Source organism: Papilio machaon, chromosome 7 (assembly GCF_912999745.1).
Source record: "Papilio machaon chromosome 7, ilPapMach1.1, whole genome shotgun sequence".
Taxonomy (NCBI): Eukaryota; Metazoa; Arthropoda; class Insecta; order Lepidoptera; family Papilionidae; genus Papilio; species Papilio machaon.
In genome coordinates, this window is record NC_059992.1 from 8969165 (window position 1) to 9113343 (window position 144179).

At 37.1% G+C, this 144179-nt stretch overlaps 13 protein-coding genes and 1 long non-coding RNA gene across 14 annotated transcripts; 7 read left to right on the forward strand and 7 right to left on the reverse strand.

Annotated features, from left to right (window-relative positions):
• Positions 1-1037: 1037 nt before the first annotated feature.
• LOC106719375 (apoptosis-resistant E3 ubiquitin protein ligase 1) lies at positions 1038-25751 on the reverse strand. The gene is made up of 17 exons (XM_045678686.1): positions 25223-25751; positions 13443-13608; positions 5159-5367; positions 4657-4796; positions 4337-4477; positions 4142-4250; positions 3880-4055; positions 3594-3792; positions 3313-3509; positions 3075-3233; positions 2824-3001; positions 2605-2750; positions 2260-2403; positions 2016-2186; positions 1791-1943; positions 1518-1712; positions 1038-1447 (listed from the first exon to the last, which is right to left on the reverse strand). The coding sequence occupies exons 1-17, from the start codon at positions 25326-25328 to the stop codon at positions 1277-1279; spliced, it is 2760 nt and encodes a 919-aa protein (XP_045534642.1). The 5' UTR covers positions 25329-25751; the 3' UTR covers positions 1038-1276.
• LOC123721144 lies at positions 22238-22839 on the forward strand. Its single transcript, XR_006756155.1, has 3 exons — positions 22238-22273; positions 22562-22638; positions 22712-22839. It is a non-coding gene; the product is annotated as an uncharacterized LOC123721144 (long non-coding RNA).
• A 1925-nt stretch (positions 25752-27676) lies between the features above and the next one.
• On the reverse strand, positions 27677-32704 carry LOC106719374 (transportin-3). The gene is made up of 10 exons (XM_045678537.1): positions 32428-32704; positions 31403-32293; positions 30963-31142; positions 29999-30162; positions 29685-29898; positions 29204-29604; positions 28799-29119; positions 28509-28699; positions 28175-28424; positions 27677-27971 (listed from the first exon to the last, which is right to left on the reverse strand). Exons 1-10 carry the CDS (start codon positions 32539-32541, stop codon positions 27911-27913), a joined length of 2787 nt encoding a protein of 928 aa, XP_045534493.1. The 5' UTR covers positions 32542-32704; the 3' UTR covers positions 27677-27910.
• A 122-nt stretch (positions 32705-32826) lies between these two features.
• On the forward strand, positions 32827-34263 carry LOC106719474 (peroxiredoxin-5, mitochondrial). The gene is made up of 3 exons (XM_014513820.2): positions 32827-33021; positions 33088-33354; positions 34014-34263. Exons 1-3 carry the CDS (start codon positions 32920-32922, stop codon positions 34209-34211), a joined length of 567 nt encoding a protein of 188 aa, XP_014369306.2. The 5' UTR covers positions 32827-32919; the 3' UTR covers positions 34212-34263.
• Positions 34264-35379: 1116 nt separating this feature from the next.
• LOC106719446 (chromatin assembly factor 1 subunit B) lies at positions 35380-39700 on the reverse strand. Its single transcript, XM_014513786.2, has 8 exons — positions 39511-39700; positions 39200-39433; positions 38794-38999; positions 38388-38657; positions 37935-38141; positions 36943-37076; positions 36321-36778; positions 35380-35505 (listed from the first exon to the last, which is right to left on the reverse strand). The coding sequence occupies exons 1-8, from the start codon at positions 39637-39639 to the stop codon at positions 35395-35397; spliced, it is 1749 nt and encodes a 582-aa protein (XP_014369272.2). The 5' UTR covers positions 39640-39700; the 3' UTR covers positions 35380-35394.
• A 370-nt stretch (positions 39701-40070) lies between these two features.
• Positions 40071-41152, forward strand: LOC106719475 (60S ribosomal protein L44). The gene is made up of 3 exons (XM_014513821.2): positions 40071-40149; positions 40295-40468; positions 40988-41152. Exons 1-3 carry the CDS (start codon positions 40147-40149, stop codon positions 41123-41125), a joined length of 315 nt encoding a protein of 104 aa, XP_014369307.1. The 5' UTR covers positions 40071-40146; the 3' UTR covers positions 41126-41152.
• Positions 41153-41868: 716 nt separating this feature from the next.
• On the reverse strand, positions 41869-42859 carry LOC106719492 (WASH complex subunit 3). The gene is made up of 3 exons (XM_014513838.2): positions 42707-42859; positions 42474-42638; positions 41869-42202 (listed from the first exon to the last, which is right to left on the reverse strand). The coding sequence occupies exons 1-3, from the start codon at positions 42755-42757 to the stop codon at positions 41906-41908; spliced, it is 513 nt and encodes a 170-aa protein (XP_014369324.2). The 5' UTR covers positions 42758-42859; the 3' UTR covers positions 41869-41905.
• A 334-nt stretch (positions 42860-43193) lies between these two features.
• Positions 43194-45052, forward strand: LOC106719482 (pre-mRNA-splicing factor SPF27). The gene is made up of 5 exons (XM_014513830.2): positions 43194-43368; positions 43853-44016; positions 44149-44361; positions 44507-44660; positions 44889-45052. The coding sequence occupies exons 1-5, from the start codon at positions 43294-43296 to the stop codon at positions 45018-45020; spliced, it is 738 nt and encodes a 245-aa protein (XP_014369316.2). The 5' UTR covers positions 43194-43293; the 3' UTR covers positions 45021-45052.
• Positions 45053-45293: 241 nt separating this feature from the next.
• Positions 45294-47626, forward strand: LOC106719476 (ubiquitin thioesterase otubain-like). The gene is made up of 5 exons (XM_014513823.2): positions 45294-45406; positions 45500-45799; positions 46065-46286; positions 46979-47089; positions 47534-47626. The coding sequence occupies exons 1-5, from the start codon at positions 45299-45301 to the stop codon at positions 47618-47620; spliced, it is 828 nt and encodes a 275-aa protein (XP_014369309.2). The 5' UTR covers positions 45294-45298; the 3' UTR covers positions 47621-47626.
• Positions 47627-48305: 679 nt separating this feature from the next.
• Positions 48306-51407, reverse strand: LOC106719419 (putative E3 ubiquitin-protein ligase UBR7). The gene is made up of 2 exons (XM_014513756.2): positions 51121-51407; positions 48306-50669 (listed from the first exon to the last, which is right to left on the reverse strand). Exons 1-2 carry the CDS (start codon positions 51283-51285, stop codon positions 48426-48428), a joined length of 2409 nt encoding a protein of 802 aa, XP_014369242.2. The 5' UTR covers positions 51286-51407; the 3' UTR covers positions 48306-48425.
• A 3882-nt stretch (positions 51408-55289) lies between these two features.
• On the reverse strand, positions 55290-56193 carry LOC106719490 (radial spoke head protein 9 homolog). The gene has a single exon (XM_014513836.2). The coding sequence runs from the start codon at positions 56130-56132 to the stop codon at positions 55317-55319; it is 816 nt and encodes a 271-aa protein (XP_014369322.2). The 5' UTR covers positions 56133-56193; the 3' UTR covers positions 55290-55316.
• Positions 56194-72870: 16677 nt separating this feature from the next.
• Positions 72871-73948, forward strand: LOC106719479 (fork head domain transcription factor slp2). Its single transcript, XM_014513827.2, has one exon. It carries the CDS (start codon positions 72915-72917, stop codon positions 73671-73673), a length of 759 nt encoding a protein of 252 aa, XP_014369313.1. The 5' UTR covers positions 72871-72914; the 3' UTR covers positions 73674-73948.
• An 18517-nt stretch (positions 73949-92465) lies between these two features.
• On the reverse strand, positions 92466-93288 carry LOC123721139. The gene is made up of 2 exons (XM_045678677.1): positions 92775-93288; positions 92466-92524 (listed from the first exon to the last, which is right to left on the reverse strand). Exons 1-2 carry the CDS (start codon positions 93286-93288, stop codon positions 92466-92468), a joined length of 573 nt encoding a protein of 190 aa, XP_045534633.1.
• A 46131-nt stretch (positions 93289-139419) lies between these two features.
• Positions 139420-140659, forward strand: LOC106719457 (fork head domain transcription factor slp2). The gene has a single exon (XM_014513801.2). The coding sequence runs from the start codon at positions 139488-139490 to the stop codon at positions 140427-140429; it is 942 nt and encodes a 313-aa protein (XP_014369287.2). The 5' UTR covers positions 139420-139487; the 3' UTR covers positions 140430-140659.
• Positions 140660-144179: the final 3520 nt, after the last annotated feature.

Here is a 144179-nt window from a genome sequence, read left to right on the forward strand (position 1 = left end):
AAACTAAACAACATTTTAAAATAAATAATTTTTTTCTTAAATTTCTAACTATCTAATTTTTAACAGCAAAAAATTTGCAATTATATAGTTTATACACATTTCAACCATATTTACTATATAATCAAAATAATGTAAATATAAATTAATTTGACAAAAGTATGTATTACTTATTGCATTTAGGCCAGAGCTCTGACATCTTAAAACGTAGATACAGAATAAAAAATTGTAAACTAGGCTCTATGGTTTATCACGCGCCAGAAACTGCCTATTTTAAGCCTTCATTGAAGTTAACTAAAAAACGATCGATTACTCAAGTAACCATAAGTTTAGATTACGTATGTCTCTTGTATCACCTGAGGGTCTAGCACGAAATTTTGCGAGAAAGTATTCGTTGACGTCCATCGAATAAGCACATTAAATGTTTGAACCTTGTTGAATCGACATCCTCAGTAAGTCGAAAACAAATTCCGTACCCTTTCGCTGAACCGTCAAATATTCGGTATCTTAGGAATCATTTAAACTTTAAAACGAGGAAAATTTTTCGCATTTCGTGATAGACCCTGTGATTCTATTACGAGATTCAAATATATTGAAAAACAGCTATTGAATTGTCAGTTTATAAAATTACTACATAAATAGAAAATGATTTATTTTTTCTTCAGCATTCATCATAAACTACGAGTATATTATAATTAAAACTTTAGAGCGGACATTTAATATTAACAATAACAATTCGTGGCAGTTTTATTATTGCATTGCAGCCTGTAGCGGTTAACTCTTATATTATACATACAACCTTATGTATTACAATTAGGCAAATCTATTTTTTATTTACGATCTGTCGCTCTAAAATATTTACATTTAATTCACGTTGAAGTTACGCAGTTATGTTAAAAAAATTAAATTGCATTGAATAAATAATTATACACAAATAAAACCTTTTATATAAAGCGAAAAATAAAAAGTCTATCTTTTTCTGTACATAAAATTAAACATCTGTCCTATGTTAGGTAAAATGTTGAAACCAACGTCTTTTGTACTTAATTTACTTTTTTTAATCCGATTCTGCGAAGACAAATGTGTCACAATACTCTCTTTATTATTTCAATGTTATTGATTTTTTTTATCAGTTGTGTCAATTAAAAGGCCAAGGATTTTCTGAAGACACAACCATTTAAATATTTACAAGTTTTATTCACACGGTCGACATTGACCTTGTGGCGGGTTGTCTTTTGCCTCGAGTTATAAGTGAACTTATAATACCTGTGGGGGGGGTCTATATCATACCGAAGCCCTCGCCGCCCTCGTTGATGGCCCAGAGCAGCGCGTGCACCAGCTGCTCGTAGCTGTCGTAGTCCGGCAAGCACAGCTGGTTGAAGCACGTGTGCGCCGTCGGCAGCGCCCCGAACGTCGGCGCCGCCGTTATCTGGAACCGCGGGTTCAGCTCCTGCGGCACCAGAGGAAGCGTTACGAGCACCCGCAGGAAGCGGGGGACGCGACACAGGGGAGATACCCACCTGGAAGCCGCCGGGGGGCAGCTGCGAGCAGCCGGTGGTGAACTGCAGCAGGCGCGCGCGCTCCTCGCCGCTGAAGTTGGCGAGCGCGGCCCAGAACCAGCCCAGCAGCCGCTCCCAGGCGCGCCCGCTGCCCGCCACCAGCGCGTGCGCGCGCCAGTCCGCCACGCACACCTCGCCCGTGCCGCACACCAGCAGCTGCCCGGTCACAGTGCACCACATGTTAGCACGCGGCGCAAACCTCCGCCCAAGTAGCCAGCTCGGCGCGCACTCTACCTCGAGCTCGTTCTCGTCGAAGATGGCGAGCAGGTTGGTGGGCACGAGCAGCGCCAGGCCCCGCAGGAAGGCGGCCACCTCGCGCCGCACGCGCGCCGCCAGCCGCCACTGCGCCAGCGCCTCCAGGTACTGCAGCTTGCTCGCGTTGCTGACCTGCGCGCGCAACATCACATCACATCGCCTTCTCCACCCGCAGCGTTCCCCGACGTCGCGCGATCTACCGACCTTGATGGTGGAGCCGTTGGGCACGAGGTCGGTGGTGTGCAGCAGACGGCCGGAGGCGTCGTACACGTCCTCGGAGAAGGTGAGCTCCAGCGCGTCCTCCGCGTCCAGGTCCGTCTCCAGCACGTACTTGATCTTGGACAGGTACAGCTCCGGGTCGTCCTGCTCGAAGTACTGCAACACAGTGCGCAAGTGACTACGGGAGCGCGCTGCGGGTCGCGGCCGCCGCTGGTCCCCGCAGCGCTACCTTGTAGTGCACGCGCAGGCCGATGATCTGCGCGAGGAAGGAGCGCGTGAGCCGCGCGCGCACCAGCTGCCGGTGCGAGCCGCCCAGCGCCGACTCGTACAGGCACTTGCCCACCAGCTTGCCCGCCAGCTCGAAGTGCTTCAGCTGCAAAAAACATATAGCATTCATCATTTTTAGCTTTTTTAGCTTTAGAGTATATATTTTCATCCCATTAAATTTGTGGTTTGTAAAACGAAAAAAATTGTCACGAGAGAAAGAGACAAAAATTGCAATATCGGCAAAGAAGGATGGTTGCCATGGTAACGGTAATGTTCAGCCAATGGTGAAGGTCCGAATGGCGCGTACCTTGAGGTGCGGCGGTCGCTGGGGGTTGGGGTGCACGAGCGCGGTGGGGGAGTCGCGGAAGGGCACGAAGAGTCCGAAGCGCGGGTCGAACAGCTGCGCGCACACCAGAGAGAACCACTCGCGCCGCACTCCGCCCCAGTCCACGCCTGCACACAGAGAGGCGCGTCAGTGCACGACTGTGAGTGAGGAGCGCCTCGTGCACTAGCGGTGACCGCTGACCCTGCTCGCCCTGGAAGGTGATGTCGAAGTTGCGGCACCAGTCGGCGACGGTGAAGTGTCGCGTGGCGCGCAGACTGCTGCGCACCAGCTCGGCGCGCACCACGCGCAGCGGCAGCTTGTCGTGCGGGTGTCGCGCGTGCGCCTTGCGCATCTCGCTGTAGAAGAACTCCTGCTTGTTCTGAAGCACACGCGGTTCGACATATAGTAAGAACCCCTTAATGGACTTCGCGCGTACGTATGTGAGCGTGTACCTTGAAGGAGTCCTCGCCGCCGCAGTTGGCGATGAGGAGCTGCGTGAAGGCGGCGGCGAGCAGGTCGCGCTGCGGCGCGTACAGCCGCACCGCCTGCGCCCCGTCCTCCAGCGTGAACTCCCCGCCCGGGCCCGCGCCCGACCGCGGCAGCAGCGTCAGCTGACACACCACGTGCACGGATTAGCTTCCGCATGACGCTCACACACATCCTCCATTCCAGCAACCTCACAGCTCTAACCTTAGTGGAGGGGCAGAGCCTGTAGGTGGTGACGCGCTTGGGTATGAACTTGAGCACGTAGTCCTTGAGCATGAGGTGCTTGTTGTTGAGCAGCAGCAGCAGCTTGCGGGGCCGCGCGGGGCCCAGCAGACGCGCCTCGAAGCTGGCCTGCGCGCGTCGCCCGCACACCGCGCGCTGCACCGTCGCCGCCTCGCTCGCTGCGCACGCGCACACGTCAGTGACCTCAGTCAACATGCGGGCCGACAGCGCCGATGGCGGCACACACCGCCCACAGCGCCTACCTGTGAGCACGATGCAGTCGAACTCCCCGTTGTGCAGCAGCGCGCCGTCGTAGTAGATGGCCGCGCGGTACACGCCGGGCTCGGGGAAGCACAGCTCGACGGCCGCGCGCTGGTTCACCGCGTCGTACTCGAACACCGCGCCCGACGACAGCTTCTCGTCCACCTCGCCGCTCACGGACTTTATCTCGATGGAGAAGCCCTGCGGCGCACGCGGCAACAAATACGTATTACAAAAGCGGTCGTCGAATGCGGAAGTACCGCAAGTGTATGTGCGGTGGTTACGCACGGTGGCGAGCGGCGCGGGGTTGTCGAACTGGTCGCGCGGGTGCACGTGCAGCTGTCGCGGGCGGCCCGCCGTGCAGACGAGGGCGGCGGGCGCGCGACCCACCCGCGACCGCCGCGCCGCCGGCCGGCCCGCCGCGAACCACTTGCGGAACGGACCCCCCGCCGCGTGCGCGCCCCCTGACACACCGCACACACTCTATACTTTATGTTATCCAAATATGTCATTATTTTAAAAAGATATAATTGAATAAATAATAATTTACCGATCATGATAGATATGATGTAGAGTCCGGCGGTGCGCACGGTGAACTTGACGCGCGCCGTGTGCGCCAGCGCCGGGTCGCCCGAGCCCAGCTCCAGCACCGCCGATATCTGCAGCCACGTCGCGACAATTCACACAGACATACAGAAGAACACATGTATGCTATATGACAGTATACGAGTAAGCGGTGGTATACCTTCCTGGTGCCGTGCGTGATGTTGACGACGAGCTGGTCGGTGTCGCACACGGGGTAGGGGTGTCCGTTGCGCTGGTAGCACAGCACGGTGAAGCACATGGTCTCGCCCACCGGCTGCGGCTCCTGCCACCCCCACTCCACCTGAAAACGTCACCACACAAACACACAATCACATTAAATACGCACCGAATGCTAAACGAATGAAGAAGATTTTTGTGATTAATTTAAGCTTTTTTATTTTTTCCCGCTGCAGGTGCGATAGTTTGCATTATAAATGTTAGTAATGATGTCCACAGTACACACGTGCAGTAAATGCGTACCTTGCAGCTGGGCGGGTGCAGGTACTTCCCGGTGACGTACTGCAGCAGCGAGTGCTTGGCCTCGGGCGCCAGCGAGGGCTGCGTCATCGCCGCCAACGTCACCAGTCCGCACACCGACACCGACACCACCAGCATGCCGCCTGCCGGCACAACGACGCCGACACCGTCATACCGACACTCCATCAGTGTTCGCCGACATCGTAGATAACAACACCACCACCACCAGACCAGATACACACAATACTAACCAAACAATTCGAGACCCCCAGTTAATAGATTCTTGATACTTTCCCAAGTAAAGTAAATAAGTACTTATAAGTAGTGTCATGATCTTATACATCTAAATATATTATATACTTTTGCTAACGTAATCGTATTTCCAGTTAGTACTATTTTTTTTTTTTTTAAATGGTTAAGTCCGTAATATGGTAATGTTGGAATCAAACTTTACCAACACCGAACCAAAGGCTAGCATAAAATAGCAGTCGATAAATCTTCTCACCCCATGTCCAAGCGTCCTGATGCTTGCTATTCTTGACAACAGTGCTCCAGAGGTCGGCCTTGAGACTGAGTAGGGCCTCCTTGCCAGTGGGCAGGCTCTGGCGCGCTGCGCACCAGGCACTGAAGTCCTTGGGGTCGATGACGTGGCGTGCTGTGGAGTCTTCCAGCCAGTACACGTCCTCCAGCGAGCACACGTCCAGGCTGAGCAGTCTGCAACATGACGACAGTCCGTTAGTAGTTCCAAAGTTAGTCGCAGACTGACGTGCACTGACAGGGCAACTGCCAATGGAGTGCCTTCTGTAGAAAGTGCATTTATTTTGGCCAATAACAAACAGTATGCATTCACACTTTACCGTTTACCTACATCTAGTGTGATACGAATGGATAGTAAATATTTTCAGTTTTATATTCTTTTGTTGGGAATATTTTTTGGTAATGTATAAGTCTTTTCAAATATGTTGATCATGTGCGCGCTGTGCAGTGCCTTTCCTTCGCAAACCTAACATAACCTAACGTTATGTTCTATGAAGCGATTCGCTGGAATTTCGGAGCCATCAAGTTAATTGACATTTTTTATATATTTTGTGTCTTGATAAGTATGAAAAATTCTTATAGAATATTAAAAATGACGTAAATTCTTTTTTATTTTATTTAACAAAACGTTCAGTTTGAGACGCGATGCGACCGCGAAGTTTTAAAAAAAAATCTCGCCCTGAAGATGGACCCTTGTCCGGAACGAGTCAGTGCTGTCACCGGACGATCATACGTGAGTTAAGCCGTTCTTAATTAATTTTTTATAATGTCTCACGAAAGATTAAATAATTTAAAAACGTTAAATGGGAACTTAAAGGAATATACGTATATAGGAACTAAAATTAAATGCAGTTTAATTATATGTGGTAGAGAACAAACAAATCTTGAGATGTTCGAACAAGACAATTAAGAGAATTTAAACCGTTGTTAAACCGAGCAAGTTCTCAACTCGAGCGCTTCGTTACTGATGGCCGCCTGAGGTGGTCTTTCTAACATGTTTACTTGTTTATTGTGCTAAATCTCACAATAACAAGAATAAATATTTATATTTCTTTACGGGGATTTAGCAGTTAAATTAGTAAATTACAAAAGTTTAAAATTATAGGAAAGTCATAAATTAGACGCGATTATGAAAGCTCTTAATTTCCCATAAGCATACTCCAAATTAATTTCTAATAATGGAATAAATAACATAGTTTCATTTTAAATTCAAATAAAAATCGTCGACATGATTTTCAGAAAGAATTTACACAAACAAATAGAATTTCGTCGTTCCTTTGAAATGTTTCTTTTTTATTTAACGTGCATGTTGCATAGCACGCAATCTCACGTTACCGCGGACGAGGCTGGAGAGTCTTTGTGACAAACTCTGCAAACAACACATAAAGTTGCCCATACACTAACCGATTAATTAGAAATTGTTTTACTATTTTTAGATAAAATTCAAATTACAGTGAAAATTGTCCCAACGCAAACAATAAGAACAACTCAACACTTATTATACGTTGCTACGATCGTAGCTAGTGCGGTCTCTACTTTTTACTTCGTCTCTTCGTGGGCTCCGTGGGTTCTCTTCCTACTTAAAAGAAAAAAAATATATTTAAAGTAACAAAATTGTGGAGCGAACTAATTATTTTTTACTGAGCTTCCAAGCTTATGCATTGACAATAAATATAACCATGTAATATGTATGTATGTATATGTGAAATCGGCGGTAAATGTATCCCAGAGGACGTCCCCAATGTAATGTTACAGCCGGACAAAATGGAGGTGTGGCTTATACCATTTTTATTAAATTTCAGGGAACTTTAAGTGCATTATTTTTAATTATCTATATTTTTTATGTTAGATTTTTTATTAATTTAACGTTATTCGTAATTAACATTAAAAATATGGTATAACACAATTTATTCAAGTAGGGTTGGAGACAGGCAGACGGCCGGCCGTAAAAACTTAAACCAAAACTTTAAGGTTTATAAAATCTTGTGTACTGACCTAATGTGAGTGGGAAAAGGTCAGGGAAATGATGACAATCTATTCAAGTATCATCTTTAATTAAAAAATAATAATAAGTCGTAATATAAACATTTTGAAATATCTTTTTTTAATTAAAAAAATATTGACCTGGACTCATATATTATAATTTCATTTGGGAATAAAATTTCCATTTGCACGCCCGATGTTTGCTGCCAACGTCCGTTTCTGACGATCATCCTCATCCTTTGGGTAAATATTTTATTTATAGTAAGGCGGAAAATTTAATTTTCACTTGTATTTTGGGAAGATATACTATAGGTTTTATTAATTTATTTTATAGTTCAGGAAGAGAGGAAAGTAGACTGAATTTGGCTGGATGCGATGCGAAAAACGGAGAACCAAAAATTGCCAAGATATGATGAATGATGACAAGCCTCGAGATACTTGAACTAAATAAAAGATTGCAATTATTGGTAGAACGGACACAACACAATTATCCAGAAGTACAATTTTAAACTACGTCATCTTTAACACAATGTTTTTCTTTAACATGCAAGAATAACGAATATTTGTGTCCATTTTATTATAATTCCAACCACAAATGGCTAAAACCACAATTGGTTTGTCAAAACGAAGTTGGGACGACCGCAACATTGTGTCTCATCGTATATAGGTAGCTTTATTGAATTTGAATACGTGAACAGTGTGCGCGGTTGTGGGCGCTGAGCGAGGACAAAGGCACTCGAGCCTCGAGCTCAGTCCGCCTCTGTCTTCGCACAGCGACAAGGAAATATGGGAAACGAGACAACACGAAGAATTAATACGGTTGATACATCTTACTAATATTAATCTTTAACTTAAGAATGGTTCTTTAACTTAAATTACTCTTATAGGTGGTGTAGTTCATTTTTTAACATTACTGATAACATAAATCCATTTTTTGCAAGTATGAGATTATGTAAATCCAAGACAAGAATCGTCGACAGATGGCGGAGCAAAATCCCCGGCGCAACGATTGAAATACGAGGAAAAAACCCCTCATAAGTCTGGGATTTGAATAAACCTTTGCTATGTTAATTGATGCCACCATACATTTTATGTTCACACCTAGACTCGTGTATCTAAATGATTCATTTTACATTAGCGAATATTTCAAAATTATATTGCATTAAGTATGTATAAAAAAAGTTTTTCATCATTATTGAAGACGTCGTCATAAGATATTCGACGACCACGACGACGAGGCAACTTATATTTCACTTGTATTTTCAAATATGTGATTCAAAGATTCTTTTGTAACTCGAAGTGACGTCATATACCTCCGCCGTTTAGCGGGATTACAATGTCATTGTGGCATTGTTGTGAGGTTGTATCGAGCACAAGTCTCTATGAGTGAGAGCAATGGAGAGGGGACATCCGCTGTTCGCTCGAATTTTCACACGAAGGTAGAACAGTGCACTTACTGTTACAATAGTACTGTTCAGACTCGTCGCGTCGTGTCTGAAAGAGTAACCATTGCCAGTAAGTCTACACTTTAGACCAATTCACTGTGTCTTCAAAGACTAGCAAGCGAGATTTTGTTGGCAATCCTAAATAAATAAAGCAATACTGTTCTGCTTCACCAGGTCATGTTAAATTTAGGTACGTTATTATAGGTGGGATATTTTTTTTTTTCACTCTTATGTAGCAGTTAGGACAAAAACCGTCTGTGTTTACAACGCTGTATATAGTATTATACTATAGTGAGTGTCATGACTCCCTTTAATAAATAAATAGTGTAGGGTATGCGAAAATGATGTCATGCCAAAAAGTACTCCTCCTTCATACATGATCACGCAACTAATAATAATAATAATAATAATAATTTATTTATTTCAGATAAACATCCATTAATTGTTAGTACAGTGTTTTACTTAAAAACTATGTTAGTAATAACTTATATCTAAAACAATAACTTATACATACAATATATTTTATATCAGCACATGGGCATTAACCCAGTGCTTCCACAATGGGCTATCCACGCGACTCGCAAACACCTCCAGGATAGTGTTACGGCTGCCGCGCACCCGCTCCATCAGGGAGGCAATGTGCTTGCGCCGAATCGCGGCGAAACCATCAACCCGCGCCTCTGCAAACATCCCCGACGCACTGCAGTGGCGCGGCAGCCCCAACAGTGCCCTGAAGGCGTTGTTATATTGTACGCGTAGGGCGTTGTACGCGCGTTGGGTAAAATTGAACCACAAGCTGCATGTATAAAACGACTGGCAATACGCTCTGAATAAGGTTAATTTTACATCCCTAGAGCACGCAGCAAACCTCCTAATCAGCATGTTGCTCCTAACGGACAGCGCCCTACGTTCCCTCTCCATGTCGTTTTCATCTGTTTGGGTCGCTGTTAGCCAGTGACCTAAATACTTATATTTTGAGACCATTTTAATAGAAACTCCGTTTAGGGTAACCGGCGGAACATTTGAGTAATATTTGTTACCAGCGTGAAAAACTAACAATTCAGTTTTGGTCACATTGTATTTAAGTCCATGATCTATTGCAAAGTTCTCGCATATATGGAGAAGTTTTCGGAGCGCGCCGATCGACGGGGCCAGTAGCACCATGTCGTCCGCATAATTTATATTATTCATAAAGATCCCATCGACCGAGCACCCGACCTTCGCACCGCTGAGCGCACCAATCAGCCGATCAACATACAGACTGAAGAGCTTCGGTGACGTCAGCCCTCCCTGTCTCACCCCGCACTCCAACCCGTATGGTTCCGATAAAGCGCCCGCCCATCGCACCACGTTGCTCTGGTGATTGTACCAATATTTAAACAACTCGATTAACTCTCCTGGCATCGTGGTTGCCTCGTATAGCTTCTTCCACAAAACCCTATAGGACACCAAGTCGAATGCCTTCGACAGGTCGAGGAAACACGCGTATACTGGAGTCTTTCTATCAGTATAATATCTTACAGTATGCTTGACACAAAGAATTGCCGTTTCCGTAGATAGGCCCGCTCTAAATCCGAACTGAGCATCGTTGAGGGAGATATGTTTGCCGAGTTGTTTGTCAAGCAAACTGTCAAGTACTTTCGACACTACGGTGGCCAATGAAATGGGCCTATAGTTATTTGCATCAGAAGCATCACCTGATCTGTCTTTTACTATTGGCACTACAATTGTCCTCATCAATTCATCAGGCAGGTATGAGTGCCCAATACAAAAATTGATAAACATAGAAAGTACCCTGGGTAGATGAATGCCGGTATTCTGGAGATGTTCTATACTCAGCGAGTCATGTCCAGGAGACTTTCCGCGTTTCATCCCTCTAATAACTTCAGCTACCTCTTTTGCTGTAAATCTAATGTGATAGTGGTCAGTTGTTTGTGCCACTGTCTTGTCGTCGACTGAACTTAATGGAGATTTAACAAAAAATCTATTTTTAAAGAGGTTGGCGATCGAGGCGGGCTCACTAACTCCGTCAACACTCACGGGGAGGCTCGACTTGACATTTAAAGCATTGGTTTTTCTCCAAAAGTTGGAAAAATCTTTTTTATCATGACATGAAGCTATACTATCCATTCTTATCTGCTGTTGATTGTTTTGGCACCATTTAAGTTTGTTTTTAAAACATTTCTTGGTACTTTGCATATTGTCATAAACTAAACCCACTTTTGGCTTACCATACCAAACCCACACCTTAAAGCCCAGCCGAGCCTCCTCGTAAGCCTTCCTTACGTGTTTATTCCAGCCGGACAGATTTCTTTTTCTACTCTGGTTAGTTGTACTTTTATAGCTATGGCATGCCGCATCCTTCAAAACTTGTGTTATTTGGTTATACATTTGATCTAAAACACGTCTATGGTCTAAATTATTACAAATCTTATCACTACAAAATCTATAGTCGCGTGGAAAGTCAATTGTCTTCAGTCTATTATTACAAAATTCTTTATATAATTCTATCTGATTAATGTCTCTATTCCCCCAGACAATTTTATTACATTTATTCACACAAGCATCAAGTTCTTTTTGAAATACCTCTAAATTACAAGTAATTTTTAACGGGAAGTGGTCTGACCAAAATACATCATACATAATGCTAACATCGGTTATAGATTTCCAAGCCGTTTCCGACACTACACAATGATCTAGCCAGCTGTGAGAACCGTGGGCATCACTGACATACGTATAGGCGTTAGAATTAAGTCCTAATAATTCAATGTCTGCACATCGCCAGTTAAGTTCTGTACAAAAATTGATAAGTTCACTACCGAAAGATGAAGATGGATTTGCGTTAAAATCACCTAAAATATACACTGAGCTTACACAGCTATCATCGACAATGGCGGCGATCTCACCCATACACTCCGTAAATTCTGTGAGATGTTCAGGTGAGTCCGTTGGCATGTATACCGAGAACACCAGTGCACACCGACCAGCTGAGTTAATTTTAACCGCCGCCAAGCGCACACTGTTGCATTCTATGACCGATACTTCTGCAAACATGCTCCTCCGCCACAATATTGCGACACCTCCGTAAGGCCGGCCGCGCAGAATACCCAAGCTGGTGTCGACTGCGGATCTCCCAAAGTACCCGAAGGCAGGATCAATATTGCCAAGTGCAGGTATGTCGTGAGGCAATAGCCATGTTTCTTGCAGTGCTATTATGTCCGCCTCTCGGCATAAATGCCTAATACACTCTTGGGAACGCATAACCGATTTACAGTTAAAACTAATCATTTTAATATTATTCTTTAATACGGGTTCAATAAACAAATATAAAACATATTTACTCAAAGAAAAATAATTCATTTGTTACTCTCCTTAAATTAGTCGTGTTGTTGTATAATTGTTAGGACTTATTGTACCTAAATTTATATTTTATCTCATGAATTATTTGCATCTAGATTTAGCCAATATACTAATCCTAGGACTTTAAAGGTGAAAGTTGACGCATTGCGGGGCGTAGGAGTCTATATCATCTTAATGCCAGGAATGTCTCAAACCTTATATGTGTTATATAAAGATATCGTATATAGTATATAAGTCTTATTGCCGTATACAGAAACGTTTCATGATTGCACAAGCAGTCCCTTAGTGCAGATCCGTATTACCTAACCTATACTTAGACACCCTTAGTTGAACCTACACTAGCACCCTTTTGTTGTAGTTACGTCAACTCTTAAGATATATTTTATATAATTTAACCGTAGTTTCTTTGAAAGTTCTGCAATAGATAAATGTTTGGTATACATATAATTTGGAAGCAGATGTGAAGTTTTGAATAAATCCAATCTGGCATTTCAGTTACGTTCCAGTTTGTACTTTTATTGAAAACATGAAAAACTTTTCAACGGAACTGTTGTCAACATTTATTTACAATATAGAGACAAAAAGATATAAAATGCAATATTAATCTGACATTTTTTATTTTATAAATCAACCTTGAAATATTAATAATCAACACAACGCTTCAGTTTCGTTATACTTTAGTATTAAATATTGGCAGATATAAATTGGCATAAACTTAAAAAAAAAATGAAAAAAAAATCAAGTACATTTTCTTGTCTAACTCACAATAAATAATATGTCATGTTGCCGTAAATTTATTCATAAGAGATCGTTTTCATCCCCGGCCAATACGTATTTCGTAACAAACACGTGACCTTGACTGCGACCAAGGACAAGCACTGAGCTAATTCTGTCAGAGCCAATGTTCGAACGCGGACTATCTTAAATCTGAAATTTTCAGTGCCAACCTTGCAAAAATATTGGAGGGAAATAATTTTAATAATTGTACTTTAACATTAAACAGCGTGTTATAAATGTAATTAAGTATTCCCTACTGATAAATAAGAATATTCCGTCAATAATAAAAAACTTGAGAGGTGTCAAGGGACACCCGGATGGAACGAAGTTCCTTTCGATTAATTAGTGAAGGAACAATTAAATTAATTAGTGTTTATTCTATGCATAAAAAACTTAAGTCTTCACAAGAAGTACATTTTATTTCTATGAATTTTCGTTATAAATTGTCACGTCGTTGCCATGGTGATATAGCAGAAAGTATCGTGACAACTTTTCGTAAGAATTTTTTCCGTCTAGCCCCCTTTCACAACGCGCGATAAGGAACTTCGTTCGAATTAACTCTCGTAAATCGTACATTCATTTTGTTAGATTACTTATAAACTTCGTCAGTTTACTTCTATCAATCTGTACTTACATTGTGTGCGTACATCATATGATATTGTGTTGTGTATTTGTTGTGTTACTGACTTGGAATACGCGTGCTGCAGGCGGTGCGTGACGAGCCACTGGCGCAGCACGAGCCGCTGTTGCAGCAGTAGAGCCGCGCGCCGCAACCGCCGTTCCTCCGCCGCCGGCATCTCCGGTAGCCGCTCCAGCGCTTCTGGACTTCCGCACCCCGACAACGTCGAAATACCTGCTCATACACATACACTAATGATAGTTTCACACAAGGGCAGTGACACAGGCTGAGACAGAGCAGTAGTGTTTGAGCGCACACTTACTACACTACTGCACTGTCCTACTTGCTCTTCCTCGTATGAAATAAGCATAAGTGCCCAAATCTGAGCGGCTAGCCGCACCGTTACGTCACCTAATATAATTTCGTAGCTCATAGTTCGACAGCGCAGTAATGGTCACGCTACGTCGTAGAGTGCTACGCAATAGGATAGAAACGCAACTCTCTTGACTTATAACGACTCGGGCTAGTCGGGTAACTTTAGTCGCAGTTGGTAACCACTTTTATCGTGCCGAGTGTAGTGTGGTTCAATTGCAATGTTGTGGGCTGGATTTAGTACAATATATAGTTATGTAAGAGCGGAGAAAGGCGAAAAAGCATAAGATAATTTAATTCTGAAATCATTACTCAACGTCATTAATATAGACTGTTGTGTTAGACGATGTTTGTTAAGTTTAATTATTAGGCAATCTTTTTAATCGAATGTTAATTTAATTATAACATTATCGTACGAAGTTTTTCTAACAATTTGTTACAATTAGTACCACGGCTGGCCGCATTTGTTACAGGTACGTTGCTAAGCAACCACTCTGACCTCGTCTTTACAGCACAAACATATAACCATTTATTTAGTTGACCTTTAGAATTGAATAGTTAATAATGTACAAAAATGGTAACACTATTAATCATTCATCTACTGAATTGACTGCTTTCTTTAAAACCCCATTAATTTCCTCAATCGCATTAGTTATGGAAATGGAAGAAACGATCAAATCTTACTTATATCGTAAATGCGAATGTTAAGATAGATGGATGTTTGTTTGAATGTATATCCAAACGTCTGCATTGATCTCGCTGAAATTTGGCATAGATATATAGGTAGAACATAATCTGGAAAAACACATAGGCTACTTATTACGTTTTTTTAATTCCGGGCGGACGGAGTTGCGGGCGACGGCTGGTATGTTAATATATTACAAACTTATGTAATATTCCAATAAGAATTGGAACTTTGAACTTTACGTATATTTCGTGTGTTTAATAGGCTGCAGCAAATTATATAAACCCTATAATTAAGGAATTTATACCCACAAAATATAAATTTATAGTCATAACATGGTAACATTATATATATTATGATTATTTTGAACCATAGATAAAAAATATTGGTGCTTTTGGGAATCTTGTAACAATATAATCATATTTTAGTTAATCGCTGCAAATAAAACCCTTATAAGATAAAATATAACGGCCATAAATAATAGTAAGCAGCATTAAGCTTGGGTTATAATTACGAGGACCATTAGTGATGTTTTCGGCCCCACCTTCCTTTACTCCATTAAACATTTATTCAATAAGGATAATTACAAGCTACATAAGACCTTAGAAAGTTGAATTTATTTTCTAGTATCGAGGTTAATAGGAGAATGAGTGAGACGGAACAATCATAATTTTGTGCAGGAGTTTTGTCAATTAAAACCAAAGTATGTTAAGTAGATAGAAGATTGTGGTTATTTAAATATATAACTATCAGCTATGTACATACATAAGCTCGACCTAGTAGTTTTAATGGTGCTAAAGTTTGGCGATAGGGGGCGGACCTTGCCTGGTAACGGAAGCTTTCGTGCAGCACGCGAGCCACGCTATTTTGGATGACACAATGGATTCACATGTTTTTTTTTTAGTAAAATGTTATAATAATTAGTAATGTTTGCGTAATTTCTTATTTTACCAGTTTTATAAACAAAAGTCAAACTCTTTGGGATAATTAAAGTTACACCGATGTTTTTAGCCGACTTCAAAAAGAAGGAGGTTATCAATTCGACTGAATTTTTTTTTTTTTTTTTTTTTATGTGTGTTACCGCGAATCTCCGCCCCTGGTGGTCCGATTTTGATAAAAATTATTTTAATCGAAAGGAAGTGCTTGCAGGTGGGTCCCATTTTTTTGTTTTTTTTTTTAAATAACTAGAAGACTAGTAGATTTTGAATAAGCTTCAAAATTTGTTGCGAAAATTAGGGACATTTTTGCTTTCAGCGCTTACGTAGGCTAAACTATAAGACCTACATCAAAATGACGTATGGCGAATTGTAGCTCTTTAAATGTGCTAAATAAAAGTCCGCGATAGCATATATCTATCTTTTATAGTTTTCTCACAATAACCATTCTTTTCTTTACGAAACATTAATTAAATTCTTACCCTATTTCCGACGCTATTATTCAAGTTCAGTATTAACCCTTATGTAAATAAATATGTTCATTATCAAGAGAATTTAATGTAGATTATATTTGCAATTGAAACTATATCATTCTGTCTAATAGTTTAGGAGATATCGTAAGAATAAAATTACGCGGAAACGAAAAATGCTACATCGCGTTACAATGAATAGCACAAATTTGCTTTCTGGGCTTACGTAGGTCAATCTATATGACCTACATTAAAATGATGTATCGAGTAATTATAGATCCTTAAATTTGCTAAATAAAAGTCTCAGGTGGCATATATCTATCATCTATGGATGTCTCACAAAAACCATGTTATTATGAACAAACTTCGATTAAATTGCACACGAAAAACAGCGTCGTAATCTTACGGCGCTATTATATTATATTCGATATGAATCCTTATCCAAATAAATATGTTTGATGGCTAGAGTATTAAATGCAGATTACATTAGCCTTTAAACTATGTAATTCTGATCAATAGTTTGGAAGATATTAAATTATTAAAAACTACGCGCATTCGAAAAATGCTACTGTGGCGCGCGGCTGGACAAAATTAAAGGCACGCTACGATGTATTAGTTCGTTAATTTTCAATTTGTATACCGATTTTGATAATTATTTCATTGTTTAAAGGATAAGTGGTTATCTGGTGTATTCTAAATTAGTTTTTGAATTGAAGTACACACATATTAAATAGGAAAGTCCTTTTCTTTATTTGTCTTATTTATGTCCTTATACGTATTAAGGAAATTTGTAATTAAACTTCAAATTCACTAAAAATTGAGAAATAAAACAAACATTTTAAGAAAAAAAAATAGCCGACTTCAAAACAAAAAAAACTATCTCAAACAAAATGCGCTCAAAAGTAACTTAAAAAAAAACAATTTCAAACAAAATGCACTCAAAAGTAACGTAAAAAAACAATTTCAAACAAAATGCACTCAAAAGTAACGTAAAAAAAAACAATTTCAAACAAAATTCACTCAAAAGTAACATAAAAAAACAATTTCAAACAAAATGCATTCAAAAGTACCATAAAAAACAATCTCAAACAAAATACACTAAAAAGAAACAAAATAATGTCATGAAAACTTCTTTCTTTCTTTCTTCTCTCTTTCAAAAACCCTCTAAACTCTAAAGAAAGTTCTCTTCTTTCTTGTAACATGTCTATATTGTATAATTATTGTTATTTTGGAGTCGGTTTCGGCCTAAGTAGGGACATAAACGTAAGTATGTCTAATACATCTCAAATATAAAATGTCACATATTTACTTCGGCCGACACCGACTGCGAAATAACAATAATTATACAATATAGACATGTTACAAGAAAGAAGAGAACTTTCTTTAGAGTTTAGAGGGTTTTTGAAAGAGAGAAGAAAGAAAGAAAGAAGTTTTCATGACATTATTTTGTTTCTTTTTAGTGAATTTTGTTTGAAATTGTTTTTTTTTACGTTACTTTTGAGTGCATTTTGTTTGAAATTGTTTTTTTACGTTACTTTTGAGTGCATTTTGTTTGAAATTGTTTTTTTTTAAGTTACTTTTGAGCGCATTTTGTTTGAGATAGTTTTTTTTGTTTTGAAGTCGGCTATTTTTTTAAAAATTAAATATTTACATTGAGTGCTGTTAGTTGCCACAAACACGTAAGCTAGTTTGTTGTTCGCCTGTTGCTTAGGAGACGACTGCTGTAACCTTGAAACGTCTTGAACAAATAACTTAATGATATGGAATATAAAAGCTTTTTATAAAAACATTTTCCAAGAACTTCATTATACTTGTTGCGATCAGCGACTCCATTAACGTTGAATGATTACCGGCACCGCATTTTACCATATTCTTGCAGAAATATTTTCTTAATATATGAATAAACTAGCTGTGCCCGCGACTTCGTCGGCGTGAAATACTATTTTGGGTAGCATTTTTTTTGAGCTAATTATTTTATTTAACCAACGTGCTATGCTTTGATGTATATAGAAGAACATAGAAAGAGGTGTGCCCGGACCGCGCCAAATGTAGGTCCTGGGTCTCTGCCTACCCCTCTGGGTTACAGGTCGAGAATTATGTTGTTGTTGTTGTTTTTTTTACTTAAACTTATAAAAAATGCCAAAAAATATTAAACTTACAAAATATTCACATAAACATCTTCCCATACAAACTTTCATCCCCTATTCCGTTTTGTTACATTGCAACCTTGAGGGTAAAACTTTTACAAATTTCAAATGTCATATTTATTTATATCAAATCAGCAGCCTAAAAAATAAGTTTAAAGCTTCTAACTGTAAAAATGACGATACTTCCATACAAATTTCCACCCTCACTTTCAGCCTCTTATAACCCTTTTTCGCGTTAAAAAGTAGGCTTTGTACTTCCTCAGGCTCTAGACTAAATATTGGTAAGGGTAACATCAAAACATATTAAACAAAACATTCACAAAAACCTTACATATTGCCTAACAAAATTTCATCCCCTATTGTTATTTAGCAATCTTGGGGGCAAAATTTTTACAAAAATTTAATTTCCTATTTATTTATATAGAATTAGCAACCTCAAAAATAAGTTTCAAGCTTCCAACTGTAAAAATGACGATAATTCCATACAAACTTTCACCCCCACGTTCAACCCCTTGCAAACCCTTTTTCGCGTTAAAATGTGCCCTATGTCCTTCCTCAGGCTCTAGACTAAATATTGGTAAGGGTAATAGCAAAACATATTGAAGAAAACATTCACCAAAACCGAATATATTGCCAAACAAAATTTCATCCCCTATTGTTATTTAGCTCCCTTGGGGGTAAATTTTTTACAAAAATTTAATTTCATATTTATTTATATAGAATTAGCAACCTCAAAAATAAGTTTCAAGCTTCCAACTGTAAAAATGACTATAATTCCATACAAACTTTCACCCCCACGTTCAACCCCTTGCAAACCCTTTTTCGCGTTAAAACGTGCCCTATGTCCTTCCTCAGGCTCTAGACTAAATATTGGTAAGGGTAATAGCAAAACATATTAAAGAAAACATTCAACAAAACCGAATATATTGCCAAACAAAATTTCATCCCCTATTGTTATTTAGCACCCTTGGGGGTAAAATTTTTCCAAAAATTTAATTTCATATTTATCTTTATCAAATTAGCCTTGAAAATAAGTTTCAATCTTCTACCTGTAAAAATGACGATAATTCCATACAAACTTTCACCCCCACTTTCAACCCCTTACAACCCCTTTTTCGCGTTAAAATGTAGCCTATGTCCATCCTCAGGCTCTAGACTATCTGTGTACAAAATTTCATTTAAATCGGTTCAGTAGTTTTTGCGTGAAAGCGAGACAGACAGACAGACAGACAGACAGACAGACAGACAGAGTTACTTTCGCATTTATAATATTAGTAAGGATTCTTGCTGAATAAGGTGATGGAAACCGGTGATGGCCAAACAAGGATCATAGCAAGGAAAAAAATATAAATACATAAAACATACAGGATGCTCAGACGCAATGCTCACACTAATATAAATAGGACCATACTGAACTACCTATGCTGTTTATTTACTTTTTAATCAAGTATTGTCCATTCCCAAACAAAAGAAATCCTGTACATATATGAGATTCTTCGTTACTACCAATACCAATTCTTGAGTAATTGACAATATATTGTGAATATGCACCTATTCTTTGTATTATTTAAAAATGTGTACCAGTTAACTACGTTTTTAAATTGATGTTAAACATAAGAGCTCGTAAAGAGAAGTGATTGAATTCAGGTCGCTTCCTCCAGTCTCCGGCAGCCCCTAACCGCAACTTATGTACAAAATGTCTCTCTACGACCAACTGTGTTCTATACTGCATTCAGCTCGATAATGCAATGATTAGCAGCGTCTTATTTTCAGTATAGAACATTCTAGATTATATTTAGATCTATTTAGTGAATAGCGGTAAATAGGTTAAAAATGTTGTGGATTACGTCATTGATAAATAAATGAATAGCATATATGTTACAGGGATAATGTGACGTCATAAATATTTGCAGTCGCATCATAACTTGTATACATATTACTTGATGTTTAAATCGTTATTTAAAGTTCGTGTATTAAATGTGTTATTCTTGCATAACAAATTAGTTTGAAGTACGCTTTACATAAAGGTCACTATAAAACATAATTCTTTTTGTATTACTGAAAGGAAAATATCGACTGAAAATTGTTTTCGTATCTTTTCGTTTTGTGTAATTGCATCCATAAAAATTTCATTCAGTTTCACTAATACGGTTTACGGTTCGTTAATTAAATCCAACACAATTTTCATATAACCCATTACGTAATTTCGTATAGAATGAGGTCAAAAAACTTACATAAGTAAAAACAATATTTTTTATTCAAAATGACTGCTTTATTTAAATTCAATTAAAAATGTTTAAACCACATTGACATTTAGCATGTGACCTTTCGCATTTTAAATAAATGGGCCAGCATTCAGTCGCAGGCGTCTCGTTTGGGGTTTGAGCGGCCGTGGGGCTGCGCCACGAGCACCTCTCACTCCCGGTGCGTCGCGACCTCTACAGTTGACAGTCAACAGCCTGCCTTAATTAATATTGGCACGTGAATTTAAGGTTGTGCCACAGCACATCGAGTGGTTATAATTTATATAACTTTATTTTTTTTAAAGTAAGTAAATATTACTTCGTTCGACAAGATCTTTCCCAGTATCCCAATTATTTCAAAGCTTTTCAGTTATTAAGGAAAAAAAATAAGAATTTCTTACTACCCCCTCAGCGGGTCTGCCTAATGTTTATCTCTGTAGTTGTAACAAGGGTTCGCAACTTGTACTTAATTTAGTTTTAAGAGAAAGTTACGGTTGTTTGTACTTGTTGGAGTCGTAAACTGAAGTTTTGTTAACTAGCTAAAAGTTATAAAAAAAAACCATAAAAATTCTTAACTTGTCAACTTTTTAACAATGATGGAATCAAAAATTTTTATGGTGATATTCGAATTACATGAATGTGACCAGATGTAGTCCCGGTCACCTGTTGCCGAGCGAATTAGGACGCGGAAGTGTGCCGACGACCGCGCGAACCTGCCGCGCCGCGCCCCGCAGCCGGAGCACCCGGCCCGGGCGCTCCGCCCCACAGCCAGCTCTTAATGAAAACCCCTTTATATTTGCAAATAAGTTAGCTTGCATATGACAATGGAAATACTTGATTGTTATTGTTCAAAAATAAAAGACAAAATATTAATTTATATTCGAGTTGTAAACTTTGATATAAGATTGAAAATCGTAATTATCGTATCTTCAAATTATTTGTAAAACAATAACACTGGTGACTGAAATATTTTTGAAGATCTTTGAATCAAAGTGCATAAGATTAGAAAATAGCCTTATATTCCCTCTTGTGAATACTGCCTGCTCACTTTGATTTACATGACTTTTATGAATCAAAGATGGCGAGTGTAATTGAAAAGAGGATACTCTGCGGAGAAAACGCGCGCAAACTTTAAATCAAACTTCTCCGCCATTTTATGTGGGTAGCGTTAATTAAGCTGCCTACAAACATGTAAGTCTATTGTTGTCTTTGCTTTGGACTTTCTCTTTCAAAGAGTATCGTTTGCCGACTTCCTACGAACTTTTTATTCGCACAACTGATCTTTGATGTTAGCGTATAAAGAATAAATTATTTTAATTAACTGATTGATCTAAAATAAGTTGACCTGCAATTTTTAAACATGAGATTTGTGTGTCCTTTAATTATTATCAATCATAATTGACTAATTACTTGTAACTTTATAATTACTATCAGTCGTCCGCGACTCCGTCCATGCGAAATTAAAAAAAAAAACTTATTAGGCTATACCCGTTCGGCATAAAAGTCAGAAAGATGACATAATGTTGTCTGAAACATGTTGACTTTTAGAGCTCAGCAAAATGTTGTCTTTTCGATAACTTTTTGTCGATGTCATTTTAAAGCAATCTCAATGATAACTAAATGATGACTTTTCGAGATCATATTTTTTTGTTAATAAAACTTTAAAAAAATTTCAGATTTATTGAATTTCCTTAATAATCATTTTTAAAAAACAATTCTAGTTACTTTTTCAAAAATAAATTTGGTGTTCAATTCAAAAATAATTCGAAATTGAAATATACGAAAAATTGAATTGTTAGTACTTTTCGCGACAACAGCGGCCATTTTGTTATATACGGACCTCTCACTCATCCATTAAAGAGTGATTGTTGACAAGCGTGAATTGCATCGTAATTCGTTCGGCATTGCTAAGTGGTTTTATTCAATTATTACAACATAAACGTAATATTTTTGACTTAACATACTGGTTGAAAATATAATTAATAGTAGTTGTGATTCTTATTATTCAGTTAGTTATCAAGAATTTAATTGCCGAACAAATAAACTTGTAAGTATGAATATAGGTTATAAACACATTTTTTTATATTTTATAACTAATTAAATTATTTAAAATTGTTGTAAGACGATGCTCGTCGCTATTTTAATTAAATGCAGTTTAAATATTTTACTTTTTAAACTTTAAACATTTGTATACAATTTTGTTCATTTAATTCATACATTCATACATAATAAAAAAAAATCTTATCAGCATCGTCTTTGTAAAAGTGTCTGATAAAATTTAGAATGCGCTAAAATTTAATGAATATTTTCAATTTCTAATTTGATATTTTTTTAGGATTCAACACAAGATGTAAAAGTAAGAAACTAAAAGTAGAAAGAGGATAATATCGTCAAGTTCTTCTGATAATAAGGGTATGTAACAAATAAAGTTGTTCAATTATATATAATTATTTTGTTCCTTATTAATAAAACACTTTATTTTCAGATAGCGGAATAAATAATATACCAATGCCACCTGCCACGTACGTGAGCCAAAAGGATCAGCAACCACCACCAACATTTAAAACTCCTATATCATTACTTGAGCCGTAAAAGTATTTATAATTTTAATAATAAGATTATTTATATTGGTATGTCATATCGTTATTATTCATTGTGTTATCAAATAAACAATAATTAAACCTATTTACCATGTCGATTTTAATTTTACACTAGCCTCTTAATTTTAACATAAAAACGTTAACTTTCTGATATCTTTTTAATGATCTCTAAAAGATGGCGCTAGATGGCTCATAAGAGAGCTTTATGTTAACTTTATGTTAACTTTATGTTGAGTTTTTGGTTATCATTTCTGATATCAGATCTTGAATAATGTTAACATTAAGAGAACTTTATGCTATCTTCTTGCCGAACGGGTATGTTCTTGCAGACTATGTTCTACATCTTTGCCAAATTTAATCGAGATCCGTTGAGCCGTTCTGCATATACATTCTAACATCCATCCATCCAAACACTCGCATTTATAATAGTAAGATATTAGAGACGTAATACGTGTTGAAAAAACATACGAAATAAATCAAAACATAAGATTGTAATAAAAAGACAAGAAAGTAAAAAAGAAAAATTTAATCTCATCGTCTATACTACACGGAAAGGCTGTCCACAGAGTTTTAAATCACACCTCCCCTCACACTGAGTCTACATCTACATTGAGTATTAGCAAAAGATCTGAAAAAATCTAGAGCAGGCCAAGAGTCTTAAATGAAATATACTATTGGACGTAAAAACGGAAAGTATTAAAACCATTTTAAAGTGCGGTTCGGTTTTACATTTTCAGTTATCAAATTATATTCTCATTTTACTGCAAGTGGATAAATTGTTTTTGCATTGAAGCTGACATTTTTAGATTGTCTTAATGTCGTCGTCGGCTCATATATGCCCCTCTGAGGAGCTCTGAGCCTACTCAAATACGGTGACTAGGCCATATTCAACCACGCTGGTCCAGTACAGGCGGTTGACTTCACACATATCTTTGAATTTCTTCGCCGATATGTGCATGTTGCATCACAATGTTTTCCTTCTTCGTAAGACCGTTGGATAATTTTAAATTCGAAAAACACATTTTTACATGTCGGGGATCGAATCTGGACGTGTAGGTTGCGGTCCAGTTCGGTCAAGCGCAACTGCGCCACCGACCCATCGATGCTTTTGATGATCGGTTGTTTCTTCACTAAAGAATAAAGCAAAGCTGGCTCTTTGTTATATGTTGTATGTTTAGTAAGATATTTGAAAAGAACTGTATTAAACTTACTTCAGCATTTATCCTACATAAAATCTATATATATAAAAGAAAGTCGTGTTAGTTACACTATTTATAACTCAAGAACGGCTGAATCGATTTGACTGAAAATTGGTGGGCAGGTAGCTTAGAACCAGGAAACGGACATAGGATAATTTTCTTCGTTTTCTATTTATTTGTTATTCCGCGCGAACGGAGTCGCGGGTAAAAGCTTGTGAATGATAAAGAAGTGTTCTAAAAACTTTTATAATATGAACGTTTTCATAACATTAAAAAAGCTCACAGCTTCAATAATTTACTAAGAAGTTTCTCTTTTACCAATACGCATTAATTAAAATAGTATTCAAATATCTTCACACCTCGACGTAAAACAATAAACACCATTTGCTCACATTGGTACTTGTCTTTGATATGTTGGTGACGACAAACCGGTAAGGTTTGTTGTTGGCGATCTCAAAGTGTAGAGCCAAACGTATTAATAAAATTTAATACGCATTACTTTAATTAACGTTATTTTTATGTTGGTTAAAATTGTTGGTTGTATGAGAAAATAAGTATTTAACAATTTTAGTTTCGCTCCTTGCTGTAAATCTGTTATTCTGCAATAAGTTGCAACGAATTTTTCATATTATTCATATTAAAGTGCCATCTTATTTAGATGGTCGACGATCATTAGGGCAACTTGCACTCTCGAAAAATGAACGTTTGCGTAATAATTGATAAAATTATAACGACCTTAGAATTACAAAATTAAAACAGCATCGTACATTGGTGTCAGATCAACTAGTTATTGGACAAAGTATAGTCAGACGTTTCATACAATATAATAGATGTATTCTTTATTGTGTGAACATCATCAATGTCGTCATGGCATACTCGAAGGACCAGTATCCAGTAGTCAAGTTTTGTGATGGCGATGGCTCCAGCTAAGAGTTAACTTTTCAGCTGACGATAGAAGACTTTAAAGAAAATGGTTGGCTACAGTTCTTTTTATCGCGCTTCATTTCCTATTGCATAGTTCGGATAGTTTATAAAATCTCCAATCTAAAGTGAATTTCGGCGAATAACGGTTCAAAAAAGGTTTACTATTACGTGGACATTTCGTGTATATAATTTTTTCATTTCGCAAACTAGTATATCTTGGAGCAAGCTTTATAATTTAAAAAGTTAAACAAAGTTATAATTACAATGAAATACCTGAAAATTGTGAGACACCGGACAACATGGAGAGGCCGGAATTCCGGCTGTGTGAGGGATGGATCATGCCGATGGAATATATCTCCGAGTCCTCGAACTGCCACATTTTTGTATTTGAATTTTCGTCTGATTTCGCAAACAGAGAACTGTGATATATTCAATCAATGCTCTAACCCAATGGAACCATCCGTCGATGCGGATTTCAGAATTTCGATCAATTCGTTCTTGAATGAAAGTCGTACTTATTTTTAAATTCCGTAATTTTTTAAGGAACACAATTACGTGTAGTATAATCTAGATATAATATATCACATGAGATGTGACCACGAGCATTGTTATAAGGAACACAGACGTAGCGGACACGTCCGCGCGACGCGATGACAGCGGCGCGACTGGCCGATCGGGGGTGGGGGTGAAGCGCACCCCCTTCTACTTTGTTTTTATTTGAGGGGTGGCAAATCGTGACGTCACGGGTTGCTGAATTGAAACCCGATGTATCCCTTCATCTTGTGCCATCCTTTTGAATGGAAATTAATGAAATTATATTGCTATTCAGTGATTTTCAGATGAAATCCCTGATTGAAGGAAAAATTAGTGGAATTTGTCAACTTATACAACATAAATATAAATTATAATAAAATGTTTTTGTCAGTTGTTTTGATTTTCATTACTTAGGTATAATATTGATTCTGCTTTGACTACATTTCTCTTAATAACACCAACATAGATTATACTTCTGTAAAAAATTACAAATATATTTTATTGTGAAATATAAAGATATTATAAAGTCAATTTAATATAAAATTGTTGAACACCATTCAAATAAAAATAAATTGTAATGACTTCATGCATGGGATCATGAGAAAGTTTCCCATAGGAAGCAAAACATCTTTGAAATTGGTATCACTTATGTTGACAAAAAAAAATCTGAAACAAATTGTTTAATATATTTCAAATTAAACTAAAAAGTAAATATCAATTTCACATATTTTAATAAAGATTTTCTTTCATTTGTTATCAGTCAAATATGTCCCAACCGAGAAGCTCGATCAAACTTTAAATTAAGGAGAAGAAACCACATCAGTACAGTAGATTACAATATCAATGCATAACTCACTATGTCATCGACAGTAAATAATCTCTCTCTCTCCTGGGAAGACGAAAAATTTTATACCAAGCAACAGATTAATTATTTAATTTAAATATACAGGAAATATTCTTTAAAAAAATCATTTAATTTATTATACATACATAGCATTGAACCTATATAAAAGTTGTGATATTACTGACAAAATCTCACTCGTGAGTACTACGAGTTTACGTCTAAAATTAGGTTCTACGTTTGACAATGTTTTTATTGATGTTTCTCTTTCTTAATTGAATTAAAATATTTTGTTAACATGTCACATATGTAGGATTATATTACAATAGAAATAACTTACCATATTCCTTGAACAACTTCTTATAGTCTCCAAGATCATTTTGATCGAGCCACTCATCCACTTGCGAGCTTTCGTCGTCAAATAAATGTTTCAAAACTGACTTGGCCACATAAATAACCGATAATATAAAAAGAAGCAATCCGAAATAGTGAATCTGCTTATACATTCTTATTTCTTTAAGTCATAATAATATCACAAATTGGAAATAAACACCACAAAATCTACACACAGTAGGAAAATAGTCCACTTAACATCTTGTTATTGAATTATGACAGATGACGGAAGACATTTGTTGAGCGTTTCAATACACGCTGTATTCATTTACATAAATACATCTATACTATAAATTCACAAACATGGTTACTACAAAAAAAATGTTGGATTTGCTGTTAGCTCTAATTTTATAAGTTTATACATAAATTATAATATATATGTATCGTCATATTTTCACATGGACCAAACCATGGTCAATTTAAGTATCAAGCACATCAAGAAAACTTAAACTCAAGTAATGTTAACTGGCCTTCTAATAGGACCTAATTATATTTGAGGGCCAGGGTATTAAAAATATGTTTTAGCCTCAAAGGCAACGAATTTCGGTGGTGATAAATAAAAATGCAATATAAAAGTAACCATTTAATAATTATTTACAATGTAATGTAGACGATATCACATTTCAATGATAAGGGTAATTTTTAACTCAGCTGAATATATTTTTGTCAGTAAGGCTTGCGTCCTACACTTTATGAAAATAATTTATAATTGTCAAATTACTATAATGTGCAGCAATCGAGTTTATTTTTCTCATGATTGTTCTTTTCAAGTTCTTTCTGAAATTTAATTGTTATAAAAATTTAATTACATTTTAATTATTGCTATTTTATGTAATTTACGCTTAATGAAATTATATAATTTTATTCTGCATATAAACTACTGACTTGTTTTGTTCTGAGCATTTTTATATATTCAGTCATCTCACATATAGCCTTATTTTTAAGTATATATGTTTATATACCATGATGATGCCATTAGTAAAAATAAACACTAATTTTCCTACATTTCTCATTCAAAAATGTGGGTTACAAAAATTTTTATTACAGAAAAGAAAATTTTCATATATCTTTACGATAATTGGTATTGTATTATTTCATCTACAATACTTGTCTGTTAAAGAGCATGCTGTGATTTTTGCTTCAAGATATAATATATACCCATTTATATATAACATATAGTGGCATAGTAATGTTTATCGATATAGTCGGGCAAAGTCTCTCAATAGTCTCGTCATTTCCTTGCACTTTTCAGCTCTGAAACAAAAATTATGATAAATTTCAAACGATTCTATTTTAATTACTAACTAATAACTATGTATACATTGATTTTACTTTGCTTTTCTTCAGTGAACTAACATAAGTTCCTTTCTACTCTTTTTATTCCATTCTATTTTGGTCCTTGACTAATTTAAGTTCCATAACAGCAAGTTTCAAGAGATGAGAGATGAAATAGTTACCTGAGTGCGTACTGGTGGAACTGCCAGCACTGGTTGTCTGTGGGTGCGGCGGTGCGCTCCGTGTCTCGCGGCAGGCGGGCCAGCGCGGGCCGCAGCCAGTCTGCGCCGTGGGCGCGCGCCCACCGCACCAGCTCCACCACCACCTCGCCCACCTCCCCCAGCATGTAGGCGTGCAGGTGTAGCGCCGCCGCCTCCACCAGCGCGCACGTCAGCTGCTCCCCGTACTGCGACAGCGCCGAGTCTGCCAGACCTGACACACATCACACATCACACTGCGCTACACCACCACGACGGCCGGCGCTCTACTGACCACTCTCCTCACACTTGAACTTACTCTTGATCTGTTGCTTCTCGGGCGTGGCGTCCGCGGGGATGTCGTTGGCGCAGCGCAGCAGATCACCGAGGAACTTCATGACGGAGGAGTTGGCTTCGCGGTGGTCGAGCCTCGAGGCCAGCGCCGCGCACTGCAGCACCGACGGAGCCGCGCCGGACGAGAGGAACGCCACCGGGATGTGTTGCAGGTACCTGCATACATGGGCACACGGCAGAGTGTAACACGACCAGATAAATCTCCATCAAATGTAACTCGGCATTATTTATATTGTGCAGCAGCAGAGCGCAGACCTGATGCAGAGCCTGAAGAGGTCGTCGACGGTGTCGGGGTTGTCCTGCAGGCCGTTGTGCGCCTGCAGCAATGCGAGTGCGGGCGGCAGCAGCGCGTGCAGCAGCTGCAGCAGCGGCTGTGCGGCGTGCGGCCGGCGTGCGGTCACGTCGCACAGCACGCCGCACACGTACAGCACGCAGCCGTGCGGGTGTGCGTCGTAGAGCGCCGGCAGCGCGCCGCACAGCGCCGGCAGCAGGGTCACACATCCCGCACCCACACACCGCACACCGAACCGCAGACAGCGACACGCGCGCTCCACCACACGAGTGTGCGACACCCATCTGCACACGTCGACACATCAACTAATTATATTCCTGTGCAATCTGAATATAATAACACCGAGATACAGGCCGAGGCGCACTAACTTTTTCATAACGTCGTACAAGACGGGCCAGGAGTCGGTGAGCGCGGGCAGACAGGGGTGCGCGTCCTGCGAGCTGACGGCCGCGGGCGGCACGTCCACGTCGCGGAACAGCGCCGCCAGCCGGTCCAGCCACAGCACGGGGTCCGACCTCGTGCCCTTCTTGATCTCCCCGTCGGCGGCCAGCAGCGCGCGCAGCTCCCGCAGCTGCGCCTCGGCGGCGTCCCGCATCGCGGCCGCCAGCTGCGGGGCCGGCAGCGCGCCCAGCGCCGCGGCCAGCGCGCGCAGCAGTGTGGCGCCCGCCGCGCCCGCCAGCGGCTGCGACGCGGTGTCCGCGGTGCGCGCCGCCGCCACCAGCGTGTCCACGTGCGCGGACGCCTGCGTGCGGCACGCCTTGCAAATACTCTGCCAAATTATACACAAATCAATTAGAAATTCGATCAAAAAGTAGAACATTGATGTAGAGTAGAGAGTTTTACAGGTACCTGCAAAGCTTGCGCTGCGGCGGGCGCGAGGCTGGGGTGGTGCAGCGCGTGCAGCAGCGCGTGCAGACAGGGCTGCAGGCAGGCGGGGTGGCGCTCCACCCACTCGCACAGCTCGCCCAGCAGCAGGATGCAGGTGCGCCGCACTGCCACGTGGCTCTCCACCGGCATCGACAGGATCGCCTCCACCACCTTCGGTACATACTCCTCTTCATCCCTAATTGTTACAACAAACGAATGATGATAACTCGGACAAGGATAGACAAACGCATATTATAGCTTAGCTACAAAATTGTAGTTGAAGTTGTAATACTAACGGCACTATATTCTTGGCGACGGCCTGCATGATGAAGAGCGCGGCCTCGGTGTGCTCCCAGGAGCAGTCGGCCTGCAGCGCCGCGAACATCTGCCGGAACACCGCGCTCGACCCCACCATGAACACCACGTCCTTGATCAGCTCCATCACCTTCATGCGGAACTCCTGCACCGACATACACATTACTCACTACTAATATATTTATTTCCTGCCACTACAATCTTGCTAATATTATAAATGTGAAAGTTTAGTTGGATGGACGAATTTTTGTTAGAAAGTATCTCTGTAACGGCTCAACGGATCTGATCGTAACCGAAAGAATACATAGGCTCCTTAAAAATTTTTTTTTTAATCCGCGTGGACGGAATCGCGGTCGATAGCTAGTATTTTTCATAAAAACAATTTGACAAACAAGTTAAACTGAACATGAATCATTTATTTTATCCATTCATAGATAATTAGCATAAACAAATAAATAAATACATTACTAATGTATTCAAATTCAAAGATCTCATAAACGGTATGTATCAGAAACACACAGATTATTTTAAAAAATAACCATGATTTGGTGTAATTAAGTAATTTATAACATCTCAAACAATTTACAGCTGTGTATTGTTCATCATCAGTTCACTATAAGTCCCCACTGAGGAGCTTGGAGCCTACCCCAAGCTTGAGGTGACTAGGCCATAGTTAACCATGCTGACCCAGTGCATGCTTCACACATATTGAATTTCTACTCAGATATGTGCAGTTTGCATCACGATGTTTTTTTTTCACCGTAAGTTGAAAATCGAAAATCAAAAAACACATTGGTAGATGGCAGGAATCGAACCCAGGATCTGCAGATTACAAGTCAAGAGCTTAACCCCTGAGCCACTTGCGCTCTATTGTTCCATCTATTGTTCACTTAATAACAATAATGGTATAATAGTGGCATTACTGAGCAAAGTAATACTACTCACATAGAACTCATCACCCTCATCAGGTAGTTTAGTGTTGTCAGGCTCAAGTTGGCAATGACGGGCCAACGCTTCGATGAGCCTCTCAATATGTGGCCTGAATGCATCCGTCAGAGGCTCCTGATCTCTCTGATACACTTCCTCTGACAGTCGATACCACAAATTAAATGTTATTTCTGCTACCTGAAAATTAAAGTGATAAAAAAATAGTTATTTTTTTAATTTAATGAAGTGACACAATTGCCTCATGGTACAAAGTTGTATGTTATACTGTGAGTTTTGACTGCAGTTTCACTTGTTTGGACACATATTGTTAGCCTATGAAAATACAGAGGCAACAAATACCACAGCAGTGGAAACCCACATTTAAATTTACAAGTATTCAGTCAGATAATTAATAAAACTTTAAAATCCTTAAATAATATAAAAACAACTTTACTGACCTCATAATCATGATGACCAACACAGACAAGCGCTAATTCTAGTGACCTCATTGCAAAATGAACTCGTCCACTCGCTGTACAAAATACTATCTTCTCTAAAAATGTCTCTGCCAACTCTGTGAACACTTTAGCATAGTTAACTGCTTTCTCTTCCTCCTCATGGGCAACTGCCATGTGATAACTATCTTCTAAAGATGCTATACTATCAAATAACAGCCTTTCTATGTCCTCATTATTGTTGTTTTCCTCTAAGCAATGCAATAGAGCACATATGCAATCAGATGCTGCATCATGTAGCAAGTTTATTGAGTTATGATCTCTCAGAACTTGCAAACAAAAGCCTATCACCGCATTCTGTGGCACCTCATCTATATTAACAGCTCTGACCTGTATCCATGATGTCATGCATTTAACTATTTTTAATGATATCTGGGAGTTCTGAGAGTTTGCTATGCTCTCCTTTAAAAATAAGCAAACTAAATTAGAATTAGCTCTTAGTTCATTTTTTATCTCTTCTCTACGATTTTCACCTAATTTCAAATTCGGAGAGTCAATTTCTTGAGGCAATACAGTCAATATTTCTAGTAATGCAAATTCATTTTTTGTTGAAAACAATTTAATGAGGTCGCTAACACAATTTTGCCAAGTTTGCATTTGTAGGGCCAGGTCCGCCAGAGCTAGTGACAGTTGTGTAAGTATAGCATTACTTGTACCAGCTGCTGCATTTTCCAGGTGGGCGATTAAAGAATCTCGAAGAGAAACCAAAGACTCAGATGGCAGCTCAGAGAGGTTATGTTGTACTTTTGATCTCATGGTCTGTGCAGCGAAATAGTAGGATTGTTCATCTTTTTTTTCTTGTAAAAGTTGATCCGATATTTTCCAAGAGTGTATCTATAAAAAAACATATATTACTGTAAACACTGCATTGATGTACGTCAAAACCATATTTAGAGTGATAAATAAAAAAATTGTGTAAAAAAGAAACAGGAGAAAAAAGGAACGTAAAGTAGAATATATTAACTTACAGATTTCTGGACGTCTCCAAGCCAAAGAGATGCCTTTTCCTTTTCATTTGCATTGGGGTTATCGTATAAAGCACTGATAGCCTGGTAAACAGTGTCCATTGACGGAGCCTCCATAGTGATTTATTAATAAGTCGAGAGATAATCTCAACAATTTCCTCACAAAACGTGTAAATTACTTACTTTCATATTAACACTTCGTTTAAAACGAAAGGAATAATAATTGACAATAACCAATAACCAAACAAGCAACGTCAAATCGTCAAAAAGTCAAACGGATAGACCCATAGACTCATAGACTATATAGACCCATAGTGTTTGCACACACAAAAATATGAGTGGAATGGAAGACGAATTATGTTATCTGTTTTGCCTACATGTCAATGTCACCACAATTGTCACATAACATCTGTCACTACTATCAAATCGATTATTATTTGTCAAAGTGTAGGTGGGTAATAAAAAATACATAACGACCGGTCAATTCAAGTACAAATGTTTCGCACGACCACTTCGATTTCCCGCGGTGTTTCAGCATTCGTGAAGCGAACCTCTTGCGCGTTACACACATCCACGATAACTATGGCTCCTGTAAAGGTAAGCGAATAAACTTTTTTTGTAATTACATAATAAGACCCGGCTTAATTGACATTTACATTTCAGGTTGGTGATAAATTGCCATCTGTGGATCTATTTGAAGACTCGCCGGCAAACAAAGTAAATATTTGCGACTTGACCGCTGGCAAAAAGGTGGTTCTGTTCGCGGTACCGGGAGCATTCACCCCCGGTTGCTCTAAGACGCATTTACCCGGTTACGTCGAGAATGCCGATAAAATGAAGGCTGATGGTGTCGGGGAAATAGTTTGCGTTTCTGTTAATGATCCCTACGTAATGGCTGCCTGGGGGGCACAGCACAACACCAAGGGAAAGGTATATTTGTAAATTTAATTTTAACAAACTTATTTCAATACTTAATTATTAAGTCTAAAGTTTTCTTTTAGAATATACATGTACTGTAATAATGTCTCATTTAAAACAATCATGTGCATAAAATAAATTGAACTTTATGTGTAAGAAAATAGGATATAAAATATTTTGAATCAGTATGAATTTTGAGCAGGCTGCTTGACCTTCAACATTTACACTTGATAATGAATCGGCAGCCTTGAATAACTTATATATATTTTACACAAATATGTTTAGTGATTGTTATACTCAATTTATCATTTATGACTCTAAAATTTGACTGAGTACATGAATAGATAGAAACTCTTAACAAACCAAAAATATGAAATTTATTAATACCTCCGTTTCTTAGCTACTATTTGTTACATTTGTCATTTGATAACCTTGGAGAAAAGTAAATAGTAAACAGCAGTTATCTCCCACATCACTTGAACTGACCTTTGTAATAATAGTTCATATTTGGTTGTCCATACAAAAGAATTTCAAAATATATTTTTGTTAACAAGTATTAAAGTACATGCTAATTGCAGAGTTGCAGAAACAATATCCCTTACTACGAGACTAAGAATATAAGATCAATAATGGAGTATACTTTTTAACATTGTATACATTTTTTTTCACAGATCCGCATGCTGGCTGACCCTAGTGGAAACTTCATTAAAGCCCTGGACCTGGGCACCAATCTACCACCGCTTGGTGGTTTCCGCTCTAAGCGTTTCTCCATGGTAATTGAGGACAGTAAAGTCCAAGAGTTGAATGTGGAGCCAGATGGCACTGGTCTGTCATGCTCCCTCGCCGACAAACTTAAATATAAGAAGTAAAATGTATTTCCAGTTATAAGTATCATTTCATTAAAGTTGTCTTGGTTAACTATTTTTTTTTTAATTTTTATGATCACTTGTAGTTTTATTGCATATTAAATTGGTTTTTTAAATGCATAATGTTCATGTTTGCTTCTGATTAACATATTCTCTTCAATATGTTAGTGTAGCATTTTTTAATGTCAAGTTTGTTATTTGTTAAAAAGTGTCGGTAATAAAAAAATCAACATTTGCTAATTATTCTAAGGAAAGGTAACTTAGTTACCTTACTATATGTGTAACTGTTGACACTAAAATTTAACCCAGTGATATGATAGTGTTAGCAGCACAGCTCCTTGAAATGTCTTTTTCTCGTGCATTTGTTAAGGTTAACCGCTTTATATGAAAAGATTTAATCTCATATATAAATATTGTGTGGAAACACTTAGCTTTACTCTCCTTATAGACTGTTGAAGCACTCCTTGTGATAAAAGAAAAATAAACATTGGTTTTAGAAATAAAAATGTGTTTTATTTTACTATAAATTATAATGTTATTAATATTATAAACTAGCTTTTACCCGCGACTTCGTCCGCGCGGAATAAAAAAAAATGCGCACAAAATAAAAAAGTTCCTATGTCTGTCTCCTAGTTCTAAGTTACCTCCCCATCAATTTTCAGCTAAATCAGTTCAACTGATCTTGAGTTATAAATAGTGTAACTAACACGACTTTCTTTTACATATATAGATGTAAAAAAATACTTATTTTGAATAGCTATTAAAGTATATAGTATAAGGCAGTGGACAAAAGTTAAACATATAAAATATGAAGGTCTATTCGATTACTATATTATTATTTTAGTTCCTGCAAATACATTCAGATCGATAAAACCTTGAACCATTAGCGCGCAACGACTTACTTGTATAACTATTGTATGGTTCAGTAGTTAGAGGTTGTAATTGAATTCCAAATTGCAGTTCGATTTTATATCAAGGACTATTTTTATCACCATTAATATTGAAGTATGCGTTTTTATAGTTTTTAATTCACAAGAAATATGGAGAAGTATTTAAAAAAAAAAAAAAACTCGCACAGTACCCATATGATTAACCAGAAAAGTTGTTTCTTAATAAAATAAATATATTGTTTATTTTAAAAAGTTTTATAGTCAAAAGTTTTATTTATTAATATTACAATAAATAATTAACAAGTCTTTTTATTCTTGGGACTGGACAGTGTCACAAAACTGACTCTGCGCGGGGCTTTGGGACTTGGTACAGCTTTCACTGCCACTGGCTCTTTTATATCCGTCACCTGAAATATAAAAAAAATATTAAATTCATCCTTAACTAGCTTTTTGCCTGCGACTTCGTCTACGCGGATTTAAAAAAAAACAAGAATGATTGTGGAATTCTTGAGTAAATATATAAAAACCAAACAAATATATCCTATGGTAGCCGTCCTTTCAGAGTATGTTCTACATTTATACATAACTAGCTTTTACCCGCGACTCCGTCCGCGCGGAATAAAAAATAGAAAACGGGATAAAAATTATCCTATGTCTGTTTCCTAGTTCTAAGCTACCTGCCCACCAATTTTCAGTCAAATCGATTCAGCCGTTCTTGAGTTATAAATAGTGTAACTAACACAACTTTCTTTTATATATATAGACTAGCTTTTTCCCGCGACTCCGTCCGCGCGGAATAAAAAAAAAGAAAAGAAAACGGGGTAAAAATTATCCTATGTCCTATTCCTGGTTCTAAGCTACCTGCCCACCAATTTTCAGTCAAATCGATTCAGCCGTTCTTGAGTTATAAATAGTGTAACTAACACAACTTTCTTTTATATATATAGACTAGCTTTTTCCCGCGACTCCGTCCGCGCGGAATAAAAAAAAAGAAAAGAAAACGGGGTAAAAATTATCCTATGTCCTATTCCTGGTTCTAAGCTACCTGCCCACCAATTTTCAGTCAAATCGATTCAGCCGTTCTTGAGTTATAAATGGTGTAACTAACACAACTTTCTTTTATATATATAGATTATATCTAGATCTATGAAGCCATTCTGGAGATTCTAGTAACAAAAATCCATACATTCATCGAAATTTAAATAAAAATTAAATATATTACCTTTGCTTGTTTAAGAAAGTTGCTCTCACTTATTTTATTTGAACTTGTCGGAGTATCACTTTGTTTTGGTGAAACATTTTTGGCTTTCGTTTGTGGTGATTTTTTATCAGTCTGCTTGTTTGATGTCAGCGTGTCTTCGTAGACCAGTTTCATATCTTCTGAGTCCTCGATAACCATTATTTCTGGGTCTTTGTTGTCTACTTCCATTGGTTCTTCGTTGGGTTTAGGTCTTATAATCTCATTATTGGAACTATCTGACCAAGAAGACATAGCTGTTTCTACAAGAAGATCAACTTTAACAGGTGTTTTTTGTTGTATTTTGTCGATTTTCTGCTTCTTAGGTGATTCATCGGGAGCTTTGAACTTTATGAATGTATCTATTTTTTTTATACTAGATATTTTTGTTTGTTTTGTATTTTCTTCCTGTTTATTTTCTTTGTTGGTTGGTTTTACTGTTTCTGTAACAAATTATCAGATTATAATTACAAAAAAAAATACCCTGAATTAACAAATTAAATTATACGATGAGTTCTAAAATGTCAACCAAAGACTTTTTTATAATAAGTAAATGTAAAGAGAGAAATAAAATAAAATGTACAACTTAAATATATATGTCGTATACCAAGTTTTTCTTCAACATCATGAGGTAGTGGCTCCCCGAGCTCATCCTCAGTGAAGGTGATGACGGAACAGAAGCCGTCAGTGCTGGAGGCAACCAACACGCGTCCATCTGACGACCACGTCAAGTCTGTCAGTCTGTAATATAAATATATTTCTAATTATTGGTTTATATGTAAAAAGGTAAAACGTAACTCAGACCCATGACTCTATGGGGTAGGCAGAAAGACACTGGGACTAGTTTTCACTAAATTAAGATTATATAAATTACGATTTGTCATGAAACTTGTAGAAACAACAAATATTTAGGTTCAATAGACAACTGACGGGTAAATTATTAAGACTAGAAAATTTAAAAAATATATATAATTGACACAATACTTTCTCTCATAGAGGCAGAGTGAATTCTTGCTGTCCTTTTCTCGTACAACAGTTTTTTCCAGTTTACTCACCCCCTAAGGTTAATAAGGTGAAAATATCTAGCTTAAAACATCTCGTAAATGTATGGCTTGTTATTAAAAAAGGAATAATTCAAAAATATACCGTAATAGCTGAGATCCTAGATTACAAAGAAATGTTTCTTTATGCTTTATTATATTAATATAGAGCGTCGGTGGCTCAGGGGTTAAGCACTTGACTTGCAATCTGCAGGTCCTGGGTTCGAATCCCGCCATGTACCAATGTGTTTTTCGATTTTCTATTTACATATGTACATTTATCCGACGTTCTTACTGTGAAGGAAAACATCGTGATGCTGCACATATCTGAGAAGAAATTCAATGATATGTGTGAAGTCAACCCTCACTTGGCCAGCGTGGTTGACTATGGCCTAGTCACCCCTAACTTGGGGTAGGCTCCGAGCCCCTAGGTGGGGACGTATAGTGAGCTGATGATGATGATATTAATATAAGATAAATATTAAGTATAAATATGTAGAAGAGTAGAATTCTCTCAGTACATTATTCTTGATACAAAATGAAAGCAATAAATGTTTACCTTGTATAATGTATGTTAGATATAAGTGCAATGGGTGTCTTCTGCTGTGTATCATACAGCAGCACGGAGCGCTTGGTGGCTACAGCTAGCACGAGGCGGCCGGGTGTAGGGAATGCGGGCTGCGGTCCGGAGACTCGTGGCTTGTAACGCACTGGAGACCACCGCACTGCCAGCGCTGGCTCACCACATGGCAGTACACAGGCCGGCCTGACAATGTTATAAGTAAAAAACTCAATATGCACACAGATTTAGTAATAAAGTATCCATAGCTTATCAGGCTTTGTAATTCTCTATATGGCAATGCTAGAACTTTGCAAGGAGAAAAATATTTAAAGGCTTCGTTTGATTGAATTTATTTTTGTTGTGCATGTTAATGGGTAATAGGAACATTTAGCTTTATTTGGTTACCAATCTTTAAAAAAAAACTTATAAATATAAAGCATACCAACTTACACTTTTAATGAGTATCTAGTATAGATATAAACAGCATTAATAGGCTTTACATCCATCTTGCCTTGCTCTGGCTCAATGCGACCCGCCGGTACTGCTACAAAGAGTCCATCTGGACTGAACTCCAGCCTCCGGTAATATGTTTGGAGAGTATCATCATGGTACAGACGGACTTTCGTGTCATATAAGGCATGGTCTTTTGGAAATGGTAATATTGCTTTACTACTTTTAGATATGACTTTCTTAGTCGCTACATCAAATGTACGAAAAGTTCTGAAATGAAAATACACAATGAAAATACACAAAATAAAATATAATAAGCATAAAGAAAATAATTTGAATAGACGTTAAAATTGTTAATTTTACAAAAATCAATTCTCATTTTTGTATTTCTATTGATGTTACTTACCTATCACTACTAGCAGAAGCAATAAACTGTCCTTTGGGGTCCCATGAGACACCTTGTACGAATCCCTGGTCAGTAGAAAGGCATGTGTATTTGCCTTTTGCAACATCCCACATGAGAAGCTTGTTGTCAACTGAGCCGGAGGCGATTTGAGTCGAGTCAACACTCCAACTTAAATCCAGAACATCCTCCACATGTCCTCGCAGTGTCTACATATGTTTAAAACATATTTAAGTTGAGCTAACAAAGTCTTTTAAATAATTATGGAGACTGTGTCACCTAAATATCAAATACGTAATAGTAAAAATTGTCAAGCTAATTTGTTTCTAATCCTATCTCTTAAGAAAACCTTAGAGGGAGGATTTTTTAAAAGTTTGCTAGTGACAATTCAAATAATGCTTTTACTTACTTTATGAATGACCCAATTTTCCTTATATTGTTCTTCACCTTGTTCTTGTGTTGAAGTGGCTGACTCTTCAGTTTTTGGCTTCCAAATAAATATAATGGATTCATCATCACCTGATGCAAGAAGTTTTCCATCTGGCGACCATCTCACGACATTTACTGATTTCTGGTGACGTGTTAAGTCTGCGGCTACCTCTAATTTGATAGAACCATTGTCTGTTATGGAGATATGCCATATCTAAAAGAAAACAACATTTCTTTTAATTACCTCTAATTCTATTAACCTCTTTTTTTATAACTGAAAGTTACTCTTACTAAAACATGAGTATCTGTTCCTCCAGTCGCTAGCCTCAGTGGTTCATTTTCTTCGCACTTAGGTTGGATATCGACACTTAGAACGGGATCCCTATTATGCCATGATATTTCAGGAATTGAAAACTTCATTTTAGATGTACTAACTATAAAGTGTAACAATGTTTTTAACTAAGATAGATAAGAGAGATATCCAAACTCATACAATATAAATATATGTAGAAGATGCCAATCTGTTTTAAATTTAATATAAACAAAAATATAATTGTCAGACAAAACAGAAGTTTCGGCTTTTGGCGCGAAACATAAAACACATATGACAACATCTGTCATCTGACTGATAAAAACAGCACAGAAAACGTAAAACGAAAAATAGGACCCACTAAAAATTGAAATTTTAATGAAAACTTGATTTTTGGATATCAAATTTTGAAAATTACAAAAAGAAAATTTGAGATATTTTGAACTGCTACGAAAATCTTCTTTATGCTTATTTATTTCAATTCTTTAAAGTTGAAACTAATTTGGTTTCATAGAAAATTTATATTTCAAGTGGCAACACCAAAAGATCTTTCAATTTGAAATTTTTATCTCGCTCGCTCTTTCACTGACGTTTGGTTGATATTGTAAAACGCCAAAATGGTTTGTGTTTCCGATTCTTAAATTTATCCATGAAAATCTTTGTTTGTGTTCAATTAAAAAGAAATTATTCTTACAATTAAGTGATACGACTTTTGTCTTTATAAAATGGTAGCCGTATTTTCATCCCCGGTCATTACTATTTCAGGTGAACGTACCAAAACAGCGCAGGACCTACTGCAAAAAATGCAAGTGCCACAAGGTACATAAAGTGACTCAGTACAAAAAGTCCAAAGAAAGGCATGCTGCTCAAGGTAGAAGGCGTTACGACCGTAAACAACAGGGTTATGGTGGTCAGTCCAAACCCATCTTCAAGAAAAAGGTAAAAACATAACCTCAATATCCAAATCTTTATTTACATGTTACCTAAACGTAATTAATATACAGATATATTGTGTTTTCCATTCATTTTGGACCTACAAATTCATTATTCATTTGCATTTTGTACTATAAACAATGTTCATTTATACTGATAATTAAATAACAATTGTCTAGATTATGGTCTGACAGACAAAGTAAAATTACTAACTGATATTTAACAATAATATTTAATTAGTAGATATAGAAGGTTGTATATCAAACCCAAGGATCATTCTTTTGAATGTGGAACTAAAATAGCAACTTCTATTTCATGACTAGCACTTTGCTATAGTTTTAATATTACAGTATTTCAATATATATTAGTGAATTATTTCATTAATTAGTATGCAAATGAAAGTTACTTAAGTCCATGACTTTGTTTCTTACATTTATTGACTTCCAAGAGAATTACTAAGTTTAACTATTAAATTATTTATCATCATATTAGAATCAAGCAAGTCATAAGCATTATGTTTTTTAGGCGAAAACCACAAAGAAAATTGTGCTCCGTCTGGAATGTGCAGACTGCAAAGTGAGGTCACAGGTGGCACTGAAGCGCTGCAAACATTTTGAGCTGGGTGGAGACAAGAAGAGGAAGGGACAGATGATCCAGTTCTAGGCTGGTTAATAAATAAGTCAAAAATCTTATATGTATTTTTATTTAAATTAAAATTCTATATAACATTACTATATTTTAAAGAGGTACAACAAATTTTATAAAATGTAATTAATGAAGAAAAAGTTATCTATTACCTTTAATTTTATATGTGAACTTCATATTTTAGAATAGATATGAAAAAATAAAAAAAAAAGAGTTACGGCAATTTAGATTTGAACTTCTTTTCATTATTTATTTTTTTTAGAATTTCATCTCCCACATTCACTAATTGTGTTGTGTGATTAAATATAACTTATGTCACTGGAGAAAAAAAGCTCACCTCTCTCAAGATTAGTTCAGTTGCTTAGGCTCTAAGCCATCACAATGAAATTTAAAACAGACATATATGTGTGAAAATATTACCCTCTTGGTCAGTTGGGTAAAAAGTGTTTATTGGTAATCTCAGGATATACATACTCCTTTGATAACTGATCTACTTGGCTTTTTGAAAGTGATCTTATAATAATTTTATAATCAGTCCTTAAGTGTCTTTTTGGTTTGAAAGTGATCCCATTAGCCACATCTACCATTTCAAGAAAAAGAAGTATGTATATCAAGAATAGTATAGCTATTAAGGTAAAATAAAATATACTTAACTGTGATGAGACATTAAATTTAGAACATGACTTGTACTATATTTGATTCAACAAATATCAAATTTTAACAATAGATATGTATACAATACAACATGATAACTAAATAATTAATTTTAAACTAGTTGTAATGGTATATTTTATTGTATTATTTTTTCAACATACTTTCAAATTCATCAGGATCTAGCCCTTCTATAGAAATCTTTAACTTGACAGCTTGGAGTGGTACACCAACCTGGACTAATTTTATAAACCTTTCATACTCAGGTTTTATTACAGTATCTGCAGTAGTCTGCGAGACATTGTCCTCAGGTTTATCTTCAATTTCTTTGACTTCTTTTTTTGAGTCATCAGTTCGGTCTTCAGATTTTATTTCAGAAGTATTAAGAGATTCTGCATTTGTGTCAGTTTGCAAAGGTTCATTGATTTCTGGAATAGATGAAAGCTGAAAAGTATGGATAAGTTAGCCACCTTCTAGTAATCCAGAATTTCAAACAAATTTGTAAGATAGATTCTATTGAATGGACATTTTGATATGTTAAGTGCAATAAATCAAGCCTAATATTTAATTGAGAAATCCCATTTGTAGATTTATGAGATCACTGAAGAGTAAATATAAAAATTAATCCAAAGTTTATATCCTGTCTGGGGATATATCACCATCTAATAAACAATTTTATAAAATTCGTGTGAGAGAAATAAATGATTTAGTTTACCCGAGCTTCCAACAAAATCATTGCAGCTTCAACTTTCTCCAATTTCTGTTCAAACAGCATTAGCTTCTTTTCGCATTTTTTGGCAAAAGTATTTAAAAACTGCACTGTAGTTATCACAAAATGGTTCACGAATGCAAGTGTTCGTTTTTGCTGTAAAGCTGCAATCTAAAAAATTATGTGTTTTAATCTATAATTTAGATAATTTACAAAAATCTATTATGAACTTAACTTACTTTTGAAAGGTCTAATTTTTCTATTTCCTGATTGGAAAGTATGTCTTGCATTCTGAAGTGACTTAATAGTTGAATTTCAGTAAAAATTGAGGAAATGCTACTTCACAATACTTGTATTATTTTGATAACAGTAAATGAATTTACTTTAGGAAAAATTATTTACATGTCAATGTCAAGCAGAATCTTTTTTAAACATATGTTCACTTCGTAGGTAAAAGCCTGGTAAATAAACAGTCACTTGTATTTATTAATAATTTCCCAAAAAGTAATTAGAAAGTTTGTTTAATACACGAACATTTTTAACAGCTTAAATTGAAAAGAAAAATATGTTGCCTTTCTTGTACAAATTGAAATACATCCATTATCAATGTTATAAAATTTCAAAATGCTGCCAAGATAAGTTGTTTTTGGCTGAATTTTTATATATCATTGTCCAATTAAAACTTCAAACTGTAATTTGTCAAATGTCATTCCCTTGCCGATATGACACACAAAGTCATAACAAAACAAATAATTGCTAAAATTAATTAATAACGCCTTTGAATAATATTTTTATTCATTTTATTTTCAAATTATTCAGGACAGAAATGGCAGGGGAAGTAGTCGTGGATGCTCTACCGTACATTGATCAAGGATACGATGACCCAGGCGTCAGAGAAGCGGTAAATATAATTTACTTATTTTTTCAATAACGAGAACAAGCCTTTAGGGATTTTATTTAATTTTTAACTCAAAAATCATAGTTCTAATCGATAAAACTAAACCCAATTGTTTGAATATAAAAAAAAGTTGATATGAATTCATAACCCCTAACTTCTACCCAACTGTAAAATCTTTGTATGTTTTAATGTTAAAAACATTTTCTAAGCCTATAATAGCGAATCTTTACGTGTCAGAGTGCCATTTTTTTAAATTAAACATATAATGAGCTTTTAGATGTCCCATTGAATAATTTTCACTTTGTGATTATTGAGAACACTATTGTATTGTGTAGAGATCACTTGCGTTCACTTGTCATATGTGATCTCTTACGATACCAGTGATACCTTCGCAATTTTTTACAACATTTTAGTAGTATGTCAGTTAATCTTCAAATGCTAAGCTTCATTGAAAAATGAAACTGACATCATTAAATAATTCTTGCAGGCTTTGGCCATGGTAGAGGAAGAATGTAGAAGGTACAGACCAACTAAGAATTATCTAGAAAACACTGGTCCAGAACTGAGCACAGCATTTGAGACCCCTGCACTTCAGCGGGAGATGGAACGGGTGCAACAAAGACTGCCAATGGAGCCTCTTTCCATGAAAAGGTAATAATAACCTAAGTTATTCACATATGAAAGCTTTGTACTGGTAAATTAATTCTAAAAGCTCTCTCTTTTCTGTGATTTTTTTGATAAAGCTTTAAAATTGAATTTGAAATATTATCTTTCTTTCCAAAGATATGAATTGCCCCCACCACCAGCTGGAAGGCTGGGGGAACCGACAGCATGGTCAGAGGCAGTGGACAACTCTCACGCGCAGCTGTCTCACCAGGCCACACGAGTACTCAACTTGGAGCTGCAGTTACATTACGGGACTGAGGCTTGGAGGTCATATTTAAATATTCTCCAAGCTCTGGTCTCTCGCGCACAAAATGAGCACACACAATTGAGGTATGACCAAATTGACCATATGTAGTAAGGTGTATATTGTTTATGCAGATGTACACTCTATACCTCTATAGCATACATTCATAAACTATTAGTTTTCATTTTTTATTTTAATTGAAAGTCACATGTTATTTTAACAATGATACAGGAAGCAAATAGCAGCAGTGAACTGGGAGCGCAAACGGTCGCAGACAGCAAGCGGAGCGCGACTGCGCGCTCTTCGTCGCCGCTGGGCACAGCTCGTATCCGACAACTATCGTCTCGAGCGCGCCATTATGCAGTTAGAAATTCAATTGGAAAAGGTGAGTTGCAAAATTTTATTCAACAAAAGGTTCCTTGCCACAATAAGTCCCCACAATGACACATTAGCCTTCCTTAGCACAAAAAGTTTATAAAGTGGTTAACCTGCTTTTTTCTGTAGATGTATCGAGCTAAAACAAAACAAAGGAAACATACCACGTTTATAAACATGCTTGGGGCTTACTGATATTGTTAAGCGATTAACTAAAAATAAATAAATTATTCTTTAGGCCAAAGGACAAACCACGGCTGAGGATGGTGAAGGTGCAGACATGGAAGCTGTCAAATTGTTACCAGACAAACTTAACTCGGAAACCGAGAAGGAAGTGCAGAAGAAAATAGAAGACATGTTTGCTGATTAGTAAATAAAATAGTATATGTATATGTACCACTACATGTTTAGTTTTTTTTCATCCTTAAACCCTCACATCTAATTTCCATTCCCTCTTTTTTGGTCAGTATAGCATTTCGGTACACTTAAAATATCGTAATGATTTCTCAAAATCACAAAAATATCTAAATTGATAATGAAAACGTTATTCGTAATATTTGACTTTTGATTTTCTGAACGTGATACATGTTGTTTTGAACGATTGTCAATTGTTGTCATGTGTCAAACATATTTTTATTAAATTTGAAAATGGCGGACGATGCATCGAGCAGTAGTGGTTGCACCGGCAATTTAGTTGATAATTCAATAAATCAAGATGAATTGATAATGAAACAACAACGGGAAATAGAGAAGGAGGTAGGTGGCTCATTTTTGTTTACTTACCTGTTCTTTGGATTTTTAATTATCATTAGAATAAACAATAACAACATCGTGTTTATTTGTTTTTAGATCTCCGAGTCGATACCCCTTGTTGGCGATCTCGAAGTTTTGTCGTCCCTAGAAAAAGAATACACTGAAGATCCCATATATCTTTTAAAAGTCAAAGATCTCTCTTCAAAGTACAAATTCATTAGAAGAACACGTCCTGACGGCAACTGCTTCTTTCGGGCGTTCTCGTACGCTTATTTAGAACATCTTCTTACTGATAAAGCAGAATACGATAAGTTTTATGAAATAGCAAAAAATTCAAAAGATACACTGGTTGCATTAGGATTCCCACAGTTTACAGTTGAAGATTTTTATGAAACGGTATGTAATTTAAAGGTTATGTTTTGAACTTTTTTGCTGACTCAAGCGAACAAATTATTTTCAATGACAAATCTATACAACTAAAATGTTTTGTTATAACTACTATTGCAAGTTTTGATTTAGATTATTTTAATTAGGAAGATTGTCTTTTTTCGATATGAAATTGTTAAATTTTGAATCAGTTTTGTAACACAAAGTGAAAGTTTGTATATATCTTTTAACAGTATTGCTATATAATGAAATTTATACTTTTGTGATTTTGCAGTTTATCGAAGTTGTTCAAAGAGTAGGTGAACAAGCAGGGAGCAGTTCCGCAGGGCTGGATGCGGTACGTGAGGAACTGCATGACAAGTTCAACAAGCAGGGCTACTCTGACTACATTGTGGTGTACCTGCGCCTTGTCACCTCTGGCCAGCTCCAGATGCAGCACAACTTCTACCAGAATTTCATAGAAGGCTCTAGAACTGTTACTGAATTCTGCAGACAGGTTTGAAACTTAAATAATAGGCTAAAGGCCCTTTGTATACAAGGAAATGTATATTATCGAACCTAATATATAATTTCATCGCAAGTATCATGTTGGGCACACTCTGTGTGACTAGCACAAATATTTGTAAAAAATTGCAATCATATTGTCATTGAATAAATTTGTATTTAAATTTACCGTACCAACGTAAAGTACACCCTAAATCTCAAAGTAATTGTGAAATTATAGATGATATCAGTATGAAGCAATTTGATTACTGAGATTTATGTAGAACGACTAGCTGTCGCCCGCGACTCCGTCCGCGCGCAGTCAGAAAAAAAAATGAAAAATAGATGTTGGCCGATTCTCAGACCTACTGAATATGCTCACAAAATTTCATGAGAATCGGTCAAGCCGTTTCGGAGGAGTACGGGAATGAAAACTGTGACACGAGAATTTTATATATTAGATGATTTCTATGAATGATGAATATGGCTTCAAATTTCAATTTGTCACTAACAGTATTGGAAGCCATACAAAGTTGTTTTATTAAGGCCATAGTATAACATATAATGTCAACAAACAAGCATTTTCATGGCTACCTATTATAATATAAAAACAGTCTTTAACATACTGAAATAATTATAAAAATTATTTTTCTGCAGTCTACTTCTTTGTTTTATCAACTTATATTGTTGTATGTTATATTTCAGGAGGTAGAACCTATGTATAAAGAGTCTGACCACATTCATATAATAGCTCTCAGCAATGCTCTAAACGTAGGTGTCAGAGTCAAGTATATGGACCGCGGAGAGGGGAGTCAGGTAAAAACTAAACACCATATCATTTGGTAATATATTATTCCATCATATTGATGTTTAAATTGACTGAATTATGTGTATGCTTTAATTTAAGATTTATTAGTTGATATGTTTAAATTAAACAAGGTCTAAAGTTTTTGAGTAAAGAATTATGTATTCCATCTCTTTGGTAGACAAGGAGTTCTGTCAAAGAGGTGGCATACTGCACACTAAGACCTTTGCCTTTTTTGAATGAGAATATGAAAAAGAGAATATCGCGGGAATTGGAAGAGTTAACAAGATGTATTTGTGAATAGACTTCAATTAAATTGTGTTTTAACACATTAATTGCCACTAAGTTTTTCTATTATTAAAGAAAACTTGCAGGACATTGGTGGCACTGTATATGTTAACCATTCAAAATTGTATCTGATGTTAGTGTGAATATAGCATTTAATATGACTGCAGGTAATAGCGCATGACTTCCCCGAGGGTGCTCGGCCGCTGGTCCACCTGCTGTACCGGCCCGGACACTATGACATACTGTACGCGTGATCGCCACAACACAAATCTTTTTATCATAATAAATTTAATTACATTTATCTGCTGTTTCATTTTTCTAATATTATAAATGCGAAAGTTTGGATTGCTAGATGGGTGTTTGAAGGTATCTCTGGAACATCTCAATGGATCTGGATGAAATTTGGCCTGGATATAGAAAACAGGCTACTAATTTTGTTTTTATTCCGCACGGACGGAGTCGTGGGCGACAGCTAGTATATCAAGTTGATACTTTATGTATGGTGAATGGCAGGTTGGTGATGATTGTATAGATTAGACATGATTTGAAAGATGAGAAATAAGACCACTAGTGTCGCTTAACAAGATTTTTAACCTGTCAAAGTATCGAGATGTCAAAAGCACTTGGAATCTATGCTTTGCTCCTGTAGACTGTTTCGATAACTTATAGGAATCCAAAGTTATTTAAACTGTTTTTATAAACTTTAATCCACAACTACGGTGCAGATAATGATTTGGATTTTTTAGGTTAAATCATTGAAATGTAAAACTAAAGCGCAAAGTTAAACTTTATTCATAAAAATTGTTTACAAAATCTGGTAATTTCTTAAAAAGGAATAAGGGAAATAAGTATTTTTTTAAAATATGACATAACTAAGACTTCATTTTTTTAATTTACTGTTTAAATGTGAAAAGCTAAATAGTACAAACAAACATTTTTAATATAACTTATGTACTCTTTTCCATTAACAAATATGAAGGTACTAAAAGCAGAGGAATATTTAAACAGTAATTCTAAAAAAAATTAAATGACAATATATAAAAAACTTATTAATAAATTTTATCTGCAGAAATAAACTCCATCTGGTTCCCGTTTTGGTTTCATGCCAGCAAAGAAAGCTTTTATATCCTCTTCTTTTACAATTTCCTTTTTGAGCATGAATGTCTTCAAGAAATCTGACAATTTCTCTCGCAGTTTGTTATATTCAGTGACTGCATTTATTTGTTGTATGCGGTCAAGAGAGGACAAAGCTTGTAAGCCCTTCTCATACTGAGAATTTCCATTGCTTCTTTCTTTTCCTAACATTTCGTATGCAGCGACTGTGTCCTCCGAGTCTATCAGAAATAGTACAGCCAAATCTTTGTACATGGAAAGGCACTCATTGCATGTACAGAGTTTCTGCCGAAAGTTTGAAGGCCAGAATGTTGCTCCTTTAAGGTATCTTTTTATTCCTTTTGGCCTAATACAAATTTTACTTTCATTAGGTTTAATCCTTTTTGCACCATCATCTTTACCTTCTTCCTCTGTTAACTTTCTTTTGTTCTCATTGCTACTTGCAACAGTTTCATCAACATTCCCAACATTACTTTCCTCATTAGACTGATTTACAGAATTAGTTTCTTCAGTCTTTGTGTTGTCTTTTTCAATATTCGTTGAATCATCATCAGTAATTCTTTCTTGTTGAGTGTCAGTTTCTAATGTATTGAGAGATTCCAAGTTACTAGTTTGTGTACTGCTTGTTTCAGGATTGTCAGAGACAGTTTGTTGTATCTCCATGTCACTTGAATCACTTTCTTTTTTCTTTTCAACATCCATTTCTGTCTCGTCTTTCGCATCCATTAAAGTTTCGTTAACTGGTATATTTTCAGTAACTGCCACTGGTTCAGTAATTGTATCTATAGGTAGTTCAATGGTTGGGTCCAAAGCCGGTTCTTTGGTTGTTTCCATAGCTGGTTCATTGGTCATTTCCATAGCTGATTCATTAGTTGTATCCATAACTACCTCATTGGTTTTATTCACAACTGCGTCATTTGTTGTATCTATAGCTGGTTCATTGACTGCATCTATAGCTGCTTCATTGGTTGTATCAGTCACTGGTTCTTTGTCACTTTCAATATTTGATTTTGTTATTTCAGTATCAATTTCTTCTGGTTTTTGATTACTAGGTGCTTCTGTATCAGTAGGGTCCTTAAGTAGCTCTTCTTCCATTTTCAGATCATTGTCAGTAATATCTTTAGATTCATTATCATGTGTAATAGGCTCCTCTTTGGCACTGTCAGCTTTGTTTGTAGTGGTTACATCTGTGTCTTGTGGGATAGGTTCTTTACTTTCTTCTTTGTTGACATCTTTTGTACCATTGTCAATTGTTTCTTCATCAACTGACAAATCTTTATTATCTAAAAGATTACTTTCACCAGCAACTTTATTCTGGTCAGGACTTAGTGTGGTCTTCTCTGAAATTACATTTGTAACTTTATCTTCTGTCAGTTGATCTTTCTCAGTTTTGGCTTCTACAGATTCAATACAAGAATTTTCTTTTTCTTCAATTTCTGGTGTTGTTTTGGAATCAGTTTCATTACTTACATCTTCACTTTCTACTTTTTCTAGTTCATTTGTGGAGTCCTTCATTGTATCACTTTCAGAATTTACCGACTCATTTTTATTTTCAGTCTGAAGTGCATTTTCAGTATTTGTTTGGTCACTTAAGTTTAGATTTGCTTCATTCTTCATTTCAACGTCTTGTACTTTAGTATTTTCCGATGTTCCCTCACTTTCTGGAATGCCATTTACCATGGTGATAGCATCACTAGTGCTCACATTGTCAACGTCTACACTTTCAGTTGTTATAACTAAACTGCTATAATCATGCAAAAAACTATTTTTCTCCATACAGTCTTTACAAATCATTTCAGAATATGGTTCATCAGGGACAACTGCATCTAAATGAGATGCATGAAGCCAGTCCTCACAGATAATGCATTGAATCATTTCATCTTCAGTTGTAGATTCTGGGTCAGGGTAAGGTCTATGGCAAGTGCAATATAATCCGCTATAGTTTTGATTGTATTTGTTTTCTTCATTCAGGTCAGTTTTATTTGGATTGAATTTACAAGGATGTGAGTTGAACTTTGCATTGCCACAGTCGCAGCGAAAATTTCTCTTCGTATACAATTCGACCAACTCATGATTCTCATGGCAAGTCAAACTGCAAGCCAAGCAGACTCCAGCTCTCTTCAGGGGATCAATTTTAGCATCAGAACAACATGTCATACAGGCATATATTGCTTGCCTTTTTATATAACCCTGAAAATTATAAAAATATGCATAAATAGAGTTAGTTTCATACTACTTTATATATAGGGTAACATCTTATAAATAATTTTTGACAGTTTAGATGATTTAGGAAATAGGTAATGTAAGTGTATTCTTGCAGTAAATAGATCATAGTATTACAAAAATATTCTATCAATTTATTCATTTTAATCTATAAGATATAAAAATAAATATATTTATATTAGGACATTAGGTATATAGTAGGAGATAATATTACTTCCTATTTCATTTATTTTCTCATGGTATATGACTTACTTACATAAATAAATTATTTTATAACGTGATAACAAAAACAATTAAGATGTTACTTTTACGGCATCTAACGTTTTGCTCATAAAGGAGATTTTTAATATGAAAATGAGCCAAATATTCGGTAAATTTTACATAATATAATAGGTGATAGGTGAATGAAAGGTCTTACCTTACTGTAAGAACAATTTTTATCATCGGAGGCACCAAGGACGGCATTAGCGTCCTCTTCAAAGTCTTGTTCTTCTTGCAAAACATCCAACATTGTCACAACCTTGTCCCCGTCGTATTCACCCATTTCAGTGTCTTCAGTAGTATTTGTTCCATTCGTTGTCATTTTAACCCTCGTCTGCTGCTTCACTAAATTTTGTTTCTGATTCTTTATAGCACTGATTACAAAACTTAACGAAAGCCGGTTATTAAAGGCGCCAACAATTTATTTCTTTGCACTTGCAACAATCAATCACCTCCGTGAAGTTGGCCCCCTCACTTTAATTTTTTTAACTTTTTTTTACGCAAATCGTTTGAGAATCGTTTGAGAGGGTTTGAGAGAAAAGAAATATCGTTTGAGAGTTCCTACTTTCTCCGTAAAAACAATTTCAAATTCTAGTGTGAAGTTGGCCCCCTCACTTTACTTTTTTTTATTTTTTTCAATGCGAATCGTTAGAGAGTCGTTTGAGAGACATTAAGAGAAAAGAAATATCGTTTGAGAGTTTTTACTTTTTCTGTAATAAATATTTTAATTCTGGGCATCGAAAGTTACAAATCGATTTTCCTTTTTTTCCGAATTAAATATGGCAATCAAGCACTTGGACGTTTCAAATTTATTGTGTAGGTAGAGAATGGTAATAGAGTGATTGAGAGAAAAGAGAAATCGTTTGAGAGTTAATACTTTTTCTGAAATATATATTTCAATGTCGGAATCGAAAGTTACAAATCGATTTTTCTTTTATTACGACTTAAATATGGCAATCATGCACTAAGACGTTTCAAATTTATTGTGTAGGTAGAGAATGCTTAGAGAGTGACTGAGAGAAAAGAGAAATCGTTTGAGAGTTAATACTTTTTCTGAAAAATATATTTCAATGTCGGAATCGAAAGTTACTAATCGATTTTCCTTTTTTTCCGAAATAATTATGGCAATCATGCACTTAGACGTTTCAAATTTATTGTGTAGGTAGAGAATGATTAGAGAGTGATTGTGAGAAAAGAGAAATCGTTTGAGAGTTAATACTTTTCCTGAAATAAATATTTCAATTTCTGAATCGAAAGTAACAAATCAATTTTCCTTTTTTCCGAATTAAATATGGCAATCATGCACTTAGACGATTCAAATTTATGGTGTAGGTAGAGAATGATTAGAGAGTGATAAAGAGAAAAGAGAAATCGTTTGAGAGTTAATACTTTTCCTGAAATAAATATTTCAATTTCTGAATCGAAAGTAACAAATCAATTTTCCTTTTTTCCGAATTAAATATGGCAATCATGCACTTAGACGATTCAAATTTATGGTGTAGGTAGAGAATGATTAGAGAGTGATAAAGAGAAAAGAGAAATCGTTTGAGAGTTAATACTTTTCCTGAAATAAATATTTCAATTTCTGAATCGAAAGTAACAAATCAATTTTCCTTTTTTCCGAATTAAATATGGCAATCATACACTTAAACGATTCAAATTTATGGTGTAGGTAGAGAATGGTAATAGAGTGATTGAGAGAAAACAGAAATCGTTTGAGAGTTAATACTTTTTTTGAAATAAATATTTCAATGTCGGAATCGAAAGTTACAAATCGATTTTCCTTTTATTTCGAATTAAATATGGCAATCATGCACTAAGACGTTTCAAATTTATTGTGTAGGTAGAGAATGCTTAGAGAGTGATTGAGAGAAAAGAGAAATCGTTTGAGAGTTAATACTTTTTCTTAAATAAATATTTCAATTTCGGAATCGAAAGTTACAGATCGGTTTTCCTTTACTCCGAAATAAATATGGCAATCATGCACTTAGACGTTTCAAATTTATTGTGTAGGTAGAGAATGTTAAGAGAGTGATTAAGTGAAGAGAGAAATCGTTTGAGAGTTGATACTTTTCCTGAAATAAATATTTCAATATCGGAATCGTAAGTAACAAATCGATTTTCCTTTTTTCCGAATTAAATATAGCAATCATGCACTTAAACGATTCAAATTTATGGTGTAGGTAGGGAATGGTAATAGAAAGATTGAGAGAAAAGAGAAATCGTTTGAGAGTTAATACTTTTTCTGAAATATATATTTCAATGTCGGAATCGAAAGTTACAAATCGATTTATTTTTATTTCGAATTAAATATGGCAATCATGCACTTAGACGATTTAAATTTATGGTGTAGACAGAGAATGGTAAGAGAGTGATTGAGAGAAAAGAGAAATCGTTTGAGAGTTAATACTTTTCCTGAAAAAAATATTTCACTGTCGGAATCGAAAGCTACAAATCGATTTTCCTTTTTTTCAAATTAAATATGGGAATCATGAGGATAAACGATTCAAATTTATTGTGTAGATAGAGAATGGTTATAGATTGATTTAAAGAAAAGAGAAATCGTTTGAGAGTTATTACTTTTTCTAAAATAAATATTTCAATTTTTGAGATTTGTAAGTTTTTGAAAATCGATTTGTTACTTACGATTCCGAAATTGAAATATTTATTTCAGGAAAAGTATCTACTCTCAAACGATTTATCTTTTCTCTCAATCACTCTCTAAGCATTCTCTACCTACACAATAAATTTGAAACGTCTTAGTGCATGATTGCCATATTTAATTCGTAATAAAAGGAAAATCGATTTGTAACTTTCGATTCCGACATTGAAATATTTATTTCAAAAAAAGTATTAACTCTCAAACGATTTCTGTTTTCTCTCAATCACTCTATTACTATTCTCTACCTACACCATAAATTTGAATCGTCTAAGTGCATGATTGCCATATTTAATTCGAAAAAAAGGAAAATCGATTTGTTACTTTCGATTCCGACATTGAAATATTTATTTCAGGAAAAGTATTAACTCTCAAACGATTTCTCTTTTCTCTCAATCACTCTCTAATCATTCTCTACCTACACAATAAATTTGAAACGTCTAAGTGCATGATTGCCATAATCATTTCGGAAAAAAAGGAAAATCGATTAGTAACTTTCGATTCCGACATTGAAATATATTTTTCAGAAAAAGTATTAACTCTCAAACGATTTTTCTTTTCTCTCAGTCACTCTCTAAGCATTCTCTACCTACACAATAAATTTGAAACGTCTTAGTGCATGATTGCCATATTTAAGTCGTAATAAAAGAAAAATCGATTTGTAACTTTCGATTCCGACATTGAAATATATATTTCAGAAAAAGTATTAACTCTCAAACGATTTCTCTTTTCTCTCAATCACTCTCTTACCATTCTCTACCTACACAATAAATTTGAAACGTCCAAGTGCATGATTGCCATATTTAATTCGGAAAAAAAGGAAAATCGATTTGTAACTTTCGATGCCCAGAATTAAAATATTTATTACAGAAAAAGTAAAAACTCTCAAACGATATTTCTTTTCTCTTAATGTCTCTTAAACGACTCTCTAACGATTCGCATTGAAAAAAATAAAAAAAAGTAAAGTGAGGGGGCCAACTTCACACTAGAATTTGAAATTGTTTTTACGGAGAAAGTAGGAACTCTCAAACGATATTTCTTTTCTCTCAAACCCTCTCAAACGATTCTCAAACGATTTGCGTAAAAAAAAGTTAAAAAAATTAAAGTGAGGGGGCCAACTTCACGGAGGTCAATCAATCGACAACGGACGAATCCAAAGACAAAGAGTCAAAATGGATCGCCAAAATAAAACAGAGTGGACATATTGCGAAGAAAGTGTACGACGCAAATAAATGCACCAAGATTAATTAATGTTTATATTTTCTATAATAAGTAATTGCCGAAATTAAGAGAATGCATGTCGAACGTTAAAGTATATCGAACGGTATGACTAACAAAGATAATTTATAATCAACTTCAGCGCGCTTTTACGTAAAACGAATCGCATACAATTCATGTAGCCAGTAACCATGTAACCATTTCATTGATTTGATTTATTGTATTAGAATATATATAGGTTAAATAAATAAAAGCGTCTTCAATCCTGAAACAAAGCTCCGATATATTTAACTCATCTTATGTAACATTCAAGATATGATAGCGTATAATAATAATTTATTGATATTTATTGATAGACCGGATGAGACAAAACTTTTCTATTTTTTACGCCAATGATTGATTAAATATAGATAATAAACGGCGTAAGTTACAAATTAAAAAGTGCCAGTCTTATTTCATTATTCTTACTTTCTGGTTTAAAGAAGAAAAGGTACATCTAAGTTCTTCCTGCCATTACCGACATACAAAAATCCGGCGTCCTGGGTTCTAACTTTATGAAAGTACATCATCCCGGGCCAATAGAGGCTTTTTAGATACGCTACGGTGCCCACGTTCTCCAAGGATAAATTCCAGCATCCGTTCGGAATATCCATGTCGATGGAGTCTAAAAAGTCCATGCTCAAATTGTAATCTGCACGCGTTAGAATATTTGTGTTCCATTTGTGTTGAGCGGGTCTAATATGCAGATAGGACTTGAGCAGCTTGGCCTCTGGTCCCGTCAGACCGTAGAAGTTAGGGCTAATGACCACGACACCATCGGGCCGCTTCACCAGCTGTCCCCTCGCACAAACCTCGGCCTCTTCGCAGATGTTGCTGATGGTCGCTGCCAGTCTCTTCTCCTCTTTCATATTTTTGCAGCGCTCCGGGTCTCCTTGGTCGAGTGCTTCGTCTAAAACTTTGATCTTCTCGGATATGTCGCCGCGAAACGGCGTGTTTGCGATCAAAGAGAGGAATTTGTACTTCTTCTTGGCCTTCGGAAGCAGTCCCCAGAATTTGAAATCGGTCGTGTAGAAGTATTTTCGTTCGTTGAGCGCGTCTCGGTTTATCCCGACGGCTATGTGGTAGTCCCGGTCGACGCCGTAGATCTGGCCCCAGTACTGCATGTGCGTGAAGTGGTTTTCCACCTGCAGCATAGTGAGCGAGGTCTGCAGCAGCGAGATCAGCTCGTTGGTCAGCACCACGCCGTTAACCTTCACGTACTCCCTGTACTCCCACAACTTGTGCACGTTCATATTTTTCGATTAATTATTCGAAAATAAATCCAATGTTTCAAATTGACGTGTGTCACACACATTTTTTTATAATCTCTGTGGTTGTGGCTGCACAGAATGACATCAGAATGTATTTAAAAAAAAAAAAAAAACAAATAAGATCTTGATTTTTCCTATCCATCAATAATTCTGTGAAGAAGTTTGTAAAGAAACGGACAGAACACTTAAAAAATTTAGGACACTACAAAGAAGATTTCCTCTAAGGTGTCTTGTGTAAAGGTTGATTTTGTCTCACATAGTTGGCAATTGGCTCGGCGTAACGCGAGTGAGGTTCTCGTGTGGCAATTACCCCAAGTCAAATATTTGCGGGTCTTTCGCCGCTCGTAACTTGTAACACGAATCCGGGGTACATCACGAATCGAACGATAAAGCTTCACGTACACAACTGTCGCTACAACTGCTTCCGCGCGGAATTAAAAAAAACTTAATTAATAGTCCATGTGTTCTTCCAGACTGTGTTCTATATCTATACCAAATTTCATCTACATCCATGCAGCTGTTCCGATCATAGCTTGTAACAAACATCCATTCATCCATCCAGCGATCCAAACAATATTAGTAAGATTATTAACTTACTAGCTGTCGTCCCCGACTCTAGCTGCGCGGAATAAAAAAAAACTTAACAAGTAGCTTATGTATTCTTCCAGACTAAATTTCATTAAGATCCGTTCCGGAGATATCTTCAAACAAACATCCACTCATCCATCTAAGCATTCGCATTTATAATATTAGTAAGATATACGATATATGGGTGAGTTTCTACTGTCGTAACCACATTATTGATTATTGCTATCACTCTAATTACACAGGACAACAAAATCAAACTTTTTTTTTGTTGCATGAAGTTTTTCTACTGTTGTTTACTAATTTGGGTGCGCTGATTTCAAATCTATCCTCAGATTTTTTGTAGCAGCTCTAGTTAGTGAGATACAGGTACCGGCTTGAATTTACATAAGTAGTCGGTAGTTTCTATCTATAGCGGTGTAACTTAACTAGTTACTTTATAAATTTCATTATGTCTTCCTCAAGAAGGACGTGTTTAATAATCCTGATTGTTTTTGTGTTATTTGTGGAGAATATATGTTCCAAAAATTTCGTTTAAATGTGTCGGACTTTGTGAAAAAGGCATACTTCGCCTACTTTTGGTTTCCATTGCCGTCAAACGCCAAACCTTGGATACCAAGTTTGGTATGCAAAAGTTGTGTTGAATCTTTGCGACTGTGGGGAAACAAAAAAAGACCCACTTTTAAGTACAAAGCTCCTATGATTTGGCGTGAACCATCCAACCATCATGATGACTGTTATTTCTGTTTAACGAAAATCATAGGAATAAACCACAAAAATTGCTCTAAGTGGATATATCCAAACTTAAAATACGAACAGTCTTGAGTATTAGCGACACATCAACATCTCAGTATGCAAATAAAACTGGGGTTGATAAAACAGTTAGTAAAAGCTCTTAACAAAGATGGCGAATGTTTCAAATACATTGAAAAAGTGTTTCCAAAATTGAGTAGTGAGAAAATCAAAGGTGGTATTTTCGATGGCCCACAAATCAGGAAGTTGATAGATGATAAAAAATTTATCAACCATATGACAGCTGTCGAGAAATGTGGATGGGAAGAGTTTGCTTGGGTAGTGAGAAAATTTTTGGGCAATAGGATTTCTGACGGCTACATTCAGCACGTTGAACAGTTGCTGATACACTTCCAGCGGCTTGGATGCAACACGAGTATCAAGCTTCACTACTTTCACAGCCATCTTGACTATTTTCCTGAAAATCTCGGTGACCTGAGCGAGGAACAAGGAGAGCGCTTTCACCAGCATATTCGGAGAGATATCAGGGGTACTGGAATGAACATATGATGGCTGATTATTGTTGGAGCATTCAAAATAGTACTCATAACACATCTCACGCTAGAAAATTCAAAAAAAGGAAATTTTGTTCTGAATAAATATGTTTAATGAATTTTTTATACTTAAACTATGTGCATTTTCAATGAAAAACCCTGTCACTTCGTAACTCCAAAACTAGAGCTGCTTCATAAAAACGGCATATATTTTTGAAATCAGCGTGGAAAAACTATTCAGGTTCATGTAAAAAATCTCATGCAACAGACATGCTGTAATCCAGTGTTATCTTTGAAAAAGTAGAGAACAATTACTTATGTTCTTTCATATTTGTGTCACGACAATTGACATACTCGGGCAAAACATAACAACAATTTCTGATCAAATACCTATGTAATATGGTTGTAATATTATAAGATTTAAAATATATCGCTTGTGTGCTGTGAGCTTTATCTGCTGTAACTCGGTAACAGTTGTCGGGTCGGGAAAAATTGGCCGCTGGACGAATAACTTGAGATCCAATTTATTTATTTTCCCGTATTGAAAACCAGTGTCGTCTTGCTTGTTTACAGGCTAGCGGGTAATATTTAATACTTGTACGTTGGTACTCGTACATATTTGCACGTAATATTTATACTATTTTAAAACGCACTGTTTTGTATTACTATGGCTCGTATTTCATTTTGCTATTTTCAGATTTAAATGTTTTATTGATTGTTCTCAGTATTTTAGTAATTCCTGCAATTAACTGGGAGGTTTTTAACATTTTGCTACTTTACAATAGATGGCGCAACTTGTTTCATATGAATAAAACGGTCGATAGATGGCAGTGTGTTATTCAATTTTCAGTAAGCTTTTTAATTATCCAATAATTTAACAATTATGAGTGCTTTAACACTGCCCAAAAATATACATATACAAAATAATGTTTTGAATATATGTTTTTTGTGATTGCTTGAACTGAAATGGTAATATTCATATTGGGATTGGTAAGCTTCCATTGCTAGTATGCTATAGTTAATACTCTTAATCTTTTGAAATATTATGTGCTCAGTGCTATATATTTTGAATTTGTTGTATGTTGTCTCGTTTCTTGTATAGCGAATATGCCTCTCCGAGTAGAGGAGGTGACTACAACAAGCGAAGGTTGATGGTCAGTTTCCCATACTTTACCTCTCTCTTGTGAGGTGAAATAGTTGAGAGGGCAAATAAGAGCCTAGTGTAGCGTAATCTACGCAAATATTAAAAAAGCTTATTTTCTAGAAAATTCTGACTTGTTGGTGCAGTCAAAAGATGACTACATAAAGATTTTTTTACATCATTATGGCTTGTAAGATCATATGTCAACAGGCGAGTGTCCTATCCTATCCATTGTTATTATAAATATTAAATTAAAATTCAGACATTAAGCACTCCTCACAAAATCAGTAACAAAAAACTCACTTGAAAAATTTTTGCACAGATAACGTGAAAACGGTTGTCTATTAAACAATGGATGAATAAGTGTGACACGTGCTGCAATTAGCCTCTTGCACCACTGAGAGGTTAGGTGGGCGCGATTTGACACGCGTCGCGCCTCTCCGCGCCCCCCGAAACTCCCCGGACCTCTCCCGCGCCGAGAGGTCGCGGACGTGCGATCTCGGCGCGAGATAGACGCGGCTCGGGCCTCGTTAGCACGTGCTGTCACGTTACGCGTCACGCGTCACACGGGGATGATTGGACGACATTACACCTGTGACAAGAACTGAAGAGCTCATTGAGTTGATTCAAAATAAGGGTGTGGTAATGAAGGACCGTTGCTACGTATTTTATACAGGTGCAATAAATGTTTTTCTGGTCAGATATTCGTACACTGTAATGATATACACATTGCACAAACTTTTATACTATAATATTGCGGCCGTTATAAAATGTGGTCAAAATTATCCCATACGTTTACTAAATCATTTTGAGAACAAAGTGGTATTGACAGCAATCAAGTCATAAAATCAATATCTGTTCAAAAAACTCGACAAAATACATGCCATTTGTTCGATAGCGTTCAATTCGAACTACAATGAAAATATTTTTCCACGCCACAAACACGTTTGTTTGCTAAACAAAAGCTCTGACAAATTTGATCTGAGGTGAACAATGAGGTTAATTCGCCAGAAACGGCCCACGATTCAGTATCGCAAATCGAGTGTCCGCCGCGCCGCGACGACTCCGCGCCCGCCCCGCTCCGGCCCCGCTCCGGCCCCGCGCCTCGCCCGGTGCCACACCGCGACAGCCGACCGAGTGAGCAATCTCAATGAATCCGTCCAAAAACAATAAAGCCGTTCCCACAACCGCGCCCCGGGCCGACCCCATGAGACCTTAATCACCCCATTCTCTTTATTTTTTAACGTCTAATTGTTTTGGAACGAGAGGCTGGCTGCGAGGCCCGCGGGCGTCGCTGCGTTCAGAAACGATACGCGCCACGCCGCTGCGCTCGCGCAACAAACAAAAAGAAAACATCCCTCACATGAATGGGTCCCGTAAATTCGTTACAGTTTGCCAACATTCACTATGTTTGTTTTAGAGATTAAATTTTATGATAATACGCAATATAATAGCCGGATTTCCTTTTGTGTTCTGTGTTCAATATGTGATACATTGTAAAATCTTTTATAACTACATAATATGTTCATATCGAATTGTTAAGAGCAGTCGAATTTAAAATAGTAAAAATATATTTCACCTTCTAATCTAAGATTTTATGAGCTTCGCTACTCGTGTTGAGTGATCATTGCAATAATAAAAAATCAAAAGGGACTTGCGCAAGGAGCCGCCATTATTTCCAACAGTTCAATTAACACAAGAAAGAATCGAATCACACGTAAATCTTTAATGACCGCTCTAAAACCCATAAGCTGTAAAAAACCGAATAATTCCCACAATCGAAAATTATAAATTGCAAAATTCGAGTGCTCTTTTCCCACAATTAAAGCGCATAAGAAAAGAAATGAAATGACGAAAGCTGCGAGCGGTCGAGTGGCGATTTCCGAACGGTTACTTACAAAAGGGCGGGAATATTAGGTGTTTAATCGCGAGTGAGCGTCGCAATCGGGTAAGGGGAGCGCGGGGACAATGGCGCGAATCTCAGATTAAGGTTATTTGTGCTAAACAGCGCGCCATTGTGCGTGCCCGCCGGCCGATCGCCGCTCGCCTCGCTGCTCGCAGATCGATCGCAAACTCGCGACCAACTAATTGCTCGTTGGTGGAAATTACTGTGCTTTATGCGTTGTTAAGATTCATGCATTCGCTGCCTGTTCACTGGGCAGGGGTTGACAATATATTTCATTTAATTTGTCTGAGAAAATCTCACGATTTCATAAAGCGGAAGAAAGTTTTGATTATGATTACAAATATAGAGACCTATTGATAAATACAATGCATAAGCAATGGCGAAACATGTTCGGTTGGATAACTGTAACTAATATGTTAAAAAATATGTTCATTGCTATATTAATGTTTTATTGATTTATGCGAATGAAATAAAATTTACTTAAATGTAAAAAAGGACAACCCAACAAATGTCTACTGTCCTATCAGTTTTGTCATCGAGAAGTTTCTGGGACACTTTTTCGAGGCATCTTCACTCCTCACAAACAAGATTGAATTTTTGTCAAACACATAATAAAGGTTGCTAGTTATTTGTTAAATAATATGCGTGTAATACATTTGTTACTCAGTGATCAGACGCATCTGAATACAAAATTAAGTTAATTAAATTGATGTTTTGTTTGATTTACTTAGTTCCCACGAATATAATTGCTTGTGTAAACGAATATTGTAAGAACATTGCGCAATTTGAGTAATGATTTATTTGTTGTAAATGCTTGTTAGTAATGATTTAAAAGAGCGTGTGTATATTGCAATTATAGTGAGGATAACGAGTGGTCGCAGTGCTAGGGGAAAGGGGGCAGAGGGGAGGGGGCAAACAGCTTCCCACTGCGAGGTCGCGTGCCGGAGCGCGCACGCCAGCGCCACCACTGACCGCTAGAGCTGGCCTTTGTACTATCGACACATTATCGATATTATGTCACTGAACAAAAGTTTATACCTCATAAGTAGAGGATATTAGGTAGCTGAATTAGATGAGTAAAAAATCCAGGAATTTTTAAGTATCTATTAAATAAATTATCCAATCATATATAGTAATATCGGAAGCATTTGCTAACACAAAAAGTTGCAATATTTATTTTCATCACTCAAAACGACGAAGAGAGTTCTCTTCCCACTGATCGAAATATTTTTTGTTATCGATAATACTCTTAAACGTAACTATTTAGAAAATAATTTGAGTTATTCCATGTTGAAAGATAAACGAGTGTAACGGTGTTGGCAAACGAAGAGCGCGCTGTCCACGTGACGATGAAGAGCGCGGGGTCGGTGCGGGGTGGGTGCGGGGTGGGCGCGGGGTGGGCGCGGGGTGGGCGCGGGGTGGGCGCGGAGTTACAGCGGCAATAATTGGCGCCCCGCGGCCGCTGCGCGCGCGCTAATGTTTTGATAATGAAGAGTGCCATTGTCCCGCCGAGAGCGAAGGATTAACCTCTTTGTTTTGCAATTTGTATGTTTTTTTGTGGGGGGCGACACTATTTTATCTAAATAAATAACAACTCTGTACTCGTTTGGTTCTATTTTGATTTTGTACAAATATTATTCGATGTTATATCAATAAACTTTAAAAAAAATTGAATTAAATAACTTGTCAATTCTTGTTCACTTTACAAAACATTAGCTATGCTGTGAGCTGATTCAAACAGTTGCATTTTTAGATTCTTGTAAATAATTTAGTCGATTCTGTTACATAAAAAATAGAAACATGATTGCTTGAATTTAACCATAGTTCCAACATACTGTTCATGTTTTGTACATCTGTTAACACCGCGTCAGGAAGAAAGTTTTGTTTTGACGTTTGATGATAAAGCTGTGCGTTATCTTTCAGTGGACTATTGCAGGAGCAGCGGCTGGACGATAGACGGATGCATTGAAGTGATAATTCTATCATTCAACAACCACTAACTCTGTGCTTGGAATGCGTCCGCTGACGAACATCTGATGTACAATAATATTTGTACACAATCAGAAACGACTAAATATTATTTCAGTATTGTATGTGTTGATTGTTCGCTGACGACTGCTGTATACTTCTGATTCCTTAACAAACGAGCAATTCTTAAAAGTCTCAATTCTTTTACATTATTAAGTCATAAATTTAAAAGACCACTTTAAAGGGCCACAGACATATTTATTTCTATTTTATATGAAATGGCTGGATGATAATAAAAAAAAACAGAAACTTAAATTGTTTTATATCTGTCCTGCCTAAATTCCTTTTTAGTCTGTGTCTCTGTCATTGGTATCGCTGTGCAAACGTTGTTTTTTTTTCTCGTCCGTTTTATTATGCATTTATATTACACCAAGTCATAATTCCACGAAGATTAAATTAAAATGTCAATGTATATTATCACGGGTTACCTTCGTCGAGATGGTTCTTCTGAATGTCAAAAGATTTACCTCCAACCCACATAAAGGCATCTAAACAAACCAAATTAACTGTCTCTGGGTTATAAAGGGTGTACCGAAGACATCTGCGCGGCGCTATCAATTATGACCATTGTCAGAGGTTACAATAACATCTCGGCACGTCCTATTGGGCTGATTTCGGTATACTATAAAAGAACCCACGCCTTAAGGAAGCTTGCACACGGGTTTCTTACGTTATCGCTCTCCCAATTGTATTATATTTAGCGACTGTTCATCTTTTCTATGAACAATCAGTAATATAGTAGTACTATAGTATTGCTTCTATTTAATTTCCACTTAAAAGAGATATATTTTTTGTTTGATATAGTAAACTGTTCAAATAAACCTTTATGTTAGATGAAATGCTAAATTTTCTTGAACCTAGTGTGATGAACCTAACCTATAAGACAATGTCAAATTGTGTGACAGGTGCGTTCCCGCCAAACGCCCACCGTTCGACAATGCGTCGCGCTCCACAATGGCGGCCGGCATCAGGCTCACGTGTCGCGAACGACTTCATTAAATACGATACATCTCAGTCCGTGGGCAGATGATTTACGAGACCGCTGTCCCGCGCTGCCCGACGACATTGTATTCACACCTGACAAATCTGGAACACAACATCTCATGTTTACTTACAATTGGCCTACTAATGTAAAGAATTTAACAAAAGCATATTTTTTGTTTAGTCATCTTAATTGGATATGTATACGTTTCTTTATGACATCAATGGCTACAATAATATGAGAGTGTTACTCTGTGAGAGTGTTCTTCTCACCTTGTGTTATGATCTTGCTTGAGATAGTTTTAAGAACATTTATGTTAGCTAACTATGAAGAATAATAGTGTATAGTTAAAAAAAAATAATAGATACTATGACGTTAGGAACTTAACCCAAAGTAAAAGCAATTGGATGATTTTCAAGTGTTTCGTTTCTTCAAAATGTTTATTTAGGTACAAATTATCAATTAGGTTCCTAGTTATCAAATTTCAAAATCTAAGCTTCAAATTATGTTCTAAATCAAACATGAGCAGGTGTTAGATAAAGAAATAAATTAGATATAGATGAGAGAGCAAAGTACTTTCTCTAATCCTGTTGCTATTCTCTCGTGACATGTACTCGAGCGGCACAAAACGTTCTTATAATCGCAAATCCATCACATTCGGACAATCAAAGGCGCAGCGGTGGTGTTAACAAATAACAAAAGTTCGGGCGATCGTTAGCACTGCACGGCTCGGCTCGGCGCGGACCCCCGCCGGTAAAGCCGATCGACTTCAAGCAAAAGGAGTGCGAAAAAACTACACAACGATTTAGTGTTACCACACGATAAAAACATTGAAGACTGGTAACTCTATCATAAAAGTTATTTTTAATTCAATTACGAGCTTAAGCGTCAGTTAGATCACCATCTAGTACTAATAATCACAAATAAATTACAGTAAACTAAAAAGAAAAATAAGGTTTTCTTTTTAATTGCTGTTAAAAATTTTAATTGAGTGTAAAGTAATTGCTACTCGGTCGTATCGAGGCAGTGATATTTTTCTGTGTATCGATATTAATTAATGAGGAATGAGGTCTTTTATAAGAGTCTATTGCTATTTGCTACACACTAAGTACACAATGATTATAAAAATATGTCCAGCAAAATGTTAAAGTTTGGTAGCCGTAAGCGGAAAAAAACATCAGAATGGACACGAGGCGACGACAGATGCGTAAAGGTTTCACGACCTAAATCTTGTTATTATAACGTTTTGTGGGCTACGACAGTTTGTGATCGTGTAATTACGGCCGTTTGTGGACATAAAAAGTACATTGTTATCATAATTTTCTACTGCATAATTATAGGAATGTGGTCATCATTTTATTTTAAGGTAGAGAACTATTTATCAGAAACTAACTGGCATTCTCTGATTTTAGTAAAGGATTGTTTCATTATATCCGTCTTCGGTTTGCTATGTTAAAATTATAACAGAATCTATTGTCTGCTATGAAGTACATTTTAAATAGTTCCGTAATAGCTAATCGAATCCAAAATATTCTCACGTTAAACCTACGAGCTTATTTACACATTTTTACTAAAAGTTCTGAGTACTTCGCTAACAAGGTACCTACTTCTCTTGTTTTTCGTATCTAAGTTACACATATTACAAGCAGCTATCGCTATATGTTTTTAACATTTTAAAAGTTGTATCGCAGATTGAAATCGTGTTCACAACAAACGAATGCAATTAAAAACTGTCAGCGACGATACTTTGCCGCAAACGCTTAGCATAAGGTTTTAACAATATCTCTGGATTTTGCGAGCGAAAAAAATGTTATCAACCACAGAGAATATATTCAAGCGATAGGAATCAAATATTTATATTACGAACTATACCAGATTTTTTTTACAGTTTAAGTTGTTATTTTATAGGTTATAGATTATTTTATTTTATAAAGTATAGGAGACTAAATAGATTCAACATTATACATATTAATAAAGTTGGAGTGAAAAAAAATCACATTTCGTGCTCATGATGTAATATTTACTATGGTTATAATGAAAAAATAATTTTTAAATTTTTTGTCTGTATTTCTGTCCGCAAGGCTGCTTTTGTTTCGGGTAATCTCCGAAACCGCTGGATCTATTTTGACGGAACTTTAACGGGAAGATAGCTGATACATACGGGCATATATTAGCTACTTTTTTAAATTCTACGCTGATGAAGTCACGGATTACTAGACTACTAGTTCTAACTTAACATAAACTTAACTCCATGAAAAACTTAACTATTGTTGATTGTTGTGCTAACTTTAGCAAATCAAAAGTAAGGTTTGACAGCTGGGTATAGACAATTGGAGTGCTGTAACAATAAGGTTATAATTTCCACGTGCTGTTAAATAAAAAAAAACACATTGGCGCCATTGACAACTCCCGAACCTCCCGCTGACAATTCTGAGTGATGTAATGAGTTTGTCAGTTCACAATTAAACATGGGTTCCGATAGGTTGAAAAAAATAAATTGTAACATTTCATGTTCTCAATATTAGCAATTTTTTTTAATTAGTTTACATTGAAATTTTAGAGAGATGGACGAATGATCGAGAAACAATTATAACTTAGTCGCTGTATGTACATTTTTTTTTATTTTGACATCAACTACAGCTTAATTTATTTACACAAATATGACAAGGATCATCATCAAAAGAAGACAGAAAATAATAATATGGAAGTAATTGAAAAACACTTTCAGTATTTGGCATCGTATGGCAAGAGTTTGAAGAGTCCAGGTGTGGTGGCGCTCTCTGCAGTCACCACTCAGAGACCACGCGTGGGGCGTTGTATTTAGTACATAGGTACTGTATTGTAGTGGCCACCTTTTGTGTTATAACAATATACTTACCTAATATGAAGTCTCCTTACTTTCCGCACTCTCCCGCCATAACGCTCGAGCGCGTATAACAGAGCTTTCCGCTCGTAAATACTTTGAAAATAGTTTTAAATAAATACATACTCGTGTGTAATTGAAAGTCGTAGTGGCGTATTGTTTTCTTTGTGAGCACTAAGTGAGCCGAGTGCGCGAGTGTTGTTTAGTGGGGCCGCAGTATTTGTTGCGAGGCATTTCAATGTTTTCCATTTGTGTTGACCCGTTGGAATAAAGTTCTCTTATGTGCAATGTATTGTCGGGTATATATATATTTTTTTAATTAAAAATACGGTTAAATAGTTTCATTCCGTGCCAGAATACAAACTCATTTTACTAATTTTACTTGAGAAAACATTTTCTGAACTAAAATATTCTTTATTATTTTTTAACGAAAACTTCTTAAATCGATGCTGCTATAAAATGCCGACAATAAAAAAAGCGTTCCGACCGCGTTTTAACTTTCTAGCTTCGATAAAAATATAATCCTAAACCGTACTCGAGCTTATAAAAAAGGTGTTTTCTTTTTTTTCAAGAATCTTGTACCATCACTCGACACAACAATGGCCGCACAAAGCATCGTATCCGGAGCGTCCTCCAGAGGGCGCTGTCTTCCGGCGTCGCTTCCGCGCTCGAGTGCCAATCCAACATGGCGACAATATTAATCAATATTTCAACAATAATGCCGGCTGAGAGCCGCGCTCTCGACACAAGACACGAGACACGGTGCTTGCACGTCTCGATTTATTCGAGAGAATTTATTGGCTCTACCAGTAATTTTTGTACGTCAAGTTGACAGCTGCTACATTATTGAGCTATAATATTATAAAGTGTAGGTGTTGCCGTGCTCAAATATTGGTAAGATGACAGTTGTTAGTTCTTGTTTGGTTGTATACTTGATAGACCTGTTTGTTATGACAGAGTTTACTTGAAATTTGAATTTCTTTCAAATGTTGTACGCTCATTTAATATGATAAAATTATTTCGTAATGATAATCAATGTAAAGAATTCTAAAATTCCTTACGCATCAGAGTGTGTTGTACACAGTGGGTCGTGTCCGTCGTCCCCGGACATCGCAATGGGCCACTGATTAGATGGGACTATGCTGTTGGTGTGTATTCTAAGTATCTAAAATCTAAAATCAGGATTTAAAGTGAAATCAGGATATGTTTCAATGCTAAAGAATGTAATAAAAATTCTGAATAATCAAAATAATCTATGACAACGTCATAGTGCAAGCATTAGATTTCATTATGATGAAGGTTAATGATTATTAATTTATATTCGCAATTTATGTATATTATTAATAATATTATATTATTAATATATATATTCATATAGTTTAAGTAAAAATTAAAATCTGTCCAATGGTATGCGCAGAGTAAAAATAATATACTAAATTATATTAATTAACATAATTTGACACGCTTTTGATTTTATAAGTAATTGTAAAATATGTAATTTCGTTAGTGTTATCATTTTGTAAAGTAATAAAATAAAACCGTTCTTTGGCATTAAGATACTGATAAGGATGTTGGAATCAAATTAAAAAGATATAATTGTTGATAAATAACATTGTGAATATTAATTATTTTGAAATTTAATTGAAAGTTCAGGTTTTAAAAGCACTGAATTCGTTCTCAAATCCGGTAGCGCGCGTTGACGGTCGAATTTTATTGAGTATCGAAGAACTGTAAAGACCGCTATCGGCTGATGTTATGGCTTATTTGTGCGGATGCGCTTTAAATTTGATCTTTGATAAAGAACTAATGAACCGCCATATTGACTTTCAAAAATACTCGTTACGCTCAACTGGATATAAAGATCGCTGAGTTTTTGTTTTTCATAACCTTATTTCACTGACGAGAAATACAATCAGAATTTAATTAGATAAGATTTAGAATCATTTAGAAGATACATAAATTATGTCATGTTAACATATTATATTTTTTGCAGTTATTATGAAATGCTTTGCAATAAATGAACGAAAGCTCCGTCAAAAACAAACGAAATGGCCAACAAGAGGAAACAATGTTTCGCGCCATTTGTTCGCCGCTGTCGCGCCGCGCCGCGTCGCTGCGTCGTAATTGCTCCAATCTGCGGGAAACACGCGCGCTCATCCTATTTATTTATTTACTCTGTATTTACTGAGCAACACGAGCAACACGAACAAATGCAACGTAACAACTTTGCCTTACTTTTTATTATTTGTATCGTAATTGTAACAGATTTGTTACAACTTTAAGAAATACTATAATATTAAAAAAAAACCACGTTTACAACATTGCCGTGAATTTTAATTTATGAAGTTTATTTCTAATATGTTTTTATAATGGGTTAAAGATGAATAAGTTCTGAGAGGATTAAATAATACATTCAATGTAAGTGATTTGTAATATTTAAAAAAACGACGTTAATACACTTAATATTTAACATATTTAAAAATTACATAAAAGATGGCAAAAACGACATTGTAGCAAGGAGTACATTTGATGTAATGGCGCACGGGACAAACTAATTGTATATTTATTTTATTGAATTATATTATACTGTATTTTAACTATAATATTCAGACAGTGGCAGCGACGACAGCCGGACTAGCGCCGGTTGTTAAATATTTGTCTGCGCGCGCTAAACATGCCTGCGGGCACGGACGCGGTGCTCGATAGGGTGCGCATGATGCTACAACAATGCTGGAATTGTTCGCCGTACCAAAGACTCCTATCAAAACATGTAGCTGTCTCTTTTTTTACAAAGAAAATTAGAAAGATAATAATAAGTTTAAATAATATAATTAGTTAAATATGATAACAACTACCACGTCCTTTAAATGATTTTGGGAATGTTCTGTAAACTATCGCATTATTGGTGTCACTAGTTGTCGGGGCAGTGATTGCCTCAATCGTGTCGGAAACACGTCGCGCGGTGGCCGTACTGTCGCTGTGCCGCTACGCGCTTTACTCGGCGCGTGCCTCTTCGTCTCGCCGCCTCTCTGTACCTCTCCGCCTCTCTGCACCTCTGCCTCTCACGGCCTCTTGCCATGTCATTTTTGAGGTCTGTCAGTAATTGGGCGGAGGAGATGCAAGTCGGCTGCTTATGGATGTTAGACACACGGCTGATGTCACTAATCGAATTATGTTGATATATGATATTTTACATTTACTTTACAAGTTAGTTTTGACTCAAAGCTTTCAACTTCTATTGTTCGTAGATAGATTAAATTGTAGGTTTGTTCTCGTGGATTTGCTATCAACATATTTGCTTCTTTTCTATATGGGAAGTGACAATTAAATTACATTAAATTCTCATATTTTCGTAAAAGAAATTTCTGTTTTTATTCGCGCAATTACCTCTCTCTCTCTCTATCTCTCTATATCACACTTCGACTATCTTGAGAATCCAGTCAAAAATCTGTTCTGTTACCCCAGTGGCGTTAAATGTCGTTCCGCTGCTGATTTTCTTGATAACGGAGATTTAGTAACGCTGCTTTTATTATAATTTTATGGTCAATTATTAGACCAATATTTAATAAAAACGCGCTTCAGAACTCGTTTTGTGCATAATATTTTATCTATGTTAGCGACCAGGGTGGAGGGGATAGTAATACTATTACTTGCGTTCATTTTATAGATTTACGTAATTAATTTGCTTACTTTGTATTATATTATCATAAAATTGTATTCCTTTTTTTTTATTTATACACGTGAATAATATGTATACATAATATACATTGAGGTTAATGTTAAAAAACTTTATGATCGTTCTATCTAATATCTGTCTAATGTTTACGATTTTTTTTAATTTCACAGTGTCAGCAGTAAGCGGCCGGTTTGAACAAAGACTCCAACGTCTTCAAAGAATTTTTATAACTATCACGTTGGTATCTAAAATGCTGAAAGTCACTCATACTCTCCTTTTTATCATGTTGTATATACCAGCTTACTTGTATAGTTTCTCGGATAACGTCTATCCACCACCAAATTAACGTAGAATTCTACGGTTTGACACGTCAGCTAGTTACAGCGTAGAACCATTTCTCTAATTCTTAGTTTCCAAAATTCTTATATATAGTCATTCCTATCAATATCTTTGACAAAACAGAGAAAGCGATATGTTTTATTCAAGGATTTTGGTCTCAAAAACCAAAGATAAGAACATAAACCGAAAGAACTTAGTTTAAGGTTTATGCATCCGCACAAAATACAAATATCCCCATTTGAAAACTAAAATAATATTATAGAAGCGAGAGTATTTTTTCCCATTCCTAATTTAAAATTATTCTCAAGTAAACTAAAATAGTAAAATCTACAAATGAAATGAGAAACATTTAATTCTATAACTAAATCTTATTTTCTCAAGTTAGATATTTGTGTCGAAATTTTACGGTTTAAGAAATCTTTATTTCCTTAATAAGAATTACAATTCACTTAATTAAGTTAATTAATGGTCTATGTTACATTAGTATTGCCAGCGTACAGTGTTTTTTTTTATATACCTATATACAATGCAGGTAGTGACAAAATTTTATATTTTATATTGTACAAATAACTGTTTTATACATTGTAATGTTTGATATAAGTAACAAAGGCAGTGTTTCTACACGTGGGCGTGCCGGTGCGTAGGCGGAGCTTGACCGCGGAGCTTGACTTCGGGGCGCGGGGAGTTGGTTTTGCTATTTGACGTGCGATGTTAACGTTAATCGGATTTATACAGGTCGTCATCGGTTAACAGTTTGCAAACCCTGGACGTGTTTCTGGAAAACATACGATTTTATCAGAATAAAAAAGTTTATGGCGAATGCACTTCGAAAGTATTAAGAAAATATCTTTCGTTGTAATGATATTCCTAATTTTTACGTAGGCTTCTTGTTCAAGAGTGTAGGTACCTACAATAGATACATACTCTATGTGTAAGAATGTCGTAAAAAAAGATTTTCATATCATTGATATGTTTTTAAACGATTTTCTTTTATTATGAATGAATAAAGCCTGTAAATACCTACGTCTTAACTTTCTTCAGGATTCCTTCTGTACGTTAAGTACCTACAGTAGTCTTTGTCTACCAATTTAATTAATTTTGTCGGTTATTTCGAAGTTGTTTTTATACTTGAGAATCTTCTTTATTCCCTTTCCCTTACTCTTATTTATTTCTTTCCTTTTCTTATTAAATTTGCTACAAGGAGTCAAGAAAAAAGTTGTACCTAACTGCTATGTTTGTTGTGAATATCTTATTTATCATCCAACAAACTGCACTTTCCTCGTAAGACGACTGGAAAGTAGGTATTAGGTTACCTGCTTCTATTGTTAACATTCATATTGGGTACTTCCCATATTGGACATTTTCTAGTCTAATTGTTACGACTAAATCAGTCGTTTTAGTACAAATCCTAACAAAACGTCTTAATATATTCATGTGTGATTTTAAATTATTACGTACTATTTATTTATTGATAGATATAACAGGTAATGTATGTTCGTAAATAATTTATTAGCCCCACATCTGTAGACTATTTTAAAAACCAAATTATTATGTCTTTATAATTGTTGGTATGTTTATTATATTGTAACGACCCACACTTCATAAATTACATTAAACAACGCGCGGAGAATCAGCTAAAAATGTTTACAGCCTCGAAACAAAACACGTTGCCTCACCTCGCCTCGCGCACTACTTCACTTTTTTATCGTGCAACCCCAACCGGTCCTTGAAAAAAGGCGAATAAACCGATTCGCAAACTTATGTAGCATCCGGTTGTTGCACAATAATCTCTAAGTCCAGGGGGTAAGGTCTACTCTGGTCGTACCATAGCATCTTTCGAGGGATACGCGGAGGCAGCGGCGCGAGGAGGGGTCACGACGCTGGGCGGCGAATGAAGGCGGGGCTTGTGCGGAGCGCGGTGCACTCAGTCCGCAGCGCGCGGCTCGCCATGCCGCACTATGACGCCGCCGCACAGCTTCGCCATCCGCGATCTGCTACCCGAGGCCTCCTCCCCTGTACCTTCGCCCTCGCCTCCCGTCTCGCCAGCGCCCTCCGACACCGAGCTCGACGTCACCGGTACCGGTACGCCGCCGCCCTGCGCCTCCGCCAGCGCCAGCGGCCCGGATCGTGCCAAGAGCGAGAAGCCCGCCTACAGCTACAACGCCCTCATCATGATGGCCATCCGCAGCAGCCCCGAGAAGCGGCTCACGCTCAACGGCATCTACGAGTACATCATGAAGAATTTTCCTTACTACAAGGAAAATAAGCAGGGCTGGCAGAACTCCATCAGACACAACCTGAGCCTCAACAAGTGCTTCGTGAAGGTGCCGCGCCACTATGATGACCCTGGCAAGGGCAACTACTGGATGCTGGACCCCTCCTCGGACGACGTGTTCATCGGGGGCACGACGGGCAAGCTGCGCCGGCGCAGTACGGCCGCCTCGCGGTCGCGGCTGGCGGCGTTCAAACGCGGTGCCATTCTGCACCCGATGTTCGGAAACCCATACGCCTCACTGGTGGGCTTGTACCCACCGCTGCTGTCGGTGTATGGGCGGTACGCGCTGCCGGGGCCGCTGCTGCGCCTGCCGCCGCCGCCTCCTGCCGCTGCTTATCACCAGCTCTATCGGCGGCTGCACGGCCTGGCACCCCAGCACAGCCCGCCGCACGCCCCGCACGACCCTCGAGAGCCGGACCCCCACATATTGAAGCATAGTTGATAGAAGCAGTGTCTCAGCCCGTTTCGAAGGTATTCCTGCGATATCTCCCCGAAGACGTGCGCGCGCCGCGACCGCGACGACCGCGACGCGACAACCCAGACTGTGATACGAGTGAACGTGAACGACCGAGTGTACGACGTGCGACCGCCGGCCTGTCGCCGCTGCTCTCTCTCTATTTATTTATCGCTGTAAGAATTTATTTAATATATAAATATAATTTAACTTTAAGAGGCTAGTTTAAGTTAAATTGGACGCAATAAATGTTTCGAGCAGTTTGCTTATAAAAATGTGTTCATATTTACCCCTTTCACGTCGAAGTAACAGAACTTGTACCTATTGGAAAACGTCAAAGAACGACGACGCTACGTAAAATGTAATATTTGTGAATTGTAACAGAAAGAAGTATCAAGTGAATACTTAATTTACTTCTTAGAGAAATCAATAACTATTTAGGGAGTTTAAAAATATTTAGGTTATAGTCTCAAAACTAATCAATTGTATATACTTTTTCTTACATTTTGAAAAAACTTTAAAAAAGCTTTTGTTTATTTAATTAAAACAGAAAAGTTTTTATTTTTTTCATTGCGAAAAAAAATTTGTTATTGTAAGATTCTAGCGTAGGTACCTATATGATTCGAATAATATATCTAGACAGGATTCTTCAATGTTTTATTTTCAGTTGTCCTGAAGCCGTTCGGATACATTCAGCATACGGTTTTCTATTTCTATCATTACACAAGAAAACGTTTTGAAAAAATAAGTTTGTTTCGTTGCCAGGTTAGGACGCTGCGGGAAGGGACAGATTAGAAACTTCATGAGTGCGACGAAAAGAATATAACAAATAATGAAAATGAAAAATGAAAAAATTATTTATTGACATCCAAAAATACAGTGAATTATCCAGGATCCTCGCACTAGGCGCAGCCTGTATCGCGAGGACCCAGCTCAATGATTTAACAAGAAACATCGTTAGATGGCAACACATGGGCATTAAACAATATTAGAATAGTTAGGAGTTATATAAACTACAAAAGAAAACAAAATATACTCATTACAACTCAATCCATAAATAATCACTTAATTGTTCTTATTTAATGTACTATTTTAATGATTTTCTCAGTTTCCGCATATGATAGTTTCCTTAACCACGACTTCAATTTTAATTTAGCATTGTAAAGTGAGTCTTGTTTAATGTCGTAAATCGTAAAATAATATACCCAATGATTCTGTAACTCTGCTTATCTTATTGATATAGTAATTCTTAATGAATAATTTAAGAGTTATTCTTTACTAAAAAATGTTTTGTATTGCTACGAGGCGTATCAATAGACACAGAAATCTCTTGAAACAATACATCTTCATAACAAGAGTCCCAAACACTGTCACATTATTGAGTTAAAATATTTTAGTAGTTGTTTCTTGTTTACTTTTAAAAATAAAACTTGCAACAGGAACGTTACATATGTTTGAGATTAAGGATATTGTAATAAATAAAAAGCGCTTCGGTTGTGGCGATACAATTATCTAAATATTTATTGCAGAGGAAAACGACGGCTGGCGGCTTGCTGCCGGCCGCTGCCAACAAAAACACACCGCGAGTAACGCGACACTCTCATGATCCGCTAAGCTCTGCCATCTCTCACCCGATACAAAACATCTTGCGTCTAGAAATATTGTGAAAAGCTGCACCGGCCGCGCCTACCAATAAATCAGTGTGACATTTTGTTTCACCGTTCGCGCGCTTTTTCCTAACCACAGACAATTAAATGGCGACGTCGGAGCATAAACAAGCGTCGCGTTAATCCGCAGATTATCGAGCCAGACGCGGCCGGCGTGCGACAAGTATTCCGCCTAAATAATTGTAAATCTACGTCAAAACGTAACGACGAATACATATGTTAGGATTACGGGACAGATTAACCCGTTTCATTCTGTTTTATGTGGCTGTGTTAGGAAAGTGACGCGCCTCGGCTGTCGACTTCCCGACGAATCGACTGGAGTTAATCTCACTTTAAATATGGTAACGTTGTGCATTCGGTTATCGCGTTAAATGCATTTTATTTTGTGTTTTTTGTTACCGTTTAGGGAAGGCGTCGACAAAGATCACTCTAAGTTAATCAATACGAGTAACTTTACGAGAATTACGATTATGTCAATTTTTTTTTGTACGAGATTTAAACAGTTTTAGTTATCACATTCTCTTTTAGGTATTTTTTTTTATTAGGTAACTGTCCGGGTTATTGTGCCATGTTCAATATTTCCTTCCATTATTATGAAAATATTTTTTGCTAAATCAGGTCCGAAATCCATATCCATTTTAAATTGCAAATCTGTATTTATAATTTAAAAATATTATAATCCCGAAAGGGTATTGAATGCACTGTCAACTAATCTGCTTACAAAAACTGCACTAAATCGTACACAAGCAGTTTGGGTACAATTGCTAATGTTTAGTGTACGCCGTTGTGCGTCCGTTTGTCTGTTTGTCCACATTTAGTACACTCAATACGACGTATGTTTATTTGGACACATTTCGCGAATGAATCCTTTGAGCCGGATGTTTTTGGGACATTGTCATCGCTGAATAGTTTGCCGAATTATACATTATTAAGGAAAAATTGTTCTTAAAGTCGCATGATCGAGCAACATTTTATTCTTCTATGAAAAGGAAATAAATTTTGTGTCATTCGAATCGAAAGATATTACAGATTATCACAATGACGTTTCCTCCTTTAGAAATTTCTTATGGTTACATAAATAGCTGTCTATCGTCGTTGTCACGAAATTCCTTCCGTTGTATTGAACATGCGAATAAAGAAAATTATAGTGGTAGGATCTAGTAATTACAATTTTTTTTTATTTCATTTTTCTGTAGTTTTACGAAATGGTTTTGGATACTAAGCTAAAGAAAAACATGGATACGAAATACAATGGCAGTGAGAATTCGAATAACAAAAAGTAAAAGCTAGTAATTTAGCGAAGAGCAAGTATAGTTTGTATGAAGTTTCACAGCTGACAAATGATTAAGTCATGTTAAAGATTCTTGGAAAAATATTAATACAACTAGATTCAGTGAAATGACCGTGTTTCTTTATAAAATAAAAATAAAATCCGTCTAGAAGTTTGTCGTTCTCAAAATGAATTAATCCGGTATGTCATAAATTCAACAATAATTACATGGTTTGCTATTAAATACTTGTTTTATATTTACATGTTGTGGTACTAACGTCGTTTGGTCTGCAGCCAGCTGACACAACGAGGTAAATAAATATATTTGTTTTCAATTTGTAAAGACAGACGTGTAGCAGTAATTAGACATTTCGTAGGACGTGAATGAACTTTGAAATGTTTAATTTTATCATGATCTCAGATAAAACAGTTAGCTATTCGATGAAGGAAAAATTCAATAACAAAATTATATAACTAGTTTAAATGACGTTTTATAAGATTACAACTACAATAGTCTGCAATGTTGACTTTATCCGGTTTATGTAAGTTAATTCATATAATGAAGATGATGTATGACAAGCAGTTATTAATATATTTACCTTTATTTTTAAGTCTTTTAGTGGCGTTTCTCTGGTACTTGAAGGTTTATTTCCCCGCAGGGCAGGTGATTGCAGAGATCAGAGGATGTACACTTTGTTCTAAGGTTTGAGTGCTCGTGTTCACCCGACTCTATTTGTATTCATGTTCATTAAGCTAATGTAGCCGGAATTGGGTGGCCATGGTATAAATATAAGAAAGGATAAGTTTAAAAAATATAGTTCATAGTGAAACTGCGAGAGAGTTGTCATGTCACAAAGAAATAGAACTCAAGTCGTCTGAATACGTTTAGAGTTATTATGTTTCTTTAAAACGATGGTTGTTAGTAAGTTATAGAGACCTAAATAGCTATTCTGTTTTACAACATTCCTTATCAGTAATAAAGGGTGAATAAAGCATTAACTTTTGAAGATATTGGTCGTTCGCAGTTTTTTGTAACTGTAATAGCAAAGGTGTATTATGGATTTATCCCGATGTATCGATAGGGATGGTGTCTGTGGTGCGCACCGCACACAATCGGCGCGGGAGTGCGTTGTTTATAAAACATTTTGAGCTCCTTATGAACTCTTTGCGGCCCTCCGCACCCGCGCCCCTCCGCCGCCTGTGATGTTGCATTTCATAACATTTTAGCGTCCGCCTTCACCTCCACGAATTGTTTGTTTGCATCACAGAAAAAAAGTACAGCTTTGAGACTGATTCAACTTGCAAGGAATTAAAAATCGGCCTCCCACTACAGATAGATTGTAATGAAAAGCTTGTTACACTCGTTCTTCTTACGACCTTACTTACGATCTTACCTATGGATTGCAGATTGATAACTAAACATATCGTAGTTATTTCTTATATTTTTAAGAATCTTTTTTACCGATAAAACCTATCGATACATCTGTAACACTTTTAATTTTTGCCAATATCTATGGCGAGTGAAATTCGTCATATAACAGGTTGTCTAGATTTCTTAATTAACTGAATTTAGGTATACCTGTAAAGCGACTATCCTTTGTTATTTCAGACTTTAGACACAGTAGTCTACTATAGACATTTATTTATAAGATAACAAGGTAGAGTGCAGATAGTGTTTAGATTCAGACTTTCAGTTTCAGGAAGGACGCGGTTACAGCTTTCATCGGTAATCTTGTTTACTGTAATTTTTAACAAACCGCGTTTAACGAGAACCAGTGACGGCGGCAACATCAAAGCGCAACAATTGCCGGATCAAAGCGGCCGCCGCGATGTAGCAATACTCACTGCGCTAATAGAGATTTATCTAGACCGTAACATCAACTCAAAGTTTGTCTATCGCTGGTTTATAAAGAATCTTTATCTCTCAACCTTTCATTAAAATCAAAAAAATTATCAATGACATCATTTTTATTTAAAACATTCCTACGATTTATATTCATTCTTCATTAATCTTGTATTTAGATAGTTAAATATTCTCTTTACGATATAACTTCCTTCTGCATTCCTTTACATTCTAAAGGAATACAGACAGGGGTGAGCAAGCTTTTTAATCAATGGGCCAATTTAAATTTAATTTGTTTTTAGCAGGCCGCACATAGTTTAACTCTTATACAAGTTTAACAAATCTCTAATGTTATCTTTTTGACAATAATATTGTACTAACGCCTTTTAAGAAACAAAAGAATTGCTAAAATATCTAGTTAACAGCTTACAAGTTTGACTGATTGTGTGACAGAAGTAAACACAACAAGCAAAGACGCATTGCGTCCGTATTGCATGTTTAAAAACGTCGTCGACAAGTAACTTGTCGTAAAGAATTTTTTCAGTTCAGTATGTGTTAACAATATATGGGATGAGAGAAAGTAGATAAAATAAATTTAATTGTACAAATGCTTGGCGGGCCAAATAAACATGTTTAATGCGCGTGTTGCTCAACAATAAAACAAATAGAGGCCGCCATAAAAGCTTTCGAAATGAAAATGAAATCTAAAAATAGAAAGCTTTTATAAAACAAAATCAAAAATATTATAAACATCAGTTTAATAATAGTACTGCGATATATTATTATTCTGATTTGTCTCCCTCAAACAGATTAACATCTAAACGTTATGCAAGGGCGGGTTTGTTTCTTGCTTTTTTTCCAACATTTAGTAAATCCTAAGAAATAATGAACGTAAACAAATATTTTTTCCGCAAGAATAGAGAAGAAATCAGATCGTATAACATTGTTTGGTGTTATTAAGGTATCATTTAACTTGGGGTCTTGTATTTCAAATGTTTTTAAAATATTTGCTCTCGGGAACAATCGTATGTAATGTGATACTTTCCGGCCAGCTATTAAGTGTAATTAAGTGCAGAAATGGATAAAGTGCGTTCTCAGGTAGAAGTGTACGCTCGCAGCAAAACAATAGAAATAAGTAAAAGTAAAATCTGCGTAAGAAATATTTGTGCAAATTATAATTGAAAACATATAAGAGAAATTATCAACAATTTAACGAAATTAAAAGTTTATTTTCTGTCACTATCACAGTTTTTTTCTTAAACTTAGTTTGTGTATAACTTTCAGAATTCATTGGCCAGTGATTTCTGTAGTAGATTTTAAAGATGTATGAAGGTCAAGTTTATTTATATTCTGTTTTTAAAAGAAATACATAGAAGCGTAACAATTTAAGGTATAACTCAAACATGTCGTTTAAATGGCAGATTGTTGCATGCGGCATCAACTGGTCGTAAACAGGAGCGGGTCACAATGCGCTTATTAAATTATATTGTGACCCTGCGCGGAGGTTAACTCGCCTAATTGGACCTCTAGCCGACGTTATTGGACACATAAGGGGCACTTATTTAGCTACTGGTGTAACATACTCGCGTCGTCTCAACCAGCTAGCTACATATGCTACGAGATTCTTGAATAGTTTTACGTGTTCAAATTAAATCAAGTAATTTGAGCGCTAGACTTATTTTGCTATCTGTAACTACAACTAAATTATCTTTTTCTTAACTAAGTTTTTTTTTTAATTATAAAGTGGCAAACGAGTGTGCACGTCGACGTGTGGACGCTTCGTCCACCCGAATCCACCGAAATGCGAAGTGACCGCTGCCTACAGACATCCGTGATTGCAGATGTGTTACCTACTTTTAATCGACGAAGGAGGAGACATACAGAAAGAGAATGTATCCCCTTCCTTAATTATTAGAAGAAACGCGGAATTACATACACTTGATGCCTGTCTTGTGTTGTCGTGGTATTTCACCGGGGAGTTGACCCATTCGTCTAACAGATGTTGTAAATGTTAAATAAAGCCACGCAGAATAAGTATGAAGTGCTGTGAACATTTTCAAGGGTGATTGTCAGTACATTCGTCCCTTGTTTTCCCAAACATAGTGTAAATGCTGATTAAAACAGTTTTTACAATATAAATTAACCAACATTGTAATGCTGAGTAAGCGGTGTAAGCGGAGGGCAGTGGTTGTGTTGATCAATAATCATAATTAAATAATTTTAAACAGCACTCGGACCAATTATTTACCATCCCTGTCACCGTACTGTCATCTTTCGTCAGGGATTGACAACTGTTATTTTAGTTATACGACATTTTTTCCTAATAATATCTAAAATCTTTAGATATTTCTCGAGTTTCAGATTCGGATAAAGTTTTGTAAATAAAAAAAAACCTTTTTTTGATCTAAATGTCATTTAAGACGTCATTCTTTCTGTACTGTCTTATATCACGTGCTTTTTATGTACATACTAGTAATTAGTGATATTGGTCTTTTACCAATTATTTTGATTAAGAAAATGTTGTTGATCTATGAAGTGACCAGAGCGAGCCCGCATGATGCGCTGGCTAATATAGCAATTATAATAACTAGTCCGCGCCGGCCGAGTGCCCCAGACCACCATTACTGTCCACACCACAGCTCAAGCCCCTCTGCTGTGTGTGGCAATAGCTGGACATGGAACTTTGTTAATGTATCCCTTAACCATGTTTTCCATTGTTTAAAGTTAAAACGGATAACGTTGAGATCGCAAAGTTTGTTTACAAGCCTGTCGCTACCGTTAATTCATTATCTAGAAATTCACAAGGAAATCTATTTTTCAGTATTCGAGATTTACGTTGTTTATTTTACAAGAGTAAAAGTGATTAGAAATAGTTAACAATTAGGAATAAAGTTTCAAGGTCATCCAAGCTTAGCAATGTTAACAAACTAAAGATCTTGATTTTTTTTTTAATCCAGCTTATATTAGTTTTGCAAGTCAATAGATTTATATAGGTGAAGACGCACCCTGCTTTCGTCGCACTGGACCCTCACCATCACTGGAACGGATTACTTAAAAGCTCAGTTTGTTCTGCCTCACGACTGAGTGTGGTACAAGTGACAGAAGTATTGCGTTTAAGTTCAAGTTAAATTAAGTGAGGACTATTAAATAAGCGATACATAGCACTATTATTTAAAATTTACAATGAATCACAATTACTAAGAACAGAAGCAGTAAAAAGCAAGTCACTAAAGTTATTTATATTTATATGTGACTATGTAACTCGTAAATATCTTCACATATTGTAAAATAGTTTATATTTGGCTACAAAGATGTTCAGTCTGAAATATGGTAGTTTTCACACAACTTAAACTAGTAAAATCGCTTATATCTCATTACATAGACACCTATCATCACTTACCCCTTTTTAAATTGTTTGTGGGGTCAACAGTCACGGCTGCGGACATATTTTCGTCAGTCCGTTCATTCTGTGACGAGCTCAATTAATAACAATCAATTTAATTTGTATTATATGTTTGTTATAAATCAATATTAATGCTTTAAAATGACCTTATCAATTTTTTTGGCCTCTCACTGATCTAATTTTTGTAAGAGTAAAGCTGCTTCAGTTTATGGAATGACCATTAGGGATTAATACGTGTTGAACTGAGCTGATTTAGTTAAGTTGGTTAAAAGAGTTAGTAAGTAACATTATTTTTAAACGTAGTTTAATGTTTAATAGATGGCACCACCAGCGTATTAAACAGCGCTTGCACATTTAGGTGACATGAAATATTTTAACATGACGTGTCAAATAGAGTCTTTGGTTTTTCATTATTACCTCGAGTGTGTGTTTTCTTCATGTTTTAACAAGTTTTTGTTATCGAAGAGTTTTTATATTGCATAGTATCTTGTTATGTATTAAATAGTTGTATATTAAAAATAAATAGTTTTTTTTAAAGTCTTGTAATTTACTGAACACCTTATTTATCTCTGAAGAGTAAAAAGTTAGCTATCGAGTAAGTTAGTTATTAAAGTTAGCTATCGAGCGCTGGCGTTGGACATATCTTATCATCAACAATGTTTCGACTCTCTAGTAGCAACTTAAATATTACTAATATTATAAATGCGTTAGTTATGATGGATAGATGGATGTATGTTCTTATTCTTAGGTATCACCTGAACCGTTAAACGTATCTAACTGAAATTTGGCATAGATGTAGAATATAGTCTGGAAGAACATATAGGCTACTACTTAGCCCAATAAATGACACATCAACTATTTACTATAGTGTTATTAATATCAAGTTTGATAAGCGAACTATACAAAAAATAAATTGATGCAGATTCTGTACAGACATCATGTGATCGGATATCACAATAAACACTTAATCCGGCTGAGTTCCCAGCGCGGGCGCAAGACGCTCTCATGCTCGGCCTCAATGCAATTGGCGTACAATGGACCACGTATTGTGGTCCAACTGGCCCATTGTGACCCACTGGAGACTGGCCAATGTACCCCTATAGACCTCCGTAATCTATTGTTGATGGAAATTAACTCAAATTAGATAATCTTTAACGATCATTGCTGAATTGTGATACAATGTTGTCTTATTTCAATCAATGCGTACTCAGCGTGGTATTGGAAATTATATTAACCCTTTATTCTTTTACAATTGACCTACATTTACAAATTGATTTTTTTTAATTGGTAGTTATTGCATTTTATCATACTAAAATAGGTACAATTTTTCAACCTAAGCAAGTGAACTTTAAGGTAACTAATTTCTGAGTAACAAATAACCCACCAAGGGTGTCGACGGGCGGCGTTCGGGGGGTGACGGGCAACGGTCAGAGGACGCCCGAGTGATACAAATGGGCCACAATAGTATAATTTGTATTTATAGTTGTTGCCCTCGGGCCACTTGAGCTCTCCCGCATGCTCTTTACCGGAATCTACAAGAAATGTTCTATATTATAAGGTAATGCCGCGTGCACACTGGAGCAGATGAACAAGGAGACAATGCTACAATTTTTCCATGTAGTTAAAGGTTAAATGAAATCTAGTAAATCTGATATTTGTAATACAACAATCAAGTCTAGATAAATAACTTCAAACTTTTGTGGTTTTTACTAATATACTGTTCGTAAGAAACGGGATTCTTACCACGATTAGACTGTTTGAGCTCCTGATATTTCGGCACAGTTGCATGCGCCATGTTCACGGGTTGACTGACAGCCTAATCGTGGTAAGAATCCCATTTCTTATGAAAAGTCTAGATAACAATTTTTGGGTAGTTTATTTAGACTTTATAGGTGTAAAATGTATTTTTTATACCATGCATTCGTAAGGTAATTTTAATTCTAGGAACAGAGATATCTCATAAATCTATTTCTACTGATATTATAAATGTGAATGTTTAAATGTATGTTTGAAGGTATCTCCAGAACGGCTCCATGAATCTCGATAAAATATGACTCTGTGTCATGTGGTAGAGTATAGTCTGGAAGAACAAATAGGCTACTTATTAAGTTTTTTTTAATGACGCGCGGAAGGAGTCACGTGTGACAGCTAGTAGGAATATATACAAAGAAATAAGGAAAGAATATATGTGTAAGTTGTATTGAAATCTCTTAGTGATAAGATTTTTAAATCAAGAAAGTAACATTGTAGACGAGCCCTTATGCAATTAAATCAATTACTAGTAATGATACAAAATGTGTCAGAATTGTTGGGAAACGTACGCGGGTTTGATTCCCCGATTTAGTAATATTTCTGTACAAACAGTTGCGGTAATTGCCCGACTGTACGTCTGTCTGTCGGTGACCTGATCCGACATGCGGGATGTTTGTGCTCACATCCCTCGGATTTTATTGTAATTCTTATAATGTGTCCGATACCAACACCATTTTAGTTTCTGTAAAAATGTACTGTTTATCAGTAAAATTTATAATTAATCTTCTGGGAGAATTTTTTTTAGCAAGCTAGCGCTTGACCACGTTCCTATATGATGAATTGATGCTGTGGTCTAAAGATGGTACTGTATGTAAATGCCTATTCACTCTACTCTTCAAGGCCCCCACGTCGTACTTGGATGGAAAAACTGAAGCCGGCAACTTGTTCCAATCCTTTGCAGTAGGCACAAGGAACGATGATCCAAACGTTTTCGTACGAACGCGCGGTACGTCCACTACATAAGGATGGATTCCAGCCATTTGTATGGTATTTTTGTCATTGCACAAGTAATATGATTAAATTTAAATCGAAGACCTGCATACTAGTTATAGTTTATCGTAACCATGATAGAAGGATCAGCCCTGGTAAGAAATCAACTGAGCACTTAGTGAGCATCAAAACGTCGCGATTAAATGATTTAATCTCATTATCCAGGCCGTCGTTTCCGGTTGTAATTGGTAGAAACTCTTTGTAATTGGTAGAAACTGTACACAGGAAGCGACCACCGGGAGCGAGCGTAGTCTTACGTTGAAGGAAGCGAGGATGATAATATGAGACAATACAATCGTGTTAGTCAATTTGTGTGTGGTCTATTGTTCTATACTAAATTGTTAGGTTTAGTTTCCTCTGCCTACACGTACACATATCTCTTATAGTTATCGTAGGAATCTCAAATTATCCTCTATAACGAAAATAAACATTCGATCTCCTTCAAGTTTAAGGTAACAAGATGTCTTTTCCAAATATCTTTGGGGGCTTCGACGTGGCGAGCATTAAACACTGGCTGATAAGAAATATATTGTATCATATGCAAATTAATAGAGAAAATAATACATATAAATAATAAAATGGGTCAGTCGCAAAATTGTGGCATATCCCTCGCAGCTGGTCGCCGTTGCCGCAGCATTCTGGGTTCGATTCCCGGCTTCCCGGCGGCGGAGATCGCACCGACCGCCGATGTTTACATCTCGCGCCTGCTACCACTCAACATTCTGACAGGTCACACCCAACACACCATTGCTGAAACATCTAAAATTAACATTACAACGCATTGCAATTTCAACTTTAACACCAAGTGATAAAGTTAAATATAACGGGAAGCTTAGAAATAATTAAACACCTTATAATATTCAAATGGTAGTAGTCTGTTTTATTACATTTAGTAATATATTTTAAAACATGATAATCAATTATGAACCTTAAAAGCATTGCCAATTGGGTTGGTTTTTGAGTAGGGGGTGTTGTGCATTTAAGGTGAAATAGATTAAACAGCTTGTAATATAAGTAAGAAGCGCGTGATTCAAAGATCAAAGAGGTTTTGATCAATCCGCCGATCTCTTGTATGATACGATTTCACGTTCTTGATACTTTTTCATATTTTGCGAAGTGAAATTTTATAAAAACAATCGGCTGGATTTTTATTGATTTAAATTTAACAAATAATCCAAGGGCGACTTATTCAAAGCTTAAAACATTATTAAGAGTTCTATTTTTTACATCAAAAGTGAACATATTTTGATTGTATAGGTCTTTTAAGTTACTTTGTTAACAGCTTTCGTGTATATAGTTATGTATCGAAACAATTATAAAGTATCAAGATGTATCGCTGAGGTGTAATCAATGCGGCGTGCTTTGATGTGGCCGCTGTTTACGTGCTCAGCGCGTCTGTGTTTGCCGTTAAACAAACTCTTGTTCACAGCCGCGTCCGCGCCAACTCTCCAAGCGCCAACATGCCAACAACAACAAAGTCATAGTTGTATTCTGTAAGTGTACAGAAAAAGTTTATTACAAAATCACACTTATTTTTGACACTAATTTTCTTTAATCCCATTAATTTTGATCTTATACAAGAATAAAAGAAGCCAAACGAGTAACTGGTCATCTAATGTTAAGTAATTCGACATCCTCAACACTAGAAGAACCGCAGATGCATTGTCAGTTTTCACGTAGCTGTAGCACTCGCGATAGGTTATTGTAATTTTGATTTATTACGTAACCAGCAATCTGACTATTGAACAAATCAACTTTTGGTGTTGGTGGTGGACGTCGCGCCATTTGTTGGTGGTTGGCGGTTGGTGATGGCAATGGCGTCCGTATGAACGATATTATATATAAACAAAATGATTCTGCTTATACGATTGTGAGCGACGTACGTCATGAACTGAAGCGGGTACTTTGATCACACACTATGATAGCAAAACAAAAAACGTTAAGTGTTGTATACAAAGAAATAAGTAATTAGTGATAATTAAAAACTAAATAGATCGATTCAATTTGTCCCTTATACCATTATAGCGAAGAATAAATATAGAATGACACTTTGCATTTCAAAATTAATTAAGACGTTTAGGTTACATTGGACAAACATACATTAAACAATAACTGAATTTTTTTGGAACGAAGTTCCTTATAGCGCGTTGTGAAAGGGGGCTAGACAGAAAAAATTCGTACGAAAAGTTGTCACGACACTTTTTGCTATAGTAAGCTATTGTAAGCTGTGCGGCGTCGCATGTTTCTCTGTCTGTCTCTCTCTTTCTTATAGAAAGCAAGCCAGATATTTTCATTTCTATTTCGCATTGAACAGTGTGGTGTCGCGACTTAAAAAAAAAATTATTACAATTCCTTCACTAATTAATTGAAAGGTACTTCGTTCCATCCGGGTGTCCCTTGACACCTCTCAAGTTTTTTTTTTACTTTCGTAAGCCCGTATTTGCTTACTAATTATTATTATTATTATTGCTAGAGTTTAATAGTGTTCTGTTAATATGTAGTTCTGTTTTTTTGGAGTTGAATAGCTTTCGTTCCCGCATCCGCTTATCGCGTGTAGCTCGCTCCTGCAACAGAGACCAAGGGCCGCGGCCGCGCTTGCCCCCGCGCCGCGCCGCATTCACTTCACTTTGAAGTGCTCTCGGGATATTTACGTAGTGTTTGTATATTTTCATATTTGCGGTGGCCCCGAACTTATAAACTGGCCGGCACTCGCTAAACTCACTTATTTACTTATTTATTGCTTTTCAGTTTAACTGCCTGGGAATAGCCGCATTTACAAGAATTCGATGGATTTCTCGTAGAGTACTTTTACAATGAGAAAATGTAAGCTAACTTTATTATAGACTTACCGAGGTAGTATTATCCTCGCTACAAATAAGCATTTTGGTGCATTTTTTAATTTTGTTGAATGTACCTAAACTTTTTAGCCGACTTCAAAAAGAAGGAGGTTATCAATTCGACTGATTTTTTTTTTTTTAAATTCAAGCGTATCTTTCTTTCAATTAGTAATCATCAATAGTTAGTTACTAGCTGTCGCCCTCGACTCCGTCTGCACGGAATAAAAAAAATGTAATATGTAGCTTATGTGTTCTTCCAGACTATGAAATTTCATCAAGATCCGTAGAGCCGTTCAGGCGATACCTTCAAACAAACATCCATCCATTCATCTAAACATTCGCATTTATAATATTAGTAAGATTGGATTGGATAATGAGTAAGCGTTGCACAACTACGTACCTACACCTTATTAAAGTAGGTATTATGAATACATTATAATTGAAGCCATATTTGAAAAGTATTTTATTATGCTAAAGTAGAATTTTGTGGCTTCTTAATACGGAATCCTCTAAAATGTTAACAGAACTTTTACGAAGACATAATTAAAATAAATAATTCATGCTGTAAAAGTTGGGGACATCACATATACAATATGTTTGTCAATCATCGGCGTTCCTTCACGCTTATAACTTTAAAAGGACATCACAATGAATCACAATTAGGAATCGAACTACGAACTGACCTTGACGATATATAACTTCAAACTTTCGTGGTTTTTACTAATATACTGTTTGTAAGAAATGGGATTCTTACCACGATTAGGCTGTCAGTCAACCCGTGAACATGGCGCATGCAACTGTGCCGAAATATCGGGAGCTCAAACAGCCTAATCGTGGTAAGAATCCCGTTTCTTATGAACAGTATATGACCTTGACGATTTGATTGGAAAGTTTTAGCTTGATATAACCTTCAATGTTCTGTTTTCCGTTTATCCGTCGAGTGAAAACATAACTCTCTGTACCTAAAGTCAATAAATCTGCCTGCGGATTTCGCATTATCTACAGTTATAATTTATAAAACTCGCTAAAACTTTGTTTATTGGACTTGCACTGTTGAAATAGAATCTGTTCCTCGGTTCCTCTGTAAAATTCTGTTGCTCGTGTCCGCTGATTGTTTCAACATCAAAGAAACCGTTCCATTAATATTATTTAGCAATATCGGACAAGGTTCAATCGTTATTTTTCCATCTGCTAACATTACTGAATCGTAAATCTGTCAATACAGTCCCAAATTCAGCGGCAATGATGAATGCTTCCGCGGGATCAAAGCCGCTGCGCCGGATGCTCCGCTCGACTCCGCTCGACTCCGCACAGCTCCGCTCCGCGCGGCTACTCCGTCGCCTTCTGTATGAGCCCGAACAACCGCGGAACATCCTCTCCTACTGTAAACATCAGTTATGGAATATTTGCGCTCGTATATTTAAATTATTTTGTTTAGTTTACATGAATTTTATTCCGCTCAGTTGGTCACCATTTTTTTTAGAGTATAACTTTATAAGTAATAGAGGAATAGTCATAAATTTTTTAGTTAGAAAATCCTTAAATTTATCTATATTTTGAGGTAAGAACTCACAGTCAGGAAAATCCTTTTGATATTTCTTTTGCGAAATGTGAGCAAAATTAACAGGAATTATATAAGAACCAAAACTTATCAATTTTCAAGTTAAATTTTCCTGCTTTTTATCTCTTCCATTTATCGTCACCGGTCTCAGATACCTTCAAATAATATCCATAATATTTAATTACCAGCATTAGAATGTTAGTGACCTTCTCAAGGTGTTTTTGTGTTGATTGAGTCCTGCTTGAAGTGCGAAATAATATTATTGTATAAATTTATTTTCTTGTTATAAATGAGGTGCAATTTTATCGCACAATATCTCGAAGCATGAAAATACTGAAGTATAATAAAGAGTTTTGTTACCGGACATGCTGTTTACGTGTACCAGGTGCGACCCTGCGCGGCAGGAAGTGTGGCGCGGAATCGGTGCGGGCGCGGCGCGGCGGAGATGCAGTGTTTACGAGATCTCGCGGCTTTGATTGCGCGCGTTTGATCCGCCGTCCGTCTTGTTTTAGTTGGCTGGAGCCGCATTTTTATATCGTTTATTGCTGTATAAAGGTCATCTAAATAATCTCAGAACGGCAATGCAATCGGCTGGCTTGCATAATTCAATAATTTATTATAATTAAAACTGGTTTATTCCCACGATTGGGTGCAGTCTGAAGTAGGTAAGTACTGGGACGGTTTTGTGGTTTATGTTTGCAGTTTTATGATCCATGGGATTAAGGATCCATGATGGTATGACTTATAATTGGCATTTTTCCCTAACCCTCGCAATTTGTCGTTCAGCTCCTTCCGTTTGAAACAGATGTGACAGTTTGTTTTAACCGAATTTCACTCAACATATAATATTTATTAATTTAACTAAAAATTTTATTTGCATCACGTCGCGTCGGTCGCTCAAAAAAAAACACGGGCTAACTTAATTTCGTGCTGCGGCCGCCGCCGCCCGCTGGTCTCCCGTCCTCACATGTCAGCGACCAGGCCGCGCTGTCTTGGTATTTATTTTGTTTCGCGGCCGCTACACTGCGTCACAACAAAAGTGTCCGGCACGTCGCGTCGCTTCCGCGTCACTGCACCGCCGCGCCGCCGCGCCACCGTCGCTAAAAAACCTGACGAGGGTAGGCAGACAAGTTTTAATCAATCCCCGACCGTTTTGATCGAATTAGTTTCTTTTTGGAGTTATCTTGATGGTTGAAACATCCGCTGGGAATTCACAGCGATGAAGTGTGCCGTACTGGCATCCCACTAAGACATATAGAAACTTTTGAATATACGAAGATTAACTTCGTTTTAACGATTCCATTATTCCATTATAAGCAAAAGAACTCATATTGTAATTAACTATTGTTGTATGTATGAACTTTTGCTGAGGTCAATCTAAAAATCGTTAAATAATAATTTTTCTTCGCGGCCAAGTTACGGTTTCCGTTTGGCCTAATTATTCGATCAGGTCTAAAGATCGGGCTCATTCGTCATACATACATATAAACGACACGTTACAAATATTTCTGTATAATTAGCATCCGACAAGCATACATTTTCGGACGATTGTGGACCGATTGTCGGACGGCAGTGTTCCCGCGTTGTATTCATAGCTTACAAATATTTTAGTGTCTGTGATGGATCGGATTTTACTCTGGCTCGTAATCTTTGTGCATATCAAAGCTGTTTATTAGTATCAACGCTTAGGTAGTGCGAGATTGTTTAGGAAGTGTTTGTAAGTGTGCCGTACACGACGGGTTCGGGTCCCGCGGCACAACCTGCCTTAAACTACGTATCACAAGGCCTGGCGTAAATAATGAAAATATATGAACTGGCACTCACCTACTCGATGCCCCGTTCACCGCCTGCAGGTGCCTGGTCACTCTGTCGGTGTCAGTCGAGTCAAAAAGTCACAGTCATACAGTCTAAAGGCGCCAGCAATGCTGCACTCCTGATGCACCCGATGCACCGCTTCCCGTAAGCGCCCTATAGACGCGTCCTTTACCGAACCGAACGCGGAACCGTAAACTTAGCGACCCTGTACGCTAAATATAAGACACGTCCGATGAGCTATCCAACTGCCGACCACTTTCTATGCTGACACGATGCGCTCTGTCGACTCACTCCTTCCCCGCACAAGCCCCCCGCAGGCCCTGCGCCCGTCCGTAGCGGAGAGGGATTTCCAACTACCCGCTTGTGCGGGAGAATAAAAATGAGTCGACCTACCTTCTCTAACAATTAAAACCGCCAAATTCAAAAGTAGCGAACCACAGTGCAACTGTACCGAACAGTCCCCCGCCCCAGCCAGACGATATCTGGCTGCGTCTAAAACCGTAATTAGAAACCCAAAATTAAACAAGCTTGGGGAGAGTTGCCACTGCTCGCTTTACCACCAAGTGGCCTAATAAAATCATGTAACCATCCAATTCGCTTTACCTGTTCCGCGAATAAGTCCGTAATCCGTACCCGGTCGATCCGCGACCGTAAATGTTCCACCGACCGTATTTAAACAATGCATCCCTATGAACCCGAGTCCAAAACCGCGCGCGTGGTTACCTATTTACTCCGAAGAGAACCGACGCGAACCTGAGCGGTGGACAGTGAAACCGTACTAAGCGATGAGATGCATTGCGATGGAAAAGTGGAACGACTTATCGTTCCTGTGATGATTTGTTTATATGTGGTGTGGAGGAAGGGCGATTCTGATCACTTATCACCTGATGATCCGATATATGCAGTCGGCGACGCTCCAACCGAGGCCAGTCCAAGAAGTGGAGTGGCGAGCGAGCGCCGGCCGCACCAGGCTCCTTTGCCGCAGCTTGAGGGGCGCTACAAGAGTCACGCGGCCCCCCGCCCGTACTCGCTGGTGAACCATGAGTACTTTGCCGTTCGTGGTTGGCACTAAGCCGTGGTGGAGACCTAACATCACGGCGACCTGAAGTCCGCTGCATAGCTCCAGACCAATGTTCATCCGTATTTGTATTGTGAACAGGGGAAGTTACAAGTCCCCGAGTGTTTGGCGAGTGCGAGCCGTTGCGGTTCCCACACAGCAGGAGATGATGTCTACCTCCACACTGACCGCACGCACGAGTGGACTGGCAGTGCGAGACAAGGTGGTTCCCCAAGCAGCAATAACACCAAAACCGTTGGCGAGCAATACCGCGTCGAGCTTGCCAACGTAGTTCCCGGAACTTGGGGCAACCCGTAACACCGTGTCCTGTATCCCGACAATAACTGCAGTGAACGTCCTGTGCCTGTCGTACCGCTGCGTTAAACATTCGTGGCCTATTACGCGCCCAAACCGGTGGACGGTGTTCGTTACCCGCGGGCCTCGCTCTAGGAGCAACTACGGGAGGCCCCGAAGGGGGAGGGGGGACATTCTCCGATCGACGACACTCATCCTCCAGGAATAAAATTAGGTTGTCAAAGCTGGGAAGATGAGTGGCGGAGTCCCCGCCGTATTGCAGTTCAAATCTATGTTGTAAATCGTAAGGTAATTTGGAAAGAATTATGTGTAATAATAAAAACGACCACGTGGACACAGGTAAATCCAAACCCTTGAGACCGTTGACCGCTATTAACAAAGGATTTAGAAGTCGTGTGCGCAACGACTGCGTAACCGAAATCCTAGGTAGGCCTAGAATAGCAGCAACGTGACTATCCGCTAATCGCCGAACATTCTGATACCTACGATTGAGTAAGTCCCGGGCGATATCATAATTACCGTCAACAAGACCTAAATGTTGGACGAGGCCCTTGGCCTCTCCCGTTAACGACGCCAACAAATAGGCAAGCTTCTGAGCAGGGGTCAAATCCCTACGACTGTGAACAATGCTTTCAAATAAATTGTTAAAAGCAACCCACTGTTCCAAGTCACCGTTAAATTGTGGCAAATCGAGCAGCGGCAATCTACTCATGAGCGCTGGTGACGCCTCCGACTCCGCAGTAACGCGCGCGTCAGCAGCGCTTGACCCCTTAAGGCAACCAACAGCCTGAATAATTTGATCAGCCAGGTCGTCGGCCTGATCAATGTCAGCATTAATCTTCGCCATGGCATCCGCTTCTAAACCTAACTCTAGAATGCCACGGTACGCCGCATATAGATCCGCCATTTGATCGTCTAAAACCTGGTATCTAGCCATAAGGGCCTGCGCACGGTCCGGCCTAGAAATATTCAAAACCGCTGAGCCGAGCCATCTCAGCACACCTGATATCCTAGCGGTATATTTGCCGGCCATAATTAATAAAGTTCAAAATTTTATAAATAATCAAAAATGAAGGTAGAAAATTATCGACGCTTCCAGAAACCGCTTACTACAAATGGTCGTTAAAGGAAAAAAAAAATCTAAATGGTGGGTAGATAATTCTCCCCTTAACCAAATGTATGAAACCCGTTACAAAGAATTACCTAATAAAAAAAAACAAAACAAAAAAAAACAACCGTAATGAAAACTGCCCAACTTAAATTATCGACGGTAACATAAAAACTACCAAACGAAAAAAAATACTAAATTAAATTATTAACCGTAACATTAAAAAAAAAATCAAATTAAAAAATCACCAAATTAAATTATGCACCGTAACATAAACTACAAAAAAAAAAACGATGCGTAAAAAAGACCTAATTTAAATATACTAGAAAAAACCGTGAAATTACTCAATTAAATATTATGAAAGAACCCTAAATTAAATAATCTAAACTATAAGAAATCAACAAACGGAACCCTAATGGCCGATTAATATTACGTAGCAATCGTACAATAAAAAATGTAACGTAAACGACCCGATTAAAAACCTAATATTGTACGACGTAATATGTTATAATATTCTGTATTCCGTTGTATTCCGTTATATTCCGTTATATTCCGCGCGAGAAGGACGTTACAATATTACGCCAAGCAATGCAAATACGTACCCGAAAAACACGTAACCCGAATATAACCACGCGGTTATAACCTACGTGTTAACCTAACCACGCTCTGCTACCATCGAATTGTGCCGTACACGACGGGTTCGGGTCCCGCGGCACAACCTGCCTTAAACTACGTATCACAAGGCCTGGCGTAAATAATGAAAATATATGAACTGGCACTCACCTACTCGATGCCCCGTTCACCGCCTGCAGGTGCCTGGTCACTCTGTCGGTGTCAGTCGAGTCAAAAAGTCACAGTCATACAGTCTAAAGGCGCCAGCAATGCTGCACTCCTGATGCACCCGATGCACCGCTTCCCGTAAGCGCCCTATAGACGCGTCCTTTACCGAACCGAACGCGGAACCGTAAACTTAGCGACCCTGTACGCTAAATATAAGACACGTCCGATGAGCTATCCAACTGCCGACCACTTTCTATGCTGACACGATGCGCTCTGTCGACTCACTCCTTCCCCGCACAAGCCCCCCGCAGGCCCTGCGCCCGTCCGTAGCGGAGAGGGATTTCCAACTACCCGCTTGTGCGGGAGAATAAAAATGAGTCGACCTACCTTCTCTAACAATTAAAACCGCCAAATTCAAAAGTAGCGAACCACAGTGCAACTGTACCGAACAGTAAGTATAAAATAATAACGCATGTGAAGAGTTTTTAACGTCGCTCTGTGTTTTAGTGAATAAATATTTATGGCAGTTCTATTTTGTTAGTCCCCTAGTTTCTATTTTATCTAAATTGTATAAAACAACTGTCATATTTATATTTTTAGAGCCGTGGGACGTCATCTTTGTGATGGATCGACTAGAACTGTGCCGATGGTTATCGTGATGACGTATCGGAGGCTCAGCCGCCTCAGTTAGTTGACGTTTGCTGAAAAAAAAATATTGATATAAAATACATGTGTTTATTCTTGTTGTGAGACACTTTTAATATAAAGAGAAATATATATTTTTTATAATTTCTTGTGTAGAAGCAGCTGTTTAACGAAAGTTTGACACGACTCAGTTCTGTGACGACATTGATCAACAGATCGTAACAAGGCGCAGATGCAGTTTTATTGCAAGTCGTTTTTATAAATGATCGTTGTCAATAAGTGGTCTCTAAATAACAGCACTTTAAAACTTATTAATAAATATCTACTGTAGTTTATTTTCAACATATTTATAAGAAGAAAATATGCATATTAGTATATTTTTGTTGTCAATCTGAAATATGATGAGCAATTTGAGTGAAAAGATTTGAACCGACATACCGAATGTTATAATTCATAATGATATGTGCGTTCGGGAAGTTTCATGACTTAAAACTAAGTTGTTTAATATTTTTACTGTCACTTCAGTATTTTAAATTCGTTACAAAACAATGTGCCGCCGAAAACCTGAGACAATAGCGTACATGTTGCCCGTGATGTCTTTACCTAACAAATATGGCGCATAATTTTGACAGATGCGCGCGCGCTCCGACGGCGCCACTGTTGCGGAGATTTACTGTTGCTCCAACGGCCATATTGTTCCGTCTTTGTCTACAAACTCGTCCGGAATTCATAACAAATGACAGCGGCTACTGATTTGAATGTCAATACTTAATACGGTTACGAAGATTGTTTTGTTTCTGCCCAAATAAAGCAGTGAGCTGGTGGTTTGAAGGGTGACCATATTAGCTTTAGTCTCGGGAAATTTATATTTCTGCTGACACTTTTGTTGCAGTCTTAAATAATTATAGTCTTCGTATGGGTTCATTACTAATTTGTCAAGTTTATTTTTTTATATTTCGTACCGTGATATCTGCAATATTTATACAGAAACTTCAAAACGATAATTTTTAACATTTTAACATTACGCCTATTAAATCTTCATTTGTAGACCATTCTTAAGACGAGTAATATTATTGTAATTCCGTGGATGTCGCAACTGATTTGGTCACCTTACTTTTTCTTCAATAAAGCAAGTTGCTTGTTGTCACTAGGTTTAAAAGACATGATACATTGAGTCATTCGTTAATGGACGACGTATAATTAGGCAACATTTTAACTACACTTTTTCGTGCGCTGTATCTAATTACCACAAATTGTTTATGCGTTTCTTAACGTAATAAATGTTTCAGATAATTTTAAACATCATTATTGAGAAATTTATTAATTCAGTAATTTTTGTTCATAAAAAAAAATACAGTCGAATTGATAACCTCCTTCTTTTTGAAGTCGGCTAAAAATGACGGAGTAAAAAAGTAGTTTTTGGTGCTAGGCGCTAATAGTTGACTTTATTTCTTGCTGTATAAGATTCGTAAGGTTTTATTGTCTAAGACTGCTTTGACACTTTCTAATAGGAAGTCAGATAAATAATAAATTAGTCGCTAGATGGCGAGGCGATTGAAAATTGCTTTCTATAATTACATTGTATATTTTTGTAGTTTGCGAAAGAGGTTTTCTTTTTTCATATAAATAACTTATTAAAATGTAAATAAGACATCTTTTGTATAATTGCATATTGCTTATGTTTTGCGAACCGCGTGGTGACAGGTTGGGTTCGTGTCGCGCGGCCACAAATCGCGACTCGATAAATAAGGTGTTGGTCACACGCAGCGACGATCATTACCCATTTGATATACGATGCAACTTTATCACTAGTATGGCCCTTGCCTTATAATTAATTCTATTTATAGTAAAGATAATTTTGTACGTATAGTAACTGTTAATGTTTTACAATTATTGTGTCTTAATTTGTTAATTATTTTAACGTAATTTATGTATTTATTGTTTATTATGTGAAAACAATAATAAACTAGACAGACGTATATATTTTAGTAAATTATTTTTATCAGCACGTGACAAATCAACAACTAACATTAAAATCAACACAGTAAGAAACGTCAGCTATTCAAAACGGTTTTTTTTTGTAAAATTAATTGACTTCCATTTCTAAATTTTTTTGTAATAGTTTATGTCTTAACGAAGCATTTTCTTTAATTAGTCACGCCGATGTATAATAGCTACTTGGGTGTTTCGGAATCGTCTGAATTTCACGCGCTACTGCAGGACTGTTGTTGCTCATTTTTTGCTGCATTCTCAGCTAATGTGCATACAACGTTATTGTGTAAGCTCCTGTGTCAGCTACCGTCCCTGCGTTTCTGCCGTTCCTGCATTCCTACCGTTCCTGCCGTCCTACAGTTTCTCCTTTGTGCACCTCATCTGCAATGCACGGTCATATTGCATTCTACTTCATGAATTGCTTTTGTCTTGCCACTAGAGGGCGTAACTACATTGTGTTGTTCTTTTATTCGTTAATTTATCGTTTAGAATTGTTTATTTTAACTTTTGGGATATTAATTGTCTCTATTTTTTGTAATAAACAATTGTTAACATGTTTCTTTACTGTTTTATCCTAAAGTCGATACCTATGTTAATAGAAAATTAGTTGCTATCGAGTGGGCAACATCGCCCGCGCTAAATCTAATGTATGCAACGTAGAATATAAAATATGAAAAGTGGCTTCAAAAGGTTGTTTTTAAAGAAATATTAAATGTAGTTCATTAATTCTAACGCGGCAATTAACCGACCAGTCCAACTGCGTTTTCATATCGTTTACGATTAATATTTTTAACGAATAGATCTTTTATAGTCACTTCATAATCTAAATTACGGTTATGTTCGAATACACAGTAGACGAACCGGTCGGGGTCCATCGGGAACTGACCAAGTGGCTAACTATAACTCTCAATCTCCACTTCGATTGATAACTTAATTTACTTGCCTCTAGTGAGGTTATTAAATAAATAGTTGCGGTACTTTTGAAGAGGCATTCCGTATTGATGTATTTTGGAAAGTTTAACGTCTCTGTTGATTATTAGCCCACGATTAAGAGGTAGCATTGATTGAGTGCGGGTGTTAGATTGTTGTAACGTCGGCCTGTTGTTTAACAACATTGACACGTAATAAATACTCCAAATACCGGTGGCGGATACTTACATCGAGTATTATATTAAGACTTCGTAATAAAGCTGTAGGAATATTAATATTAGATTAGAATGGTACCAGAAACAGATGAATGTATAATGGTGGCCGAAGTGTCTTAGGGTATTTAAAAATGACAAATTCGTGTGCATGCATTTACTGTGGATAATAATAATAATAATAACGTTCGTCGAAACTATCAGCTTTTCATAAAATTAACCGGTAACCAGGGTTGTACGTACTGTATTATAAATAAGACTGTAACATTATAAATACAAACTCGTAATCTGTAACAATTCATCTTAAAACAAGTGTTAAGAAATTTTAATTGTCAACTAGTGTACTATTGAGCGAGTGCTTTGTGGAGGTGATTTATGTCACCCCCCGCTAGGTGGCGTAGCTAGGGCATGGAGCGCCCCGGGCTCTCTAGCACTACTGTTTGGTTTCCGGGGCCTGCTTTGTCTTTTTGGTGTTCGGAGAAGACTGCTGCTGCGTCGGCGTGGCATGTGCTTGCGTCATTGTCTCCAAAACAGCAACAATTAGTTGTGGAACAGATGGAACTTACCGTTGTCACATAATTTATTTTGCAAGTTTTATTTGTTAACCTTTTGTGTAAACTGAATTATTTAAAATGGGAAATCAATTTTATATGTTTAAGAGGCATTATTAATATCGAAATATACATTTTAATTTTGTAATTTTTTAACTTTTAGAACTTTAAAAAAATTATTGTCACCTTTAAAATGTAGTCAAAATAATTCTTGTATCTAAATAAATATAAAGAGGTCTATAATATGTTTTAAAATAAATACTATTCACGTTTACGAGAGACAACAACTGTATAAACAAAGCGCAGTACACAATATGATTGGTAATCAACGAGGGCGCTAGTGAGAGGCAAGCTGTTAACAGGGACGACAGCTCGTATGGCTTCCTTGTTTATAGTTGATTAATGGCGGCTCATGATCGGAAGCCAAAATAGTGGAAAAAGTTAACATTGTACCCCATTAGATAATTACTGACTCCGCTTTGTCGGCGCTTCCACGAAACTCTCGCATGCGCAGGAGCAAAGCGATCGTCCACTCGGCCGCTCACTTTGAGAAAAAAATTGAACCATACTTAGCTATTGATCCCCGAGCGAATCACGGACAAAAATAATAAAAACATCACAGTCAAAATATATGTCGGCGATTGAAAAAAAGTTTGAAAGAAAAGTCGACTCGCTGATGACTTTGTCAGACGCCGCGACCCATGTCCCGGACATTAGGTTCCGATTGACTTTGAACTTTATTTTTGGTGACTGATGGTCGTATTTACATTGGTGAGTGAGATGGATCGGTTTCGGGTTCATGTCGGGGCGTGGCCCGTTTCGAATGGAAACATTTGCCAATATTATCGTGAAAGGACTGAGCAGATGAAATAATTTATTTCCCGATGTCGCTTTGTGTCCAAATCTGTGTGCCATTGTGAGTTTTTTGCGTCGGCCGCTTTGCCGGCGACGTCTCTATTCATCCCTTTGGGGAGAGCGCCGACACCTCACGGCCACGTGGGATATGCAGCTCTCTGACGTCGTCATATGGCTTGCATTCAGTGTGTACGCGTTGTGTGACGTAGTGCACTATGTAGGCAATGTAGTCGGTGTCGTGTTGACGACAATAGAATTAGACTGTTGGCGGTGGTTTGTGCAAGGCTGCGGCTCTCGCTGTTGACTTTTGATTTACGTCAAATAAATCAACGGCGGACGTAAGGAGATTATGTAAAACTTTCCCATTTATTGCCGTTACATTATGAGTAGTTTACGGACGCGGGCCTTTCATCGTTTTATATTGTTAACTCTTAATTGAAAGATGTGTTTTTTATTTCGGTTGTTTGGTAAATATATTGTCTAACTATTACTTACTTGTATTAAGTATTTTTGCACTAAAAAGTATATTTTAACTGTGATAATGCCTTAAAATTTGTCGTATGTTCAGTTATGATTTTAGGTCACTAGGATGATACTTCGTAGCAGAATGTAGTTAGTGCTTAGATTCCTTAATAATTTAGTAATTTATATAATATGATCATAGAAATATTTACTAACTATAAGATTTCTAATTCTCGAAGTTTCCATGCAATCTAATGAAATGATTCACCTGACAAATATTGTTACAAAACAAATTATTGAAAGTTATCTTTAAAAAATCGTAAGATTATTGTTATATCAAATCTTGGAAGTTCCAATTTTGATAAGGCTAAAAGTATAATTAAACTTGACACTTCATTACATAGATATTAAGTCGATTTTCGTTTAAATTGTTTTGGTTAGATATATTTTTGCAACTTCATGGAAATTGTTACATTTTGCGATGGAATTTTCAAAACTCAACAGTTCAATTCTTTTCTTTTAATTGAATAACCAGAGAGTAATATTAATTAAGTTAAACTTGATTCCTTGACAACACTTAAGTAACACTTTTTGTTCTTACTCGTATGTTATAACAAACATTTATATCTCGTTTTGTACGTTTGAAGAATTAACAACCAGATACAGTTTTAGTAGCTCTTTTTATGTACTGATCATCTGTGGTTTTACATTTAGTAATATAATTAATTGCCTAATTTTACGGAGTTAGTTAGCAATTAGCAGAGTGACGTTGCTTTATGACGCACATTGAGCACTCTTTGTTTACTCTGGCTGCGGTTGTAAAGAGCAACGAGCACAACAAATCGCCACGACCGTAGCTGATCGCCAGCACCAGTTCCCCGCAGCGCCGTTTCTCACAATGTGGCGATATAATGACCGCAAATAGTCTCAAAAGAATCGCTGAGCGGTCATCGGCGACCGCGACCACTCATCGACATTCAACAGCTCGTAATGTGCCATCATCGCTTTACAGCAGGCGCATTGTGACCGCACCGTGACCGATCGCCTCGCATGGGGTCCGCTCGGAGCTAACCACCATAAACAATACCTTATTTATTGTTTTACTGCGGCCCATATAACTTCAGCGGTCGAGAAAGGCTCGATAATTTCTAAAATGTACCCCCAATAAAACCATCATGGCCATAGTTGTACGCGGTAACACAAAAAACATTGTCTTTGTGAGTTGTTGAATAGATTGGGTACGCTCGAATCGCTCCGGTCCGCGATGACTGCGCCTCCTAGCGGCGAGTGATGAATGCCCAAAGTCAAATATAAATCCCTTACAACTTAATAATATCATCAAACAAGGGGCCCCCGTTTAACTTCGTGTTTCGCAACATTAGCGAGGCATTTTGGTAAAGCTGTACACACACGCACACACACGCATGCTGAATTGTGCGAATTATCGACGTGTTGGTACACTTGTTTGTCTCGATGACTGTCACATATTATGGGTGCGCATTCCGCGATCAAAGTACAAAGTACTGAGTCCATACAATTAATCTTTGATATGATATGATATGATATGATATGAATCGTGAAACACCTAATATTTACCTATGTGTTTGTTCCTCAGATAGTACTTATCAATGACTATCTGTCGCCCGCGATTGCGTCCGCGCGAAATTAAAATAAAAAACTTAATTAATAACATATGTGTTCTTCCAGACTATATTCTACATCTATGCCAAATTTCATTGAAATCCCTTGAGCCATTCTGGAGATACCTTCAAACAAACATATATCCATCCATCCATCTAAACTATAATATATTCTCATCTATATATATTCAAGGAAGTCGTGTTAGTTGCACTATTTATAACTCAAGAACGGCTGAATCGATTTGACTGAAAATTGGTGGGCAGGTAGCTTAGAACCAGGAAACGGACATAGGATAATTTTTACCCCGTTTTCTATTTTTTATTCCGCGCGGACGGAGTCGCGGGTAAAAGCTAGTTTATAATATTAGTAAGATGAAGATAAGTTTACTTTAATAATTTTATTTTTTTAAAACTTATACTCATGTTGTATTATGTGTGCATACATCGTAATTTTTTGACAAAATGAAGTCCATGCACGCAAACCTCCGCAGACGTTTTGAAATGAACATATGTCTTTAATTGAAAAACTATTTTAACTATATTCGAAGGCAATAGTTTATTTATATAAATTATTATTTCTAATTAATAAGTAATTATTAAGTAATTTACAATTGTAGTTCAAATTGTACAAGACGACTTTTCGGCACCGAAAACTTTGTTACAAACATTCTCACTAGATGGAGCTGTAAGTTGTGATAACATTAGAATAATAATTCTCTAATTTAATGGCAACAAAGGAAATAAATGTGTTTTTGATTTTCGATTTACATACGTACATTTATCCGACGTTCTTATGGTGAAGGAAAACATCGTGATGCAACCTATATATCTGAGAAAAAATTCAATGATATGTGTGAAGTCAACCCGCACTTGGCCAGCGTGGTTGACTATGGCCTAGACACCCCTAACTTGGGGTAGGCTCCGAGCCCCTCAGTGGGGATGTATAGTGAGCTGATGATGAAAGGAAGTAACTGTTGTTAAACATAAATCATCCAGGCTATACATACTTAGAATTATGTGCATTATCACACGCAATACTTCCAAAACATCTTATTGTCTCAGACGCTATTACCATTGTTGTTTTATTTAGTAACTAAGCGATGAATCATTAAACCATTTGGTTTCTAAATAACGTTGTTCTTGTTTGGCATCCCTATTCTATTTGCATAAATCAGTACAACAATAAAATTTAAAAGAAATATTTTAATTTATTTCTTCTAGCAGCTCCTCTACCGCAGCCGCGTGCGAACAATAACAGATAATGTAATAAAAATAAGAAATTGTAACACGCAGATGTCAAACGTAACATTATTAATAATGTGTACGCCGACGTTTACCGCTGCATTGCTGTGTAACAAACACATCCGCATGATAAATTGTTATATTTTATTGCATTCGCCCTCAATGCCACATAATGTCTTCATTGCTAATTTATTACTGCATTCTAAATTGAACTTAGTGCGTTAGTAATAAAGTTTTAAATAGCGTTGTGTTCGTAAATATATGTAGGGTGTTCAAGTCATTGATGGTGTTCAATCGCATGAAGCAAATTGTCGATTTTCGTACAAATCGTTTACGTTTTTGTTCAACTCTCCGCCGCAGTGCCGCTGCCTCTCTTGTGAACGTGGTACGGACTTTTTAAAAGTCACTCGACTGTACTTTGTCGGTTTTTAGTGTGTAGTAGTTGTAGTTCGCTATGTTTTTTTTATTGCTAATGTCGGGAGAATGTTTTAATAATATTTTGTTATATTATTTTTTTATTAAATAGATAAAAAGTGGGTTCTTCTTGTTGTTTATGTCGAATGGCGAATGTTATAGATGGCGCTTAAATTGTAAAATAAAACTGTTTAATTTTAATTTCTCTGTTAAGCAAATAGCTCGGTAAATTATTCAATAAGAGCAGAAATCTGTATCAGAGAATAACAATACACTGATAGTAGTCTCAGTTTCCAGTATCTATGTACTCTTCAATAAAAATAAATACATAGTTTTCATAACTCACCATTCAAGTCTGAAAGCGCTGTAGATAAATATAACAAAATAAATGTGTGCAAACAGTAAGCACAATATATTTGACGTGTGAATTGTTTGTACTCGGCATTAGTGTGTTTCCGCATTTATTTAATTTAATGGCATTAAAGTTTACAATCGCTTAATTCGCATAGAATTGTGTTGAATGCAACAGGATAGCGTGTTGACAATGCACAGCCCCCTCCCCCTGCAACCCTGTCCCCTCCCCCGGCCACAATCGCGGCTAATATTGATAGATAATATTGTAACAAACTATTTACAAGGTAGCCGAGGAGGGCGCACATCTGCGCTTGCGCACAAATATACCACATCTCTTTCAAACGTTAATAATATTATTAATGGCTTAATGTTGCGAAATAAAATACTATTTTATATTTAAAGCTTCGTATTAATGTAAAGAAACTTTTATACGTTTCAGCTTCACACTAGATACATTACACACTTTGAAGATAATTCCTCGAAGATTTGTTGCGAAGTGCGTAAAGTTAAAGACTGTCAATTGTTGAATCAATACTATTCTCTGAGGAGCTATGTGAAGTATATAGAGCGTGCAATAACATCTTTTGCACGAATGGGCCCACTCGACCGGTGTAATACCACGACCACACAGAAGACAGGCGTCAAGTAGAAGCAATTCCGCGTACAGTCTGATGAGTGTGCGTGCCGAAGGCTTAATTTGTGTCCTCTAAAATTCTATTCTCTAATATCTAATACCCTCTAATACTTTTCTTATAAGGAAGGAATGGGATGTGGTTTTGGCAAAGGAAGGAATGTATATTATGAAGAATCTTCTTTCTGTCGATTACAGGGAGGCAACGCAATTGCAGATGATTTTGTGCAACGGCCATTTCGCTGTTTTGAAGAATTAATTTGGCTGCTTGCTATTTTGTTTTTAAAAAATACGTTTTTGAGCTTTTTTATTACAGAAGGGGACAAACGAGCGGCGGGAACACATTTACAATACCAGAGGAACTGCAGATGCATTGCCGGCCTATCGGCTTTTTGCTTCTTGCCGAGGTATGAGTATTGTAGCTTTTACACGTAAAAGAAAACAAAGTAAAGTCGTTAATTAACTGCTGGTCGTTTGTTAATTAGATAAATGTGAAGGACATGCGCTCGTAAATTCTAACTAACAGACCCTTTCCTGCATACCGCTACCACCTTACGCAAAATGGGACTCTTGATTGTTAAATGTGGGACAAAAAAAGGCCGAGCGGGTCTCAAGTGACCGCCAATTAACCCTCGCGCTGCTACACGCTGGCGCCGTGTTTTCATTGCGAGGGTTATCGCTAAAAAACAGCAGCGCCACCCACGCCCGCACCCAGCACTAACGTATCACTTCAATATCACTGCGGTTCCGTAGGATTTACTTTTACTAAGTTCAAGAAGTAAATATAGTTGGGCCAATTTAATTGTTCACATTTGACGTCTATCAATTTTACCTTCATAGTTATGTAACCTGCTTAAAAACATCGATGTAAATCTGTATAAAAGAAATACGAACTGTGGCAAAAGTCGAGAAAAATGCTGCATCAGTTAACAGCAAATTTCCAGTAGCAAAACGATACTTAAAAAAAATAGGACAAAAAGAAAGACATGAGGGGGTTATGTTTAATTTTTGGAGCATTGCATTTACATTTCAGCTCGATTCTTTAAGGATCTTGCAGTCGCTTACGGATTGCTAAAGCTCAAGCATTTTAAAAGCGTTCCCCGACACTTAGCGAAACAGCTTTCCCAGCTTATCAGCGAGGCGGGTGGCATCAGCACACACCTTCCCCTCCCCACACAACCCTCGGGCAGTCATTCATCAACCCTGATGCCATAGATTACTTATTTTTTTAAGTTAAAGTTTAACTTAATGCCTGGACACGTGTCCGCTCGCCGCCTGTCGATACCTCGTTAGTGTTATTTGGTTCAAAGACAAAATTGTAGACATACAGATAGGTACATAACAAAAATGGCCTTTTGAAACATTCACACTTTGAAATACAAACAGTGATATTTTTAATAAAAACTTTTTCAAAACTCATTCGCAGTTCATTATACTAGGTCTAACTCTTGTCAAATATCTTGGAGGCTCAAGATCATGCGCTGCACAGTGCCCCACATCCCGCTACGTTCCGCTACAATTAAAATTGTATGCGCAGCGACTCGCGCAAAGGGTACAAATTTTTACTGGCGTGTTATAATCCTTGTAATACGGTTACCCTGACCCAATCCTCGATGATTTTATTATCTTTAAATATTGATTCATAAACAAGATAAAAGACAATATAGTCACAGATATCCTTACCTTATTGTTATATTTTCTCAAAATATTCTCACCTAATCGTTTCCTCGTACATTCCTGTAACACAAATGAATAATTAACACATCTGACTCTTGTTTATTAATAGCAGACATTTGGGCCATGTGTTAATATGAAGCAATTTGTCAGTTCTACTTTGATGCCGACCTCGTCGTCCCGACATTTGACATCGACTCATATTTTTTTCTTCCCTCGCAGATAAAAGATGTTATTGAGACGTTGCATTTTATTAATGTATCATTTATTTTTTTATAATGATGTAATAATTGTCATATAACTTGTGTGTGTGTGTGTGTTATTTTTCTTAAAAATTTTCAAGCATTTTACGATAGTTTTATTAACTTGATTACATTTGGCGTATATTTCTGTAGATACTTTCTTCTACTTCTTGAGGTGCCTCTCCGACTAGCGAAGGTTGGCGGTTTGTTCTCCATGTTTTTGTTAATCTCTTGCGAAGCGAAACAGTTGGGCGGCACTCGCAATTCCTGTCCACTCTCTGATGTTGCGCAAACGCTTTTACCGAAAACTTTTCCCATCAGAATGGCTTGAAGGAGATCATATCTTTCATGCCTGAGCACGTTTCCGAGATAGGATAATTTTCGCATCTTGACAGTCTGCAAAAGTTCTCATTTTTGGTGGACTCGTCTCAGAACCTCTTTGTTTGTTACTCTTTGAGTGCAACTTATGGCCAACATGCGTCTACATCTCGAACGTAGATACATTAGATACACATTTTAATGTATTTTTTTATGACGTACTTTTTTTTTTAGTAAGAATATCATGCGTAGAATTTGAGTTGGAGTTGAGATCACTGAAACGCATCGTCTGCATTTCCCAAAGGCGCTGACGTATAGCAAACGATTAACTATTCGCCTTGTTGCCACCAGACAACCAGCACCCGGCACCTACCGCAGAAGTCGTTATTATGAAAAATTACCGTCGAAGAATGTTGATGGTGGAGAGATGGTTCGAACGCTTTGAGCCGCAGCCACCGAGCGGGGAAACAAGCCTTAATTAATAAGAGACAAAGGACCGCCGCTGTCGCTCTACCAATCGACGTGTAAATTTGATTTATATATGTATTCTAATTCCTCGTTGCCCAGCGCCATCTATCATATTAAAATGTCTCACTTCACGCGCCGACTTCAGTGGTCGTAATGCTTCGTTTAAATCTATTCCTGTTTTCTAACATAAAAGTAAAATAATTCAAGGGATTTGTAAATGTTTATCAATGTGATACCTAACATTGTGAATAGTAAACAGCACTTCAAATTCAACCGTAACTACAATTACTTAAGACGTTGATCCTAGTAACAACTAAATTGTCAAATTTAGATCTAGGTCCAACAAAAGACTTTTGTAACAAAGAATAGGAAGACCGTATCACACTACAAAATATAATAGCCAATAAAGAATCAATATTATAAACGAAGTATATTTATAGAACTTGGATTCAATTTTTCCTTAATCAATTTCGTTTTATTATTCTAGTAGTAGTTCCTGGCCACTTTGTCCACACGGAATTAAAAATCTAATAATATATATAGCCTATGTCATCCGGGGATAGTGTAGCTTCCCAACAGTGAAAGAATATTTCAAATCGTTTAAGTAGTTTCGGAGCTTTTTAAAACAATCAAATCTTTTCTCTTTATACTCGTAATATTAGTAGAGATTACAGACCTTACCTACCGCAACGCCGCGCTCTGCAAAAACTCGAATTAGTACGACACTCAACTTGTGACGCATTCCCAAAATATTTTCGATTAATAAATATTATCGCCACAAGATGTCGCCTCTGCGATGTATGACATTTTCACTCAAACGTTGCAAGTTTTTGTTACACTATAAGGTGTTAAGTTTTCGCAGATGAGCATACATTATTCTTAACATCTAATCTAGTTCAAGATTTCATCTTGTTAATATATTTGGAATAAGACATATGTAAGATTTTAAAAATGTCATAAATCTGAATGAATGTCGACAAGGCTAACTAGGACATACCTCATGTAGGCTCTCAGCTGTATAATAAAAAATCGTTTCCTTTTTACGATTTGTCAATGAATTGGTTCAAATCAGCTTACAACACTTGCGAACATCTTCAAAACGTCAAGAGACGATGTAATTAAGAGGATTTAGGCAAGGGCGAGCGGTGTGGGTGGCGGCTGTTTGTGCACAATTAGTGCCGCATCCCCCGCAACCCTCCGAGCACCCCTCGCGCACCCCCCGACCCCGCGTAGAGGCCCACTAAGGATTACTGATCGGTCCCGCGATAGTTTCACGTGTGGCCCAAACACTAACGATTTGCACTTCCATTAGTACATTGTTTTTAAACGGTTTGCTCCTTGCTTATATACCTGCTTAAAGTATAGTATAATATAGTCATAGTGCCTACAATATGACTATTATACAAAGATATATAACGAAAGAACGAAATTACATACACAATACATGTCTTTTCTATTTTCAAGTGGGCATTTTGCTTAAGTGGTCTGATTGTATTTTTAACAAGTAAAAATCGCTTGCCTCTCATCACTTGCACCACAGCTATGTATAAGGACACTTAAAGATTTAGCCAACAACATATCTTTTTAGGCTCACTGGCCAGTGAAAGCGGACACCTTCAATAGCGCCGGCTAAAGTCTTTGCGATGGCTATTTCATTCGCTGTGTCCGTCAGATGCGGCGTAGAGCGGAAAAAACGCTCAGTTGCGTTTCTGTTTGTTGTTATCTTAAGATTTTGTTTCGTCTTTTATCTTTCTCTAAAAAGAACTTAAGTGTTTTCTATTTTATCTCAAGTTACCGTCTCGTTTGCATCCGAGCGGTAATTTCAACGCATGAACAAGTTGTATGTAATGTAGCCAACCAGACAATACTTGTTATTTACTGTCTGTTAAATTCTCTTTTTATTATTAATCTATCTTTTAGAAAATTTCGAGCTTCATTATGTTGCATTTTACGTAACATTTGAATAACTCAACAATTTATTTCAAGAAATTAATAGAATAAGATACATTTCAAAAGCGATGTTAAAAAAGGAAATTAAATAACTAAAAATATTAAATTTGTGTTACAATTGTGCGATTACCACACCTGAGCTGTGCCCTCTGGCGGAGGGTGTCGTAACAATTACACGGGATCTCTCCGGTCCTCTTGAGACCCTTGTGCAAATAAACGTCTTATTTCACACCCTCGCGAGCAATCAACAATATCTCACAAGAGAGTCCTTCTATTTAATATACCTACTTTCTCGATTTAGAAATTAATAGATTCATCCCCTTCCTTGTTATTGATGTCACTTTACTGACGTTCTTACGCAAGGGAAATAATTATATTTTTCGATGTAGTCAATGAATTAAATTAAATAAAAGATTAGTAATATTATTTGTTGAAATAGGATTACAAATTTTTATGTGATTTAGGTTTTTTCAAAAGTCATATGTTATAAAGCACGTGCTTAGTGTCGGGTCATTGGCGGGAAGGCACACTGATCTGTGAGTGTTTCAGACAACGACTGTGTGACATGTGTCTGTGTCTGCACGTGGTAACACTTGCGCGGCGGCCAAGCGGAACCCTTTGCCGACCTGTCTGATCACGACAGCTTTTTACACTAACTTCGTAAAAGTCAGCGAATTTTAGGTTATTTATTTAGGAACGTTTTGGATTTAAACATTGTTAGTGTATTTACGAATGCTACTCGTGATGTATACACAAAAATGTATTTACTTTCAAGTCTTTTAATCTATATATGGTCAATGAATTTTCAAATTAGTTTAGCTATATAAGTTATTTGCAGCATTGTTGAAATGAAAAAAAAAAATCTAGAGATTATCTCAAAGAGGCTTGCGATTCGATACATCAGAGGTCGTGTGATGCGGCTCATCAGCGCGCGTGGAGAGGTCTTAATTATTAGTTAGCCAGTGCAATTCAGCGGCCGCCGACAACGGGATTAGGCTGAACTTGTCATGATCTCAGCGGTGACTCATTCCTTACCTTTATTTGTTTAGTCATTTTATCAATCGATCTTTGGAATTAACATAATACGCGATAAAAATACTGATATCAGTAAGAAATGTTACATTATAAAATAAATCCTAATCTATTAAATTACCTATTTGCAAATATAAAATACGTAGACATTATCTACGATTCGGTTTACTGCAGAGTTTCTTATCAATAAAATATGAATAATATGTGTCGTGGCTCTTAATCTATAAACAATATATGTGTAAAATATTCGTTTGTTTAATCAGTAATGCTTACACACACTAAAGAATTAATTTTATATATTTTTTATATAATATGTTATTAGCGTTGAATTATAAATTGTTGGGGAAGCGATCACAGGTGTGTAGCGGGTAACAATGGCCCCGCGGAACGGAACACAAATTGAAAGGTATTGGGTAGTGGGTAGCGGGTAGTGAAAGGCGGGTATCGCGCTCTGCCTCCGCTGTAATTACGACATTACTCAATTATTTGCCGAACTCCGAGGCTTATTAGTGCGAATGACGCGCTGTTCCTTATACTGTCAAAGATTAGTTGCTGTAAAATATAGAGATAGCATTTTAGGTATTAAATGTGCTTCAATTTTATTCTTCTCATCTAAAGTATCAAGCCAAGGAATGTCATGTGTCCCTCTACATTCATATTTTTCGGTCTAGATACAGTCAGACAGATAGAAATTTAAAGTTTTGACAAACTGACATTTTTATAAATTATTTCAATTGTATTATAAAGCTTCCTTTGATTTGATGTTCTGACTACATTAATAGGCCCTTACACGCCAAACTATTCAAAGGCCTGTCACCTCTACAAAATCGGTGGTTGCCGTCAGTATTATTGCAAGCTGTCATTAGTCGTTTGATCGGCGCCGCGCCCGCCGCTGCCTTGTAATAAACATATCAACTTCACACGGCCCCTTTCCACACAATGCGCACCAAAACAAAGGCTTTTTGTGCGCTAATAAGCACTAAATTATATCGGCGCTGCCGTTTCACCGCGCGGCCGCCGCACCGCACTGTGCCACGGAGTGCGGGGAGTGTGCGTTCCACCTCTGACGCCTGTCAACTCTTTGACTGCGGTCAACAATACGTTCTCATCGTTTTGGTAACGACGCTTTCTCGACACATAACTTCGCGACAAAATGGAGATTATCTAGGACAAAGTAATAATAAGTTTGTATACAATACAGTAATGGAGAGTTGGTCAGTAATTGATAATCTAATACAAGCCTCAGACATAACGGGACATTGTTAATTTATAGTTTATAGGTAGTTATTTTGTAAGACACATTGATACCGATTTCACTGATACTCAAAGGCAAACGAGTAGCGGTTCATCAGAAGTTAGCAAACTAGATAAGTTATTTACGAATTTTCGGTGCTGGTGAATAAATCCCAGAACATTTCAATCCGCTGATCGAATAGATAAGAAGTTAATTGAAATTGATTAATGAAATGTAATTAAAATTGGTTTTTAATGCCTGGACAAAACTCTCATCGATGAATACCAGTTTATAAGAGAGGCCATCACTGTCGGTTTCACTTCGAGCTCGAGTAAAAGGATTTGCAAAGAAAGTGAAAACAACAATGACAAAAGCAACAATAGAGTTATCTTAATAGAATAATAGACGACAATGTGGTAAACAAATATGACGGTCGACATCGGCGTGTGGGAGGAGGGGGGGGGGGACCACCCGTGCGACGCTAATTATCTTACAGACAGATGTTCTGAGGAGAGCGAGCGCTGAAAAAATACCGCCGACGACATCAAAACTAAGCGCCGACGGATTATCCCGGACTGAAACCGGCGCACGCGCACGCCATTCTGATGATTGTTACGTAGGAGATAGACTTCAAATCTCTGCAAGTTGTAAGGAAACATTAGTGTTTTGTCGTTTGCGCTTGAAATTCGCAAGGATGGTCTCTGTGTCCTTGCAGGTACGAACTATTTTCAATGAGAGACATGTTCGTAGTGCGCAGCTCGGGTTTTGTGTCGTAAAGCTGTCAATGGACAATACGTCAGCGACGACAAAACGACTGATCCGAGTTATTTATTCATGGCGGATTATCTTCGGAGGATATATTTATTTTATTTATTCGTGTAAAAGGACATAGTCTGCAAACAAGGCATCGGCCCGTAATCACTTTATTTTGTGCTCTTTTGCTGGCGGTCGCGCTCGCGCTCGATCTGGTTCCATCAATGCAGCTCTTTTGTTACCGACTTCAATTATCCGTGGCGTTTGGATCTCTTTGCGACTTCAATAGATATTACCGTAAATATCCACTCGAGATTAGAGACCACCTTGAAACATCTTCTATACTAATCGGACCTATTCTTCGTTTTGTTGTCCAAAAATAATTCGCCTAGTTGTGACGTCTGGCCAAAGACGGCTTTATTTTGACATGCTTTGACGAAAACTTATTCTACGTTCTACGGCCGTTATTTTCAGCAACACTTAAAAATTATCAGATTGGTTCGTATTTCTTATAAAACAATATAAATTTATTTGACGGCAAACTTTCGGCACTCGGAGAATAAATCGAAGAAATATTTTGTGCTTAATATCTCGTAGTTAAATTTTATAGAGTATTATGTTATTTCTCGTTGCAATGTTAAATAATTGATTTGCTAAGTTTTTCACACGTCAGAAAATTCACTTAAATGTGTCTTAAAAATTGGAAAAGAAGATGACCAATTTTTTTTCCAATTAGCACTATAAATAATGCTAGTAAGATAGGCAAACTTTTTTTTTTGCTAGAAAACATAAGCAATAAGTTATATCTTGTCACATAAAAAAAGTAGTAATGACATAATAGAACGGACGGCCGAAGAGGCCGCAAAGTACTGGAATGGCGGCCACGAACACCGACCGATGATCTGGTCAAGGTTGCGGGAGTATCCTGGATGCGGGTTGCAGAGGACCGATCATCGTGGCGATCTTTGGGGGAAGCCCAGCAGTGGGCGTTACGTGGCTGAGAAGAAGAAGAAGAATGATATATGAATTTAAAATAACATAACAATTAACAACCAAGTCGAATTTATATAATCATTGAATATGTTTCATTTAAAACGTTTTGTATGAACATGGACAGACAGACAGACAGACAGACAATAAAGGACTCCACAATGTATGTTAATAATAAAATTATCGGGTCGCAGCGCATTCATGACGCTAATGTGTGGGTTTCTTTCATGTGACATTATAACGCTTATAACTTAATATGCACTTTATTTCGTAGTATTAAGGTTGTGATTGGGTTTTTGTGTTGGAGAAGGGTAAATTTATAGGCAAGTAACGTTGTATAGAAGTAGAGGAGCGTAAGGAATTAGTTCACATTGATACAGCAACAGCAACAGCATTGTGGGATGGGTCGCGTCGGGAATTCCCCTCATTTGTGTCGCTATCAGACGTTTATCTAAATAATGACGTCAAATAGCACACTCTTTGTGCACCGTTTTGTTGACGGGTGCGAGTGTGGAGAAAGCTTTTTTTATTCAATTTAAATCAAAATTATATGGCCATGTTAACTTTCTTTACTTTGTTAACTTTAAAAAAACACACACACTTGTCTGAAAATATAATGAAATGCTAAAAACTTCATTAGGTGTTTGTTAATATTTGCAAATTAAAACATTAGCATTTTAACTTTAACATAATGAGACTGCACCGACGATAACTATCAAAATATTATGTTGTTTTGGTTTTGATGACTAAGAAGTTAAAGAAAAAAATTGTAATCAAAAATGAATGTGTTATATTTAGTGTAATGTAATATGAGATGAATTTTGTATGACATTAGGTGTGAATGTGAAGCTTGCGCAGGCGCAGGAGAGACGCGGGAGCGGGCGCGGTCTGGTGCGCTTGGGGTGAGCACAATACAGCTAATTGCGTATACACAAATTATAAACTGAAGCGGGAACAGTAAAGGTGTACTAAAGTTTATGCCGATTTTAGTTTAACTGTAAATTACTTTTAGTTCATATTTTCTCTTGATATAGAATTTCTCTATATAAAGAACTTTATTATAAGTTGCCATATCATACTGTTTTTTTGTACATTTTTACATATTCTAATTATAATACGTTTTATATTACCTGTGACATTTATTATTCGTACTAAAACATGATCTATAACAAAAGTTTCCGCTGTCGCTTGTGACAAAGTCAGCACCTAACGTAATATCCTCTGCTCCCGCGCCGGTGAAATAAAACATTTATAAATATTTGTCGGCATTATTGTCTGCGGGTAGCGGGTAGCGGGTAGCGGGTAGCGGGGTGCGGGGGGGGGGTGACATCTCTGTTAACATGCGCTGCTCCCTTGCTCTCTAGTCACAAGTCCCCATGGGACTTTACCCCGTGTAGTACACACAATATGTCATAATATCGCGTAATACAACCGTACCTTTACGATATGCGCTAGTAAATTATGCATACATTAATAGCAGAGTTTTACCTACCATTAAAACTCATATTATGTCCGGAGCCTTATTCGAGGCCTTGTAAACAATATTGAGATGACATAGTCTGTCTTCCGGCCGCCATTTTAGTCGTTGTAGTCCTCTTTACCGCTGAAATATGTTTTACCGCCTTCCGCCAAGTTCACCAGGTGCCGAACGTTGGAGTTCGTTTCATTGGTGTCTCAATAATCTGTAAAAGAGTAACTACCAGGCAGAATTTACTCAAGGCCTCGAATAAGGCTCCGGACATAATATGAGTTTTAATGGTAGGTAAAACTCTGCTATTATGTCCTTCCGCCGTTATTCGAGGCCTTGTAAACAATATTGAGACATTGTTTGTTTTCGCCTGGTGAACAAGACGCCAATGTGATTTATTTATTTATTTTTATTTTTTTTTTTTCTCCCTTTTTTTTTTTTTTTTTTTTCTTTTTTTTTTTTTTTTTTTTTTTTTTTTTTTTTTTTTTTTTTTTTTTTTTTTTTTTTTTTTTTTTTTTTGTCTTTTTTTTTTTTTTTTTTATTTATTTAATCTATATATATACATTTTTCTTTTTTTTTTTTTTTTTTTCAGATAAAAGTGTTATACAATAGGCTCAAATAGCGATCCTAATGTAACATTACAATTAGAAGTAATTGAATTTATCTCTTTATTGTAAAACTTTAAGAAGGTGTTTGCTGATCGCCAATTTGCTCTGGCTAATATTGTGTCTATTGGTTCCCTATCTGTCCAACCTCTGGAAGCCACAGCCGATCTTACACTCCCTGGGGTTGCATCAATACCGGCTTCGGATAAAATAGATTTTGCCCATCCTGAAATCATAGTTCTAGAAGCCGCTCTGGGCGGACCTCTAATTGTTATAAATAAATTATTTACTTTTGCCTCCTTACGTCGTTCTGTACTAATTTGGACTAACTTTCTAACCCAAAACACTGGATCTGTATTTGTGTTATCTCTGTTGGAGTGCAGTTTCCAACCTGATTGGGAAAATGATACCGAATCAGTCTTAGACCCGTATAAAGGCCAGAATGTTATACAATCTGCCTCCTTGTCATCTATAAAGTTACCATCTGCTACACTAAGGAGAGTTAGGTCGTGTACTCTGCGTCCTGAGCATAATAACAATAACATAGCACATCTTCGTGATACTTCCCACAAACTTTGGATGCTAGGATTATTATTCGACAGCCAAGTGGTTAAGATATTTGCATCCCAAATGTTTGGCCTGGAACGATTCTTTGCATCATTTATGGCTATGGATTTCAATATCTGCCTAACCAAAACATTCGAACTGAGACGGTTACTGTCTTCTGTGTTACATAGCGTCGAAACAACAGACTTATGCACCAAAATAGTTCTATATGCTAACTTCTTCTTAATGTAGAGATCTGCCAGATATTGAGCTAAATCTGAACCCGTCGGACTCGTAGGATTAATACTAGAGTTTTGACACCAACTGAGCCACTGAGTCCACGCAGGTTTGTAAGTATTTATCGTTGATTTTCGCCAACCTGCTCGCAATAACGACTTTTGTTGCGCTGACCAAAGCTCTACTGCCTTAGACCACCCCCACATTTCCATATCTCTAGCGTCATCTTCTGCACTTTTGGAGGGGGGTGGCCTGTTGACATGTCTATCAGCTTGGTTTCTAGCCGGTCCACTGTGAATGGGGGAGCTATTGCACGCGACTTCAGGTCGGCTCTCCAAAACGTTTGCGGCCATCTCGGTGCTACTATTATGTAAGTTCCTATCGCACGATTGAGATGCATTAGCACTTTCGGGATAAGATTCGGCGGGGGAAAGACCCATGCCAGCTTGAATTTCCATTCCCAGGCAAAGGCGTTGTGCCCCCAAGCTTCGTGATCCCTCTGGTCCAAACTCACATATTTTGGTACGACGTGGGCTCGATGTGATGCAAACAGGTCGACTTCTGGAGTGCCCCATTTCCGAAACACAATCTCCGTTAGTTGAGGAAGGAGATGCCACTCGGGTAGAACAGCTTTTCGAGAGAGGCGATCGGCGACATTGTTGTACATTCCAGGGATGTGATGCGGAATCAGGTAAATGTCGAATCTGGCAACTATTTTGAAAATTTTGTAGGTTAAGCTCATCAGCTTCATTGAACGACACCCCCCTTCGTTCCTCAGATATGCTACGACGGATTTGTTGTCGCATTGCAGCAGTACTGATGAATGACTCAGATAAAGGGCAAATCGCTCTAGACACCTTAGAATGGTTAGCATCTCTTTCAAATTCGAATGAACTGGTTCTTCTTCGTTTGTCCAATCGCCTCGCACTTGTACACCATCCAGTTCGGCTCCCCAGCCTACGTCCGCTGCGTCGGTTGTCAGGAAATGGGTCAACAGCGGTGGATGAAGGCGGGCAGACTTGTCGCAGTTTTGATTCCACCACTTTAACTCCTCTATTGCGTGATTGGGGAGAGGAGCACTTCCCTCTAACATTCTTCGCAGCATGCCGTTGCAATGTGTGAGAAGACAACGATAGTTTAGTCTTCCGAGGGGTACCGCTAGTCTGGCAAAGTTCAGGGTCCCCAATAATTTCTGGAGGTCCTTTATTGATGCGTGTTGTTTCCTCAACAACTTTGTAATCATAGTTCTTATGCCTTCTACTTTCTTTGGTGGCAAGCGTTTTGTGTTTTTCCACGTATCCCATTCTAGACCTAAATATTCTATGGACTTCTGAGGACTTAGGATTGATTTTTCGGTATTCACTACCCAGCCCAGCTCCCGTAGGGTCTCGAGTACAACTAGAGTTTGTTTCTCGAGTTTCAACTTGTCCTGACTCGCGACTAAGAAATCGTCTAGGAATACAACTATCCGGATTCCGTGCTGTCGTAAGACTTCCGCAGTCCAGTTTGTTAGAGTCGCAAACGCTTTGGGTGCTGTCGACAGACCGAAAGGTAAAGAGGTCATTTGTAACAATTGTCCTCTGTAAGCTAGTCTTAGGAAACGGCGATGTGAGAGTGCCACAGGTACATGATAATAAGCTTGTGTCAAGTCTATTTTTATTAACCAGTCGTTCGGTTGTAAAAACTCTGGGATTCGATGAACTGAAATCAGTCTGAATTTGGATAGTTTTAGAAACTGATTCAGTCTTTTCAGGTTGAAAATAGGGCGCATAGTGCCGTCGTTTTTCGGGGTTAAAAATAGGGTAGACAGAAAACTGGGCGTTTCGGGGCAAAACTCTAAAATTCCTTCCATCAATAAGTTTCTTATAGTTCGATCCATTTCCCGAGAGGGGGTAGTTTGATAGGAAACTTTGTTGAGGCACGGCAACACAAGAGGCGGACGTGCTTGGAAAGGAATTTTGTATCCCTTTATTATTTTGAGTAGGGGGCTTGGAGCGCCTAATTTCGCCCAAGTTTCCACAAACGTCTGCAATCTGCCCCCTTGAAACGGTTGGGTTATGTCAAAATCTCCTATTGAATTTTGCCCCGCTTCGGGGAGCACTGGTTTGAGTAGCTGGCTTTCTCGTATTAGGGGTGGCTTGAACTGAGGTAAAACGCTGTTGTTTAAATTGGGGTCGAAAAAATCTTTGGGTTCCAGCATAGCCTGGGAACTGATAATTATAAGGAAAAGGTTGTGATGGAGCGTACGAGTGCATTTGAATATATGGCTCAACTCCCTGAGGAGGTTGAGAGCGTGGAGCAAACGGTGCCGTGGGGCGACCGGTCTGTTTATAGTTGCTGGGTCCAGGTTGCGCAGCCCGGGGACCAGATATAACTCTCTTCTCTTGCGCAGAGAAAGAGGGACGTGAAAATATTTTATTAATACCTCCATTGTTCTTTAAAAACTCTGTGAATTCATCTTTACTAAACAAAAAGTCGCTAGACGGAGGTATCTTTTTAAGACACGATTTTAAAAATTTATCTCTTACTAAATTTAAAATTGATTCACGCCTTTGTTCGATTACGTCAGCTCTTCGACCACAAAGTAATTGTAAACAGTCGAGAGAAATCTTTTGGAAATCACCCGAAAAAATGTCTTTAATTTTCATAAGTAAAGTCTCTTTATCGATACTCTCGCTATTGTTTACCCATTGTAAGAATTGAGAAACACCTGTTTTTAGAGCATCACTTTGCATAATTATCGCATGAGTAATCGCACCGAATGACCTATCTGTTCCCGCTAATGAGTTTACTTTGTCAAATTGTTTAATCTCGTCATTTACTTCCAGTTCAATGAACCCTGGACGAGAGATGTAAGATTTCTGTATTTCGGAGTACCGCACATTATTCCAATTTTCCGATTTAAAATGTTGTAATGAATTTAAAAGTTCTAAATGGTCTATAGATGTTTTAGGAATCGAAGACTCTTTTACGTTAGTCGTTAAATTAAATTCGAATTCGAGGGGCGACTCGGCAGGAGCCTCGGTAATGGATTGACTTTGAAACATGTCTTGACCGAGAGACGGGTCATCGATGTTCGTAACTACTGGCGGTTGTTGCTGTAGGTCGTACGAGTACCAGTTACGTGGAGGGAACGCCCCGCATGATAAATAATTTTGTATTTGACTTACTTGTTCGGCAAGGTGTTCTAATACCTTACTCTTTTTGTGTTTTCTTCCCTCTCTGCGCGGCGCTTTCCTCTTACGGCTCCTTCGCAGATCTTCGTCGGTGCTTGTAGTTGAGGACGAAGACGCCTGGCCCACATTTTCTTCACTTTCAGACATAATTCCTTTCTTGAAAAGAACGACTATCAAAACGGGACTACAACTTCTAAGACTTATTTAAAACTTTAATTAGAAAATATACACGAACGCTAGCAGCGTTAGTAGTCTTCGCGGCACGAAAGTCAAGACGCCAATGAAACGAACTCCAACGTTCGGCACCTGGTGAACTTGGCGGAAGGCGGTAAAACATATTTCAGCGGTAAAGAGGACTACAACGACTAAAATGGCGGCCGGAAGACAGACTATGTCATCTCAATATTGTTTACAAGGCCTCGAATAACGGCGGAAGGACATAATATTTATTGTTAACAGATTTGTAAAGTAAGTATTTTGTTACATATAAACAATAATAGTTAGTAACATATTGGAATAATTTGCATGTTCATTCACAGTTAAAAAATGCCTTAAAGAAATTTTTAAATCTTAGTTACGTGTTATAAACATTAAAAATAATAGTTACAAGTGAGTGATAGATGAGAAACAAGTAGCATCCCCTGCTCCAACAACCCTGAGGGTTACTCATTGCGCGGCCCCATGTTGGCTATGTATTGTATAGAGGGAAATTTTAATAACGCAAAACTAACTTTTAACTCAGCGTGAGACTTGTTTGTACAAATATTGTTAAATATTTTCACTTTCAATGACTTTGATATTAACATTTTACTTATCAGTTATTATTTTATTTTAATTTTTTAATTACTTTTCCTGATGTACGTAATGTTATTTTCCCACAAACTTCAGTGTATAAGTGATTTGAAGTATTTTTAATTTACGTGAAAATTAATTTTATTATAAAATAAATCTTAAAAATATATAATGAAAGTGTTTATCATGCTATGAATTTTGCTCTATTTTATTCTGTACGTTATAGAATTTTCTACTAAAGTTATTAATTTTTAAGTTATTATGACTTTTCACATTGGAATTGCAAGATCGGTATCTCGCAAGAAACCACCGTTATATTTTTGAAATACATTACCTGCTTTAGTTGTTTATTATCTAGATGTTTTGATTACATTAATGAGTATTTTTTACAACTTCTAATATTTTTTTCCTGGTTCGTTTATAAAAAGTGTAACATTTAAATTAACTTTACTAAAATATGTCAAAACAATTATGTGACGCGCACGTCGCGTCGTAAGTCGCGTACGTCGCACGTCGCAGTGCAACGGCTCTCCGATTTAATAATTAGTTATGGCGAACACATAAATCGTAACCTTAATAAAATTCAAAACCACCAAATGTTTTTGTACAATTCGTTACAGTTATATTGTTAAAAAATGTTTACGTGTGTGCGTGTGTGTGCCCGCGCAAGGGGGGACCACAAAAATATGGCGACCAACAAATCATATTTCAAAACGGGTGAAATCTTTTGTTAATAATGAAATAAAAATATTTCAAAAGTGTAACTATGCCAGGGGAGGAGACCCCGAGCTGACACGTCGCCATGTTTCCTAACACGCTGCACCGTGACGAACTGCCCGCCGCGTGTGTGTTTATGTTTTGTTATTTTATAAATAATAACTACGTCATTATGTTTCGCGGCGAAACTAATGCGGGTCGCCATTTTGAAAATTTACTATTGAAATATATTTTTTAACTTTCAGAACGCAAAAGTCATACATTAATTAAACACAGATTATTGTATTTAATAGATCTTTCTAGGAAAAGTAATTTCAAAATAAAGATCTCAAGCTCTATTATTTCTTGTAAGTGTTGTTTTCCTCCATTGATAATTTGATGATGAGAAAATTTAAACAGTTAATAAAACTAAAAGAAATAATGTCAAATCTATAAACGTATTCGTTAAGTTTATGGTAAACACATAAACTTTTAACTAATAAAATGAACCTCGCTTTCGGTTTGTGTGACATACCGCGCGTTCACTCCGCGAGCGACGCCTCACTAATCTTCAATTTATTGTTATTCTGTTGATTCAGTCCATTTAATTACGGACTCTCACAAATTTAGAACTACGAGAGATAACTTTTTAAAAAATGTAATTTATAAAACTTATAGTATATCTATTGATCACTTTTCAAGAATATTTAGGCTTAAATCAACATATCTATCTAACTCTGTTTATTTAAATACGACTAGATAAAGTGATATAATTTTTGTTACTAACATTAATTTTTTAAGCCTTTACTAACCCTAGTATAATAATATGGATCTTTGTAATCTGAATCAAATAAACATTATTATTATTATTAAATTGTTACTCGAACAACAATCAAAAATATCCTTTGGATAACGTTATAATTTTAACGATTTACAGAGAAAATTTGTCATGGTTTTTATCATACGTATTGTGGCATCCCTTGCTAATGTCCCACAATCCCACCAGAGTGCGTAGCGAAAGCGATGTCTCAATTTGGCGGCATTGTTCCTCAACAAAGCGGTAGTGCGGCCGGCGGTAGATAAATCAGAGAACTTCCGCAGACGCGCCCTCTGTTGTAACTTAAATGACTTAGAACAGTTTACATAATGTTTATGGGTACGCTGTGGCATACGAGAAGTGATTTATAATATCATGACTTTATTACTTTGTTACATTATGTGGCATTGGCTCACATGACAACATTCGGAAGAGGAAAATATCTACATCTAAATTGCACATATATTTTAAAAGAAATTGTCGATATATTTTAGTTTGATTACGAATATTATAAGTTAATTATATAAATCAAATCAACATTGATGTTTGGAATAATAGTTAATAATATTTTAAGTGATATCGGTTGGTTATTTGAGTAATTGGCTTTTAGAAGTCAACATAATTTAGAGATATTCCAACAAGATGGTATATAAAAATAATATCATTACATTCAACTTGAGTGTTTAAGCGTGACAGCTGTCAAACTGAATTACTCAGACAGATAAAATAAAAATTGTTAGATGTATCTCTGGGCGCTTATCTGAATGAAAGCGTTATTTTGTTGCTATAGTACCTACTATGCTATGATGTATGATTCATGACAATATGTTGAAAAGCGGTATATTACTTGATTTCACAACACGGCCATGCGCGGCAAAAAAAATCGCGACAACCGCACTGTTGTGGAATGCCAGCCATCCAGATGGTATGGATGGTACCTGGCGGTCTGTCGGGTCGTCCAAACAGTTCAAAATCTAATGATTCAAGAATTCTGATAACGTTGAAATTTTTTAAAATTTTTATAACTTATTAAAAATTAGGGTCTGTTATGAAATGTTGAACATAAAGCGTTGAATATTGAAACGGTTAAAATAAAACACACGGTTAATGTCTTCTGATATTATAATGAACGTTTCACATGACGATAAACTTGTGACAATCCAATTAAAGTTTTCCAATCGAGCTACTAGATAATTTTTTAAAGTGATTATACTTCATTCCTGTAATCTGATCTCTAAGACGCTGACCATTTTTACGAGCATGAGTTCCGGTGCTGAGGCACTCGCAGCGACTAGCCCAACACAAACATGTAATATTTTAACAGGTGTTTTATTTTACCTGTATATTACCTGTTCAGACGGATATATTGATTTTAGATAACAGTAGTCACTAGAACAACTCTTTTATGAATACCAACCATTAGTTACTAGCCACCGGCCGACGCTATGCGATGACGGCGCCGGCGTCACACACTGGTCGCGCCACAGATCTATCTTATCTCCCTGTTCGATGATCAAGGTGAGCAATAAAAACAAACACGACAGATAACTACGACAACCACTCGATAATTCATCTTATCGATGTTCCATAAACCAATCCGTTTACAAGACTTTCGCCAAATTCAAGTTTGTCAATTACCGGAGTTTGAAATTTGGTCGTAAAAAATTTATGATAATGTAATTGTTAGTAAAACTAACATTTGACAGATAAACGGCTAAAATACTAGATATATAGAATTTTTATCTAAATCAATATATCGCCCATAACAGCTCCGCCATCTGTATTTGTATAATTTGCAAAAAATCTGAAATGCAAATCTTCGATACATCAAGCCAGCCGTAAGAAAATATCACAGAGGTCATTCTATTAGCAAACCATAAACGCACATATATGAAGTTATAATAGATATATTAGCATAATAAACAAATTATCCAAAAAAGACGTTAAACTTATCTTTAGAACAATCTAGGCAGCATTATTGATACAGGTGAGAATTAGCATGCGGCCGGTACACAATCTTATCTGGACATCGACAGACACAAAATGTTTGAAGTCGCTACACACTATCGCTCGTGTTATTCATCGTTCTTATCACAATTATCAGATAAAAACCACAGAAGTTATAAAAATAATTAAAACATTATCATCGAATTTTAAACACATAAATTCAAATGAACATAAAATACGAGATGTTCTAATGAAAATAATTTTTCAATGTTCTTAACGTTATACTCGCAGTAGTGTAATGGTTGATAATACAGTCATCAGTAAATTTACACTGAAATCCACGCTTAGTGATCCATTCAAAACTGTAGCAGTTCGTCATTAGTTTACAGCGTGTTTTTGAACTGTTTAACTGGCAACTTGCAAATTGTGAAAGCCATATTGATGTTCCCTGTAAGCTCAGCAGTTACAAAGGTGTGGGTGTCAAGACATACCCCACCTGTACCGATGTGTAATTGGGACCTCTAATAACACACCCGCCGCCGCCGCCGTGACTGGTCGCTCGCATTGTCCCGCGCGGCCGCTCCTGTCATTTGCCGCTGACGTTGGCACAAACTATACCTTACACGCTATTTGAATGAAACCTTTTGTTACTGATGTCTTAGATCTCGCTGATACGCCGTCTAATTGGATATAATAGATATACAAAATTATTGCTTTAATTGTGTTCTATACAATTTCATTAATAACCATGTTTGTTCTCCCTACGTAGTTATTATTCGGACGTTTTTTTGCTTGGGGATAATGGCCATGTGTATTATTTAAATGTAAAGGCGATCTATTTGACATTTTAGCAATGTTTTGCAGACAAACCTGAGTCTTTACATTACTTTGACACCTTGTATTTAGGTATATATAATATTCTATACCTTTCAAGTAGAAATTTCTACAAAAATGAATTAATATGTAGCAGGTGTAGCAAATCACTTGATACGTCATTAATTTTGTTTAATGATTACATGAATTTATACAAATTATATAAATTAATTACGATATGGTTTTCGCCGAATATGAAATGAGAATATTTTGATTTAATTTAATATATATTTATATGTTATTTTACGTTCGCTTTGTGCACGTGTAAACAAGTTAGATCCTTATATTTTTTCAATAAAAAACCTGATATGATAAGTTAGAAATGACTAGAAGCAATAAAGGCTTATGTTCGAAATCGTAGCGTTTGAAAACCGGAATTTAAAAGCAATCAAATTTAAAAAAAAATAAGTCGATGTGATATATTTCACATCTACTTTGTTTTTATAGAAGAATATAATTATAATAATAGATGCAATGAAATAGTAGCTAGAAAGCAATGTAATAATGTAATTTGTTTGCACAGGGTCGGACAAAGACATGAAAACTGGCGAGTCACTGCTTGTCACTCGCTGCTCTGCGGAACCCGTCGTCAGCCGTTGACCGCCGCCGCCCGCTACCGCCCGCTACCGCCCGCCGCACACAGAACAAATATAATTCACGAAATAGCGTCGAACAAAGCGTGAAAGCAGCCTACGAAAGCCACATCATACTGATTGTTAACAATAAAACTTATTTGCATGCACACAAAGGCGCAACGAACGCCATTACACGAATCTTTTCCGTAATCGAGGCGATTGTTACAAATGCCGCCCAAATTGCTTTAGTTTTTGAATCCAATCAATTTATTGCATATTATTTATTATTTTAACACATATTTTTTATTTGTTGAAATAACACAATGGAGTACAGTATATAAGAACACAGTTGTTAACATTGGATTCAAATCAAATTTTCTTTGAAGCTTTTTTGTAACACAAGTGATCCGCTATATTCTCTTTAATGAAATAACGACTGATTTGTTTTTAGTAACAAATTATAACATAACAAAAGCAAATCCCCTCCACTTATAAAGTTAGAAAATGGTACGGTTTTGTTGCGAGTAAATTAAATTCATCAACATTTGATATAAACGTCGTAATGGCTGGTAAATCATACAAATAATGGGGAAACTGTGAATAACTAATGTGCGAGTTCCCAACAAGTCCAAATAACAGTTTTGCGTTTGTCCGGCGTTACGCAGACCCGCCGCACACCTCTCACCCCCTGCAGCCCCCTGGTACACCTAATGAACGCTGGTTGCAGCGTTTAATCGCTTTAATATTTTAGTAGCGATGTGCTGCGGTTTGACTCCATTAGAAAATTTCCTTCCTGCGTTCAATTTACATTGCCGCGTAACATTAAAAAAATATCAGTTTTACTTATCTGTATTTTTCTTTAATTTTTTCACTTAATTGTAAGTGGGTCTATTTGAAAAGCACCAATGAATTATGTACATTACCGAAAGTATAATGTTTACGATATCGGAAAAGAAGATACAAAATATTCAATGGATATTGTACAAGCGGTTATATTCGGTAATTCCTGTCCGGCGCTGGGCAACGGTGGGCGTGAGAAGTGGGCCAGCTGCGGCGCGAAGAGGTAATGTTGGGCCCGCGAACTGCGGCGTGCCTCACTACCTCATACCCCATACCTCATGCCTCATCAGTTATGCCGCCCTCTAGCGGACATCTCTAATTGGACTTAATTTCCCCCATTTCCTATCGCGTATTGTCTTTTAAATAATTATTACCTTTGTATGGATTTCCTTGGAATTTTTTCTTTATTTCGTTTTGCTTACAACGAATACATTTTTTTTATTAAAAAAAGAATTTTTCCAGTAAAACTATTGTGCAGACTTGGCCGGAGAGCAATGAAATAACACAAAATAGCTTTGAAAAAAAAGCAAAAAAATCAGATTTGATTGAAAATGGAAATTATATAATTCCTCATTTATTTATTAACTTCATTACCTCATCATCCAACACTTACTCTGCAACAAAACAGAAAGATGGCGTCGTATAAAACTTATAATAAAACATAGGTATTGACAAATGAGGCAAGTTGTGTTGTAAATAACTGTGGTACAACACACATAAAGCGGTAAAGATGATACCACTGTTGCATATTTCAAGCAGCGCGTATTGTAGCAACACTAACTGCTTATTACTGCAGCTACGTAACGAAGCACAGTTAATTATAGGTGAGGATGTACATTCCCCCCTCTCGCCACTCCGTCCGCGCAGTCGCCCCCCACCCCACAACATACCTTAACGTTTAAAAATAGAACCTTTAGGCAAAAATGCCTTACATTCACTTTTAACATCTCTCCTGATAATTAATATTATAATTTTTTTGATGATATATAATTTTGAGTTGGTATTAACATTAAAAAATAACACGAGTACCTACCTATTGCGCTTTTGACAAAGTAAAGTCGAAAAAAGAGAAACAAATTAAGTCGAAATTTTACGTTTTTAAATGTTATCGTACAAATTCACAATCATTTTAATAATCAATTCCACGTTCATTGAATAAAGTTTAAATGAAAAAATAGTTATGAAGCCTCATAAAAGTTGATAAAGTTAAATTTAAAATAACTATACCTACATGATGTATACTCTAGTGGGATCGAGCCTTATGTGAGCATGGCTCGTGTATGAAAATATTGCGGTTTAATATCGTAAGAGTCCGGTTTACTGCGGCGCGGGTGACGGCACACTGCTTCTCAAATATTCATACCATAATGACGGCGAGGCAGACCGCTACGGCAGCGCCCCCTGCCACCGCAAGCTTTACTACAAATGATCATTTACTAAATAATGTAACGAACAAAATAACATGTGAATATTGAACATCAGGTAGAGGAATAAATATTGTATCGTTGTTTATCAATGTTACGTTTAGAAAATATGCAATTAAACATTAACAGATTGTTAAGAAAGAAAGAAAGAAAAAACATTTATTGCCACACACAAAAAAAAATATATATATAAAATCAAAAAAAGAAAAAAAAAATACACACATACAAGGCAAAAAGTGTGGCAAAAGGGAGCCAGCTCAGCGAAGTTACATTTACAATGTAATTTGTTCTTGAGAGGAATAAGAGGTAAATGAGCAGTGGGACCCTAATGAAAAGAGGTCTCTGACATCCCTGGACGTAACGTTATAAGTAGCTTATGTGTTCTTCAAGATTATATTCTATATCTGTGTCAAATTTCATCAAGATCCGTAGAGCTGTTCCGGAGATACCTTCAAACAAACATCCATCCATCCATCCATCCATCTAATCATTCGCATTTAAAATTATAGTAAGATTTGAAATATGCCAGGATGTTAGTTTTCTATTTAGTTAAAAAAAGTCAATAATTGAATTTTTTTTTCAACAATAACAAATGGCGATCTAAATTTGTAAGTTATTTATGTCCGTGTATTGAAGGAAAAGGATGAGGCGTTAACATATTTAGTAGTTATCATACGCATCAATTCAAATGTTTACGTAATCACGTTTTGCAAAATCATCACGATGAAATTATGATGAAAGATGTGTTGATAATTAACGCCACAAATTTACAAATAAATATAATTGTAGTGTCTGTTTGTAATATCAAAATGTAGTTTTCATATTTTGGTAACTAGTAAAAAAATATTGCATGACTGTCAGTCCGCAAATCCGCGTTCGTTCCGTGTAATCTCTGAAACAACTGGACTGGACTGACAAAATTATAGAAAACTGCTGCAGTGTAAAATATAAATAAATAATATCACTGAACTATATATTTTATACATGATACATAACAAATATACATATAATTTTGGAAAGAAGTTCAACTCACATATTAACTCTCCTTATTGCACAACTTCTGTTAGGTAATTCTTGTTTCTTAAATGATTAAATAAACTTCATGACATGTAACCTACTGCTTCAGCATGACTTGAAAAATTGTTTTATCACAACAAACAACATTTCATTTGCGTAATCAGCGTTATCAGTGATTGTGTTCACCATCTCATAATCCTATTCATAAACTTAAAACATTGCGCAATATTTGGAAACATCTACAAATAAATGTTTTAAAGCCGAGATAAGCGTAATCTGCGCAAACATCGGGCGACCACCGCCACCCGCCGCCACCCGCCGCGTCGCCTCTCCACACCGACAACTCTGTTACTTCCTAAAGATGAGGCTAGAGATTACATACTTTGAAATGAATGTGTCCTATTTCCATCACACTATAGCCCTTCATACTCAACTGATTCGTGAATCAGTAAATACTAGACAGGGTCGTCTAAAGCTTGCTACTAACTGACACAAATTGAGATACGTACCTATCCGCAGTCTGTATTAATATATTATTACTCTGTAAATCATACAGTTGTCTGAATAGAGGCTTAATCAACATACTCTATCATCGGTAGATAGTAAAAAACAAATAAACACTAAAAACAATTTCACTTTTACATATACACGAAAATTGTCTTAAAAGAATGGGAGTAGTATGAGTAACAGCAAGCGGATAGAAGTGAAATGGAATAAGATATGTCTGTTAGAATGAGTGAGTGTATCGAATTACACGGCAGGCGGCGTGCGGCGGGTTTACATGGCGGTTAGAGGCTAGATATTGGTGGTAGTAGCGCGCCTCAGCCGACACACCGCAGCACCTCTCGCGGTGTCACACCGCCCAGCCCGTCAGCCTGTCAGCTGTGAGCCGTGCCGTGCTGGCTGCTGCCTGCTGTCGAGGCACCGACATATTGTGAGATACGACTCGTTTGTATGTTTATTTGAGGTCAAACGTGAAACGCTTTGCTACACCGCTGCGGCGGCTGGAGGTCGTTATAGGGGACCTATGCTTCTTGTTAAATATCAGGACTACCAAAATAATAATACCCAAATATAACGTAACAGTTTCTTTACTTGTCAAATGTTTGTGACATTCATTAACGTTAATTTAACAAATGAACCATATAAGACATTGTAATAACACTACATTTATTCATTTTACGAGTACCTACGTAATGTAAGACAAGAACACTAATATAAATTACAAAAGGAAATCTCGATTTTTTCCAAATTCCGATTTTTATGGTTACCGTAGGTCAAGTGTCAAGACGAGGGCATTATTTTTTTGTTGTAAATCAGATAATATGATGATAGAGGCATCGGTGCGCGGCGGACACGGCGGACATAACAGACCCGACGGCGGCGGGCTGCTGTCCGAGTGTTGCCTACCGTTACCCCGACACGAGACAACTCGCTTTATTTTGAAACAAATCAAGCCGATTCCGTCTGTCACTTGTCTGTCTGTCTACTACGACACTATTTTTTTTATTTATACGCACGTTTTTTTATATTTGAATATAAACTTAGTTATTTACCTACGTCTTAAACGTTATAATATTAATAAATACAAGTCACACAAGTAATTAAGGTTAAAAATACTTTGTATTATAATAAACATCTCACAAAATTGCAACACTAAAATATTTAGAATTAGTTATTTGTAATGTAAATAGAATCGTTAGAAAGATTGAAAACAAAAATAGTGAATCTACCAAATATTTTTCAGCCATTTATAATCCATTTGTTAAATTCTTATAATAGAAGCGAATGAATAGAAAAATATGTGTACAATCTGAAATGGCGCAACTTTGATGCAATCAAGGCAGCCGTCAGTTACACGGCTATCGGGCCAATCGAAAACAAACCACCTTTGTATGTAGAAATATAATACTTAGTGGCACATTAGACGCTGCACAAAGGAGCCAGCTTATCGGCCACATCAACTGTTTGCGCCAACAAAGGCACAAACACGAAAACTAGCAAATATCGTTATAATAAACCTATCGAATTTCGCGCCATGCGAGAAGATTATATCTATTTGGGGTGACCAAATAATAGAGGATGTCATATAACGCTTGGGAAATAATGACACAATTTTTTTTTAATAAATTAATGTTCTCGAATGTCGCGTTGTGTTCCTTCCCGGCCGAGGCCGTGTCCGGTGCAAATACCTACGTTTTGTTCGCGTTTTTTTTACTTGATATTTAAGTTAATGTTAGTTAACTTTAATGACAATAAGCTCCTTTAATTTAATTGTCCCTTTTAATTTAATTTTACATTCAACATATAATCTAACTATGTCAATAAATATATCAAAAATATAATCTAAGTGGCTGTCGCCGGCGACAACGTCCGCGCAGAATTAAGAAAAAAAACTTAATAAGTAGCCGATGTGTTCTTCCAAACTATGTTCTACATCTGTGCTAAATTACATCAAGATACCTTGGGCCGTTCTGCAGATACCTTCTAGCAAACATCCAACCATCCATACATACATCCAACCATTATAATTTATAACATTAGTAAGATAAGAAATGACCCTACATTGTGTGTATTCAAGTAAATAATCAAAGATAATCTAAGGAATAAAATTGTAAGTGATTGCAGGAGCTTTCAATGAAACATTTGAATAGCATTAAGTTGTTTTATCTGCGGCCGGTCGCGCAGTAATATGATAGTATTCATAGTGCCAGTGTTTAGTTGAGTGAAAAATAATATGTTTTTCGATGTTTATCTGTCTGTGCGTCGCTACCGGGCTTGTTGGCGAGCAACGCCGGGGGACGCGGCAGGCGGTGTCGGGTGTCGCGCTTTTCAATGACTCGCTTGAAAAATCAAAGAAACACTAACAATGCTGCATCGCATTGGGGACGCGGACGATTACATACAAACAAACTTAAATTTATCCAATTAAATTGAAAAATAAAACCTCCCTTGAGATTACACAAACATTCTGTCAATATCTGCTTACTAAATGTACTATCTAATTTTACCCATCCATTAGTTTTTTCTATCCACCCAATTGTTAGAGTATTAACCTGTTGTTTTGAGAAATGCGTTTATTTTTTAATGATATAATGTCAATTATATATGTTTAATTATATTTGAAAGTTTAAGTTTACAGTTCAATAGATTTTCATATAAATCATATTATGTTCGTTGATAGGAAACATTGAAGAGTCCTTCGAATTATTTTACAGATTAGGCCCTTATCTTCTTTTAAGATTAGTCACTCGCTCAAATTATTTGCAACAATGGTCTTATTGCAGTGGAGCAGGACAGAGTCTGAGAACCTCTTGTGAGTTCAGTCAGGAGAGGCGGGCGTCGCTGGGATCTGGGAAATGTCACGGGATGGAACTCACACCCGGGATAGAGAACACGCAATGACTTATGACTTTTAATAAAACTGCCTCTTATATTGCTGTACCTTCTTCTGAGAGTAGGAACTTCTAGGTACACTTTGACTGACGTCACTCAATAGACAGTCACTCATGACAGTAACATGAACAAAGCATACCACCAAACGCTAGTATGAAAAATATAATTGAATAAAGGGGTACCGGGGCGATCTCTAGTCACTGTCACGGCAGGTATCGAGTTAGGAGACAGCTTGTTTGGTTCCCTTACGCGCTGGTTTCCCTTGCTTATAAATATTGCCGGTTAAATGGCCATTTAAATCGCGGGGTGAAATTGTTGACTACCGTGGTCAGGTGGCGGTTCCCACGGCGCGACCGCTCACGACCGGTCACTACCGCTTTCCACCGCCTAACGTCGCGATCGCCATTTATAATTCAGTGGTACTAACCACCAACCATCGGCCACCGTCCTGCCATCGTCACCGCTACAGACTATGTTGGCTCGATCCACACCACGCTTGCCCACCGAACAATCGCTACACTCCCCATATGCTATTTTATAACGTTTACTGTGTTACGAAGTTTTGTTTATAATTTACCATATTTTTTGTAATGACAATCTTTATAAAGTTTTGAACAGCTTGTATTGTTATGGGGCTGTTTTAAAATCAACTATGCCTAAAACTTATATTATTAACTTAAGGTACCAAGATGTCCTTAAGAACCAGAGAGGGGTTATGAAATATTCCCGACCCTGTGGGTGGAAGGCGATTGTGATCTCTTGGACTTTATCACGAACTACGTAGTCACAGAGGATACGAGATGTAATCATAATATTCTTCTAAAAATGACCGTCAAACATTGACAAGCGGCGCGTCAGAGCGGACGGTAATCGTGTGCGACCGTCGCACGTCACTGACGGTGACCATCCGCCCCGCAGCGACACCTACAGATCACATAGTGCACTGTACTGTGCGACAAAAACGAAACAAAACAACCTTAGTCCACTTAATATACGTATCATATTGCTACATCAGATGTTCTGAATCAGTTTAAAAGCAGTAAAACCGTTGTGTAGATACATTTGATCTGTTTGTGATAGAGAAGGCAAGCCTTGTGATAAACGAACATGAATGTGCGCGTTGCGACCGAGCGCAGGTCGGCGTCTCCCTAACCTTATCACTGACAAACGGCCGCGGACACTTAACTCTTTACGTTATTAAACCGTTACGCTCCTTGTTGCCTCCATAAACGTATTCCAATTAAATTTAAATAACACGTATTTTCGTTATCTTCGATATAATTTAAATTTAATTAGATAGCGGTGCACCAAAACGTTTTAATTTATCTCTTCACTCGTCTTAAGTGTGCCGTGTGATCTCGATGGTGTAGCATGAACGTACAGATGTCTGATATGATACGAGCTGCTATCTCGAAATGTTACGAGATGCAACATCCAAGCTTATCACCAGCGAGGTGATGAACGAATCACCGCTCTCAATTAAATTCTTAAAATTCAAACTACACTTTTATTATCTTTAATTCTGATACCATTAGTGTAAAGTTCGCGTGAATTTTTTTAATGGGTCTTGCAAAAATTTATCAAAACTGGATTATAGCATATCAAAACTGGATATAATTAACTCTCTTCAGGCTGTTTGTCTGGTTGTTTGCGCATGTTTTCGGGACAAAAGCGTACAGAATGTTCGCGGAGGCACTCTTCTTCGCCATGATTCAATGCATAAAGTTATGTAGTTACCTACATGCAAAGCATTTCTGTGGTGTAGAGAAAACTTTGATTACAGCAAGCTTTATCTTCTTGCTAACCTGACAAAAAAAAAAAACTTGAAGCGTAATTAAACTCAGGACAAATTTATGATCTTTATGATCCGACTGATCAAATTGTGACGTGCTCACGCATTCATCTGATCGTGTTAAACAAATTTAAATTGCAATTTAGAGAGATGTTATCAGTTTATTCGACGTTATATCGCTCGATATCTTATCTAGTAGTATCGCGTACACCGGCCCGGTAACCCGGCAGCCTCCCAGCCTGACCGGCAACCCGGCAGCCCCGCAAGCCCGGCGCATCTACGAGTATTACTATTCATGAAGTGACAGCTATTAAAGTTAACGCGAACGTAACGTTGACTTAACCTATGTAACGTTCAATTAATTAATATTTAAAAAGTGAGTGGAGTCGGGCTTTCATAGCACACTATCTCTAAGCATCGCAATATATTTACTTAATTAAAAACTGTTTAATCAAATGCTAGTTTACCGTCTACTTTATGTTTCCTCTATACGTCGCAAGATAAGCGCCTCGGCTACAATTTTCGGAAGGTCGACCTCTATTAATTCATGCATTTACAATTCTCCCGACTAAGTCTGATGATGACGATTGCCTATCGGACAAATTTACTCTGCGATTTGAATCTCCAAATTAAACTTTAAAATCAAGAGAATAAGGATTGAAATAATGAAGTAAAAATATTTGGCTATTAAAGCATAGCTGAAGATCCTATAACTTGACAAAAATAAATGGACAGTTGACATTAATATCGATGTTGATAAGAATAAAGTTGAAAATGCAAAGAACGTGATTGAAGTTTGGAGCGAGTAACGCGGCCGCAGACCCCGGGGAGCCGCCGCGCCGCGCCGCGCCGCACCGCGCCTATACCGGTGCCGGTAGCAAATGACTTGTTAATCTCTATTCTAGTAATTTATGCGCAAGCAATTAACATACGAAATGAATACATTACATAGTAAACATTTTAGACGATTCTTGTTGAGATAAAGATAAGTACTATTTAATTTGTGAGTATTAAAAGAGCTACTACATGTTGGAAACGGAACGTCCAATAACTCACGGTGTGAAAACAGTCGACACAACGACCTCATAACTCATGAGGCATCTCGCTCCCGGATACCTTATGTCCTAACATAAATAAGAGGTTCGCACTAGTACTCTGCGTAACAGCTGATCAGAATTCAGATCAAATTTACATGTTCTGTGCAATCTGAATACACAAGTTAAGACTAACATCATTACCAATACTTGGGAAACTTCAAAATATACGTGGAGAGGTTGTATGACCCCATATCACTTACCTTTGTTTTATTCTAGTACTAAATATGATGTAATCAAACTATTTATAAACATTTTAATTTGTTATCTATAACTGTTTTATATAATTTGACACATTAATGTTTTTATTATGCAAAGGGCCGTATCGCAGTAATCAAGTTGAAGCAATAGGAACCGAGCAACCGCAAAATACTCTCTAAATTATGCAAATATGCGTCTCTATTAGGACGCGACTGATCGTCTGCTCGTCAATTGGCCGGCAGGCTGTATTGTGGGACGGCGTGTCACGTGGAAATTTCCAAAATTGATGATTTCTTTTATTTAAAAACATACAATTTATGTATAACTATGTATATGGTATAAGTTGAAATGTAATAAAATTTCTTTAAGGCTTTTTTAAGTGATGAATTTTTTATCTCTTCGAAGTTCACGTTCCAAAGATTGAGATAAAAAATTATGCATGCATGTTTGCATCGTGTTTGAATCAAAAGTCACACCGGACACAGTTTACCTTTATCAACATATTTTCATTCATAAGACGTGGAAAAAAAGTCGTGGAATTAAGTCGCCCTAATTGGTACTTCCTTGAGGAAATTAGTGATGTGCCTGTAGCGCCGTCTTCGTCGTGACACAATGATCTGAGATAAACTACCACTACCAATGTCCCCGCACTCGAAGATATGGAGAATTACAAAAATTAGTTCGAGATAATCACTGTGACTATCGACATAAATTTTCGACACATTTCAGTTCGAGTTCTATTGTTTGTAAGTAATTTTGGGTCTATATTTAAAATATCAAATATTACTTGAAGCTATTAATAATTACATACTATATCAATAAATTTATCATTAGAAAATATCCTTCTATTCGTCTTGATATTTTAATACTTACCTATGGATGTATAAGATATTTATTAATGTAACTGTATACTTATTGTCCATAAGATGTGAGTGTCAGAGTTGAAGAGGAGAGGTCCCGTGGTAGAAGCCGGTGGTGTGGCCGGCTGCCCACGCGCGCGACCCCGCTGCCGCCGACTAATTCAATTGGCCGCGCACGTCGCACGTCGATGTCGTCACACACCGCATGTCGATAACTTTCTGTCGTATCGATAACTAATAAAATTGATCGAAACTCATCAACATCACAAACTCATAATAAATGCTAGGAATTTGTAAGCCTCGCTAAGTCAAATTCTGCCTAGTTTTAGCCAAAAATAATGCACTGTTTGTACAAACTATGTACTATTTACATACCAAATATGTTATGTAAATAGTCATCCTAAGTTCGTCCTAAGTTATGATCAATCATTTAAAAATGTTGTTAATTTGATATTTTTTTTCAACTCCATTGTTTTATGAAAATATTTCACTTGCATATCGAGATGTATAATGTGCATGCAGTGTACATCACTATACTGTGATGGCATCTCAGTTCGTGCGCGTCAATTATTTAACCTTAGTTGCGGTGCGGGTCACAAACATCAGCCGAGACCCGCGACCACCCTCCCCCCACCGTATCCCCCATCTCCCCCACGACTGACTCACGCGTCTCTAGTTACTCTGTGTTATACAACACTGACATCATAACATATCGTCTACTGAGTAAAGTTCTAAGACGTTAGTAAAGTTATTTAAAAATACTTAAGTTTACGAAAATACTTAAGTAAGAAATACATTTAATTGTAAACATTTATTATGAAATTTAAAGAGTTTCTATATATAGCAACTATCTTAATATTTGGCCAAAACAAATAGTATATTAATGTAGTGAACGTGCCTGACAAATCTCGCACTTACGTATAAAACAAATATTCAACAATAAGAGCGATAATCGCATGTTCAGGTGCACAAAGCATGTCTTCAATGTTGTCAAACATTGAATAAAATGTAAAACAATTGTTCAAATATTATTAAAATGACGTCTTTACAACAATCAAATACAAACACAAAGTGCTAATATTATGTCTTTTAACCAAAATAGTTATATTGTTCTGAATATAGCGCGTGTAAGCATGACTCATAGTTAGGAGGTAGACAGAGACGAGAATAATTATTAAATCAAAAGTATGTACAATTATTACCTAGGTATTATATATTATTATAAATGTAATCACATGAACAATAGACATAATCTAGCTTAGAATCGAACTCGACTTATCTGATAAGCTGATGTACTAACCGTTGCTTTCTGAGACCATAATACCTGTATAAAACATATCGTCATCCCTGTCATTATCTTTGACAAAACCGAGATAACAACATATTTTAAATGTAGATTCTGGTCTCAGAAACCCACGGTAAGTATTTCTATTTTTTATATTATTAAAAGGTTCAAATATGAATAACAAAAGCCTAATATCATTATCGTCTGTCGTAGAAATGATCTACATAAGTGTTACACAATACATTAAAGCGGTCGCGTGAATCGATTCTCACTCGACTCGACTCGACTCGGTCGATACTATCGACATTTTAATCGAATTAACTCTACATTGGATATCGATTCAAGGAGTCACTGCAGCTCGGCCTGCCAACAAATTAAACTAATGGTACAGATATGGTATAAAATATTAAATTTATTCAATTATTTATTATTATTCTGTTTTACATATAAAACATTTCAAAATACACGTAGCTTTTTCTGTCATAAATTGCCTTATCCATTATTGATTAAATATAAAACCGCGGCACCTGTTATCTTCATATAACCTTCGCTGTCACATTTTGTCGGAGGCTCGAAGACTATCGGTGCCTACTGTTACTGCCCCTTGCTCACTGCAGACTACGCACTACGAACATCAAAAGCTCTGAATAAAACATATATTATTTATCTTTGACAAAACATACACAATAATATGTTTTAAACAGGGATTTTGGTCTCAGAAACCCACGATTAGTAAACGATCAATATGATTGATGGATAATAAATGTAATGTTTAGATATAGGTAGGTACTATACTAAACTAATTCAATTTTATTTCTCATAAATATTAAAGGAAAGAATTAGATAACAACTTATGTTTCTTTTGTATCAAATGAACTTCTCTCTAACGCAATCTTTCTCGCTTATAAAAGTTTCTCTCTAACTAGAGTTTCTCGCTTATAGAGGTCGTCCGTTGGCACCAAACAATGACACTCGCTTAAAGACATTTCTCGTTTATACTAGGGTCAACTATAGATAATGCACACTGTACCTACTGTTCGAGGTAAAACGTCAGACACCTGAGAACAACAGAGCTGAACGTTACATACCTATCTATAAACCTACTTATATTTATAAAACAAATTTACTAGAACAATCAATAATTTTTCACGTGTAATAAATATTACAATTTCACAACTTACTATTAAGAAATGATAATTTGTTTTGTTTTATTCATTAAAATATTTACATTAAAGTAATTGTCTGGATCATTAATATTTCGTTGAACTAATTACGTCAATTACAATTGTGCAACTTAAATACTTAGATTAGCTAAGTTAAACAAAAAAGAAAACCACTCTTACATCGATGGCTCCTACAAATAAGGCAATGTGGAAATTGACAACTTTTTAGGAGAGGCTACCAAAGTTTCTACCATATACGAAAACAGGCCCTTTAACTTTAGCAATAAATTATATTAACACCTGTATATGTGTATTTTGTTTAGTGCATGTTGTTTATTAAACTAAGAGGTAGCTCTTATCACAATAAAGTAAAAATCATCAGTTTATTAGGTACTTTGGCCGATATACGTAGGACATCGCATCGATATGTACGTAATCAGCACTTCCTTATAGCAGTAGTAGCTATCTTACTAATAGGTATTATAAATGCGAATATTTAGATGGATAGATGGATGGTTGATTGTTACAAAGCATCTCTTAAGTATACCTACCACTAAGTATACTTACATATTTGTTGTTTATTTTTATAAGTGTTGGATTTTTAAAGCTCTTGTAGTCTGACAATTTCTAAATCAGGTGTCTTATGTGACGATCTTACTAATATTATAAATACAAATGTTTGGATGGATAGATGGATGGATGTATGTATATTTTTATGAAGGTATCACCAGAACAGCTCAACGGATCTTGCTGAAATTAAGCATAGATGTAGAATATAGTCTGGAAGAACACATAGTTTATACTGATGAAGTTTTTTCAAATACCGCACGGACGGAGTCGCGGGCTACAGCTACCTAAACATACAACAAAAATATTACCCTAGTACTCAGTAATCTGTCCATAGTTATTATCTGCTTAATGCGTTAAGCATTGTGCGGACCTCGCTAATGACTCGCTCGTTGTAATCACTTTGCGATATTTATTTATGTAGATACGTTTATCACAAGGCCGTTACACGACACATCACATCAACACTCATTATATATATATCTATATATCTATAAGATGTATACACATCTTGCATTCGATCATATATTTTGTGTCTCAAAAGCTCAATACCTAAAGCTCACCTCTGTTATTTAAATCTCGGGACATAGAGATTTCTCTTAAAAAGAAACTACAAGCTTTCTTTGAATTTATAAAATTGATAGGTGATGTATCTAATACGTTGTAATGAGGGAATATATAAGGTATTCCATTATATAGTACATTTCATAAGAAATAATAACATTAATAGGTACTTATTTATTATCAATTTATACTTAACTATTAATGATATGTTGTGATACGTATACAGAGAGATGTCGGGCAGGTTGCGTCGTGTCACATCGCTTCGTGTTAGCTATCAGATTGCCTTGACAACATTGATAAACGATGAATTTTGTCTATCGTACATGACTTGCCGATTGCAAAACTTATCCTATCATAAACTCACAGTTAAACTCATTTAAACCGCGTGTTAAAACCGTATCTACTCAAGAAAAGCAAACCGTTTACAAAACATACACAAAATAAACAATATTTTTCAATTTAATTAATTTACAAACCGAAACCTAGTTGTCTGGAGTTGTGCTTGTTTAGAACACTATCCCAGCACCGGCGGCCGCTAGCTGCTCGCTGCTCGCTGCTCGCCTCGCTCGGCTACGGCGGCGGGAGTCGGAAGGTCGAGCGGCGGGGAGCGGCGGGGAGCGGCGGGCGGCTCCTATGTATAGCAAAGCTCGCGCCGTCATTGGCCACCCCGCGCCCCCAAAGCTGCCGGGGCGGAGCGCGCGCCGTCCATTATAAATAGTGCAGCCCGCCTCCGCGCCCGCCAGTCTGCTCGCCGCTCGCAGTCACAGCGCACGTGCGCACCGCGCCTCTATCGTTCATAGTGTTCCACGAGTGCTTTATAATGGTGAAGTTCGAAGGAGACTTTAGTATAAACGCTATTTTGATGAATCGCGAGGCGAGCAAGTCGCCGCCCTCGCCTACGACATCGGCGGCGTCCCCCGCGGGCGCCGCGCTCTCCGAAGCCGAGCTTAGCGACTCGGAACTGGACGTGACCGGCACCGAGCCCGTCGACTGCTCCAAGCCCAAGCCGGACGTCGCCGATAAGAAGCACGAGAAGCCCGCCTACAGCTACAATGCCCTCATCATGATGGCCATCCGCAACAGCCCCGAGAAGCGGCTCACGCTCAACGGTATCTACGAGTACATCATGACCAACTTCCCGTACTACAGGGAGAACCGGCAGGGCTGGCAGAACTCCATCCGCCACAACCTGAGCCTCAACAAGTGCTTCGTGAAGGTACCGCGCCACTACGACGACCCCGGCAAGGGTAACTACTGGATGCTCGACGCCTCCGCCGAGGACGTGTTCATCGGCGGTACGACGGGCAAGCTGCGCCGCCGCTCTGCGCTCAACGGCCGCGCACGCCTCGCCTGCTTCAAGCGGCCGCTGTTCCCAGGCGCCGCGCTGCCGCCCGCCTACCCGCCCGCTGCCTACTCGCAACTCGTCGGCTTATACTCGCAGCTGCTCTACCAGAGGTACGCGCCGATGCAGATGAAAGCGTCCCCAGTGGCCCCTGGTGCCCTGCACCCTGCCCTCCGCGGCGCCGACGCGATGGGCTACTCGGCGCTGCCCTACTCACCCGCGCTCTACGCCTCCGAGCGGCTCACGGCGCCCTTCTTACCACCCTCGCCACCAGCGCTACGTTCGCCACCTGCCTCGGGAGCCTCCAGCCCTGACCTTCCCGCGGCGCATCTCGCGCACCCCGCGCACCTTACGCCTCAAAGCCATCACGCCTTGGCGCCGCACATCTACAAGCCGGTGCCGGTGCTGACGCGGCATTGACTACGCCCGCGCCCTCTCATTCTAGAGGCCGGGACGCTCCCGACACCGCTCGGGGTATCGAATCTGTGATTTAGTTTTAGTAGCAGCGGGGCCCGGCGCCCAGCGCTCGGCATCCGACGCCCGGCGCCCGGAGCCCGGCGCTTTGCAATATTAGTGAAGTCGTTGTTCTCACACCATTCCTCTCCTATCTCCATGTAAATGTGTAAATATTTCCAAAGCGTATATTTATTGACGTATTTAGATTAAGGTAAATAAGATTTAATTAATAAACAAAGATAAGTTGCATTTAAAAAAATCTCTTTTCTTTTACCTCAACATTAAGAAACATCGGAGCGTTTTATTTTCAGATGGTATCTGATATTGCGCTTATCTAACTAGATATTACGCGTGCTGAGACATCGCACAGCAACTCACCAATGTTACACACATATCGTAATTCTAATAAACATTAAAATATAAACAAGAAACATTAAAACACAGTAGATTCCTACCTACAACAAGACACAACAGAGCGCACTTGCGGTCGCTCGCTACCATTCTATTTAGGCCTACAGAAGAAACGCTTCCAACAAAAACTAATCTTTTAAATATTTTCAATACAGATAAGATCGTGACAAAACATTTCTCATATAAATATATAAATACCATTTATGAAAACAAATGACTTTGTAATATAATCCATGCTTTGGATGAATAAATAATAAGTGTAAATAGGTAATGTGAGGTTTTAGTGAAGGGATTAAGGAAGGGATTACAGCAAGTCTTAAACAGTCACGATGATATTGACAACTTCATTTACAAGTTGAAAGATAACAGAACTCGAGCAAATAGAACCAACGATAAATTTTATTTGGTAAATAGTTCTTTAAATTTTTGTAAAAACATATAGGGTAAAAGCCGGATAGTTGCCTCGGACGGATACATGCCTCAGTTTCAAATGCTCTATGTTAGACGTATTGACTGTGTTTCTTTTTGATCATAATTAAAAGCGTCCCCCTCGCAGGCCTTAGTGCCGCATAAGCCGTTGAAATAGGGGTATGTGTTTTGTCCGTGTGAGAAAACATCTTCCGCGGCGATACATTGACGAGCGCCAGAATTATATTGGTAAGTAATCTCTGTTAAATATTTTTATAACTGATTGCGATTTCAGTCAAAAATAAATTTCTTTGAGTTCATTAGAGTTTAAATTGCACTGTTTATTAGGTTTTATTGTTAAATATGTTTTATATATTTCGTAAATAAAAAGGGCAAGTATCCGTATCAAATCGGATAGTTGCCCTACTGTCTTTTGCGGATTGTTGCCCTGCGGCAACTATCTAACTATAGGGTAAAAGCCGGATAGTTGCCTCGGACGGATACATGCCTCAGTTTCAAATGCTCTATGTTAGACGTATTGACTGTGTTTCTTTTTGATCATAATTAAAAGCGTCCCCCTCACAGGCCTTAGTGCCGCATAAGCCGTTGAAATAGGGGTATGTGTTTTGTCCGTGTGAGAAAACATCTTCCGCGGCGATACATTGATGAGCGCCAGAATTATATTGGTAAGTAATCTCTGTTAAATATTTTTATAACTGATTGCGATTTCAGTCAAAAATAAATTTCTTTGAGTTCATTAGAGTTTAAATTGCACTGTTTATTAGGTTTTATTGTTAAATATGTTTTATATATTTCGTAAATAAAAAGGGCAAGTATCCGTATCGAATCGGATAGTTGCCCTACTGTCTTTTGCGGATTGTTGCCCTGCGGCAACTATCTAACTATACATTGTTAACAAGCAAAAACAGATTTTTTTCTTACTCATTTTTTTCATTTACTTTTACTGTTTTTTTCTTGGTGATTTTTTATTTGATTTTACCATAGTTTATCTAAAATAAAATAAATACTCAACAGCAAAATGCCGAAATAGGTGTGAGGCAAGCTGAGGGCTTATCAATTCAAAGAGCGAAGGGTCTAAGCAGAGCCGAATTAGCCAAATTTTTTGATCTGCTCATAACCGTCTTAACTGATAACGATTTGCTAGATAAGCCGGATCGAATTTTGAATATGGATGAAAGCGGTGTCCAACTCAACAATAAACCAGGCAAGGTATTGGCCAAGAAAGGTACTAGAACAGTGACATCACTTACTTCCGGTGAAAAAGGAGAAACAATTACCGAAATAAATAATAACATTACATTTTTATTTTGGACACTTATTTAATATTTTGGAGTCAATTATTGTTATAATTTTATAATTATAGTTTAACTTTAAATAATATTTTATAAAAAAATTGTATTTAATAATAAAAACTGATTATTTAAATTAACATAAGTTCATTTTTATTTGAAAATAAAAACAGACGGGCATCTATCCTCACGTTGGGCAAGTATCCCCCCAACCATTTTTAACGTTAGGCTAGTATCCGCTATAGTTGGCAACTATCCTCTTTTTTAGAGGTCATATTAAAGTGGATTTACTTAAAATTTATAATATTTATAATTTTTTTATAGTTAGGGTATGTTAGAAGATTAATGAACTATGTTGGAATACACACTTTGAATAAAAAATGTATTGGTACAAATTTTTTAAAGGAGATTTTTAAAAAGTGTGGCAACTATCCGGCTTTTACCCTACATTGTTAACAAGCAAAAACAGATTTTTTTCTTACTCATTTTTTTCATTTGCTTTTACTGTTTTTTTCTTGGTGATTTTTTATTTGATTTTACCATAGTTAATCTAAAATAAAATAAATACTCAACAGCAAAATGCCGAAATAGGTGTGAGGCAAGCTGAGGGCTTATCAATTCAAAGAGCGAAGGGTCTAAGCAGAGCCGAATTAGCCAAATTTTTTGATCTGCTCATAACCGTATTAACTGATAACGATTTGCTTGATAAGCTGGAGCGAATTTTTAATATGGATGAAAGCGGTGTCCAACTCAACAATAAACCAGGCAAGGTATTGGCCAAGTAAGGTACTAGAACAGTGAAATCAGTTACTTCCGGTGAAAAAGGAGAAACAATTACCGTTGTTGCGAACCGAAATAAATAATAACATTACATTTTTATTTTGGACACTTATTTACTATTTTGGAGTCAATTATTGTTATAATTTTATAATTATAATTTTACTTTAAATAATACTTAATAAAAAATTGTATTTAATAATAAAAACTGATTATTTAAATTAACATAAGTTCATTTTTATTTGAAAATAAAAACAGACGGGCATCTATCGTCACATTGGGCAAGTATCCCCCCAACCATTTTTAACGTTAGGCTAGTATCCGCTATAGTTGGCAACTATCCTCTTTTTTAGAGGTCATATTAAAGTGGATTTACTTAAAATTTATAATATTAGGTCCTTACATATGAAATTGGCGTTTTGTATGGGAGGAACAAAAAGTCGAATATTTTTTAATATAATATATTTAATTAATCAAAGTATGAACCATTATTTTCTATGCACTTTTGCCATCTCATAGGTAGTTCATTGATCCCTTTACTAAAAAAACCAGTCGGACGGGAATCAATAAAATCTTTGAAGACGATTTGGACTGCCCCATCGGAGTTGAATTTTTTCCCTTGCAAGAAGTTATCCAAATTTCGAAAAAAATGGTAATCTGTTGGAGCAAGGTCCGGGGAGTACGGAGGATGTCTTAGACTTTCCAATTGAAGCTCTACTAATTTAGTAGCCGTCTGTTGCGCAGTGTGTGGTCTAGCGTTGTCGTGAAGCAGCAGTGGCATGGTGCGATTGACCAGCCTAGGTTGTTT

Excerpts from the sequence above, each read along its gene's own strand:
- LOC106719419 (XM_014513756.2), bottom strand. The coding sequence starts at position 51,285 with ATGACAACGAATGGAACAAATACTACTGAAGACACTGAAATGGGTGAA. Across the intron at positions 50,670-51,120 it reads AAAATTGTTCTTACAGTAAG|GGTTATATAAAAAGGCAAGC; the intron begins GTAAGACCTTTC and ends TATAATTTTCAG.
- LOC106719374 (XM_045678537.1), bottom strand. The coding sequence starts at position 32,541 with ATGGAGGCTCCGTCAATGGACACTGTTTACCAGGCTATCAGTGCTTTA. Across the intron at positions 31,143-31,402 it reads TTGGTCATCATGATTATGAG|GTAGCAGAAATAACATTTAA; the intron begins GTCAGTAAAGTT and ends TTTAATTTTCAG. Across the intron at positions 27,972-28,174 it reads TTCCACCAGTACGCACTCAG|AGCTGAAAAGTGCAAGGAAA; the intron begins GTAACTATTTCA and ends TTTTTGTTTCAG.
- LOC106719475 (XM_014513821.2), top strand. Across the intron at positions 40,469-40,987 it reads AACCCATCTTCAAGAAAAAG|GCGAAAACCACAAAGAAAAT; the intron begins GTAAAAACATAA and ends TATGTTTTTTAG.
- LOC106719476 (XM_014513823.2), top strand. The coding sequence starts at position 45,299 with ATGGCGGACGATGCATCGAGCAGTAGTGGTTGCACCGGCAATTTAGTT. Across the intron at positions 45,407-45,499 it reads AACGGGAAATAGAGAAGGAG|ATCTCCGAGTCGATACCCCT; the intron begins GTAGGTGGCTCA and ends ATTTGTTTTTAG. Across the intron at positions 47,090-47,533 it reads ACCGCGGAGAGGGGAGTCAG|GTAATAGCGCATGACTTCCC; the intron begins GTAAAAACTAAA and ends ATATGACTGCAG.
- LOC123721139 (XM_045678677.1), bottom strand. The coding sequence starts at position 93,288 with ATGGCCGGCAAATATACCGCTAGGATATCAGGTGTGCTGAGATGGCTC. Across the intron at positions 92,525-92,774 it reads ACATTTAGGTCTTGTTGACG|ATTTGAACTGCAATACGGCG; the intron begins GTAATTATGATA and ends TTTACAACATAG.
- LOC106719479 (XM_014513827.2), top strand. The coding sequence starts at position 72,915 with ATGACGCCGCCGCACAGCTTCGCCATCCGCGATCTGCTACCCGAGGCC.
- LOC106719474 (XM_014513820.2), top strand. The coding sequence starts at position 32,920 with ATGTTTCGCACGACCACTTCGATTTCCCGCGGTGTTTCAGCATTCGTG. Across the intron at positions 33,022-33,087 it reads TAACTATGGCTCCTGTAAAG|GTTGGTGATAAATTGCCATC; the intron begins GTAAGCGAATAA and ends TTTACATTTCAG. Across the intron at positions 33,355-34,013 it reads AGCACAACACCAAGGGAAAG|ATCCGCATGCTGGCTGACCC; the intron begins GTATATTTGTAA and ends TTTTTTTCACAG.
- LOC106719490 (XM_014513836.2), bottom strand. The coding sequence starts at position 56,132 with ATGAACGTGCACAAGTTGTGGGAGTACAGGGAGTACGTGAAGGTTAAC.
- LOC106719457 (XM_014513801.2), top strand. The coding sequence starts at position 139,488 with ATGGTGAAGTTCGAAGGAGACTTTAGTATAAACGCTATTTTGATGAAT.
- LOC106719482 (XM_014513830.2), top strand. The coding sequence starts at position 43,294 with ATGGCAGGGGAAGTAGTCGTGGATGCTCTACCGTACATTGATCAAGGA. Across the intron at positions 43,369-43,852 it reads ACCCAGGCGTCAGAGAAGCG|GCTTTGGCCATGGTAGAGGA; the intron begins GTAAATATAATT and ends TAATTCTTGCAG. Across the intron at positions 44,017-44,148 it reads GAGCCTCTTTCCATGAAAAG|ATATGAATTGCCCCCACCAC; the intron begins GTAATAATAACC and ends TTCTTTCCAAAG.
- LOC106719446 (XM_014513786.2), bottom strand. The coding sequence starts at position 39,639 with ATGAAGTTTTCAATTCCTGAAATATCATGGCATAATAGGGATCCCGTT. Across the intron at positions 36,779-36,942 it reads TGATGTTGAAGAAAAACTTG|AAACAGTAAAACCAACCAAC; the intron begins GTATACGACATA and ends AATTTGTTACAG. Across the intron at positions 35,506-36,320 it reads ACTTTCTTAAACAAGCAAAG|GTGACGGATATAAAAGAGCC; the intron begins GTAATATATTTA and ends TTTATATTTCAG.
- LOC106719375 (XM_045678686.1), bottom strand. The coding sequence starts at position 25,328 with ATGTGGCAGTTCGAGGACTCGGAGATATATTCCATCGGCATGATCCAT. Across the intron at positions 3,234-3,312 it reads GGCTCTGCCCCTCCACTAAG|CTGACGCTGCTGCCGCGGTC; the intron begins GTTAGAGCTGTG and ends GTGGTGTGTCAG. Across the intron at positions 3,002-3,074 it reads GCGGCGAGGACTCCTTCAAG|AACAAGCAGGAGTTCTTCTA; the intron begins GTACACGCTCAC and ends CGTGTGCTTCAG.
- LOC106719492 (XM_014513838.2), bottom strand. The coding sequence starts at position 42,757 with ATGCAAGACATACTTTCCAATCAGGAAATAGAAAAATTAGACCTTTCA. Across the intron at positions 42,639-42,706 it reads AAAAATTAGACCTTTCAAAA|ATTGCAGCTTTACAGCAAAA; the intron begins GTAAGTTAAGTT and ends ATAATTTTTTAG. Across the intron at positions 42,203-42,473 it reads TGATTTTGTTGGAAGCTCGG|CTTTCATCTATTCCAGAAAT; the intron begins GTAAACTAAATC and ends CATACTTTTCAG.